The sequence below is a fragment of the Lithobates pipiens genome, unplaced genomic scaffold, assembly GCF_037356315.1.
Source record: "Lithobates pipiens isolate NorthernLeopardFrog02 unplaced genomic scaffold, aLitPip1_a1.2 Scaffold_27, whole genome shotgun sequence".
Taxonomy (NCBI): Eukaryota; Metazoa; Chordata; class Amphibia; order Anura; family Ranidae; genus Lithobates; species Lithobates pipiens.
Window position 1 is genome coordinate 76,964,188 of NW_027507788.1, and position 144,179 is coordinate 77,108,366.

General features: G+C 43.9%; 1 protein-coding gene across 4 annotated transcripts; it reads left to right on the plus strand.

Annotated features, from left to right (window-relative positions):
• The first annotated feature begins 30,693 nt into the window (after positions 1 to 30,693).
• On the plus strand, positions 30,694 to 121,220 carry LOC143933929 (MOB kinase activator 2-like). 4 transcript variants are annotated; one of them, XM_077457086.1, is made up of 7 exons: positions 30,707 to 30,842; positions 72,194 to 72,327; positions 86,361 to 86,483; positions 90,365 to 90,513; positions 92,135 to 92,228; positions 117,633 to 117,757; positions 120,239 to 121,220. In XM_077457086.1, exons 3-7 carry the CDS (start codon positions 86,446 to 86,448, stop codon positions 120,514 to 120,516), a joined length of 684 nt encoding a protein of 227 aa, XP_077313212.1. In that variant the 5' UTR covers positions 30,707 to 30,842; positions 72,194 to 72,327; positions 86,361 to 86,445; the 3' UTR covers positions 120,517 to 121,220. The 4 variants fall into 4 exon arrangements, with proteins under 4 accessions (XP_077313211.1, XP_077313214.1, XP_077313212.1 ...); XM_077457085.1 differs by lacking the exon at positions 72,194 to 72,327 and having other exon boundaries at positions 30,694 to 30,842; XM_077457088.1 differs by lacking the exon at positions 72,194 to 72,327 and having other exon boundaries at positions 30,694 to 30,842; positions 90,368 to 90,513.
• The last annotated feature ends 22,959 nt before the right edge of the window (positions 121,221 to 144,179 follow it).

Here is a 144,179-nt window from a genome sequence, read left to right on the forward strand (position 1 = left end):
ACACGAAGCCCCTGCACAGCACAAACTCTACGACGAGTACGTAGACGAAACATGGTTTGAAAACGGTCGGCTGGTCAGAACTGACAACAGAAAGCACCGATAAACAGCAATGCCTGAAAGAACGAACTGAATAGCGGAAGCAAGCAGACAATAAGAAATGCAAGTGTACTATACCAAGATATAGTCCACAATGAGAAACAAATACTTACTGACTACACGCACGGATTATCAGATACGCAAAGACAAGCAGAAACTGAAGAGTAGTAGCGATCTGAATCACTAATCTGAAAAGCGTGAATCATCTCTCACCAAACTTCTACTAACACGCGATAGACACGAGATCAGCAGAAGGAGCCCAAAGGGTGCCGGACGTGGTGCTGAACTTCCCTTTTGTAGGCCCGCCGTACATGGCTTACGTCACCGCGTTCTTGGCAACCGGAAATTCCGACAACTTGGTCTGACCGTGTGTATGCAACATCACTTCCGGACCTCGTCCGGAATTAATCCGTTGGAATAACTCCGACGGATTTGGTCGTTGGAATCTCCGACCGTGTGTACAAGGGCTAACACTGCATGTAGTTTCCATTCAGGAAATTCTTTTAAAGTGTAACTCCACTTTTGTTGAGAAAAAATCATTCCCCTCTGGGTGATACATTGCAAGAATTATAACAACCTTTGTAGCAGATTCCTACCTTTTGTTATTCTGAATAAATCCATGTGTGTTTGTCTGTGTCTCTTCGCCGAGTGAGTCTAATGGGAGTGGTTTCCTAATTATCAGTCAGCTGTTCCTATTGGAAATGTCTCACCAAAAATTACATTTTTGTTGCAGGGGATGCCTGAAATCTGACTTGTATCTTAGGCAGACTTCTGGGAAAATCGGTAAGCCAATCACACAAGCAGGAAATTATGTTTCTGGGGAGTGGTCAGTACACATTCTGTGTACAGAACAACTCCATGTAGCCATATTGCTTTGCATTTCTAGAAAATTATAGCAGCTGCAGATTGAAAAGGAAAGATCATTTTTAACCACATTCAATTACAATATGAGTTGTATCGCAATTGTATATGCTATATTATTTTTTCTTTATTTGCTATTTTTTTCCCCATGAAAGTGGAGTTACCCTTTAATTCCAAAATTGAATGTCAAAAGCAAACGTAATTGTGAAGTACTTTTGAAAAACATTTTTCAAGTCTCTAAAGGCATTATCAAATGTGCCAATTCATTTTTTCATATGGATATTCTTATGGAAAATTTTCAGTATATGCCCAGCTTTAGAATGATGTCAGATGGGTGATTAACCTGGCAAGGAAACCACTTACCCTAATAGAAATGTTTCCTCACTGGCCTTAAAGGTTAATGACCAAGCAGTAGTGAAATCTTGCTGGTCTGGCTAGCAAACTTAAAGTGGGGCTCCATCCAAAAGGGAAAGCTCCGCTTGTTCGCACCCCCCCCCCCTCCACTGCCACATTTGCCACTTTTTGGGGGGGGGGGAAGAGAGAGAGGGTACCTGGTTTTGACCGGTACCAGCTCCCACTCCTGAGTAAGATGTACAATTATGTCCATCCCTCCTCCTTCCCCATGCAGGCTTCTGGGACACACACAGGTCCCAGAAGACAGTGGGACTATAAACAACGAGAGGGAGTCAGGATTAGCGGGCACAGTGCAGTGGAGTCGCCATCTGGGGGCTATAGCCCATACACTAAGGGCCCGAGCATCTAGAAGGGCCCAGCTGTCTGGCAGGGATGGGAGAAGGCAGGGGTGGGTGCAGGAGAACTCCATGGCTGTGCTGGATTTTGGAGTGAGAGTCATTGAGCAGACATCAGGCTCTTTGCTGCCCCCTATGGTAAATTCCGGCATGTGTATCCCTCGTGTGTCTTGCACAAGCGCTGGGAGTGGGACAAGGAACACCACCTAACAAGTAAGGGCCATTCTACAAGTAAGGGGGGGGGGGGGGGTTGTGTGTACATGTGTGTCTATGTACATGTGTGTGCCTGTCTGTGTACGTGTGTGCCTGTCTGTGTATGTGTGTCTGTCTGTGTACGCCTGTGTACGTGTGTCTGTCTGTGTACGCCTGTGTACGTGTGTCTGTCTGTGTCTGTGTACGCCTGTGTACGTGTGTCTGTGTACATGTGTCTGTGTGTGTGTGTCATATATACACACATGTGAGGGGGGATGCGAGCATACAGGTATGAGGGGGGCTGCAGGCATACTGGTGTGAGGGGGGCTGCGAGTGTACAGGTCTGAGGGGGGCTGCGAGCGTACAGGTGTGAGGGGGGCTGCGAGCGTACAGGTGTGAGGGGGCTGCGAGCGTACAGGTGTGAGGGGGGCTGCGAGCGTCCAGGTGTGAGGGGGGCTGCGAGCGTCCAGGTGTGAGGGGGGCTGCGAGCGTACAGGTGTGAGGTGTGCAAATTGGGCAGGCTTGTAGGGGCCCCATAGCATTACTTTGACCAGGGGCCCATGATGTTATTAAGATGGCCATGAATGCCGGTGCCTACACTTGAAGCCAGTTGAGGAATCAGCTCAGGTTTCAACATCGCTGGATCCCTGGACAGGTAAGTGTCCTTTATACTAAAGGTCAGCAGCTACAGTATTTGAGATTATTGAGATTATTTTTCCAAAAAAGAGAAGAGGGAATATACCTGAGGGTGACTGTTGAATAGTCAGCAATGGCGTGCTGATACTTAAATGGGGAACCACCTATATAATTGTAGTGTATACACAGAACAAAGAGGACATAGGAAAAATATGGGCCATATAGCAGCACATAATTAGAAAAAAAAAATTCAACGTTGTTGTTATTACATTGAAAGAAAAACAAGTATATATAAACCACAGAACTTAGTGTAATAAGTTAATAGTCATTATCATACAGGTTGTATTGTCCATCTACCAGTATTTGTTTTTAACACTATTTTGTGACAATGGGTAAAATCAACATGATGAAACCTAGGTAGTTATCACCTCGGGATGGTGCATACCAGATTTTTTTTTATATATGTATATACAGTATATCTGGATATTATTCATATAGATAGTATTATGCAAATGAATCCAAATGGCCATTTCTTATGGGATAATTTTTCTATTTCTCCTGAGGTCCAATATTAGGAATCTTATTTTGGGAAATTTGCCATTGTGTACGGTGCTGGTATTTCGCCCAAGAGGAAGATCGGGGCATAGGTCTGCATGTTTAGAACATGTCTATATGCCCTTTTCCAAAATTCCAATTTTGTTTTTTCAATATAAAAGCATGTGCATTCACATAGTAACATGTATACTACCCCAAAAGTCTAGCAATTAGCAAAATGCTTTGGGTAGAAATTCTGGCCATTGGAAAGAGTGTTTTTTTTTAATAAGCAGGAATTTACAATAATTGCATGTCCTACAAATAAAAGTTCCTCTGTATTTACAGTGGCTTCTATTTGTTACTTCTTTGTATTCGCTACTCACAATCCTATCCCTAATAGATGTTGCTCGTTTAAAGGTAAATTGGGGTTTCATAGGTACAAATTGTCCCAATACTGGATCAAGTTGGGGCATGTGCCAGTATTTTCCAACAATGGATTCAATTTTATGTTGCTGATTACTGTATTTAGTAATGATTCTAATGGTATTAGCCTAATTTTTGGTTTTTTGGGAATATAAAAGTTTCTCCCTTGGTTGCAATGATGCCTGCCTGAAAGAACATTTCAAGGAGGCATGAGAATAACCACGTAAAATCTTTAAATGCATTTTTGTCTCAGGTAAACTTCTGTTCTTTTTTCATCAGTATACTGTATCTCTATTAAATGTTTCCAAATGCATTTTTAGTTTATTCTCCTTGTTTATTATAGGTCTATGGATTTTAAGTTGCTGTAGCTTTCCACATAGGTCAGTGATATCCGTATCTAAAATACTGGATCTCTTGTTATATTCCTCTATTAAAATCTCCATCATTTTATTTTATTTTAGTACAAATGGCATTTATATCCAATTACTTATATTAATATTATACTCCCTCAATCTATAGAATATAAAAAATGATTTTATTTTGATTTTTTTCCCATTCTTTAATTATACTCTTATTAAGTTTCTAAAAAAATAAATCAATCATATTAAATAAATTCATACTATTCAAGTATTATTTTTAATAAAATAACTACAATCGATTCAACTGATTGATGTTTAAACTTTTTATTATTCTAGACACTACCAACCATTATCCATTTAATTATCAGCACGCCATTGCTGACTGTTCAACAGTCACCCTCAGGTATATTCCTTCTTCTCTTTTTTTATGAATTTTTTTGAAAAATAATCTCAATATAAATTATAGATGTACTGTGTACATTAATACAAGTTAAACATAGATACTATATGTGTGGTAAAACTTTTCCTCCTTTTCAAAAAATGATATACTTTGTTTTGGTACATTACAGGACTGGCTGTTTGTGCCCCAGTGTCTATTGCCCTCGTTGGGGGCCGTGAGAAGGCTTGGGGCGGTTTTTACAAACTGCCCACTCTTTGGTTTGCTTTGGCTCAGACATCTAAAACAATGCTACTAGGAGCTTTTGAAGTTGTGAAACTGTTTGGCATACCTGTTCCACCGTCTGTTGCTTTTAACTACAATATCATAGAATACGTGAAATTCAAAATATTTTATTTCTGCATAGTTTTGCAGATTTTCTTGTTTCCTTCTTTCAACATATCTCAACATATGTAATTTATATTTTTTGAATAGAAAATTTCTCTTGTTCAATGCACACCCCTGAGGAAGGAGGTATATTTTTGCGTCGGGTGCAAGGGTATCATAGTTCACGGTATGTACAGCGGTGACTTCTATGTAAATGTATTTTCTATGCTATATGTTTTTATGATAATTTATAATCAATAAAGGGGATCAGAGGGGTGAAACACTGGCTCAGAGTCCAGTAAAATAAAAGTGGCTTTATTCAGAAAAATAGAAAAAAAACATAAAACCAGACAGACTTGTCTTATCACACGGATGTGCACACAGGTACAGCTCACAGTTCAGCAGCACACAGGTACAGGTAACAGTTCATGGTTCCAATCAAAGCTACAGTCTTTTGTGGTTAAGCTCACCCAGCAGGTACACACCATCCAGCAATGGACATTTCCACACAGTGTGCTGCTGTGTCTCTCTCTCTCTCTCTCCTACTCAAACAGCTCCACACTGACACTTTCAGCACACCTGATAATAAGCAGGTCTGAAGGGGAAGTACCTGCCTTCTTCAATTAACCCCTTCTTAACCCTGCTCCAGGCTGACCCTCTACAGGACTAAGGACATTTTTTTTACTTGCGTGTATATTAATATACTAAAACATGTTTGTAGTGTTGGCTCCTGAAGAGCATATTTTTTAAAGTTAAGGTTACACCTGAACTGCAGTTTGGTTTGGGCACAATTGTTCCAAATTTGGATCTCAGCATCAGTCTGACTGGACTATAGGCTGTTCAGCCTGGTCACAAGGGGCGCTGTCTCTTCTGGTAGGCATGGAACTACAGTCTGGTTGGGTGCCAGAGTTTACTCTCTCTGAGCCCATCCAGTGGGAGTGTCACTCTTGCTGTGCTTTCTGGGAGAGGGTATTTAGGATGTGGATGTCACGTGGTTCAGGGTTCCGGTCCAGAAGTATGTTCTGACTCCATGGTCCTGGTCCTTCTGACCAGCCCCCAGAAAGGCTATGGCCTGGGGTGTGGATCCACCCGACTTGTTGTTTCTGGGCTGGCTAGCCGGAGGCAAGGAAGCTAAAGGAGGATTCCGAGGTGGTCCGGTGCCGTCTCCAGTAGTTGGAGAGGCCCAGTAACTTCGTAGCTATCCAGAGGGGACTCTTTAGAAGAAGGCCACCAACGGGTTGGCTTCTTAGCAAGAGCCTGGTTGGGCTGAAGTACCTAAGTGAATCCTGTCTCGTGGGTATCGCCAAGCTGGCTGAAAGATCCAGGTATCACACGAGCGTTCCCAAAGTTTTAGTTTCCTAAATGTTCTAAAACACCGTCTGTGGCTGTATGTTCTACAACAACGTCTGTGGCAGAGACTTGTGCCTGAGTAAAGCACCTTGTTGGCTGCTAGGCCTTGTGAGAGAGGGACTGTCCAACTTGAGTGAACATCCAGCTGTGAATGGCTATTCTCTGGATTTAGTCAAAGTAAGCAAGTCCTTCATTATTGACTTTGACATTAAGAGTGCACGAGGCAGGGCTGCCCCCTCTCCCCGGCCCTATTTGCATTGGCGATTGAGCCTCTGGCGGTGCTGGTTAGGGCCTCGGAGAGGGTGCGGGGGCTGCGGATGGGATCGCTGGAGGAAAAAATGTTGTTATACGCGGATGATGCCCTTCTGTATCTCCAGGATGCAGATGACTCCCTGTCAGCGGCTCTTGAGATTTTTAACACCTTCGGTAGATTTTCGGGTATCCGCATCAATTGGTCCAAATCCAACTTATTTCCGCTTGACCCGCAAGTCCAGGACCGTAATGTAGATGTGCCTCTTCGCTGGGTCGATCAATTCAGGTACTTGGGTATCCAGGTTGGGAGGGAGTTGTCAAGCTTTGGGGAGCTTAATCTACAGCCGGTCCTATCCCAGCTTCGGACTAGGTGTGCGGCATGGGCTACCCTCCCTCTGAACCTTATGGGCCGCATCAATTTGCTAAAGATGATTTTCCTCCCCAAATTCTTGTATGTTTTTCGCCAAAGTCCTACCTGGGTACCCAATTCCTTTTTTGTGGAGGTTGACAAATGCGTGGGTTCCTTTATTTGGAGGGGGGGGGACCCCCCGGCTGGCTCGGACCACCCTGATGCTCCCTGCCCGCTGTGGGGGGTTGGCGTTACCGGACTATCGGGCGTACTTTTGGGCGGCAGTGTTGGTATCGGTTCGGTGGTGGCTCGCGCTCCCTAGAGGGAATGCTGCCGTGTGCTTAGAAGCGGAGGTCGTGGGGTCATTTGCTGAGCTGAGCGACCTGGTATATAAGGGGAGGCGGGCACGCAGCGAGCTCCCGGCGCCTACAAAAACTACCCTCAGGGCATGGATGGTGGCCAGGCGGGGGCTTGTTGGCCCACGGGACTGGTCCCCTCACTGCCCTCTCTGGGGTAACCCTGGTCTTTCCCATGTGCAGAGGGTACCGGATCCATGGATTTGGGTTAGATATGGGATCAGAACGTTAGGGAACAGATACGTGGACGGAGTCCTGCTCTCTTACTCAGCCCTCCAAGAGAAGTACCGCTTACCGGGTTGGATGATGTTCCGATACTTCCAGCTACACCATGCCATCGGGGCCCAGTTCCCCTCCCCGATTAGACTGCAGATGGACCCTATTGAGGAGATACTAGTGCAGGAGAGGGTGGATAGGCCCCTTTCGGCTCTGTACCTTGGCCTACTGCGGACTGACTCTGCTAAGATGCATAAATTGTGGGACTTGTGGAAGGCGGACTTACCTGACCTGGATAGGTCGGACTGGGAGGACTGTCTGGCGGATAGCGCTGCTATCCTGATATCCTCCAGGGAAAGGCTGATTCAGGTTAAATTCCTGCACAGGGTCTACTACACCCCCCAAAGGCTTCATAAACTGATCGCGGGACTGCCCCAGATGCAAACAGTCTGTGGGCACGTATCTACATATGTTCTGGGGTTGTCCCAAAGTCGCTGAATACTGGGCCCAGGTTGTTGACTCTATTAATGGTCACCTCCAGCTGGAACTCCCCCTGTTGCCGGAGCTGGCTTTGCTGGGGATTCAGGACGATGATCAAAGGCCCAGATATACCAAACTGCTGTAGGACTTACCTCCTGTTCTATGCCAAAAGAGAAATTATACTGAGATGGCACACCCCTTCCCCCCCTACGGTCGGTATGTGGGAAAAGTCCATTAATGTGGTGCTCCCGTTATATAAACTCACCTACATGAACAAACACTGTCCCCAAAAATTCTCCAAGGTATGGATGGCATGGACGGGATAGCGGGTGGGGCTGTAGGGTGGGAGCGTGGGAGCCCCACATCCTTCTAATTACCTTTTTCCTTCTCTTTGTCTTTTTTTTTTTCCCTGTAACTTTCCTTTTTTTTTTTTTTTGGTTGTGTATTTCCATTTATGTCTGCCTACGGTACACGTACTATGTTTTGTTTTTTCATTTTTTTTGCTTTGGATTTGGTCCATGTTGGACTAATTTGATGTAACGTGCCTTAATTGTTTGCAATAAAGGAACATTCTGGTTTGTTAAAAAAAAAAAAAAAAGAGTACCTGAACTTCCTTCCTAACCCTCTGATCCTATTTTAAGAGACTGTTCGTTGTCTACATTTTTGCAAATAAAAATCCCTTGATGCGGATCTGTCGTCAGTCTCTAAAGTCACTGGGTCATCTACCACGAGAAACCCCTAGACACAAATCAAGGAGAGGAAGGTAACGGTAAGCCCAATCAAACCAGCAGCTCCTTCGGGGGTTAGTGCTACATGTTAATTTGTCTTGCTTTGCATTACTGATGCCACCACACCCTCAAGCAAAACAGGGTTAGCAGGGGGTATAGAAGATAAGGCAAGGCCTGTTTGTGTGTAAATGCATATTTATATGCGGGGTGTGGCGGAGAATGAGTACACAATCAAAGCCAAACGAAACAGCAGGCTGAACGTTTGCACTATATTATAAAGAGGCGGACTACTTTCAATTGTCTGCTACCGTCTATTTGGTGGATTACGTGGATTTGGGATTATGCTAACTGATAACGATCACTCTCAGCAATTATAATTGGATCATGTGTAAGGCTGCCCATACATGGATAGATATTGTCTCAGGAAATCTCACCTTAAACTAAAAATAACATACATAAAGGAAAAAAAAATACATAGAAAATAATTTTTAAGGAATAAATATATATACTGTATATTAAAAAAATCTAGACCTAGTACAATAACATATATATAAAATAAATATAAGAGTATATTTTAAAAAAACAGACAGAGGTTTTAACCCTTTGGTGCTCCTTAAAAAAATGGTTTAAAAAGCATCAGGCGATGCTTTACTTATTAATTATCTTGTATTGGATCTGGTTAATAAAATGTCTCTGTATGCTTCTGAAATGTAACAAATTGTGTAATAAGCAATTTAGTATTGCCTGTACTTGTTAGTTTTCCCAACCCTTTTTTCTTCATCCTTCCTTTGACTCTATGTTGTATATATATCTTTTATGGCAAAGATGTTTTGTATTTATATAGTTTACCAATGTTATTTAATGAATATTTATACAGATTTAGCTTTGTTAGAATAAAATGTCTGTATTCCTTGTCTCTATTTTACAAAACTATGTAATATGAAGACAAAACTATACAATCCAATATTTTTTTAATTCAGTGGCACCTGTGCTTCCATTACATACAGTACTTGAGGGCAGCTCTAAGGAGATAGGACAGTGAGATTATATATGGTGTATGGTCAGTTTATGATCTACCAAGACTTATGTAGAGCGAGGGCCTGCCTGATTTATGTTTAGGTTGGTCTTCATTATACATAGTTTTAATAGATCTACAGTATAGTTGATTGTACAAAAAGTGTATGTTCATATTTTATCATGTATGGTGTCTTGTAAAGGATCTGGAGCACCGCCAGATCTAGCCTATCTGATCTCTTGGGTGCAGGAAAAAAAGTCAGGGGTGTTTAATGTAAACACTGTGTGTGAGTCACTGACAGTCTGTCACTCAGTGTGATAGCGATGCAGGGAGCCAGTGTTCCCTGTTCACCCAGCACACTTCTGTTTCAAGAGTCATGACCTGGTAACGTCTGACAGGTAGTACAGAGGTGGAGCAGGAGAGAACAGGAAAAAGGCTGTCACTAGATTAGGATAATTATTTACAGCCTGTGGCCCCTAATATCAGTGTCCCAGTCTGAGTCCCCTCTCCCCCTTACATCAGAGTCCCTCCTTACATCAAGGTCCCTATCAGATTCCCCTCCCCCTCATCAGGGTCCCAATAGAGCCCCTCCCCCATAAATTTTGCTCATCAGAGTGCACCCTTACATACACTTTCTTCATCAGAGCGCCCTTTACATCAACTGTCCTCATTAGATTGCCCCCTTGTATTAATTGTCCTAATTTAGAGTGTCCCCTTACATCATGTGTCCCTATCAGAGCCCCCCTTACATCCAGGTTCCCATCAGAATGCCCCTGTACAGCACCTGTCTTCATTAATGTATGCCCAAACATGAACTGTCTTTATCAGAGTACCCCTTTAAATTACAATTGCCCCCATCCAGGTCCCCTTTTATATCAATGGTCCCTATCAGAGTCCCTGCTTGGATAAATTGCCTCCATCAGAGTCCTCCCTTACTTCAACTACCCACATCAGGCTGGCTCGCGGATGCATTTTCAAAGATCTAGGGAGAATAACTAAAATCTTTGGGAAGAGCACAGTCCACCCCAGCACCCCTCTAGATCCGTGTCTGAACTGGAGAGGTCTACCTTTTCAGATTTCAGCTAACAACTTACTGACTAATGCTGGCAAGATAGTCACATCATTTTCAGATATGAGCTTAATTAAAGGGGTGTTCCGGCCAAGAATTTTTTAAAAGTCAGCAGCTACAAACACTGTAGCTGCTGACTTTTAATAAGGAAACGTACCTGTTCAGCGATCTCGCAATGTCGGTCACCCGTCCATTGGATCGGCTGCCGGTGCCTCCATCTTAACGAAGGGAAACAGGCAGTGGACCCTTGCGGCTTCACTGCCTGTTTCCTACTGTGCATGCAAGGGTCGGGCAGCACTTTGTGAATGGCCCCATTGTTTTCTGGGACATGCACAGGTCCCAGAAGGCAACGAGGCCGCTCACCGAAGAGGAGGAAGTGATGCGGAATAGGAAGAGGCAGATTATGAAGACTGCCTAGCAACAGCGGTTCAGCTAAGTTAAAAAAAAAATTCTTTCAATTTTTTTTTACATTTTTTTAAGATTATTAATGCATTTTGTTTCGGGTGGCTCTCCACTTTAAGGCTCACTAGTTGAACAGCAGCTGGAAGTGACTTGACCAGTCTGTGATGTGTCTTTGGATGACAAAGTGGATGTGGAATGATGCAGACAGATTACTGTATGTTCTGCTCCCTTAAGATGTTTACATGCACATGCTTGCATGTGCACTAATATGACAATATAACCATGTGTCAGCTGGACTAAATGTGACTCTAACAAAACTGGTACTCCATGTAACTCTGAACTGGATATACAATCAGTAATATACGTCTCTCTTGAAAAGATATATTATTCATTCATCCATCCTCTTACATAATGAATGATCGTGATCACTAAGATCCAAAAAGAGAGAAGATTAAAGTAGAATTTAGCCAAAAATGTTTTTTACACTTTGGATACATTAAGGGAGGGATATAACCCATATAATTTATTTTTTAAATCTGTGCCCTATTTTGGAGATTCCCTTTCACTCCTTCTGTCATAGCCACAACAAGAAATGAAGGGGAAACTCTGGATGTCTCCATTGGAGGATTCCCCCTTGATTTCTGTACTGGTGAGAACTCAAAATTTGTGATTTTCTTTTACTTTTGCTCTTGGTGATATTGTTCACCAGGATCTCCCAGGGTGGCTCTCCCTAACGGGGGAAAGGAAGCAATAAAAACCCACCAGGTGTTCTAACCCCTCACCACTCTACCCAAAACTATAGAAAAAGTTTTGCCCTTAGTTCTACTTTAAGATGTCCATAGGCTGACCACATTAGGTTCTTGTGCAATGGTTGGGTGGGAATATACTGTGCCTTTAAAAGGTATTCATACTCCTTGAAATGTTCTATATTTTGCCATGTTACAACCAAAAACGTAAATGGATTTAATTGGGATTTTATATGATAGACCATGACAAAGTGGCACATAATTGTGGAGTGGAAGGAAAAAGATAAATAGTTTTCCACATTTTTTACAAATAAATATCTGAAAAGTGTATTAGCCCCCTTTACTCTGATACCCCTAGCTATAATCTAGTGTAACCAATTGCCTTCAGAAATCACCTAATTAGTAAATATAGTCCATCTGTGTATACTGTATTTATCGGCGTATAACACTCGCCGACGTATAACACGCACCCCAAGTTTAGGAGGGAATTTAAAAGAAAAAAACTTTTAGGAGGGAAGTTTAAGGAAAAAAAACATACATTTAAATTCCCATCAATGAGGCCTTGTCCATGTCAATTGCAGCCTTGCATTTAGCCTTGTCAGTCATCTGCAGCCTTCCATTTAGCCTTGTCAGTCATTTGCAGCCTTGTCTGTGTGTTTGCCATTTAAAAATGGTGTCGCCGAAATACAGAGCGGATGTCCTGTGTATCTTGGCGGCGCTTGGTAGTTCTTGGAAAGCCAAAAGCCTCAGAGAACGGCCGAGTGTGGCTGAAAATAGCCGAGAATGGCCGAAGATCGCAGAGAACGGCCGAGTGTGGCCGAAAATACCCGGAAGCCGCCGAGAATGGCAAAAAGGCTTACAGACAGTGGGGGATCGGCGTATAACACGCACCCCCAATTTCCCCCTGATTTTAGATAAATACAGTAATTTACTCTCAGTATAAATACAGCTGTTCTGCGAAGCCCTCAGAGGTTTGTTAGAGAACCTTTGTGAACAAACTATCATGAAGGCCAAGGAACACACCAGACAGGTCAAGGGTACATTTGTGGAGAAGTTTAAAGGAGGATGAGGTTATAAAAAGAAACAAGCTTTGAACATCTCACAGAGCACTGTTCAATCCATCATCTGAAAATGGAAAGAGTGTGGCACAACTGCAAACCTACTAAAACATGGCTGTCCACCTAAACTGACAGGCTGGGCAAGGAGAGCATTAATCAGAGAAGGAGCGAAGAGGTCCATGGTAACTCTGGAGGAGCTGCAGAGATCCACAGCTCAGGTGGGAGAATCTGTCCACAGGACAACTATTAGTTGTGTACTCCACAAATCTGACCTCTATGGAAGAGTGGCAAGAAGAAAGCCATTGTTGAAAAAAAAGCCATACGGAGTCCCGTTTGCAAGAAGACATGTGGAGGAGACAGCGAACATGAGGAAGAAGATGCTCTGGTCAGATTGAACTTTTTGGTCCAAAAGCAAAACGTTATGTGTGGCGGAAAACACTGCACATCACCCTGAACACACCATTACCGCCATAAAACATGTTAGTGGCAGCATCATGTTTAAGGGATGTGTTTCTTTAGCAAGGACAAAGATCCACAGCTCTGACCATCTGGTCAGAGTTGATGGAAAGATGGGTGGAGCTAAAAACAGGGCAATTTTAGAAGAAGACGTGGGGCTGGGGCAGAGGTTCATCTTCCAGCAGGACAATTACCCTAAACATACAGCCAGAGCTACAATGGAATGGTTTAGATCAGAGCATATTCATGCGTTAGAATGGCCCAGTCAAAGACCAGACCTAAATCCAATTAAGAATTTGTGGTAGGACTTGAAAATTGCTGTTCACAGACACTCTCCATCCAATCTCACAGATCTTGAGATATTTTGCAAAGAAGAATGGGCAAAAATGTCACTCTCTAGATGTGCAAAGCTGGTAGAGCTTAGGGGGGGGGGGGGCTGAATACAAATGCACGCCATACTTTTCACATATTTATTTGCAAAACATTTTGAAAACCTTTTATCATTTTCCTTCCACTTCACAATTATGTGGCACTTTGTTTTGGTCTATCAAACAAAATCTCAATAAAATACATTTACTGTACATTTTTGGTTGTAACATGACAAATGTGGAAAATTTCAAGGGGTATGAATACTTTTTCAATGCACTGTAGCTGTTTATGGAGACACCTTGGGTGGTCATTGTAAAATTCATAGGAATATTTTCTCTTACAGGCAGCATGTATTAGAAAATACATAAAGGGCCTGACAAATCCTTCACTCATCTTAAAGCAGATCCAAACCTTAAAGCAGATCTACACTGCATCTGAGCACCACCGACAAAAACACTTGTGTTTTATTAATTTTAATTATCCAAAGGAAACTCCCCCATCCACCCATGTCTTCATGTTTTATTTTCCTGAGAAATCACTTTGAAAAACATCCTCCTGGCATTTCTGGCTGTGGCCATCTTGAGAAAGGGCAGATGATTCATGTAGCATTTACTTCCTGGAATCCATCTGCCCTTAGCTCAGGCACAGAGGCAAGAGGGTGCGCTTAGTTGCGATAACCCCTCCTCCCCTTCTAAAGACTCCTGGGATGTATGACATCATTTGCCTAGGCCAGAAACGAGAAAGTAACTGAAGAAATGTTAAAAAATATAATATTTGTATTATAATTTATAACCTTTATAACTTTTGTATTTAATGCTATCAGCATAACAATTAAAAATTGTCAGTGTTGATTGCGAGAGTCAAGTTCTTATTTAACTGGATGACATTTAAGCTGGCCATATACAGATCAAATTTCATCCAATCGATGCTACGTGATCTTTGAGTGGCCATGCTGGCACCACAAGGCTCAATAATCTTTGATTGGAAAATCGAAGGCGCCAGGTGAAAAATAGTTGACCAAAGTGCTTTTCCTTTGCATGCGTGTCCGATGTTTTTTATGAATGCAGACATTTTGCATTCGTGCAATACTCCGGATGTGCATTTAAATGTCAATGCAAAAACGCATGTGCGTTTAGAAGAGTATTGGTGCCTACAGTAATTTACTGGAATGGCAGGCTGTACCTGGCACATGCATCCGCCGGGGTTCAGGAAAGCACCATGGAAGATTATAGTCTATTGTAGTCTGTGTGTATGAACCCCAAGGGCCTTGTTTACACTTTTGTTCCCATCTGAAGAGTGATCCACAGTGGCCTGCTCTTCGAAAGATGTTTGATATGTGGAGAAGAGGCATTATGTCGCCTCCACACAGTCTGTTATACCCCCTAAAAAACCTGCATCACCATGCTGGAGTCAGTGGCAGTTGAGCCCCATTTAAGGGCATTGCGACTGCAGAATGTGTACTGTTATATCCTCTGTGTTGTGAGAGACACAAGACTCTGGTCTGGAACAATGGAAGTTTATTTCCAGTACTCACTGTACACTGCAACATGCATCTCAGGACAGTACATCTTATTAGGCTGCTTACATGTGTCCAAGATGGCTACTATACCCCTTGACCCTTGGCATCACTCCTGGGTGGAGCCAGCCTTAAAGTGGCAGTACATGTGGAACCCTTCAGGTATAACACCTTCCATCCATCCCTAAAAAAACAAAACAAAAAAAACAAAAACAAAACAAAAACAAAACGAGAAAAGGCACAAAACATTAACTAATAACTGTCCAATAACAGTCCTCCAAACACAGGAGATGCACAGGACTTTTTCTGCATCCAGATGTGAGAGGAAGATTCCAGGGACAGTTGCGGGGATACAATGTCATTGGATCACTTTCGGCGGCCCCGTCGAAAGTCTCGTAACCGGTCTTGAAGCTGAAACCGGTCAGGAGGGCGACAGTGTCGTTGAGGGCGGGCACCCATCGACTCGGGATCGGAGGAAACAGGGTCGACTGGAATGGGCACTGGCGGTGCCAAGAAGGGATCCCCCAGCTCAGTGGGTGAACCAACCTCTGGACCAGGGCTGGAGGGCTCTGTTGGAGCTGAGTTCAAAAGATCAGAGTCCCCCCAATAATCAGTTCCCATGCATCCTGATCCGCTGGGAGCAGTTCCCTGCAACACTAGTGGTTCAGCCGGCGTCAGGGATTCATGCAGAAAACGAGGGCGCAGTTGGTCCGCATGCCTTCTGCAAATGGAACCATCTTCCAGGCAGACCCTATACATCTTGGGTCCCAAAGTCTCTGCAATGACAGCAGGAAGCCAACGGGTGTTGGAAGTCCCATAAGATCGGGCCCATACCTTTTGTTGGGCTGTGAATCGGGGGATCTCATGGTGTTTGACCATCTTGTCCTGGGACTGCAGTACATGTTCCTGGACTGTTTGTGGGCGGAGCATGTCCAAAACAGTCCATGGCTGCCGACCCAGAAGGAGTTCTGCTGGAGTTTTCCCGGTGGTTGCATGCGGTGTGTTTCTGTAAGCAGAAAGGAAGGAGTCCAGCTGCTGGGGTGACAGGGACTGCTGTTTACTTGTAGCCACTGTAGCTTTGAAATAGCGTTTAAAAGTCTGCACAAACCACTCTGCTTGACCATTTGTAGCTGGGTGGTAAGGTGCGGTCAACTTGTGCTTGATGTTGTGGGCAGTCAAGAAACACTGAAACTCCTGACTGGTGAATTGTGCACCGTTGTCTGTGACGATTTCTCTGGGGTATCCAAATGTAGCAGCGAGATGTAACAGTATGGAAACTGTTGCCTTAGTTGTTGGCTGAGTAACAGGAATTACCTCAGGCCACTTTGAATGGGCGTCCACTATGATCAAGAAGGTGTGTCCTCTGATCGGACCTGCAAAGTCCAAGTGTAGTCGAAACCAAGGAACCGTGGGCCAAGTCCAGGGCTGGACGCACCCTCGAGGAGGGTCTCTTGCAGTTTGTGCACATCCAGCACAAGCATTCACATATGTTGTGATATCCGAGTCTAAGTTTGGCCACCACACATAGCCTTTTGTTTCATACGTGTGCCCCCGGGATGACCAGTATGTAGCAAGTCCAGAATGTGTCTCCGGAGGGTCTGTGGAATGATCACTCGGTCTCCCCATAAAACACAGTTACCAGCCACAGTTAATTCCATACGCCTACGGAAATAAGGTTCATAATCCTGTGTGACGGTTGCAGGCCACCCGGACCGTACCCAGGAGAGTATTGTTTTCAGAAAGGTATCCTTGGCTGTATGGGCTGCTATCTCCCCAGAAGACAAGGACAGGTTGGTGTAACGACAACTCTTGACCGGTGGAGAGGAGTCCATTGACCTCCCTGTCAGTCGGGACATTGCGTCCGCATTAGCATTGGCATCATGACCGCGATACTGGATTTTATAACTGTACGCTCCCAAGAACAGGGCATAGCGTTGGAGGCGGGCCGCAGTAGTCTGAGAGATGCCTTTGTCAGGGCTAAAGATCTGAAGGAGTGGTTTATGGTCTGTCAGTATGGTGAATTCCCTACCATACAGGTAAAGATGAAACTTCTTAATTGCCCATATCAGCGCAAGAGCCTCTTTGTCAATGTGAGAGTAATTGCTTTCTGCTTTTGTCAAAGACCTGGAGGCAAATGCCACTGGTTTTTCTGACCCATCAGGTAAGATGTGAGACAGTACAGCCCCCAGACCATAGGGTGAGGCATCACAAGCCAAGGTCAGAGGCTTCTGGAGGTCATAGTGAACAAGCATGCGTGACGCCAACAGCTTCCGCTTAGAGACTTCAAAAGCGCGTTGGCATGCAGCCGACCAGTCCCATCTGGAGTGTTTCTCCAAAAGCTTGTTCAACGGAAACAAGGTGTGTGCCAGATCTGGCAGAAATTTGTGATAATAGTTCAGCAAGCCAAGGTATGATCGCAGCTGCTGGACATTGGTTGGGGCAGGAGCTTTGACTAAGGCATCAACCTTGGCTTCTGTGGTGTGTATACCGTCTGCATCCACAAGGTGGCCACAAAACTCCAATTTCGGCACCATGAATTGGCATTTTGCTAAGTTCACTTTCAGACCCTGCTCTTGGAGTCTTTCCAACACAAGCTCCACGTTTTGCTTGTGTTCCTGGTCCGTCCGTCCCGTGATGAGCATGTCATCTAACAGGCACTGAGTGAAAGGAATGTCCGCCAAAATCTCATCCATCTTCCGTTGCCAAATGGCTGGGGCAGAGACTACACCAAACACCATCCCATTGTACTCATACAGTCCCTTGTGGGTGTTGATGGTCAGAAACTTGCGGGAAGAAGGATGGACCTCAAACTGTAAATATGCTTGTTTGAGATCAAGCTTGGTGAACTTTTGACCCCCTGCAAGGCAAAAATGTAATCTACTCTGGGTAGAGGATACAGGTCTATTTCCAGTTGGGAGTTCAGTGCATTGCGGAAATCGCCACAAATGCGCAAGTCCCCATTCGCTTTCTTCACTGGTACAACAGGTGATGCCCACTCGCTGTGCTCTACCTTTGAGATGACACCTTGTTCCTCCAGCCGACTTAGTTCTGCTTCCACTCCTGCTCGGAGTGCGAAAGGTACTGTGCGAGCTTTGAAGAACTTAGGCTGGGCGTTGGGTTTCAGCTTGAGTCTCACACAGTCATGCTTTATTTTCCCCAACTGGTCATCAAAGATCTTTGGGAACCGCTGCTTCAGGGACACCACCCATCCCTCATTATCTCCTAATGGAATTGTCACAGTGTTACAGGGATTTATGGCGATGTCTGGCATACCAAAGTGAGCAATCCAGTCTCTCCCAAAGAGAGGGGGTCCCCCATTTTCTAGTATATATAATGGCAGTCTCTTTGTCTGACCCTTGTACAATACCTGCACTTTTGCATAACCCAGTGGGTGGAGTATCTGCTTTGAGTATGTCTGCAGTTTGATTGGCGTTGGGCGGACAGTTCTTCGGGTCTGAAGTTGTCTCCATTGTTTCTGAGTGATAACTGAAACTGCTGCTCCTGTGTCTACATCCATCTTTAGTTTCTTTCCCTCAATGGTTACCTCTACAGTCATTGCAGAGGGTGCTGAATGCATATGATGTATGTCTAAACTGTGGAGCACTTCCTCATCCTCTGACTCAGATGATGATGTATATCTTCCCACCATATAGGTCTTTGTCTTGGGGTTCAGAGGTTGTTTATTTCGCACCTTCTTGCTCCGGCAAACTCGTTTCAGATGGCCTGTTTTACCACAATTATGACAGGTCTGATCCTTAAACCTGCAGACTTTGTGATCATGGTCTGTATTCCAACAACGGTAGCAAGCTGACCCCCGGCTTGGTGGGGGTCTGTATTTCCAGTTTGCAACTGTGGGCTTGACTGCTGTTCTGAAAACTTCTTGTTTCACCTCTTCCCTTCTGCCCTGGGGGTTCAATTCCTCTGTATCTTTCACAGCCATTTCCATCATTGAAGCTATATCAATTGCCTTCGCAAGGGTAAGGTCTTTCTCTGTTAACAGTCTCTTTTGGCTAGAGTCACAATTCAGTCCCATGACAAACTTATCTCTCAGTGCAGTAGGTAGGTACTCCCCAAAATAACAGGTAGAGGCTAGTCTGCGAATGGCGAGCACATAAGCTTTAATTTCTTCACCTGGCTGCTGCTGCCTCTGATAAAAACGAAATCTTTCTGCAATCTCTAGTGGTTTAGGCTGGAAGTGACCCTCTAACAGTGTCAGGAGCTCTGCCAATGTCTTAGTTGCTGGTTTTACAGGAAAAAGGAGATCCCTGAGAGTGTCATATGTCTGAGCACCGACCACTGTCAGAAATACTGCTACTTGCCTTTCACCTGGGATGCCATTTGCACTGAAATACTGTTCCAGTCTCTCCACCCAGGAACTCCAGGATGTCTGTTCTCCATCAAATTCACTTAATGTCCCGATCAATGACATTTTCCTGCTGGGATCTGTGATTGCTTTTATCCAGGTAACAATCCACAATGTCTTTGTCTCTCTCTTAGACTGATAGACACTTTGTAAATATCATCCTCGTCGCCACTGTTATATCCTCTGTGTTGTGAGAGACACAAGACTCTGGTCTGGAACAATGGAAGTTTATTTCCAGTACTCACTGTACACTGCAACATGCATCTCAGGACAGTACATCTTATTAGGCTGCTCACATGTGTCCAAGATGGCTACTATACCCCTTGACCCTTGGCATCACTCCTGGGTGGAGCCAGCCTTAAAGTGGCAGTACATGTGGAACCCTTCAGGTATAACATGTACACCCCTGTCTGCTGCCTTGGCAGCTTAAGGTGGAGCCGTTGGGGGCTGTAAAAAAAGCAGCCATATTTTTACCACCCCCAACAACAAGTGCAAATGAGGCTTTAAAGTGGTAGTAAAGGCATTTTTTAAATTTATACCTACAGGCAAGCCTATAATAAGGCTTACCTATAGGTACAGTATATATCTCCTAAACATGCCCCGCGCATGTTCACTGCACTCTCAATGGACTGCATGACGTCCAGAGAGAGAGCTGTGGCATGGCGTGGCTGTGACTCCCGTGCGCATGGTGCGGGAGTGACGTCATTACGGCTTGGCCAATCAAACTGCAGCTGTCCACGAACTTGGAAGGAAGACCGTGTGAAGATGCAAGCTCTGTCAGCATTTTCAGGTAAGTCCTTCATAATGTGCTAATATGCGACGCATACCAGCACGTCATGACATCCATTTGCAGCAAGAAGATTTTTTTTCTTTGCGGTTTACTACCGCTTTAACGATATAATAAATTCCACAGTTTTTTATTGACCAGAAGATTCAGCTATCTTGCTTCACAATCATTTTACAGGACACGACCACAGGGCCTTTGGACCATCAATTTATTGGATGATTTTTTTTGAAGGATACAACAAATATTTTCAAAATAATTGTATGTAACAGGAACACCATTTGCTGTTGTTATTTGCAACTCACCTGATTTAATTTATTTTTATTTAATATATTCAGAACTACTATCTATCAATAAAGTGTGACTTTTATTTCAGCAGGCAAACATCCCCAAAAAATGTCACTAGCACAGAAATTTTTATGTTTATGAAAGACTTTTTAGGTACTGTGAGGGGTTAGCTCGGCAGCGGGTGTGTGTGACCCCCTGGATGGGTTCACAACACAAAGTCAGGCACAGCAGACAGCGGTGTAGGTTCAAAAAACAAAAGATCCGGTTTATTTATGCTCCATGCAGTGATACATATAACAGCCAAACAAAATAAAACAAGAAAATAAATCCTGGTCAGCTTGACCTCTAACTACACACATAGACTCCCTGTCTAACAACTGGGTACAGCCTTGTGCTGTACCAGTCCCTGCCTTTGTTGTAAAGGTTTTGCCACACAGGCGTTAGCTCACCGCACAGTACAGGTGACACACTCCCCAGTCTATACAACACAAAACTGGTTCCAGGATGGAGCATCTCCCTATGCATGCTGGGGCTTTTTGTAGAGGCCTTAATGAGCCCACTTACTACAGCTGGGCTCATTAACTCTTCCCCTCTAATTGTAAAAGTCTGCATAAAGCCTGAATCTAGGACACACATATTTCCCATCCTGAATACAACCAGGTGATTTTACCTGCGTGCTGCCACATACCCCCCCCTCTTGTTTCAACCTTGGGGTTGTAACACAAGCAGCCAGACACGCATGTATCCGAGACAAAGCATCCACATTCCCCATTTTAACACCAGGGCGATGCTTAACTATAAAGTTAAATTCCTGTAGGGCTAGGAACCACCTATTTACTCTTCTATTGGTCTCCTTGTTCTGAGCCATCCACTTTAAAGGAGCGTGATCAGTCACCAGGTCAAAGTGCCTACCTAGCAGATAGTACCGAAGGGAATCTGGAGCCCACTTCACTGCTAAACATTCCTTCTCAATCGTGGAGTAATTTACCTCATGGGACTTCAACTTCCTGCTGAGGTAAATGACTGGGTGCTCTTCCCCGTTCCAGACCTGGGATAACACTGCTCCTAACCCAACGTCTGATGCATCAGTTTGTACCACGAAGTCCTTAGAGAAGTCTGGTGAGTACAACACTGGCTGGCTACATAAGGCTGTTTTTAAGGACTGAAATGCTTCCTCAGCCTCTGGGGACCATTTAACCATAACCGACTCTTTCCCTTTTGTCAGGTTGGTGAGGGGCACAGCCTGAGAAGCAAAATGGGGAATGAATCGATGATAATAGCCAGCGATTCCCAGAAAGGCTCGTACCTGTTTCTTGCTGTTGGGACGTGGCCAACTCTGTATGGCCTCGACTTTATTGACTTGGGGTTTTATCACCCCCCTCCCAATAGTGTACCCAAGATATTTGGCCTCCTCCTGTCCAATGGTACACTTCTTTGGATTGGCCGTAAACCCAGCTTCCCGGATAGAGTCTAGGACTGCTTGTACTTTTGGCAAATGTGAGACCCAGTCTGTGCTATGGATAATCACATCATCCAGGTAAGCTGCAGCATATTTATGATGGGGCCTCAGAATCTTATCCATTTTCCGCTGGAATGTTGCCGGTGCATTCTGTAACCCAAACGACATTCTCTTATATTGGAATGCCCCATCTGCGGTTACAAACGCAGTTTTCTCCTTGGCCGACTCGGCCAGGGGAATTTGCCAATACCCTTTGGTGAGATCAAGAGTTGTCATATATCGGGCTGTTCCCAGCCGGTCAATCAACTCATCTATACGTGGCATGGGGTAGGTGTCAAATTTTGTAACTTTATTTAATTGTCTAAAATCGTTACAAAACCGCCAGCTCCCATCAGGTTTGGGCACTAGTACGATAGGACTGGACCAGTCACTCTGGGACTCCTCTATCACACCCAATTCCAGCATCCTTTGAACCTCCCCACGTATTGCCTCCCGTCGGGCCTCTGGTATTCTATAAGGTTTTAGTTTTACCCTTTCTCCTGGCGGGGTGATAATGTCATGCTCTACACCAGATGTTTGTCCCGGAAGCTCAGAGAAAATCTCTTTGTTACGAAGTACAAACTCTTTAACCTCCTGTTGTTGGGGTTTCGATAAGGTGTCTGCTATTCCAACCTCAGGAACTAAGCAATCAGGCTGTACTTGTGACAAAGTCTCTGCGACTAGGGATTCCCTATCCCTCCAGGCTTTCAGCAGATTGACGTGATAGATCTGCTCCGGCTTTCGCCTTCCTGGCTGTCTAACCCTGTAGTTCACCTCACTCATTTTTTCAATTACTTCATATGGACCTTGCCATTTGGCCAGAAATTTGCTTTCAACCGTAGGGACTAGCACCAAGACCCTATCCCCCGGGGAAAAAGTACGGGTCTTGGCCCCACGGTTGTACACTCTCTGCTGTGCTAACTGCGCTTGGGTTAAATGTTCCTTTACAATTGGCATTACCTGTGCAATTCTATCTTGCATCAGGGCGACATGCTCAATCACACTCCTGTGAGGAGAACTCTCATTTTCCCAAGTTTCCTTGGCGATATCCAGCAGCCCTCTTGGGTGTCTCCCATAGAGCAACTCGAAGGGTGAGAAACCCGTAGAGGATTGGGGTACCTCCCTAATGGCAAACATCAGATAGGGTATTAGACAATCCCAATTCTTTCCATCTCTATCCACCACCTTCTTTAACATTTGTTTTAGGGTTTTGTTGAATCTTTCAACCAACCCATCTGTTTGGGGGTGATACACAGATGTACGCAATTGCTTCACTTTGTACAACTTGCATAATTCTTTCATAACCCGGGACATAAAGGGTGTACCTTGGTCCGTAAGCAGTTCCTTACAAATACCCACGTGGCTAAAAACAAGAGATAGCTCTTTGGCTATGGTTTTGGCCGAGGTATTTCGGAGAGGAATTGCTTCCGGATAACGGGTGGCATAGTCCAAAATAACCAAAATGTACTGATGCCCCCTAGCAGACTTCATTATCGGACCTACTAAATCCATTGCGATCCTCTCAAAGGGGACCTCAATGATAGGAAGAGGTACCAGTGGGTTACGGAAATGTGGCATAGGTGCCGACTTCTGACACACAGGGCAGGAGGAACAATACTTTTCTATTTCCTTCATGACCCCAGGCCAATAGAATCTCTGCAATACCCTCTCTCTGGTTTTCTCTGTCCCCAGATGACCTCCCAGAATGTGTCCATGAGCCAATTCTAACACCAACTTCCTGTAAGGTTTGGGCACTACAAGTTGCTCAATGGTTTCTTCTGCCCTTTGAGCCACTCGATATAGCAGGTCCCTTTCCATAGTGAAGTAAGGATAAGGGCAAGTCTTATCTGGGTTCACAAACTCGCCATCTATTTTCACCACATTTTCCCGTGCCTTTATTAAGGTGGGGTCTTTTAACTGTTCTGTGGCAAAATTTTCCCTGTGAACCTCAAGATCCGAAAACTCCACAGACGGCATGTTTTCATCTGAGGATGTTGGCTCCTCCCCAGTTTCTCGAGTTTCCCCCGCCAATACCGACAAGGGAAATTCAGGAGAGTCCTCACCACTCCCAGAGGAATTCTGGTCATCTTCCTGGTTTATAGGGGCACCAATGGGGGCCTCAGGACAATCCCAGAGTTCCCAGAATTTTGGAAAATCCCTTCCCACAATAGCACCATGTGGTAAGTGAGCCACTAACCCCACCTGATGAGAGAGGTTGCCTTTGGGGGGTCTCAAAAAACACTGAAGTTACAGGATACTCTCGGGTGTCCCCATGCACACAAATAACAGCCACCCTGTTCTTCCCAGAGACCTCTGTAGTAACTAATTCAGCTTTTATCAATGTTACCAGGCTACCTGAATCTAGCAACACATCAACATGTCTACCATTAATACACATTTTACATAAATGTTTCTCAGGTCCCCGAATGGCAGTGCATGCAACTGTCGCAAACAGCGACTGACGTCTCTCCCTTATAAAGTCACATTGCATAGGCTCATCCACAACTGGGCAATTGGCTGCAATATGTCCCTCTTGCCGGCAGCGGTAGCAAATAATCTTTTTCGCTGCCTCTTGCAGCATGGGCTTCCTGGGCTGCTCCCGCCAGACCTTAGGTAGACCTCCCACCCTCTCACCCTCTCACTCTCTCCACCCTCACCCCTTGGAGTCATCTTACCCGCCACTGGGGATGATCTGGTCTTAGGGGGGAAAGTCCTTGAGTCCCTGGAAGAGGTGGTCAGGTTCTCTGTAGCCAAGTACCTCTCAACCAGATCCACAAGTTTATCTGCATTTTCTGGGTCTCCATGGCTTACCCATTTTTGGATGGCAGTAGGAAGAGCTCTCAGGAAACGATCCATAACCACACGTTCCACAATGTTTGGTGCAGTCAAAGTCTCTGGCTGCAGCCACTTCCTGCTCAGGTGAATGAGATCATACATTTGAGACCTGGGAGGTTTTCCAACCTGAAAAGTCCAGTTATGCACACGCTGAGCCCGGACTGCCAGGGTGACACCCAGCCGTGCCAATATTTCTGCTTTTAGCACCACATAGTCTTTTGCTTGGTCAGGCTCTAGGTCATAATAAGCTTTCTGCGATTCCCCAGTTAACAGAGGGGCCACCAGTCCAGCCCATTGCTCCTTAGGCCACTTTTCCCTTTCAGCAGTCCTTTCAAATGTGGTCAAAAACACCTCCGGATCATCCTCTCCAGTCATTTTTGTCAGTAAACGGCTCACACCAAAGGATGCGGTATTATTGTAACCACTTGCTTCATTGGTCTGCGGACGTTGCTGTATTAATGTCTCTATTTTCTGTTGAAAATTCTGCTCTTGCTTCTGCAACAGGTCTATGAAGCGGGCTTCAGATCGCTGCTGGGCTTGTTGCTGAGCTTCCAAACTCTGCTGGTGAGCCTTCTGCTGATTTTCCAAACTCTGCTGCAAAGTTGCATTTGTCTGCTGCTGGGCTGCAAGGCTCTGTTGTTGAGCTGCAAGGCTCTTTTGTAAAGCTGCATTTGTTTGCTGCTGATTTGCATTTGCTTGTTGCTGGTTTGCATTTGCTAGAGCCAGCTGTCTCAGTATCTCCTCCATGCTGGCCTTAACAAAAAAAAAAAAAAAAAGTGCCAAAATTCTCCACCAACTGTGAGGGGTTAGCTCGGCAGCGGGTGTGTGTGACCCCCTGGATGGGTTCACAACACAAAGTCAGGCACAGCAGACAGCGGTGTAGGTTCAAAAAACAAAAGATCCGGTTTATTTATGCTCCATGCAGTGATACATATAACAGCCAAACAAAATAAAACAAGAAAATAAATCCTGGTCAGCTTGACCTCTAACTACACACATAGACTCCCTGTCTAACAACTGGGTACAGCCTTGTGCTGTACCAGTCCCTGCCTTTGTTGTAAAGGTTTTGCCACACAGGCGTTAACTCACCGCACAGTACAGGTGACACACTCCCCAGTCTATACAACACAAAACTGGTTCCAGGATGGAGCATCTCCCTATGCATGCTGGGGCTTTTTGTAGAGGCCTTAATGAGCCCACTTACTACAGCTGGGCTCATTAACTCTTCCCCTCTAATTGTAAAAGTCTGCATAAAGCCTGAATCTAGGACACACATATTTCCCATCCTGAATACAACCAGGTGATTTTACCTGCGTGCTGCCACAGTACGTATACATCAACACCATGTATGAAAAATACAAAATATTTTATTGTTACAATGATCATAAAATATACATAATATGAGCTCCTTGTGGGCAGGGACTGATGTGAATGTACAATAGTGAAAGTGCTACGTCAATTATCGCTGCCATTAAAATACATGTAATAAACTAGAAAAGCTACAATTTCAAGTGTTCTTGCCTCCACCTACATTTTAGAAAAAAAAAATAAAAATTTCTAAAAATGATTTTTTTTTCTAAAATGATTTTTTTTTAATGATTTTTTTTATTTGTTTTTTCAAAAATGATTTTTTTTTAATTAAAGAATTAAAGAATTTTTAAAAAAAGAAATTTTTGAAAAAAAAAAACTTTTTTTTTAAATATTAAAAAAAACATTTTTTGACATGATTTTTTTTTTCTAAAATTTTTTTTTTTCAAAATTTCATAATTTCATAATTCCCCTCAGAGCTGTATGGGAGAAGCTATAATTCCCCTCAGAGCTTTGTGGGAGGAGCTATAACTCCCCTCAGAGCTGTGTGGGAGGAGCTATAATTCTCCTCAGAGCTGTGTGGGAGGAGCTATAATCCCCCTCAGAGCTGTGTGGGAGGAGCTATAATTCTCCTCAGAGCTTTCTGGGAGGAGCTATAATTCCCCTCAGAGCTGTGTGGGACTACCTATAATTCTCCTCAGAGCTTTGTGAGAGGAGCTATAAATCCCCAGAGTTATGTGGGAGGAGCTATAATTCCCCTCAGAGCTGTGTGGGAGGAGATATAATTCTCCTCAGAGCTGTGTGGGAGGAGCTATAATTCCCCTCAGAGTTGTGTCTCCTTAGAGCTGTGTGGGAGGAGCTATAATTCTCCTCAGAGCTCTGTGGGAGGGGCTATAATTCCCCTCAGAGCTTTTGTCCCCTCTCACTCTAGTTTTGAACATTTCGCCATTCATTCCTATGGGACAAATTTCACCGCAAAAATTACGATATTTTGTGAACCATTCGGCGAAACTTTCCACAAAGTAATAGCACACCAATCGGGAAAAATCTGCATGTTTCGGTATATTACTGTGTATGTAGTGTAAAAGCTGTGGGAGGAGTTAGGGTGGTAAATTTGGCTATAATAATAATAATAATATATATGTGAGATAACAGTAAGTACTCTTGCTATGCAAGAACACTTAATAAATAGAAATCACTTAGGGCTTGTTCACACGTGCTTTTTTGGTGCAGCATAGTGTGTTTTTGGCCCCATAGACTTCAATGAGAATGCATGGCAAGTGCATGGAAAATGCATGTAGATTTTTGACAGCGTTTTGTTTTTAAAAATTCAGTCTCCGCCTCTTGCAAAAAGCACATGATGCATTAACCACTTGCAGACCGGACCATTTTGCTGGTCAAAAACCAGACCACTTTTTGCGATTCAGCACTGCGTCGCTTTAACTGACAATTGCGCGGTCGTGCGACGTGGCTCCCAAACAAAATTGACGTCCTTTTTTTCCCACAAATAGAGCTTTCTTTTGGTGGTATTTGATCGCCCCTGCGGTTTTTATTTTTTGCGCTATAAACAAAAATAGAGCGACAATTTTGAAAAAAACGCATTATTTTTTACTTTTTGTTATAATAAATATCCCCCAAAAATATATAAAAAAACATTTTTTTCCCTCAGTTTAGGCCGATACGTATTCTTCTACATATTTTTGGTAAAAAAAATCGCAATAAGTGATTATTGATTGGTTTGCGCAAAAGTTATAGCGTTTACAAAATAGGGATAGTTTTATAGCATTTTTATTAATAATTTTTTATTATTTTATTTTTTTTACTAGTAATGGCGGCGATCAGCGATTTTTATTGTGACTGCGACATTGTGGGGGACCCATCGGACATTTTTGACACATTTTTGGGACCATTGTCATTTATACAGTAATCACTGCTATATAAATGCAGTGATTCCTGTGTAAATGACACTGGCAGTGAAGGGGTTAACCAGTGGGTGGCAGTGTAGGGGTTAAGTGTTCCTAGGGGTGTGTTACTAACTGTGGGGGGGTTGGGCTTTCATTTAGTGAACACTGATCTCTGCTCCAATCACATGGAGCAGAGATCAGCGTCACTAGTTGCTAGGCAGAATGGAAAAATGCTGTTTACACGGCATTTCCTCCATTTGGCCGCTCCGTGAGACGATCGCGGGGATGCCCACGGCGATCGAGTCCGCGGGACCGGACTCACGGGGGTCCCGACCAGCGCGGGAGCAAGCCGCCGGCGACGGGCTCCCGATGGCAGGGCGGTATTGAATATTGGACGTACCTGTACGCCAATATGCCTGCCCGTGCCATTCTGTCGACGTACATCGTCGTGCGCTGGTCGGGAAGTGGTTAAAACACATCAAAAACATTTTTTAATTGTGCATGTAGTGCCGGCTCCTGAAGAGCACATGCTATGTTTTTTGATATTTAATGTTACCCCTGAACTGCAGTTTGGTTTGAGTATGATTATTCCAAATTTTGACCTCAACATCAGTCTGACTGGACTATAGGGTGTTCAGCCTGGCCATAGAGGCCACTGTCTCTTCTGGCAGGCATGGAAACACAGTCTGGTTGGGTGCCTTAAGGTTAATTTCCCCTCGGATCCCGCCCAGTGGGAGTGTCACTCTTGCTGTGCTTTCTGGGAGAGGGTACTTAAGATGCGGATGTCACGTGGTTCGGGGTTCCGGTCCAGAAGTATGTTCTGACTCCATGGTCCTGGTCCTCCTGACCAGCCCCCAGGAAGGCTATGACCTGGGGTGCGGATCCACCTGACTTTATGTCTCGGGGCTGGCTAGCCCGAGGCAAGGAAACTAAGGAAGGGATTCGGAGGTGGTCCGGTACTGTCTCCGGTTGTGGAGAGGCCCAGCAAGTTCGTAGCTATTCAGGGGAGGACTCTTCAGAAGAAGGTCACACACAGGTTGGCTTCTTTGTAAGAGCCTGGTAAGGCTGAAGGACCTAAGTGAATCCAATCTTGTGGGTATCGCCGAACTGGCTGAAAGATACTGGTACCACACGAGTGTTCTACAAGTCCTAGTTTCCTACATGTTCTACAACAGAGTCTGTGGCAGAGACTTATTCCTACGTGTTCTACAACAAAGTCTGTGGCAGAGACTTATTCCTGATTTAAGCACCTTGTTGGCTGCTAGGTCATGTGAGAGAGGGACTATCCAACTTGAGTGAACATCCAGCTGTGAATGGCTATTCTCTGGATTTAGTCGAAGTAAGCAAGTTCTTTATTATTGACTTTGACAGTAAGAGTAACTGGATTTTTCTCCTAACCCTCTGATCCCATAAAAAGAAACTGTTCGTTAATTACATTTGCATATAAAAATCCCCTTAAGTGGATCTGTCATCAGTCTCTAAAGTTTCTGGGCCATCTACCACGGGAAACCCCTAGACATAAATTGAGGTGAAGAAGGTAACGGTAAGCCCAATCAAACCAGCAGCTCCTGCAACACACATAGGGCAGCCTATAGATTTAATGCGACAAATGCAGCAAAGTAGCTTATGGAGGGCTCATTCACGCCTAGTAATTTAGTGTAACATGCATAAGGAGGTACCACCAGCCCTCCTGTACAGGGCCTCGGGCCAGCAGGGGGTCCAGGCAGCAGGGTGAATTGGATGTGGGCAGTGAAGATAATTAATGGAACCCCAGACTCTGTATGAGAGCTGTCTTCTTTTCCTTTCCCTCCTTTTGGCTTTCAGCTACTGCAGAGAGAGCTATACAAAAGATTTGTTTCAATAATTGCCCCCTCCCTACACCGATCACCCTCCCTGTGCATCATACGTTTCTCCCTGCTGCCCAGGCCCCCCTGTGTGCCCCCTCCCCCCTCTTCTGCAGTGCTGACGACTTCCATCCTTTCCTTCCCGCCCGTGGCTGCAAACAGACAATAGGATCCTTTAAGACTGAGAGTGGGGGAAGGGTCCAGTAAATATGTCCTATTTACCCGCCCCTTCTCTTCCTGAATTAACACAGTGTGTGATCAGCACTGATCAATCACTGTGTTCATTCATAACTGAAGTATTGGCTGTATGGGACCCTGTGTCAGGTTGTCTGTATGGGGCCCCCCATGTCATATTGTCTGTATGGGGCTCCATGGTTTCTAACAGCAGCCCTGCATAGGGAAGCCTGTTGATTTCAAAGGGCTGCCTACGTGCACCAAACGGTGAAAAGTAGCTTTTTGCCATATTCTGGCTTGCCCATTTTATCGCATGTTTTGTTGCATTTTACTTTTGGCTAAACACGTATATGCTTCCCATGTTTGGGGTGCATTACCAATTAATGACACATGTAAACGGAACCTGACGGCGATGGAACCCAGTCATTTGCTAAAGAGCAGCGCATTTCTCTTGAGTGTTGAAAACATGCAATATTTATCTAAGCATCTGAAAAAAAAAAATTGTGTGATGAGCAGAAGAAGGATACTTTGGTGTCATTAGCTATTGCCTATAGTTAGCCCTGTGATGGTTGACATCACAGTACTGCAGCCAACAGCTGGGACCCCTGTCTGGAGGGGCGGGCATGATGCGTCCTCGGTTGCCATAGCACATGGCTCCTCCTCCGCTCTCGTTCATTGGCGGGCTGGCTGGCTGAGTGTGCTGTGTACAGGGAGGGCGGAGTGTTGGCTGAGCTGGAACACGCACTGCTCCGGCCGGTTCTTCCTCTTTTGTTCTGCGGATGTTTGTAAAGCCGAGCGAACTGCGGCCAGAGCCAGAGCCAGAGCCAGAGCCAGAGCCAGTGGGGAGAGGACGCCGGACACCGGGACAGGTGAGAACAGATTGCGAGCCCCGGGTGTCATATAGAGGGAGATCATAGTCCTGTCTATGGGTTACACCCGATTATCATCCCTGACTTTTCTATGGAGTATTTACCTAGCGATTTGATTGTATATTCGATCTCCACACACGTTACGATCTGATTGTACGATTTCATATACACTGATCAGCCATAACATTGTGATCAGTGACTGGTAAAGTGAATAACATTGGTTATCTCATTACAATGGCAGCTGGAAGTGGGTTGTATATATTAGGGATCAAGTGAACATGTTGTCCCTGAAGTTGATGGGTAGAAGCAGAAAAAATTGTCAAGCAGAAGGATTTGAGGATCTTTGACAAGGAACACATTGTAATAGGAAGACTGGGTCAGGGAACCTCAAAAACTGCAGCTGTTGTGGGATGTTCTGGGTCTGCAGTGGTCAGGAGCCATAAAATGTGGTCCAAAGAAGGAAAACTGGTGACCCGGCAAGGTTCATTGATTCACATGGAGAGTGAAGGGTGGCATCTGTAGTCTGATCCAATAGAGGAGCTACTGTAGCTGATAAAGTGAATGCCCGTTCTGATAGGTGGCATAACAGATTGTTGCCTATGGGGCTGCGTAGATGCAAACCAGTCAGGGTGCCCAAGCTGACATGTGTCCACAGCAAGAAGCACCTACACGTCAGAACTTGACCACAGAGCAATGAAAGAAGGTGGCCTGGTTTGATGAATTCAAGAATGGTTTGAGGAACACAAGATAGGGGTGTTGACTTGGCCTCTAGATCTCAATCCATCGTGTATCTGTGGGATGTGCTGGAAAGACATGTCTGATCCATGGAGGCCCCATACCATTACTTACTGGACTTAAAGGTTCGGCCACTGATGGCTTTGGTGCCAGAACTTCAAAGGTTTAGTGGAGTCGTTTGCTTGTGATGGGTAGTCATAATGTTATTGCCAATCAGTAAGGCTAGCCATACATGGTACATTATTATTATTATTATTATTATTATTAGCCATCGAGTTGAATTAACCGATTTCCCCATCTACACATTTGATGTAGATGGGGGGGAATCCTCCCTGCTGTGCTATTTTATTCTTCTGGGGGCATTCTCTGCCATCAAAATACACTGATCAGTGCTAGCTAGTGGCTTAAAACTCGACAGGCTGGTTGTACCTAAGTCATTCGATAGGTCAACATGTTTACAACCAGATATTTCATCTATGCATGGGCTATCAGTTGGTCCTGGCTGACCCGGTCAAATTTTGAACCATGTATGACCAGCTTAAACGCCTACCCCATTGGATAGATCAAGTGCTGACTATGTAACTATATGCTCGTGTTACATAGTTTTGGTAAATCTATAGTTGATTGTATGGTCTGATTGTAATGTGTATGGTGACACCTTTTTAGAGTTACCAAAACGTGTGTAATCTGAGGACACACCTAAGCACCTGATTCAGTTTGTATCCTCTTTTGTATAAACTGGTCAGACAGGCTTTGACGCTACATAGTTAATGGTAGATCGGAAGGAGATTGTATAGTTTATGGTCAGCCTTAGGGTCACTACATCCTGTATAATCAACTTCAGATTTACCAAAAACAATGTAATAGGAGGACCTGCTTAATGTATCCAATCAGGCAAGACCTTACACTAAATATAAAATCGCGCTGGTCTAAAGCAAATACAATCTGAAATAATATGCTGGTAGTGCTATGACACACTATAAAGTAAAAAACAAAACAAACATAAAGGTGTTTATAACAAGCAACGTGAAAAATAACACATAATCGATTTAAATGCAAGAGCAAAAAAACAGTGACTGAGTCCTTTGAATATAGTAAAGTTCAAAAATAGCAGACATAAATTCTCCGCCACCAAGTGAGTTGATGAAACTCTTCTGTGATACATCCCACGCGGTAGTCTGCGACTCTTACCGAATCGTCGGGACCACCTATCTCTAGGCTGGTCAAAGCAGGCAGACTTCCTCTGTGGGTTATAATGATGACAACCGAGCCTCCAGGATAATAGGATAGTAAATCTCCCCTTGCAGCAGGACGTCCAAAATATCTAGGGGTGGGAGGTAATCCTATAAATCAAAAGCTCCAATAGTGTAATACCGCAAGGATATCTTTTATTGAAAAAACAGCCGGTTACTTACAAGAAGTAAAAGCAAGATGCGCATGAATAAAAGCAATTGCCGACAAAGGAACAAGCCTACACCCTTCCTCCTTTCCAGGATCACGTGGAGCGCAATGGCATCAGTGCGTAGCACTGCCCGACATGTTTCGTCACACGTGATGTTCAAAGGGAGGGGGTCATGCTCTGCTTCAGTATGTCACAGTACATGTTGGCATTCATGGTTCCCGCAATGAACTGTAGCTTTCCAGTGCCAGCAGCACTAATGCAGTCCCAGATCACGACACTCCCAACACCATGCTTGACTGTAGGCAAGACACGCTTTTCTTTGTACTCCTCACCTGGTTGCCGCCACACACGCTTTACACGCGCTGAACCAAATACGTTTATCTTGGTCTCATCAGACCACAGAACATGGTTCCAGTAATCCATGTCCTTAGTCTGCTTGTCTTCAGCAAACTGTTTGTGGGCTTTCTTGTGCATCATCTTTAGAAGAGGCTCCCTTCTGGGACGAGAGCCATGCAGACCAATTTGATGCAGTGTGCAGCGTATGGTCTGAGCACTGACAGGCTGACACCCCCCCAGACCTTACACTGCGTAGTTGTTGGTAAATCTAAGGGTGATTGTAACCTGTGTGCTGGGCTTTACGTCTAAAACAACTATGGAGTGTTAAGCCCCGTACACATAGACTGATGTCGGGCGGCATCAGCTGGTTCAATAGTAACCGGCCAACATGCAGCTGGTCCGACAGACTCCTGCCGGCTTCCATCGCAGGGACGTGACCGAAAAAAGTCTATCAACCGGGTCCCTGTCAGCGCTCTCAGACAATGGCAGGGAACACAATAGTACAGTAGGGGCTATTGCTGTACCAACATCAGACTGTTAGTACATCGGCTCCGACCTGAGCTGTCAATTATTTTCTTGTTCAGCCTGCTGAGTTGAACAAAAGAAAAAACTGTTGGTGTGCACTAGGCTTAATGGTCTGCATGATTGAATACACATTGATTTTGCTTAGATTAGGTAGTTCCTGATATTACATCATTTTGTTGATATATCATTTGATTGTACAATCAGATTGAATGGTGTGTGGTGATCCTAAGGTTGGCTATATACTATACCAGGGATATGCGGTTAGCGGACCACCAGCTGTTGCAGAACTACAAGTCCCATGAGGCATAGCAAGACACTGACAACCACAAGCATGACACCCAGCGGCAGAGGCACGATGGGACTTGTAGTTTTTCTGGAGGTCCGCTAATTGCATATGCCTGCACTTACAATCTGGTTGTAAAATCTCCTTTAAATATACCATCAACTATGTGGTATAGGCTATCCTGCCTGACTTGATGCTAATTAAATATTTTTTTTTATTTTTACATTTGACCTCATATTGCAAATTTTGGTGAATCTACAGGAGATTGTACAATAAAAATGTGCATGGTATGGCTAGCTTTAAGTGGATTGTACAGAGATTGTAACATGTATGGTGAGCTTTGTAGTGATATCTCTTTGTCATTGTGGTGTTTGTACTGTGTGTCTGTAAACTATGTAATCTGCACACTTTCAACTGCCCACTCACTCATTGGATTATATAATCTTCATTACTCTTAACAAAACTATCTCTAGAGGTACAAAGCTAAGCTATCAATTCAGTCAGTGTCCAATCAGGCAGGCCTTTGCACTGCATTCTTGATAGATCTAAAGTAAATTGTACAATGAGATTGTATGTATTGCCCATCCTCCTAGTACTGTTGTGTGTTTCAGTATATATTCAGTAAGGCTAGGTTCACACTTCTGCGTGTGGGAATTGTAGTGATTCCCACATCTGCAGTGAAAAAGCACTGTTCTGGAAAACGCATGTAAAATCGCAGTGTGGGTGTAGGAACTGCAGGGAAATTTCCCTGCTGCTGCTGTTTTGAAAAGGTGCATGCACTTTTTTTTTTTTTCTTGTGAAAACGCCGATGTGACAGGCCATTAATTTGAATGGGTTGCCATGCCTGCGTAAATGCGGCCCACAAAAATGCATAGGTGTAAATCTAGTGTTAGAAGTAATTGTGCAGAGTAGGGGAATGTGATAACTGACCAGTTTATACAAAAGAGGAAATGGTTGTAATGTTGGAGCCTGGCACCAAGGGTTTGAATGTCCTGAGCCACTGACACTAAAGGGATGGTAAGAAGTTTGTGACTTCCGTATTGTTTAAAGTAGATTTGTTTCAGCTTCGTCAGTTTTTAGATGTCCTCAGTAGCAGTCTTGTTCATGTGGTGTGTTTGTTTGTGTTTTTTTTATTTTTTTATTTTTTTATCTTCTTTGGGATAATCAATTGATTATAAACAGTCTGCCTGAGGAGTCCAATATTTACAAACAATGATTTGTCCAGCCACGTGGAGCCGATATGGAAATTTGCTTTTCATGTGATCGGATGATTGAAGTGATTATTTGTACAATGCATTGTATGTACCTGGAAGTAGGCTGAGCACTGGCTCACACCCGCGCGACTTGACAGTTAAGTCACATAACAAATCACACCCCATTTGCGGCAATGGAACTGTTCAATCAACTTGAGTCGCAGTGACTTTAAAAAGGTTCCTACTCTATTCCAGTGTGACTTGCATTGACATCTGCTAACGGATGTCAGCAAGCCGCAAATGAAATCGCACTGATAGCCAGTTTTGAAGTTGCGCTAAAGTAGTGCGACTTCAAAGCTGCACTGGTGTGAACCAGGGCTAATACAGGATCTGACATCATTGTGTGTGTGTATAATATGCATTACGACTGCAGAAAATCCACTGCATTATGAATCCTTCATTAATCAGTAAAATATTGATGTCATTCTACATGGCCCCTTAACGGTGATTCTGGCCTCTTTCAACCTTTTCTCCCTTATTAAAACCAATTTTAATTGGGGTCAGTAAGGAAATTTCCCCTTACATTGGTGGTCAATCGGAAGAATGCAGCACTTGGCCTAGTTTAGACGTGCGGTTTGGGGGGGATGCACAGTTGAGCTGCATTTTTGCTGCCCGCCAACTGCCCCTTTTAAGCTGCATTAGGCAGCAGACGGGGTATTTAGGTACCGTGGTTGCTTACGCTACACGTAGCTATCTGCTGGTCGCAAGCCTGCCACACACTGCACATTTCATGCAAATGGGGAAGCACTGCAAACACCCTCTGCTTTTAGTGCACGAAGTTGCAGCACATTTGTCAGGAAAAAATGGGACTAAAACATGCGGTGAGACATCGTCGCGTCGCTACCTCACCACCTGTCAGTAGCCTCTGAAGCGCGATCCGGACACAGATCAAGCTTCAGAGGAAAGGGAGATTTAGATGAACATCAAAATCAGCCCTTAACGTAGAAGTACAGGCTATACATAACTTATTAATATAAAAACTGGTTGACAGGCATAGCGCCTGCTGAACACAAGCCTTTCAAGTGAATGGGGCTGCTCCGCAACGCACCCTTCAACTTTGTGCAATGCATGCACCTGCAACACTCTAGTGCAGGGGTTTCAAGGGGTTAAAACAGTGAGGAGGTGATACAATGCCTCCTCACTGCCTGTCAAATGATCTCTGAGGAGCAATCTGAATGAAGGTCACTCTTCACAGAGCAACGCATGTGTGAATAAGCTCTAATACTCACCTCTCTTGCAACCCATGCATGGAAAACTGGCTAAAAGACAGAATTCAAAGAATGAATGGTCTAGGGTTATCAGTAGTGTTCCCAAGGTTCCATGCTGGGACCCTAACTTTTTAATATCTTTATAAATGATATTGGGTCTGGGATAAAAAGTACCATTTCTGTCTTTGCAGATGCCACTAAGCTATGCAGTGGAAAAACTTCCTTGCAGGATGTCTCCAATTTACAAGCCAACCTCAATGCTCTGTCTAATTGGGCAACTAAGTGGCAAATGAGGTTTAATGTTGATAAATGTAAAGTTATGCACTTGGGGGCTAAGAATATGCATGCATAATACATACTAGGGGGGAGTACAACTGGGGGAATCAATGGTGGAGAAGGATCAGTGGGTTTCGGTAGATCATAAGCTCAATAATAGCATGGAATTCCAAGCTGTGCTTTCCAAAGTGAGCAGTCTTTTCATGTATTAGGAGAGGTATGGACTCCAGAAGGAGACCTAATTTTGCCCCTGTACAAATCATTAGTAAGACCTCATCTGGAATAGGCAGTTCAGTTTTGGGCACCAGTTCTCAAAAAGGATATCGAGAAACTGGAAAAGTGCAGAGAAGGGCAACCTGATAAGAGGCATGGAGGCGCTCAGCTATATGGAAAGATTAAAGGAACTGAACCTATTCCCTCTTGAGAAGAGGAGATTAAGGGGGGGGGGGGGGGTGATCAACGTGTACAAATACATAAGTGGTTGAGTTATTCACTTTAAGGTGGAGTTCCACCCAAAAGTGCTTGTTGTACCCCCCCCTCCCCCCCCAATTGACACCTTGGGGGGGTGTGCAGGATACCTGTCTTTCACAGGTATCCTGTTCAAACTTCCAGGAGCCTCAGCCATGGGTATTGACGTCACCGCCTGGGCTCCCTCCTCCTTCCCCAGCCACCAGGCTAGTAGGAGAGAGGAGCGGAGCCTCGCACATGCCCAGTAGGGTTCCCAGCGTGAAGCAGTAAGGGTTCACTGCTGGGTTCCCTTTATCACAAAGGAGGCGCCATGCACCTGACAGCTGATGGAAACATCAGCTGCGGTGCCAACATCGCTGGATTCCAGTACTGGTAAATGGCCCATTTATTAAAAGTCAGCAGCTGCAGTAAGTGCAGCATCTGGCTTTTCATTTTTGCAGCAGTGGGATGACCTCTGCTTTAAGATCATAACGGAGGACAAGCTTTACGTCAGGAGGAAAAAATATTTCATCTCCAAATACGGAATACTTTCTTCACAGTAAGAGATGTGAAATAGACTCCCTCCAGGGGTGGTTCTGGCAACTCAACAGATTGCTTAAAAAAGGCCTGGATTCTTCCTAAATGTACATCATATAACTGGATACTAACATTTTATTGGTAAAGTTGATCCAAAAAAAATCTGTATGCCTCTTGTGGGATCAGGAAGGAATTTTTTTCCCTGCTGTAGCACATTAGATCCTGCTTTTCTGGGGGGTTTTCACCTTTCTCTGGATCAACTGTGGGTGAAGGATTGTGTATGTGGGATTTTACTTTATTTTATTTTTGTTTTTCTTTTGGTTGAACTAGATGCATTTGTGTCCTTCTTTTTTTTTTTTATTTTTTTTTTTCAACCTAACTATGTAACCGATCACTATTGTATTGGGGAGAAGAAGGAAGAATCTTCTGAATCTGACACTTCAAGCTGTGATCCCACTACATAGTAGGTTAGGTTGAAGAAAAGACACAAGTCCAACCTATGTGTGTGATTATGTCAGTATTACATTGTAATACATCCCTGTATGTTGTGGTTGTTCAGGTGCAACTATCAATGCCCCCCTGCTGAGACCACCGCCTGTGGAAGGAAATTCCACATCCTTGCCGCTCTTGCAGTAAAGAACCCTCTACGTAGTTTATGGTTAAATCTCTTTTCTTCTAATTTTAATGAGTGGCCACGACTCTTGTTATACTCTCTTCTGCAAATTTTTTTTATCCCTATTGTGGGGTCCCCAGTATGGTATTTGTACATTGAAATCGTATCCCCCCTCAACCGTCTCTTCTTCTCCAGAGAGAATAAGTTCAGTGATTGCAACCTTTCCTCATAATTAATATCCTCCAGACCCTTTATTAGCTTTGTTGCCCTTCTTTGTACTCGCTCCATTTCCAGTACATCCTTCCTGAGGACGGTTGCCCAGAACTGGACAGCATACTCTACGTGCGGCTGGACCAGAGTCTTGTAGAGTGGGAGAATTACAGTTTTATCTCTGGACTGAATCCCCTTTTTAATGCATGCCAATATTCTGTTTGCTTTGTTAGCAGCAGATTGGCATTACATGGCATAGCATCAATGTTCCTACTGTATCCTGTAGTGATGTAGGGGATGGTGGAAGTATTCACATTGTGCTGTGCAAGACCAGGAATCTAGCTCTCTTAACCACTTGCCGCCCGCCCTATAGACAATTGACGGTGGCAAAGTGGTTTCATAATCCTGATCGGACGTCATATGACGTGATCAGGATTATGAGCCGCTGCGCGCCCCCGGGGGCGCGCATCGCGGCGATCGTTGTTGCGGGATGTCAGTCTGACACCCGGCAACTACGATCTCGGTAAAGAGTCTCCGACGGAGACTCTTTACCACGTGATCAGCCGTGTCCAATCACGGCTGATCACAGTGTAAATAGGAAGAGCCGGTGATCGGCTTTTCCTCACTCGCGTCTGTCAGAGGCGAGTAGAGGAGAGCCGATCGGCTGCTCCTCTGACAGGGGGGGTCTGTGCTGATCGATTATCAGCACAGCCCACACTGGACCACCAGGGACGCCACCAGACCACCAGGGATGCCCAGCAAAAGGTAATCCTCCCTAGACCACCAGGGATGCCAGTCAGCACAATGGATGCCAATCAGTGCCCATAATGGATGCCAATCAGTGCCCACAATGGGCATCACTGATTGGCATGCATTATTGTTTGGCACTGATTGGCATCCATTGGTACAGTATAACACCCGTGCCGCCTATGAGTGCCCACCCGTGCCACCTATGAGTGCCCGTCAATGCCACCTCATTGGTGCCACTTCATTGGTGCCCATCAGTGCCGCCTTATCAGTGCCAATCAGTGTAGCCCCATCAGTGAAGGAGAAAACGTACTTATTTACAAAGTTTTGAAACTGAAACAAAAAAAACATTTTTTTAATTTTTTTTTTAATTTCGGTATTTTTTTATTTGTAGCGCAAAAAATAAAAACCGTAGAGGTGATCAAATACCACCAAAAGAAAGTTCTATTTGTGGGGAAAAAAAATGATAAAAATGTAATTTGGGTACAGTGTAGCATGACCGCGCAATTGTCATTAAAAGTGCGACAGCGCTGAAAGCTCAAAATTGGTCTGGGCAGGAAGGTGTTTAAGTGCCCTGTATTGAAGTGGTTAAAAGTGTTTGAGTTCAGAAGATTCTTTCAACTTTGCAATGCTGGAGCCATCAACACCTTCTGTTGCAGGGGCCACATTTTTTTTAAACTTTGTAATTTAGCGACAGAGTCGCCTCAAGTCAAAGATGCATCTGAAGTGTGTTTTGTGTGCACACTTCATGTACTTTGATCCGGCAATAGACTCTATAATGTGTTAAAATGCAGGTAAACTCGTTCAGGGCTCCGTGGTCGATTTTTAGATCCATTGCACTACTAAAATAGCTCACAAAGGATCACTGAGAGTAGCCGACCATCATTGAACAGAGCAAATGTCTCTGTGGTATAAGCTATGCAAGTTACTAACAACGGGTTTTATTTACTAAAGCTGGAGAGTGTACAATCAGGCTCACTTCTGCATATAAACCAATCCACTTCTAACCTCAGCTTGTTCAATTAAAGGGGTTGTAAAGAAAAATAATCACTACTGTGAACTATAGGGAAATCTCAAAGGAACAGCACCACATTAACATTTCTGTTCAATTCACAAGCGATTTAGTGCAGTGCGACTTGAGCTCATTTTGAATGGGCTCTAATAGCATCACATCGCACCAGACAAGACATGCATGCAGCAATATTGGAACTGCATTACAACCAAATTGCATAGTACTTCTGTACCATATGGACCGGTGGATACAAATGTGCTGCTTTTGGGGCGTCGTTAAGGTTGCACTGACACCCAAGGACAGTGTGATTTTTTTTAAATGTGATGTGTGAAACGTGCATGGATCAGGGGTGTTTCCCGCATCGTATTAGGAATATGCAGGTATGTGTCCAACAATATTAAATTTAAAGCTGAACTCCATGCACAAAATGACCATTTAAATATATTCCTCGATAACCACAAAGAATAGAAATACACTTTGCATGTACCAAGTGCCTTTGCAAACCCAGATATTGCCTTGTAAAAATTGGCAGCGGCTTCATCTCTGTGCTGCACATAGTTTGAGCAGAGTTGTGGGAGGGACCCAGCAGGCCACACCCACTACCGGCAGAAAACTACAGGAGGGAGCAGAGACGAGACCAGTCACCATGCACAGGGAGAGAGAGTAGGAGTGACTGGTCTTTATTACACGAAGCTCCTGCACTGGATTACTGCACAGGTGTGGAAGAAATACACAAAGCATCCCAAGATTCTATATTAATAATGCTAGGCTTGCATTTAGACAATATTTCAGCTTTAACCACTTGGGATCCGCGCTATTGCAAAATGACGGCAATAGCGCGGACCCACATTTCCGGGACTACGTCTATTGACGTAGTCCCGGTTACGAGCGGCCTGCGCGCCCCCTGAGGGGCACGCGCGGCGCGCTCTGTGATCGGCGAGTCCGTGAGACTCGCCTGATCACCGATCCGTGTAAGGGGTCGATCCCGACCCCTTATCACGTGATCAGCTGTCAGCCAATGACAGCTGATCATGTGATAAAACGGAGCCGGTAATCGGCTAGTATTCCTCCTCGCGCTGACAGCGCGAGGAGAAAAAAAAAAAGCCGATCGCCGGCGGCCGTGTTCGGGACATCAGTCCCGATCACGGCCAGCAATTTAAACGGACACCTGCCCCCTGCCAGTGCCCACCTGCCACCCGCAGTGCCATCCTGAAATAAAGTAAGTGCCACCCAGCAGTGCCCATAGTGCCCACAGTGCCACCCAGCAGTGCCCACAGTGCCACCCAGCAGTGCCCACAGTGCCACCCACAGTGCCACCCACAGTGCCACCCAAAATCTGCCTCAAAGGTGCTGCACCCCAGTGCCGCCCATCAGTGCCCAGCAGTGCCGCCCATCAGTGCCCAGCAGTGCCGCCCATCAGTGCCCAGCAGTGCCACCTATCAGAGCCACCTATCAGTGCCACCTATCAGTGCCCATCAGTCCCATCTATCTGTGGTACCTATCAGTGCCCATCCGTGCCACTTATCCGTGCCACCCATCCGTGCCATCTTATCTGTGCCCATCTTTGCCCATCAGTGCCACCTTATCTGTGCCCATCGGTGCCGCCTTAACTATGCCTATCAGTGCCCACCAATGCAGCCCATCAGTGCCCACCAATGCAGCCCATCAGTGCCCACCAATGCAGCCTATCAGTGCCGCCTAATCAGCGCACTTCAATGAAGGAGAAAAATGACCCGTTTGCAAAATTTTATAACAAACTATTAAAACATGATTTTTTTTTTTTTTTTTTTTTTTTTGCATCTTTTTTGCATCTTTTTTTGTTTGTTTAGCAAAAAATAAAACTCCGAGCTGTAACTAAATACCACCAAAAGAAAGCTCTATTTGTGGGAAAAAAATGATAAAAATTTCATTTGGGTACAGTGTTGTATGACCGCGTAATTGTCACTCAAAGTGCATCAGCGCTGAAAGCTGAAAATTGGTCTGGGACTGAGGGGGGTTTAAGTGCCCAGTAAGCAAGTGGTTAAACAATAGGATCTAATTTTAATTTAATTTGCTTAGCCAGTAATAACAGCTTTTAGTTATTAATTGCTGGTGATTTCAGTAGCCTGATTCACTTTCAAAAAGTGGAAGTGATAGAAATGTGAGAACAATAGTATTTTTTTTGGTGGTTTCCAAATGGAGTTGGCAAGTCACGGATCGTGATGGTTGAAGATGTATATGCCATATTGCCTGACCTGATGTAACTTTTGCAGTGTTGAGCTATGTATCTACCTCTGTATATATACGGGATCTACTTACATTGGAACATGGATGGCATAACATTCAAGGTACAAAATTGATTGTTAATGACTAATAACAATGGGATCATTCTGCGGTGAGTCAAACAGATGTTTTTAACATAAGTAATTTTACAGGACAAACACAGTCTATGGCTGCATTCACATCTGAGAATCAGGCGATTTTGTAGAGTGTTTTTTCTGGCATATTCAGACTTCAGCGTTTTTTTAATTTAGCCAATAGAAAGCTAGTTACTCGGAGGAGCTTGTCATTTAGGCCTAAAAGCGTTTTTTTTCAGGTGCACCTATTAAAGTCTCTATAGGGGCCGAAAAGGTCCCATTTTGTTTTTCCTTGGGGGTTTTGTGCATTTTTGATCTTGAATAGATCACATTTGCCACGCATCACTGTCCACGAAATGCAACAGAAGAGAGATTTTTATTTTTATTTTTTTGCCTGTGTGTGTGTGTGTATACCTTATCTACACATACGGTAAAAATGCGACACACTTGCCTGTTCTTACCGCTGCCACAAGCGTAAGTGTAAAATAGACCTAAAACCCCAACAAATGCATGATGCTGGCCATGCATGGCTTGAATTTGGGGTAGCCAAATTGGCACTACATGGCTTGATAACCTTTGATTAAAAAATAAAAGGAGCTGGGTGAAACATAGCTTGACTGCTTTTGTTTGAATGTTTAGACAGCTTGAATATGTTTTAACTGGCAATGGAGGTTTCTACATTCATGCTATTTAGTGTGGATGGGGGAATTTGAATGATTTCTCTTGTAAATGTTTATGGCTAGCCAAATAGTGGCCATACGTGTATAGATTTTTTTTTTTTTTTTCTGTTCAGCCTCGCAAGCTCCATCTATGCTACACAGCGCAGATGGACAACTCTTCCACTTGGCTATAGTATTTTGACAGCCAGCTGCTAAAATACCCAAAAAGTGCCCGTATCTGGTTGCAGACACTGTTCGACCATAGATTTTCCACTTGGCTCCTTTGTTATTTTTCATTTTGAAGGATGGACAGGAAGGCGCCAAAAGGGTCACCAAATAAGTGCATTTTGGTCTCTTAACCAGGAACCAAGTGACATGTGCTCCGTGTATTGCCATTTAAGGCCCTTTTCACATCTGCGGACTGTTCAGATCCGCCTGTCTGTTTTTTCAGGCGGATCTGAATGGTCGATCCCGCTCTATGGTGCATCGGATGTTGGCGGTGACATCTGATCTGCAAAATCCAGATGGGTGGATGTCCTATTTTCCATCGATCGGATTGGATGAAAATGGACAGGCGGTCCGTAATCATCTGATTTACTCCTCCTCCTCCTCCTCCTCCTCCTCCTCCTCCCCCCCCCCCCCAATAGAGGAGAGCGGTCTCCCTGACAGGACCATCCCTGCACGGAGTGCAGAGATGGACTTGTCATCCGCCGGCTCAGCGGGGATCAACAGGAGTAAAAACGGACAGCCCCATGTGAAAGGGGCTTAAGAGTTGCATTTGTCACATCCCCCAATAATAGCTACATATAGTTACATAATTAATCTGGTTGAAAAAAAGTCAATCGATTTCAACCAATGCAGAAAAAAAAATAGAAAACTTCCATGTACACTATCCAACACCCACAGTTGATCCAGAGCAAGACAAAAAAAACAAAACAACAAAGCATGACCCAATTTGCTCCAACGGGGGGGGGGGGGGGGGGGAATCCTTCCTAATCCCCCAAGGAGGCAATTGGATTTTCCCTAGATTGGGTGGGGACTTGCCTGTAGTACCCACCATGATTTTTGTTGATTCAATCAATTGCTAATGTCTGACACTTTGGGCCTTTGCTCTTCTCCATTGAAGGACATGCGTGTTAATACTCTCTAGCACATGTTTCTCAAAAAGGTTCCCCAGCTTGACCAATGAGCAATTTTTGGCTCTTATGCCCTGTACACACTTTGTCCGACCACAAAATCTGTCTGACTTTTTCCGACGGATTTTGTTCGAAACTGTGGTTGTCGGACAAAGTTGTCGGAAAATCTGATCATTCAGAACGAGGTGACATTCGTTGTGTATGACGGGACTACGTAGAGGCTAGTAGCCAATATTTTTGGTCTCATAATTTAATCTGAGCATGCGTGGCACTTCTTTCTCCGTTGGAATTCTCTACAAACGATCAGAAAAAGTCAGATCGGATTTTTTTTTGACGGAAAATTTTAGATCCCGCTCTCAAATTTTTTTTCCGGTGGAATTTCCGACAGAAAAAGTCAGAGCCCACACACGATCAGATTTTCTGGCAATATAATCCGATCGGGCATTAAATAAGTCCCTACTGACATCATTAATCTTTTTAGCTAGTAATTCTTTCCAGTAACTGCAAGTATAAGGAACATTTTTCCACTGAGCCTCATACTAATGTGCCATGAGTTCTAGATATAGTCATTTTTAGCATGGTTTCCTTAAGACCAGAACGTTTTTTTTCAAGGGCTCCTCTGTGTTGAAAAGGTTGAGAGGCTGCTCTAGTACATAGGGAAATGCTAATCTAAAATAATTTTTTGGGAAATCAAAACTATTGCTTGTTTCTATTGAGCTGTTATATGGTCTGACTAAGGCATGATCATATTTTTCTAAAAAGTCTATTTTGAACAAGGGCTTCCACTGGTATGTTGTGCTTTTACACACTTACACACTTACACACACACACACACACACACACACACACACACACACACACTCTTGTGGGAGTATTTTGTGAAGATCTATTTCCTCCAAGTATCTTGTTTGTTCTTTTTGTTCAGTAAATATTTGTGGCTTTGCATACATTCCACACATTGTTTGTACCTCTCGGCTGCCTCCTTCTCACCTGGAGTGTCTGAAACAGGTTGGAACAGGAAGCCAAGGATGTGGCTGAGCCAATCGCTTCTCTTTCGACATTCCACCCACTCCACAGCATGTTTGTGCTTGTGCTGGGCCGCCATCTGCTACCCTGCTCGCATGCTTGAAGTCTCCTGCAAATTGTATACAGCTCACACTTCCCGATCGTTCAAAGCATATTCCTATCATGACATGCAGAGGAGAAGGTGGTGTGCTTATGCTTTTTATGGGTGATCAGTGTGCCACGTGGAGGAAATCTGTTTGTTTGGGAATGAAGGAAAATATTACCGCAAAAATACCATATGCCCATAACCTTTTGTACACTACGGTATAGGCGGGGCCGTACGTTTTCCTGGCTTTGTTCTTTCCTATCGTGTTCTGCAAATAGAATGGGTAAAATTAAAGCTGTATTAAACCCAAAAGCAAATATTTATTATTATGCAGTTTGCCAATACTTAGATGGGATTGCTGTATTTTCTCAAATCGCCTTTCAGGACAACCCCGGAGAGAGTGTAGCTCCACCTTGCAATCAGGAAACACATGCCCACTTTAAAAACACCTCCTCCTCCTCCATGGCTTCAGTTATTGTGTTTCCTCCTTGGAGGAAGCATGTGCCTGAACCAGGGAGAGCTACACTCTCTGCAGGGGAGTAAGGCTTACCTTTTGTTGCAGGTTGTTTCTCTTTGACCCCCAGCAGCATCTCCACGGGGAGAGGACTCCTGGAGCTCCTGGTCCCGCCATCTCACGGGAGTAAGGACCCTCGGAGTGCCGGCGTCGGGTGCCCGGTGTCCGCTTGTTAGCGCAGGGAGGGCTCTGTTGCTGGCGGAGGCCGCTGCAGGTCAGCGGCATGGCTCCGTTTTCGGCGCCGGGTCCCGGGCGGCGACGGCGTCGTTCACGGTGACGCGCGGGCGCTCTGAGGGGGCGTGGCGCCGTGGTTCAGCGCCTGGAACGCAGGGGTCATGGGGCGGGTCAGGTGACCGTGTGCTTCCGCTTCCGGCCGGCCTTGATGACGCGGCGGCCGGGAAAATTTAAAATGAGAGCTGTTTGTAAAATAGCTGCCTCACTCAAACGATGGAAGAGTGCAAGCCAGCTATGGCGGAGACAGGCGCCCCCAGCACCGGTCCAGCCCAGGTACGTAAGGTGCACTGGCACCCTCTGCTTTACTGTGGGTATGTCTTTGTTTGTTCCCCCCTCTTGGGGGCCTGTCGCTGCAGGTCAGAGGTGGACTTCGCTCTGACCTTTTGCAGCCTAGTTCTGGGGTCTCACTAGTAGGTCTGTTTGGTGGTGGGTCTCTGCACTGGCTTGGTGTTAAGCAACTGGTTGTTGAGAGCTTTTAGTGAATTAAACCTGTATGTCGTTTCAGGAAAAATCACTAGGAAAAGCTAGACCAGGTCAGAGAAAATGTCCTTCTTGCAAAACCCCCCTCAGAGATTCATGGCAGAAGGCAATGTGCAGAAATTGTATCAGAGAATTGGTGGAAGAGGAAACATCTCAACAATATAAGGATTTGTTTTCTTCGGTTAAAGAGCTGACAAACTCTTTGAGTTCAGTCAAGTCCATCCTGATACAAAACCCTCCCGCACAGACCGAGCCTCAGAACTTACCGCCCAGCCCCAGGGCGTCGTCATCCAGACAGGTGGAAACTGAAGAGTCTGGAGACGAAGGGGGTAGTACTCTCATCTCCTTCAGGGATTCTGAGGAGGAGGAAGAGGAAGAAGATAGCAGGGGCTCCAAATTCAAGCTATCACTAGAGGAAGTAGATGATATTTTAAAAGCAATCTACACTACTCTAGAAATTCAGGAAGAAAAAGTACAACTGTCAGTTCATGACAAAATGTACCAGGGGTTGGACGAAACAAAACGGCGAGTTTTTCCTGTCCACAGGGTCCTCTCAGACTCAGTGAGAAAGGAGTGGAAGGACCCAGAAAAAGCCCCTTTCTTCTCTAAAGCTCTCAAAAGAAGGTTTCCCTTCGAAGATAAGGACTCAGAGGTTTGGAACAAGAAACCCAGAGTCGATGCAGCTTTCTCGCAGGTATCCAGACGAACGGATCTAGCCTTTGAAGATATGGGGATCCTTAAAGACCCAATGGACAAAAAAGCTGACTCCATCCTTAAAAAAGCTTGGGATGCTGCGTCAGTCAGTCTAAAACCAGCAATGGCAGCTACGGTGGTGGCCAGGAATCTGGAATGTTGGGTAGAGAAGCTGAAGAGCCATATTGAGGCGGGGACACCCCGCAAGGATCTCTTAGAGTCCTTTCCACTGATCCTGAATGCAGTCAAATACATGGCGGATGCATCAGCAGAATCAGTTAAACTGGCCGCTAGGTCTTCGGCTCTTGTAAATTCAGCCAGGAGAGCAGTTTGGCTGAAAACATGGTCTGGGGACACTGCCTCTAAGGTCAAGCTGTGTGGTCTTCCCTTCTCGGGTGACTTGCTCTTTGGTCCTGATTTAGAGTCTGTGCTGGATAGAACAGCCGATAAAAAGAAGGCTTTTCCAGTTAAGAAAAAGCAGATTGCTAAAAAGAATTTTCGTGCTTTTCAGCAGTCCCATAAAAAAGACCAGGAGCACAAGAGCAGATGGGGTTCACAGAAGGGCAAAGGCAGGGGTGGAGTCCTCTTTAGATCTCCCCCAGAGCAGTCCCCTAAGAACAAGTGACAATATCTCCCCAGTGGGGGGGAGACTGTCAGCTTTTCGCGAACAATGGGACAGGCTGTCTCCAAATCTGTTCGTGAAGAGCGTTGTCGATCAGGGGTACAGGTTGGAGTTTTCAGAACTACCCCCGAGCAGGTTTTATGTGACAACATTGCCAAGGGATCAGGAGAAGGCCTCTGCAATGAAGCTGTTGTTACAGGAGCTGATACAGCAAGAGGTTCTGATTCAAGTCCCAGTAAACCAGCAGGGCGGGGGTTTTTATTCACATATTTTTCTGGTGAAAAAACCCTCAGGGAAGTACCGTCTAATCCTGAATCTGAAATTCCTGAACAGGTTCATTCGGTACAAACATTTCAGGATGGATACAATTTTCTCCATCACAAAGCTGTTGACCCCAGAATGCTTCATGGCATCCCTGGACCTAAGGGATGCCTACCTTCATATACCAATTCATCAGGCATCGCAGCAGTTCCTGCGCCTGGCATTGAAGGTAGGGAGTTCGGTATGGCACCTCCAATTCAGGGCTCTGCCGTTCGGACTCTCGTCCTCTCCCAGGGTCTTTACGAAGATTATGGCAGAGGCTTTGGAACCCCTGAAATTGAAGGGGATTCCAGTTGTTCCTTATCTGGACGACCTTTTGTTTTTTGCAGACTCCAGGGAGCAGGTCCTAGTCAATCTCCAGAGGGCCCAGTCTCACCTCGAGGGCCTGGGATGGCTTCTAAACCTAGAGAAGTCAATCCTGACCCCCTCACAGGAAATGAAATTTCTGGGGTATACATTAAATTCGATTCTCCAGAAAGTTTTCCTGCCGTTGGAAAAACAGGAAAAGTTACAGCTAGCTGTACAGCGGATACAGAGCAACCAGACAGTCTCAGTCAGGATGGCTATGGCAGTTCTGGGCCTGCTTACGGCAGCAATCCCGGCTGTTCAGTGGGCCAGGTTCCATTCCAGACCCCTTCAGAGGGAGGTTCTGTCAAGCTGGTCCCATCAGGATCCTTTGGAAAAACAGCTAAAAATTTCGTCAAAGACGAAAAGGGCTCTTTGGTGGTGGAGAGACCAGGCAAACCTCTCAAGGGGCCTGGTGTGGACCTTTCCTGTGGACAAGCGCCTTACTACAGACGCAAGTGCCTGGGGCTGGGGAGCCCATCTGGATGGTCAGACATCTCAGGGGGTCTGGTCCAAACAGGAAGCTCAAAGATCATCCAACTGGAGGGAGTTGAAGGCGATCTTTCTGGGTTTAGTGGCATTTCAGCAGAGTTTGAGAGGCCACCATGTTCAGGTGTTGTCAGACAACACAACAGCGGTTACCTACATTATGAAGCAAGGGGGAACCAGAAGCAGGAGCTTGATGGAGCTGGCCAATCTGTTGTTAGCCTGGGCAGAACAGAACACAGCCTCACTATCGGCAGTGCATCTGAAGGGCTCTCAGAATTTGTTTGCGGACCTCCTAAGCAGGCGCAAATTGCTAGAGGCAGAATGGAGTCTGAATCAGGAAGTGTTCCTGATGATCTCCGAGGCCTGGGGGGTTCCTCAGGTAGACCTTTTTGCCAGCCAGCAGAACTCAAAGGTGGACAGATTCTTTTCTCTTCACCGAGGAGATGCAGCAATAGGGTTGGATGCATTCGCTCACCCCTGGCATTACCAGCTGTGCTATGCCTTTCCCCCCTTTCCTCTAATTCCACTAGTACTGAGGAAATTCAGGGAAGAAAGGACAGACTTAATACTAGTCACTCCTTTTTGGCCAAAAAGACCCTGGTTCGCGGGTCTTCGAAACCTAGCCTCGAAGCCCCCATGGAGGTTACCACTCAGAAAAGATCTGTTATCCCAGGGGACAGTAAGTCATCCAGAAGTGGAACTCCTGCAGCTAACCGCCTGGTTTCTGAGGAGGACCTGTTAAAGGCTAAAGGTCTCTCAGATAAAGTAGTAAAGACCCTGCTGTCCAGTAGGAAGGCAGTTACACAGGCAATTTACATGAAGGTCTGGAAAAAGTTCAACTCCTGGTGCAGTTCTAGAGAACTCAAGGTCAAGAGCACGGTGTCAGTCTTGGAGTTTCTCCATGAAGGAATGGAGAAGGGTCTCGCAGCCAGTACCCTGAAGACTCAGGTGGCTGCCTTATCAGTTTTCTTTGAAAAGACTTTATCTAAAGAAACTTTAATTTCTAGATTTTTTAGGGCTCTTGCTCGAAATAGACCAGTAGCCCTTAAAGACTTTCCCAGTTGGGATTTGTCTACAGTTTTACAGGGTCTCTCGGGAGCACCGTTTGAACCCTTACAGGAAGCTTCTTTGCAGAAGGTGGTTTTAAAAACAATCTTTTTGGTGGCCATCACCTCGGCCAGGAGAGTCAGCGAGCTCCAAGCTCTAGCTATTACAGAACCCTTCCTTAGAATTTATCAGGACAGGGTGGTACTGAGGACGGATCCAGCATTCCTACCGAAAGTATCCTCAACTTTCCATCGATCACAGGAAATAGTGTTACCTACATTCTCTGCAAGCCCAGTAAATGCAGGAGAGGAAGTTTTTCACACATTGGATGTGAGAAGATGTCTTTTACAGTTTCTGAAAGTTACTAAAGAATTTAGAAAATCAAACGCCCTCTTTGTGATATTTTCTGGATCACGCAAGGGGGAGAAAGCTTCTAAAAGTACGCTGGGTAGGTGGCTTAAGTTGGCTATAACAGAAGCCTATAAAGCAAAAGGAGAAATACCTCCCTCAGGTATTGCTGCCCACTCTACTAGATCCACGGCAGTTTCCTGGGCTGAAAGGGCCGGTGCCACGCCTGAACAAATCTGCAAGGCTGCCACTTGGTCCAGTTATTCGACATTTCTCCGGCATTACCGGTTAGATCTACTGTCTGCAGCAGATCAGGCCTTCGGCAGGAAGGTACTGCAGGCAGTAGTCCCGCCCTAGGGTAAGTTTCTCGGTTATCCTCTCCGGGGTTGTCCTGAAAGGCGATTTGAGAAAGACTCAGTTAGACTTACCGGTGACGGTATTTCTAAGAGCCTTTCAGGACAACCGTTACTTCCCTCCCTAGGTTATGCTTAGTAAATGTATTAAGTTCTACCATGGTGTTGTGCTTTCTGTGCTTTGTTTTCCAGCGTCGGAAGGCCACAATAACTGAAGCCATGGAGGAGGAGGAGGTGTTTTTAAAGTGGGCATGTGTTTCCTGATTGCAAGGTGGAGCTACACTCTCTCCGGGGTTGTCCTGAAAGGCTCTTAGAAATACCGTCACCGGTAAGTCTAACTGAGTCTTTTTTTTTTTTTAGGCTTTTATCTTCATCTGGTGATCTGGCCCGAATGTTGAGACAAACCATTTAACACTAATGCCACACACGACCGGACTTTTTGACAGCAAAGATCTGACTGAATGAGTCTGTCGGACAATTCGATTGTGTTCGGGCTCCATTGGACGTTTGCTTGCCAAAAATCCGTCGGACTTTAGAAATAGAACATGTTTTAAATTTTCCCGCCGGACCGAGAAATCCGTGTGTGTTCTAGTCCGACGGACAAAAAACAATGCTAGGGCAGCTATTGGCTACTGGCTATGAACTTCCTTATTCTAGTTTGGTCGTACGTCATCACGTTCAAATCCGTCAGACTTTGGTGTGATTGTGTGTGTCTGTTCATTCAGAAAGTCTGCTGGGAAGAGTGTTGGACCTATTCCGTCAAAGTCCGGTCGTGTGTACACGGCATAACAGTGGTGCTAACCATGATCAGCTTTTATGTATTTAAATTCTATATCGCAAAAGGAGAAAACTGTTGCTGTAACTGCCAATAAAGTGTTAGCTAAAGTTCAGCTTTAATCTGTTACTGTATCTTATGTATCCCTAAAGGGATGGAAAATCGGCCGGTTCAGTGCTGGGCACTGCAAATCTAAATAGAATAAAAGTCAATCTACTGATCAATTTCTGTTCAACCACTTTGTTGGGGAAAAATGCCACTGGATCAGCACTGTAGACTGCAACCCTGATCTCTGTATTCTGATGGCAGGGAAGTCTTCCCGCTCTCAGAATACAATGACTAAGCGAGCATTCCCCCAATCACCTTAAATGTGTGGATAGGGGAATTGGGTCAGTGTGTGGTTTATTTTTTTTTATTTTTTATTTCCCCCAACCAGCTGGGTTGTAGGTAAGTGCATGAAAATCTACGGTTAGCTGTAGCAAGCAGCTCTCCTGCCTTCTATGATAGACAAAGCATAGAAAGTGGATCGGATTTCTTGTACCCTCTTTGTTAATTAGGAGCAGGATCTGCTCTGTGTTCTCAGTTTATAAAAATGGTGTTCAATGACCCCTCTCCAGTGCAGTGGCCGCTTTTCAGATCTACAGTGATATGCACAGCAATTCTGATCATTCCCAACTTGCTCATACAAGATGTAGACCTGTAAGCCGTCTCCTGGATCTCGTAGAAGCATGTTGTCAGGTGGCACCTGAACATCAACGGAGGAAGATTTTGGCAGTATTTCTAAGAGTTTAAATTTTAAAATAAATAATTAAATAACACAGTGTAGCATAACAAAGGCTTGTCTTCTATATACAGTATCTCACAACAGTGCGTACGCCCCTCACATTTTTGTAAATATTTTATTTTATATTTTCATGTGACAACACTGAAGAAATAACACTTTGCTACAATGTACAGTGTACAGCTTGTATAACAGTGTAAATTTTCTGTCCCCTCAAAATAACTCAACACACAGCCATTAACATCTAAACCGCTGGCAAATAAAGTGAGTACACCCCTAAATGAAAATCTCCAAAAAAGTGTCAATATTTTGCGTGGCCACCATTATTTTCCTGCACTGCCTTGACCCTCTTGGGCATGGAGTCCACCGGAGCTTCACAGGTTGCCACTGGAGTCCTCTTCCACTCCTCCATGACGACATGACAGCTGGTGGATGTTGGCAAGCTTGCGCTCCTCCTCCTTCTGTTTGAGGATGCCCCACAGATGCTTAATAGGGTTTAGGTCTGGAGACATGCTGGGCCAGTCCATCACCTTTACCCTCCGCTTCTTTAGCAAGGCAGTGGTCATCTTGGAGGTGTGTTCGGGGTCATTCTAATGTTGCAATACTGCCCTGCGGCCCAGTCTCCAAAGGGAGTGGATCATGCTCTGCTTTAGTATGTCACAGTACATTCATGGTTCCCTCAATGAACTGTAGCTTCCCAGTGACGGCAGCACTCATGCAGCCTCAGACCATGACACTCCCACCACCAAGCTTGACTGTAGGCAAGACAAACCTGTCTTTGTACTCCTGGTTTCCGCCACACCAAATGAACCAAATAAGTTTATCTTGGTCTCATGAAACCACAGCACATGGTTCCAGTACTCTATGTCCTTGTCTTCAGCAAACTGTTTGCAAGCTTTCTTGTACATCATCTTTAGAAGAGACTTCCTTCTGGGATGACAGCAATGCAGAATAATTTGATGCAGTGTGCGGCATATGGTCTGAGCACTGACAAGCTGACCCCCTTCCCCTTCAACCTCTGCACCAATGCTGGCAGCACTCATACGTCTATTTCCCAAAGACAACCTCTGGATATGATGCTGAGCATGTGCACTCAACCTCTTTTGTCGATCCTGACGGGGCCTGTTCTGAGTGGAACCTGTTCTGTTAAACCGCTGCATGCTCTTGACCACCTTGCTCCAGCTCAGTTTCAGGGTATTGGCATTCTTCTTATAGCCTAGGCCATCTTTATGTAATTAATCCACTTTTAGGCGATCCCTGAAAACTTTCCTATTCAGAGAAGCCTATCCTGCCTCCATCTAACAACTGCACTATTTTCTCCATTAGCTCATCCCCCACAGCTATTACCCTTTTGTATGACCTGACCCTCCCTCCTAGGTTGTAAGCTCTAACGAGCAGGGCCCTCTGATTCCCCCCTGTATTGGCTTGTATTGTAATTATACTGTCTGCCCTAATGTTGTTGTAAAGCGCTGTGTAAACTGTCAGCGCTCTATAAATCCTATATTATAATAATAATAATAATAACAACAACAATCTTTAGATCCTCAGCGAGTTCTTTGCCATGAGGTGCCATGTTGAAGTTTCATTGACCAGTATGAGAGAGAGAGAGCACGATAACACCAAATTTAACACACCTGCTCCCCATTCACACCTAAGACCTTGTAACACCGAGTCACATAACGTGCGGGGGGAGGTGTGTATGGCTAATTGGGTCCACGTTGCAAGCGGTTTAAACATTAATGGCTGTGTGTGAATTTAGTTTGAGGGGATGTAAAATGTACACTGTTATACAAGTTGTACACTCGCTACTTTATATTATAGCAAAGTGTAATTCCTTCAGTGTTGTCACATGAAAAGATATAATAAAATATTTTCAAAAATGTGAGGGGTGCACTCACTTTTGTGAGATACTGTATATTCGTTTAGGATCCCAGATTTGTTATGATTATCTACAATAACCTCTTCTCTTTTGTTTTTTTGTTTTTTTGTTTTTTTTTTACATCCTGACGTTTTATGCTACATAAAACATGCGGTTAATTCCAACACATGATAAATTGTATTGTTTTTAGTTTTGGATGAGTTGATTCAACTGTCAGGTTGTTCTATGTGTCCCTGCTGGGGAAATATACTTTTTGACCTGGTGATCATTGTTGGGGAAACTGAAAGTGGTGGGAAACTATAAAAAGTTTTGGAGTTGTCACCAGAACAAGAGGCAAGGGCTGATCTTCCAGTGGTGATACTTGCTTCGGTGAGCCATTAATTTGGAAAAGTCCTTCAAGTGAGATGAACTTTGGTACCATGCACTCATCCATACAAATGAATGTTCTGTTGAGGGAAATTCCCCTCAGGTAGGATTTTACTCTGTTTCCTCTAGCATCTCTGGGATAAAGAATTTTCTCCAACAGGACACAGTCAACTAAAACAAATTGATGGGGTTGAACGCTTACTTTAAGGGTCCCCTCACATGCTTTCTGTGCACATTTCCTGCACTGCATTCAAAGTGCACTGTCCTTGCAATCTGCGGTGTGTGTCAGTGCAATGTTAATGACACCACAAACAGTGTGTTTGCCCCATGGCTTAAAAGTACCATGCAAGCAGGTTGCAGAGTGTTTCCAAAAGTAGTGCATGCACCATTTTTGGTGTGGTGAAATTTCAGCCCATTCTAAGTGAATGGGCTGAAATTGCACTGCACAGATCTGCATGTGAATTGTACAGGAAGACCTGTATGAACCAACCCAAAACTAAAAATAAAAGTGTCAGTTATACTATACATACAGTTTAAATTGAAGAAAATCTAATTTAATTAGTTTTAAACAATTGGAACTATTTTGGACCCATGGGGCCACTAAGCGATTGCGTGATGGATGGATAGAGCTGCTATCATATAGCACTGTTTTTGTGATGTACTGCCAAGTGCATAAACTACAAACAGGTGATTGACCAGTAGCAGGGTGCTGTTAGATAATAGATAATGCTTTCTACTGTGTCACTGGGAAAGCTTGTGAGTCACAATAACTTGCATCTATGTCCAGATGCATTTGCTGCAGCCTTCAGACAACTATTTCCACTGTATTACCTGGCAGAGTTTGGCAGGTACAGTCGTGATGGGTCAGCATGGCCCACCCATATGTCTTTGCCAGATCCCTCTTGATAGCAATAAAGTGAAGAGGGAAAAAAAAAGTCTTAAATTAATATGGGGAAAAAAGCCCCCCATGCACATATGTATACATATGTATGGGCATGTAGGGCCAAAACGCATACATACAACTGTGCAATACATACTAGTTATCCCTGCACATGCCTGAGTGTCTTTCATTTTAGAGCTGAACTCCGAGACACAAAACAGAATATACACTGGGTATCTGGGACTTTTTAGGCAGCGGCAATAACATAGCATATAAAATCACATTTTTATTGACACTCTGTAAGCTCTGAAATACTCCCAGTATTGGCTAAATAAAGCCTTAATGTGCGTTATGTATTTTTTCCTGATCTGTGCAGTAATCCAGTGTGAAATTTTGCTTCTGTACAGGAGCTTCCTGTAATAAAGACCGGTCACTGCTGCTCTCTTTCCTTGTGCAGAGTGACTGGTCTTGTCTCCACCCCTCCTGTAGTTTCCTGCAGGCAGCCTGTAGAGGGCATGGCCTGCTTGGCCCCTCCCACATCTCTGCTCTGTACAGCACAGTGACGATGCCACAGCTAAGTTTACAGGGTAATATGCAGGTTAGCAAAATGTATTTGGTGCAAATAAACTGGGTTCATAATCTTTGTAGGTATTACGAATTATATTTAAATTAGAGATGTTTGTGCTCAGAGTTCAGCTTTAGGTTAAATAAGGACCCGAATTGTGGAGGCAAGCAAAAAGTGAAAGTGCCTGTAGGCCTCCTGGAGCTGGTCCTTTCTCTATTTGTTCTTGCCATGCCTTGTTCTGCAGTTTGTGTGTTGGAGGCAGTCATCTTAGTTGAGGAACAGGGTTTTAGTTCTTGTCAGAGCTGCCCTCCAATTCATCTGGTTACTGATAGGGGAATATTCAAGCAGCAGAAGAGGTGGAGGAAGCACAGACTGTATAAAACAAAAGCATCGTGTAAAGGTGCTTTGGCACAACTGATATTTCTAACTATTTTAGCAAAAGTGGTCCAGCAGTGAAACCTTAAAGTGGATGTAAACCCAATGTCATCCTTTCTAAACTACTGCCATAGGGGTAATCTATAAGGATATACATGCCTCCTGCATGTATCTTTACCTGTCAAATGTCTCCTGAGACCCGAAAAACTGCAGATTCTGTGGGTGGGTCTGTTGTCTGGAGCTCGGTGGGTGGAGTCGTGATGCCAGTAGACTCCCTGCCCACCCCTACACTCCCCTTGTCAATATGCATTTTCTCCTGTGTATTTCTTACACTGAACTTCTGTTATGACCTCTAACGTCCATTGAAAAGACAGGAAAGTAACCACATGACTTCAGCATGCCCAATTATGCTGCTGCTGAGGTGTGGAACATCCAATCTTGGCAGAGCAGCAGAAGAAAGGAGTGGGAGGGAACTAAAAAATAATGCATGTCTCTTAGGCTAGTGCATGAGATGGGTAAATCACCTGCCACTCACAGCAAGGGGGAGGATATGACAAAGTTTTTCTCTGTTTGTCAAGATTTATCTCACTGAACAATAAGATGATTGCTCAGAGCTGGATTAACTCTTGATGGGAAATCTTATACTCTACATTATGACAAAAAATCTTATACTATACATTATGACAAAAAAAAATAAAAAAATGTGGGTTTACATCCACTTTAAAGTGGAACCTAACTGTATCTAAGCTCCACAACCTGAAAACTCTATTCAATTTTTATTATTCAAAGCAAACTTGTCCATCTATTCATGTCCCTATACTTTATTTGTTGAGAAATCACTTGGCATGTCTAGCCGTGGCCATCTTGAGTAAGGGCAGATTTGTGTAGCATTTTCTTCTTGAAATCCATCTGTCCTTAGCTCTGGCATGCAGGCAGGAAAGTGTGCTTAGCTGAGAACACCTCCTCCAGATGGGAGGAAAAAAAATGCACATGAAGACTGCTGCGATGTATGGCAACAAAAAAACAGGCTACAACTGAAGAAAAGTGTTTGTTTAAAAATAAAAAATAAAAAAATCTAATATATGTTCCTAGCTATTTATTAATGCTAGCACCATAAAATAAGTAATGTTGAGTGAGAGAGTTTAGTTACACTTTAATTTCTATTTCTCCAGCCATGGTTAGTGGGGAGGAAGCTATGCAAATTATTAACGTCATCCTCTTAACATGTCATGCAAACCTTATAATTCCCAAAATTTGCGGAAGAATCTTCTGGTTTGTCACTGGCCTTCATTTATTAACTGCTTTCACCCTCAATCTTTTTTTATTGTAAACATTCCCCTTTACGATGTCCTATGCTGGGGATACATTCGTAATGCCCTCCCGCTCTCAATACCGTCTGTCATTGATGGCTTCGTTTTTTGCTCCTGACAATTTGGTACCAATAAGAGTGCTTCTTGATCATGTGATCAATGTTTTTTTAATTAAATATTGATCACATGCAGGCTGGAGGCTTATTCATTAAAGCGGGAGTCCGCCGGGACGCGTTTTTTTTTTTTTTAAAGCCAGCAGCTACAAAAACTGCAGCTGCTGACTTTTAAAATAGTGACACTTACCTGTCCAGCGCGCCCGCGATGTCTGCACCCGAAGCCGAGCTCTAGATCGTCTCTCGGGTGCTGCCGCCGCCATCTTGGGTATGGGAATCAGGAAATGGAGCCTTTCGGCTTCATTTCCCGGTTCCCTACTGCGCATGCGCGAGTCGCGCTGCGCAATAAGGACGGTCCCCGCTGCCTCTGGGATCTGTGTGTTTCCCAGCAGGCAGCGGGGCACTTGCGGAAGGGGCGGGCACTTGCGGAAAGGGGCGTAATCTACGCCCCTTTCCGCAGAGAGCTATCCCGGAAGTGGGTGCAGATACCTGTACTGTACAGGTATCTGCACCCCCCTCCCCCCTGAAAGGTGCCAATTGTGGCGCCGGAGGGGGGGAGGGTTCCGATGAGCGGAAGGTCCACTTTAGGGTGGACCTCCGCTTTAAAAGAAGGAAAAAAGGAAAGCCTTAAACCTGCAGAGGAGAACTGCCACTTGCCGGCTGCAGTGTTCTATTGTGATGCCTTGCCCGATACATCTGCATTATTAATAATATATGTTTATTGGAAAAGAAACAAATAAAAAATATTAGGTTAACTGTCACATGCTGGCACTGAGTGATGAAGCATAAAAGGGTTATTGTTTGTTTATATATGGACGCCAGTTTGGAAAGGTATTTCTTTGAACTTCCGTTGTTACAAATCCGCCCTGTTTACACCTTTTTAAATGGTTTCTAGTTTTGCAACTTTATAGAAGCTTGTTTCATGTTTTCTGGTAGGTAGGTGGGTGGGAAGTAACTTGCACTTGAAAATCTTTGAAAGAAAATAACTTTAAACTCTGGATTGCACACGCATAGAGGTAGATTTTGCACTACAAGTGCAGTTGCAATAGATCTGAGGGGGACATGCAAGGACAATAAACAGCATTTTAGCTTGCACATGATTGTATGATAAAATCCGGCAGTGCTTCCCCTCATTTCAGATCTACAGCGACTGCATTTCCAAGTGCACTTGTAGTGCAAATTGGATTTGCCTTTAGTAAATAACCCCCAGTGGGTGATTGACAGCCTTAGATCTGTTCCTGTGTGCTGTGTTCCCTCCAGTCAGCTCTCAGACCTCTTCTCACTGAGCTCAGCCGTGTGTAATTTAATCTCTCCTCCCCCTGTTTACTGAAATCTCAGACAAGCTTTATAAATTGCAGACTTTGAATACGGAAAAGAGAAGACTGAAGATATACAGGTACAATTTATGTGGGAGGATTTGTTTTAATCTTTTGTATATCACCTGAAGCTGGTCACTCATACTGAGTATGTGTACTGGCTATTTTTCTAAATTGTATTTTATTTAACCACTTGCCGACCGCCACACGACGATGTACGTCGACAGAATGGCACGGGCAGGCATATGGGCGTACTTGTACGTCCCTGCCTTCCCGCGGGTGGGGGGCCCGATCGGGCCCCCCCCCCCGGTGCCTGCGGCGGTCGGTATTCGTTCGGGAGCGATCCGGGATGAGGGGGCGGCCATTCATTCATGGCCACCCCCTCGCGATCGCTCCCGACGAATGGAAATGCTCCGTGACATCACTTCCTCTCCTGTAATGTAAACACAGGAGAGAAAGTGATGTAATCTCTCCTCCGTGTCTGTATTTTTCATTCCGGCACCGAGGAGAGAGGATCGGTGAGTTGCACCAACACTACACTACACAGTAGAACATGCCAGGCATACTCACACCCCCCCTTCACCCCCCCCCAGTCACAGTGACACCAATTGCATTTATTTTTATTTTTTTGCATTGGTGTCATTTGTGACTGTAATAACTGTTAGGGCAGTTAGGGTTAGCCCCCTTTAGTTCTAATGTACCCCCCTAACCCCCCCAATAAAGGTTTAACCCCGTGATCACCCCCCGTCGCCAGTGTCACTAAGGCTGGGTTCACATTGCAGCGGTTTATGAGAACGGATGTGATTCGCACCGCACTGCAGTGCAAATCACATCCGATCTCTGTGCGATTCGAGTTCAGCCATACAGATAGTATGGCTGAATTCGCACCGCACCCGCCGCAAATTCGCACGGGACCCTTTTTTTGGTCCGCAGCAGAATCGGATCGCATGGGTGTTCACACCATGCGATCCGAGTTTGCAGATCGCACTGCGATATGCGAACTGATCTGGGGGTGTCATTAACATTTCACTGACACTCCCAGCAGTTCGCATAGGGCAGTGTGAACTGCCGCCGGGAGGCATGCGATGCGGGAACCCGCCGCGGATTCGTGGCGTTCCCGCATCGCTCCAGTGTGAACCCAGCCTAATAAGCGATCGTTTTTCTGATCGCTGTATTAGTGTCACAGGTGACGCTAGTTAGGCAGGTAGGTATTTAGGTTCGCCGCAGCTTTTTATAGCGCCAGGGACCCCCATATACTACCGCATAAAGCCCCCTGATTGCCCCCTAGTTAACCCTTTCACCAGTGATCACCATATAACTGTTACAGGTGACGCTGGTTGGTTAGTTATTTTTTTATAGTTTCAGGGCACCCGCCATTTATTACCTAGTCTCACTAGTGTACCCCTAAATTTAGGGGTGTCCACTTTCCAAAATGGGGTCATTTGGGGGGGGTTTGTGCCATCTTGGCATTTTATGGCCTTCAAAACTGTAACGCCCTTAGAAAGCCTGAAGGCGGTTCTTGGCTTTCGGGTCCCCGTGCGCGGCTAGGCTCCCAAAAAATCCCACACATGTGGTATCCCCGTACTCAGGAGAAGCAGCAGAATTTATTTTGGGGTGTCATTTCACATATGCCCATGGCATGTGTGAGCAATATATCATTTAGTGACAACTTTGTGAAAAAAAAATAAAATAAAATGAAAGTTTGTAATTTTCCCGCAACTTGTGGCAAAATATAAAATATTCCATGGACTCAACATGCCTCTCAGCAAATAGCTTGGGGTGTCTACTTTCTAAAATGGGGTCATTTGTGGGGGTTTTGTGCCATCTTGGCATTTTATGGCCTTCAAAACTGTAATAGGTAGTGAGAAGTGAAATCAAAAATTTACGCCCTTAGAAAGCCTGAAGGCGGTGCTTGGTTTTCGGGGCCCCGTACGCGGCTAGGCTCCCAAAAAGTCCCACATATGTGGTATCCCCGTACTCAGGAGAAGCAGCAGAATTTATTTTGGGGTGTCATTTCACATATGCCCATAGCATGTGTGAGCAATATATCATTTAGTGACAACTTTGTGTAATTTTTGTCATTATTCAATCGCTTGAGGCAAAAAAATAAAATATTCAATGGGCTCAACATGCCACTTATCAATTTCCTTAGGGGGTCTACTTTCCAAATTGGGGTCATTTGGGGGGGTTTTGTACTGCCCTGCCATTTTAGCACCTCAAGAAATGAAATAGGCAGTAAATTCCAGAAAACGTACCTTAGTTTGTAGATGTGACAACTTTTGCGCAAACCAATAAATATACAGTTATTGACTTTTTTTTTACCAAAGACATGTGGCTGAATACATTTTGGCCTAAATGTATGACTAAAATTGAGTTTATTGGATTTTTCTAATAACAAAAAGTAGAAAATATCATTTTTTTTTCAAAATTTGCGGTCTTTTTACGTTTATATCGCAAAAAATAAAAATCGCAGAGGCAATCAAATACCATCAAAAGAAAGCTCTATTTGTGGGAAGAAAAGGACGCAAATTTTGTTTGGGTACAACATTGCATGACCGCGCAATTACCAGTTAAAGCAGCGCAGTGCCAAATTGTAAAAAGACCTCTGGTCATTGACCAGCAAAATGGTCCGGTCTGAAAGTGGTTAAATGGGCCTACAAAGTAAAAAAAAAAGTAGCTTGAGCTGCAGCTCTAAATTTCAAGTTAAAGCAATCCCCTGCAGTACTTTTTTTTTTTTTTTTTTTTTTTTTGCGACAACATGTTAAATTGGAAGCAAACATTAAAAAGTTAAGATTTGCTATGTTTTATGGAAAATGTAGAAATGTTAAAATGGAACTTTACCCATAACAACTTGATAAAAAAGTTCTTTAGCAAGGACCATGCATTCCACATTAATAATTATGCTATTAAAATTGTGTGCTATAAATTGCCTCCAGCTTTGCTCCTGTTTTCTTCTTGCTTGCAGGCTGCCATTTTACTGAAGCCCAGAGCCCATGAGCAGCAGTAAATCTTTAGATTGTCTGTCTGCAGATCGACATCTACATTTTGGCACAGTGCCAAAAAATAGAGAGCAACTGAGCATGTGTAGAGCAGGTTGAGACGGTGGGGTTGATTTACTAAAGGTAAAAAGACTGTGCACTCCACAAGTTGTTCCAGACCTTCGTAAATGAGGTAAAGCTTCAGTTTACACAGAACACCCAAATCACATGGAAGGAAAATGTAAAAAACAAAATTTTTGCTTGCACACAATTGGATGATACAAATCAGCAGAGCTCTCCCTCATTTACTTAGCTCCGGAGCAAGTGCACTTGCAAAGTGCAAACATGCACAGTCTATTTGCCTTTAGTAAATCAACCCCAGTGTATTACTGGATTTTAAATGGTATAGGCACTTATTTGAGTGGGGATTTTAAGTGATTGTATAGAAAAATATGCATGCACAAAATGAAAAAATTGCTCCAGAGAGGAAGAAGTTAATATCAGTCCTCCTCACACCACACTGGGTGCCTCTCTGTATTTTTCTCCATATCTACACGTGGACCAAGTTGTCTCACAAAAGTGCTTAGAATTTCACTGCAGCAGAGGAACTGTTGTCAGTTCAAAGAGGACTTCAGGAGCACATTGGATTTCTGGCAGATAATCTGGCATTTTTGCTGCACTTTTGAAGACCTACACATACATACATGTGCATGGATTGTAGGGATGTAGTGAATTCTAATAATTAAAATTATGATTTATTATAATCATCACCATCTAATATTATTAATTATTCTCCTCAGACATACACTTTTATTTCCCCATGCATATCCAAGTGTCAGGCAGCTCAGGATGTTGTAGACCAGCCTTTCTCAACCTTTTCAACACGGAGGAACCCTTGAAATAGTTCTACGATCTCAAGGAACCCCTGCTAAAAATTAGAAATCTATGATACAATAGTGTTATGGTTAGTAGGAAGAATGGTCCTTACACTTGTGGTCATTGGGAAGAACTACCCCCTTACAGATAGCTAAATAGATCAATGGTGTGAGTGGGAACGTATCTGAGAGGCAGAAATTGCCCAATGCTGGAGGAACCCCTAGCAACCTTTGGAGAAACCTTAGGGTTCCACGTAACCCTGGTTGAGAATCACTGTTGTAGACTAATGCTATACCGATTAGGACAAATATCACATATGTAGCAGTTGGCATTTAAGGATGTTCTTGGTTATCACGTTTCTGGTGTATGTTAATGAATCGGGATAGGTTTTGATTAAGTAAATACTGAAGAATACAGCCGTAGGAGTTGCTGCTGTTTCTGAGCACCACTGCCCTATAGGAAGCTCACAGTGGCACCCCCTTTGGCTTCCACTTCTGTTAGGGGGAATGGACCATCTCCAACGCCATTCACAGTTTGGGATCATTTATGTGTAAAGGTTACCTGTCTATTATCTCTCATTCTGAGCCATTAAACCATAACCAGTATAAAAAAAAAAGCTAAAGGAATTTGACTTTCCTAATCTGCATACTTGTTCTGGATCAGTAACTCAAACATATTTATGACTAAAGACCAGCAAGACCGCCTGGCATTTAACAGAAAGGGAATTTGGTAATTGCAGTCTCCTTGTTTGTCTCTCAAAATGTTTACATTACCGAGCAGCCACTTTATTAGCTCATTGTTTTTTTTTTTTTTTTGTTTTTTTTTTTTTTTTAATGCTTTGTGGGCATAGGGTGTCAGGGGAAGGAGGTCCTGATTCCCCCTATATAGATCTTTAGTTAGACCTCATTTAGAATACCCTGTCCAGTTCTGTAGACCTCGCTTACAAAAAGATATTGATAAGACGAGTTCAGAGACTGGTTACAAAAATTGTGAAAGGTCTGAGGGATAAAACGTATCGGGAGAAACTTGAGGAACTTAAAGTGATTGTAAAGTCTCATTTAAAATTTTTTTACCTCCTCCAACCAGCAGAAGGGGCTTATTTTAGATACAGTAGTTGGTTTACTGCTGTGGTATAAATAAAAGATTTTAAAGTGATTGTAAAGTCTCATTTTCAAAAAAAATAAAATAACAAACCTGTTATACTTGCCTCCTTTGTGCAGTTGGTTTTGCACAGAGCAGTATAGATCCTCCTCTTCTCCAGTGCCTCTTCGCTGCTCCTGGGCTCTACCTCCTGTCGAGTGCCCCCACAGCCAGCAGCTTGCTATGGGGGTACCTAAGCCGAGTCACAGCTCTGTGTGTACATTCAGATAGCCCTGACACCTCCTAACTGACTTTGCTAGCCACGGAAGCCAGTGGCGTCGCTGTTGCGTCTTAGCCAATCAGGAGAGTCCTGCACGGCTTGGACACTCGTGGACATCGCTGGAGAGAGATGGGGCTCAGGTAATTAGTTAGGGGGTGGTGGGGAGGCTGCTACACACAGAAGGTTTTTTTTATTTTTTATCTTAATGCATTAAGATGTAAAGGCAGAAGTTTTTTTTTTTTTAACCACTTCATCCCCGGAGGATTTCGCTGACCAGAGCACTTTTTGCAATTCGGCACTGCGCCACTTTAACTGATAATTGCACGGTCATGCGACATGGCTCCTAAACAAAATTTGACGTCCTTCCCCCCCCCCCCCCCCCCCCCCCCACACAAATAGAGCTTTCTTTTGGTGGCATTTGATCACCTCTGCGTTTTTTTATTTTTATTTGTGCTATAAACAAAAAAATCAACAATTTTGAAAAAAAGCAATATTTTTTTTACTTTTTGCTATAATAAATATCCCCAAAAAAATCTATAAAAAAATAAAAATGTTTTCCTTAGTTTAGGCCGATATGTATTCTTCTACATATTTTTGGTAAAAAAATATCGCAATAAGCGTTTATTGATTGGTTTGAACAAAAGTTATTGCGTCTACAATATAGGGGTTCGTTTTATGTCTCTTTTTTTTATTTTTATTTATTTTTTTATAGAGACTGCGACACTATGGCGGACAGATCGGATAATTTTGGGACCATTCACATTTATACAGCGATCAGTGCAATTAAAATTGTATTGATTACTGTGTGAATGTGACTGGCAGTGAAGGGGTTAACACTAGGTAGCGCTATAGGGGTTAAGTGTGTCCTAGGGAGGGATTCTGACTGTGGGGGGGGGGGGCTGTGTGTGATGCATCACTGATCATGCTCCCGATCACAGGGAGCGCTGATCAGTGACACTGTCACTAGGCAGAACAGGGAGATGCTTGTTTACATTAGCATCTCCCCCCGTTCTTCCTCTCTGTGAGACGATGGTATCTCTGTGGACATTGAGTCAAGCTCTGTGAGATCATGTAGTATAACGTGATTTCGCTGAGCCAACCTGCCGCAGTAAAACTGCGGTGGTTGGTCCGCAAGCAGGTAATATGTACAGTCTGGAGGAAAGAAGGGAAAGGAGAGATCTGACTGAAACCTTTAACTGCTTGCCGCCCACCCACAGTACAGCAGCAGCTGCAGGCTAGGCAACGTAACTGTATGTTGGCACTGAACTTACGGATTTGCGGCGTGCATGTCTGCACCCCCAGCTGACCTGTGTTGTTTGGACACAGCACTAGTTTGTCAGCAGCTTACAGCCAATGATAATGACTATATGCCTACTGATTGGCTATGGCCAATCACAGCAAAGAGGTCTGTGTTCACAAACACACAGAACTCTGTACACAGACTGCGATCTGGCTGTTTCTCCTCCTTGAACTTGGAGCAGCCAGATCTTTGAGTAGAACCAGCACACATTACACCTGTTAGACACACAGTTAACCCCTTGATTTCCACCACTTCCCAGCCAGTGTCATTAGTACAGCGTACAATTATTATCACTGATCAGTCAGTGCCCCTCCCAGCCAGTGTCTGTTCGCAGTGGATTACCTAGCACGCTATCACAGTCAATCGCTGATCACCACCATTATTAGTATAGTGTCTGTACGGATCAGTATCTTGGTAACGATCAGAACTATACCAGTGTCTGCAATAGTATAGTGTCTCCAAAAATGCAGTTTGTTTTTTACCAAAGACATGTAGCAGAATACATTCTGGCCTAAATTTATGAAGAAATGTTATATATATATATTTCATTTGCATACAGTGTTGCTTGTTTTAAATAGCAAAAAGTGGTCATGAAGTGAGTGAAACCATCTGAAGGTCAGGGGGTTGAATAGGGTTCAGGAGAACAGTATTTTTTATTATGAAGCCAAATTTCAAGAGCATGGGGACATGAACTCAAACTAGCAGGGGGAAGTTCAAAACTAATCTTAGAAAGTATTAAGTATTTTACCAAAAGGGTAGTTGATGTTTAGAACAGACTTCCAGCAGAGGCAGTCAGTCAACAGTAAGGATTCAGATTCGAACATGCTTGGGACAAACCTAGTTTAATGCTGTTTAGTTAATGAAAATAAATTGTATAAACATGTGTTTAAAAAAACAAAAACGGGTGGAGACAATTGATTGTCTTCCTTTTTTTTTTTTTTCCCCCCCTGCTGTCATGTTTCTATGTACCAAAGCTCATTTTTGACCCCCTATGTACAAAAGATTTTATGACCGCTGTCTCTGAAATGTTTTATAGCCTTGCCTATTGAGGGTTCAGAAAATGATTGGCCTAAAAATAAAACTTAAGATTCGATCAATGAAACGCTCAACTGCCAGAAATATATATTTTATTTTTTAGTTTTAGTTTTGCTGGACTGTACACAGTGTATATAAATTCATGACTAGGGATGAGCCGAACACCCCCCGGTTCGGTTCGCACCAGAACTTGCGAACGACCCCCGCGTTCGAAACGAACGTTAGAACCCCATTGAAGTCTATGGGACTCGAACGTTCGAAATGGAAAGTGCTAATTTTAACGGCTAATATGCAAGATAGTGTCCTAAAAAGGGTTTGGGGACCTGCCTCCTGCCCCAGGGGACATGGGTCACTGCAAAAAAAAGTTTTAAAAACTGCCGTTTTTGGTGGGAGCACTGATTTTAATGACGATTAAAGTGAAAAAAAAAGTGAAATATTCCTTTAAATATGGTGCCTGGGGGGTGTCTGTAGTATGCCTGTGAAGTGCCACGTGTTTCCCGTGTTTAGAACAGTCCCTGCACAAAATGACATTAAACAGAAATAACACCATTTAAAACTGCTTGCAGTTTTAATGTTATATCTGGTTCCTGCAATATGGTTGAAAATCATTGAGAAAAATGGCATGGGTAGCCCTCCCTGCCCATTACCAGCCTATTTGGGTCTTGTACGCATATTAAGGGGGACCCTGTACCCATATTAAAAAAAGGAAATGCGTGTGGCCCCCAGGCCCTATATACTCAGAACAGCAGTATACAGGCGGTGCAAACAAGACAGGGACTGTGTAGGTTTGTTGTGTTAAGTTGAATCTGTTTGTAATTTTCAACCGGTACATTTTTAAAGTGTAGCTCCAGTCAAACAAACTATTTTTAAGCTTTTTGGAAAACATAGGGAAGGGTTATCACCCCTGTATAATTTGTTTTGTCGTCCATCTTTTTTCATCTCACTTGCTGCTGTCTCCTTGCGTTTGCAAAGTTTGAAAGTAGGGGCCTGCCCTATATTATAGCGGTATGTACTGGGTACAGAGCACGCAGACAGCACGCACTATCTCCTAACACTACTGACTGCAAGCTCTATTATTAACCACTTGACCACTGGGCACTTAAACACCCTTAATAACCAGACCAATTTTCAGCTTTCGGTGCCCTCACATTTTGAATGACAATTACTCAGTCATGCAACACTGGACCTATAGGAAATGTTTGTCCTTTTTTTCACACAAATAGAGCTTTCTTTTGGTGGTATTTAATCACCTCTCAGTTTTTTATTTTTTGTGCTATAAAAGAAAAAAGACCGAAAATTCTGCGAAAAAATGAATTTTTCTTCGTTTCTGTTATAAAATTTAGCAGATTAGTAATTTTTTCTTCATAAATTTTGGCCAAAATTCATACTACTACATATCTTTGGTAAAAATAAGTACAAATTGGTGGATATTATTTGGTCTTTGTGAAAGTTATAGAGTCCACAAGCTATGGTGCCAATATCTGAAAATTGATCACACCTGAAGTACTGACGGCCTATTTCCTTTTTTTTTTTTTCCACAAAATTGTCATATTATCAGGTTATTTCACACACACAGCATATGCATACCAAAAGACCCTGGAGAATACAATGGTGGTCGTTGCAAATTTTTATCTCACACGGTATTTTCACAGCAATTTTTCAAACGCGTTTTTTGGGGGGGGAAAACAGTTTTGTGCTTAAAAAACAAACAAAAAAAAACAGTAAAGTTAGCCCAATGTTTGCATAAAGTGAAAGATGAAGTTATGCTGAGTAAATAGATATCAAACATGTCACATGCCCGTGGAATGGCGCCAAACGTCGCTACTTAAAAAATCCCCATAGGCGACGCTTAAAATTTTTTTTACTGGTTACATGTTTTGAGTTGCAGAGGAGGTCTAGGACTAGAATTATTGCTCTCGCTCTAACGTTCTCGGCGATACCTCACATGTGTGGTTTGAACACCGTTTTCATATGTGGGCGGGGCTTACGCATGCGTTCGCTTCTGCATGCGAGCCCATGGGGACATGGGCGCTTTAAAAAAAAAAATTTTTTTTTTATTGTTCATTTTACTTTATTTTAGTTTGACATTTTTTTCCCCAAAAATATATTTTTGATCACTTTTATTCCTATTACAAGGAATGTAAACATCCCTTGTAATAGGAATATGGGGTGACAGGTCCTCTTTACAGTGAAATCTGGGGGTCAATATGACCCCACATCTCACCTCTAGGCTGGGAAGCCTGAAATAAAAAATAAAAAAATTCTGGCTTTGATCGTACTGGCGAGTTGGTAGAAGCACCGGAGGGCGGTGAGGGGTGGGGGGCGTCTATGGCTGGGTATTTCAGGGTATCACCGAGTATGGCTGGGTATCTCCGAGAGTGGCTGGGTATGGCAATTTATGGCAGGGTATTGCAGAGTATTGGCGGGGTATTGGCGGGGTACTACAGAGTAAGAGCAGGGTACTGCAGAGTAATGGCGGGGTACTGCAGAGTAATGGCGGGGTACTGCAGAGTATTGGCGGGGTACTGCAGAGTATTGGCGGGGTACTGCAGAGTATTGGCGGGGTACTGCAGAGTATTGGCGGGGTACTGCAGAGTATTGGCGGGGTACTGCAGAGTATTGGCGGGGTACTGCAGAGTATTGGCGGGGTACTGCAGAGTATTGGCGGGGTACTGCAGAGTATTGGCGGGGTACTGCAGAGTATTGGCGGGGTACTGCAGAGTATTGGCGGGGTACTGCAGAGTATTGGCGGGGTACTGCAGAGTATTGGCGGGGTACTGCAGAGTATGCACTGGTATTGCAGAGTATTGGCAGGGAATTGAGGGGTTAAATTCGGTGAACAGCGATGTGGGCACTGCAGATGCAGCCCACATCGCTGCTGACACCGATCTCTTTCCCCTCCGCTGTACCGATCGGTACAGAGAGGGGAGGGAGGAACCGGCGTCATAACATGTTGTTTACGTCGTTTGACGGAGCGATCACGTGGTAAACGGCCGCGACGAGCGGCCGTTTACCGTGATCCGTGATGCGCCGGGTCCTGCGGACCCGGCGGTCACGGATGCTCTCGAGTGCGCGCCCCAGGGGGCGCACGAGAGCAGAATTCTGGGAGGCCGTTAATTAACGGCCTCTCAGAGTTAAACAACCGCCCTGAAGCCGTTAATCGGCAATGGGCAGTTGTTAAGTGGTTAAAGCTAGATCACTAGCTATATAGGTGAGGTGAATATAGTGGTGTATACTGCGGTCAGGGCACAGACAACAACCACTACACAGCAGCAAGATAGGAAATCAGCCAAAAACGATCGGTGTGTACTGTGTTGAAGGTACACAGAACACCCACTGCTTCAGATGCTAACACACTACACGAGGCCGCCTCAAAGGCGGCCTTATATAGTGTGGGGCGTGCACTACACAGCCTGAGCTATGATTGGCCACAGGCAGGATGCCTGTGGCTAATCATGGCTCTCCTCGCTGCTGGCGCTACGATTGGCCAAGCATGCGGGGTCACAGTGCATGCTTGGCCAATCATGAGCCAGCAATGCACTGCGCCACCGCAGTGCATTGTGGTCCGCGCGCGCCACTCGAATTTTGACGCGAACGGCCCAAATGTTCGGAATTCGCCGAACAGCCAATGTTCGAGTCGAACGTACGTTCGACTCGAACACGAAGCTCATCCCTATTCATGACCATGTAGTCATATGTCCCTCATTCCCCACCTTTCTAGAGTACACAGATAAGGAGCTCTAAGTTGCACAATAGTCTAAATATGCTTGTGCAACTTATGCAGATCAAACGTAGACGGGCCTCGGTTAATAATTCAGGCAAAGGTAAATGTAGACTTCATTCTGCGACAGCTTGCAGCATGTCTATTTTTAAACATGCAGTAAACGGATGGGAAACCCAAGCCTGCATTTTCCATGAAATGGAACGTCTTTACCTCCTGATGATGTGGAGGATAATACGAAGCTGGAGCCCGCTGGAAGATGATCTGTGGAAAGCGAGTGTGCGTGAAGTGTATTTTTTTTTTTCCAGAACAGAAAGAGAGCTCTGCAAAACCTCAGAAGTAAAGCTGTGGGTGTTTTTTATTGCAGTGCAAACTTACACCTGTGTTAGAAAACACATGTCACGTTTTTAATTCTTCACGTAGTGTTGCATGCACAAGTAAAGTTTTACACTGGTTGTTTGGGACAGTCGGGGCACCTGTTCAAAAGTGATGCTTATAACATGTTTGCAGAAAAACCTGATGTCTTTTTGGGGTATTAAGACCCCTATGTTTATAGATGGCTATAGTAACGGCTGCCATTTGCAGAATTTAAGGCGTGTAGGCCAAAAGCCTAAGCCTTTTGGTCACATCATTTCTCCTGCATGAGAAGACAAAGCAATGATTCTGCATTACAACAGAGGTATTATGACCAAATGCATTTGTTTTTGGTATTGTGAAGGGTAAAGATATTGCAGCCCTTAGGTTCTCCTTATTTATCCATCCCAGCATGACTGTTATAGGTTTCTGTTGACATTGAGAGAGTGAAGTTCCACTTTAAATCAGCATTGACTATTTTTAATGCTTCTCATTGGTAAATGGATAGGTATAATATATTTTACTTTTTTTATTTAGTTACTTTCTGTTTTTTGTGCCTAGGCAAATGTCATACATCCCAGGAGTCTTCAGGGAGGGGAGAAAGGATAAGATAAGATAAGCAGACCCCCCTGTCGGCATGCCTGAGCTAAGAGCAGATGGATTTCAGGCAGTAAATGCTACATGAATTATCTGCCCTTACTCAAAATGGCCACGGCTATAAATGCTTGGGAGTGTTTTTTAAAGTGGTTTCTCAGCAACATAAAGCGTGGAGACACAGATAGATGCAGGAGTTTGCTTTAAATACTAAAGCCCCATGCACACTGGACATTTTTGGTCATTTTTACAGCTGCAGTTTTTGGCTGCATCACAGGACACAGAGCAGCTATAGTAATTGCTATCTGGGTTATATGCCACCTATAGGTGAGTGGACACTGGCACACACAAAAGACAGGAAGTCCCCCCTCTATATAACTTCTCCTCATTGGAAGGAGAAAAGATTCCTTGAGGTTTGCCTGTAATGTAGCCTTACGGCACTGGAACCTGCGTAACGGAACCCTGTGCAGCGTTTGTTCTGACCAAGGTACTTTCCTGCAGGATGCTATACAGTCATGGGGAGTGGACCCCAGATTAAGGGGGGACCCAGTCTCTGAAGGTCTTTTTATGACGAAGCTCGTCGTGATGGGTGAAGATTGGACTTCTGTTATGTTCAGAGTCCTGCAGCAGGAATGGTAAGTCTGCATTTGTTTTGCAGTTTATCTTTTAAAAAAAAATTATAAATAAAAAAGAGTTCTGACTGTTCTCCCGATGGCCGCTGGGAGCAGTGTGCTGTTTAATCATGTTATGTACTCTTATTCATTTGGGCTGCTGTTTCTCCTCCAGCGACTAGAGGACGCAGGCTTGCTCAGTGTGGCCTATTTTTATATAAGCAGGAAGGGCGGTCATGCCATGTGGCAACAGGTTCAGTAGGCCTCTGGAGACATAGCAGCAGCCCATGGATACTAACAAAGTGTGAGTACTTGCTATGGGACAATTGTGTGATAGTCATATTTACTGCTTATCTGGAGGGACTGTACAACTGTGAGTTGATACACCCCTGGATGGTTAGCAGTTCACCTTAACCAGTTGCCGACCGCCGCACGCCGATGTACGTCGGTACAATGGCACGGGCAGGCATAAGGACATACATGTACGTCCCTTGCCTCCCGCGGGTCGGGGGCACGATCGGGCCCCCGCCCGGTGCCTGCGGCGGTCGGTATTCGTTCGGGAGCGATCCCGGACGAGGGGACGGCCATTCATTCATGGCCACCCCCTCGCGATCGCTCCCGACGAATAGAAATCCCCGGTGACATCACTTCCTCTCCTGTAATGTAAACACAGGAGAGGAAGTGATGTATTCTCTCCTCCGTGTCGGTATTTTTCGTTCCGACACGGAGGAGAGCGGATCAGTAAGTTGCACCAACACTCTACACACACAGTAGAACATGCCAGGCACACTCACACCCCCCCTTTACCCCCCGATCACCCCCCCAATTACCCCTGCCCCCCAGTCACAGTGACACCAATGTCATTTTTTTTTTTTTTTTTTTTTTTTTTGCATTGGTGTCATTTGTGACTGTAATAACTGTTAGGGCAGTTAGAGTTAGCCCCCTTTAGTTCTAATGTACCCCCCTAACCCCCCCAATAAAGGTTTAACCCCGTGATCACCCCCCGTCGCCAGTGTCACTAAGGCTGGGTTCACATTGCAGCGGTTTATGAGAACGAATGTGATTCGCACCGCACTGCAGTGCAAATCACATCCGATCTCTGTGCGATTCGAGTTCAGCCATTCGCCGCACCCGCCGCACCCGCCGCAAATTCGCACGGGACCCTTTTTTTGGCCCGCAGCAGAATCAGATCGCATGGGTGTTCACACCATGCGATCCGAGTTTGCAGATCGCACTGCGATATGCGAACTGATCTGGGGGTGTCAGTAACATTTCACTGACACTCCCAGCAGTTCGCATAGGGCAGTGTGAACTGCCGCCGGGAGGCATGCGATGCGGGAACCCGCCGCGGATTCGCGGCGTTTCCGCATCGCTCCAGTGTGAACCCAGCCTAATAAGCGATCATTTTTCTGATCGCCGTATTAGTGTCACAGGTGACGCTAGTTAGGCAGGTAGGTATTTAGGTTCGCCGCAGCTTTTTATAGCGCCAGGGACCCCCATATACTACCGCATAAAGCCCCCTGATTGCCCCCTAGTTAACCCTTTCACCTGTGATCACCATATAACTGTTACAGGTGACGCTGGTTGGTTAGTTATTTTTTTATAGTTTCAGGGCACCCGCCATTTATTACCTAATAAAGGTTTAACCCCCTGATCACCCGGCGGGTGTCATTTGTGACTAATAACTGTTAGGGCAGTTAGGGTTAGCCCCCTTTAGTTCTAAGGTACCCCCCTAACCCCCCCAATAAAGTTTTAACCCCGTGATCACCCCCCGTCGCCAGTGTCACTAAGGCTGGGTTCACATTGCAGCGGTTTATGAGAACGGATGTGATTCGCACCGCACTGCAGTGCAAATCACATCCGATCTCTGTGCGATTCGAGTTCAGCCATTCGCCGCACCCGCCGCACCCGCCGCAAATTCGCACGGGACCCTTTTTTTGGCCCGCAGCAGAATCGGATCGCATGGGTGTTCACACCATGCGATCCGAGTTTGCAGATCGCACTGCGATATGCGAACTGATCTGGGGGTGTCAGTAACATTTCACTGACACTCCCAGCAGTTCGCATAGGGCAGTGTGAACTGCCGCCGGGAGGCATGCGATGCGGGAACCCGCCGCGCATTCGTGGCGTTCCCGCATCGCTCCAGTGTGAACCCAGCCTAATAAGCGATCGTTTTTCTGATCGCTGTATTAGTGTCACAGGTGACGCTAGTTAGGCAGGTAGGTATTTAGGTTCGCTGCAGCTTTTTATAGCGCCAGGGACCCCCATATACTACCGCATAAAGCCCCCTAATTGCCCCCTAGTTAACCCTTTCACCAGTGATCACCATATAACTGTTACAGGTGACGCTGGTTGGTTAGTTATTTTTTTATAGTTTCAGGGCACCCGCCATTTATTACCTAGTCTCACTAGTGTACCCCTAAATTTAGGGGTGTCTACTTTCCAAAATGGGGTCATTTGGGGGGGGTTTGTGCCATCTTGGCATTTTATGGCCTTCAAAACTGTAACGCCCTTAGAAAGCCTGAAGGCGGTGCTTGGTTTTCGGGGCCCCGTACGCGGCTAGGCTCCCAAAAAGTCCCACATATGTGGTATCCCCATACTCAGGAGAAGCAGCAGAATTTATTTTGGGGTGTCATTTCACATATGCCCATGGCATGCGTGAGCAATATATCATTTAGTGACAACTTTGTGAAAAAAAAAAAAAAAAGTTTGTAATTTTCCCGCAACTTGTGGCAAAATATAAAATATTCCATGGACTCAACATGCCTCTCAGCAAATAGCTTGGGGTGTCTACTTTCTAAAATGGGGTCATTTGTGGGGGTTTTGTGCCATCTTGGCATTTTATGGCCTTCAAAACTGTAATAGGTAGTGAGAAGTGAACTCAAAAATTTACGCCCTTAGAAAGCCTGAAGGCGGTGCTTGGTTTTCGGGGCCCCGTACGCGGCTAGGCTCCCAAAAAGTCCCACATATGTGGTATCCCCGTACTCAGGAGAAGCAGCAGAATTTATTTTGGGGTGTCATTTCACATATGCCCATGGCATGCATGAGCAATATATCATTTAGTGACAACTTTGTGTAAAAAAAAAAAAAAAAATTTTTTTTTTTGTCATTATTCAATCGCTTGAGGCAAAAAAATAAAATATTCAATGGGCTCAACATGCCTCTTATCAATTTCCTTAGGGGGTCTACTTTCCAAAATGGGGTCATTTGGGGGGGTTTTGTACTGCCCTGCCATTTTAGCACCTCAAGAAATGAGATAGGCAGTCGTAAACTAAAAGCTGCGTAAATTCCAGAAAACGTACCTTAGTTTGTAGATGTGACAACTTTTGCGCAAACCAATAAATATACAATTATTGACTTTTTTTTTTACCAAAGACATGTGGCTGAATACATTTTGGCCTAAATGTATGACTAAAATTGAGTTTATTGGATTTTTCTAATAACAAAAAGTAGAAAATATCATTTTTTTTTCAAAATTTGCGGTCTTTTTACGTTTATATCGCAAAAAATAAAAATCGCAGAGGCAATCAAATACCATCAAAAGAAAGCTCTATTTGTGGGAAGAAAAGGACGCAAATTTTGTTTGGGTACAATATTGCATGACCGCGCAATTACCAGTTAAAGCAGCGCAGTGCCAAAGTGTAAAAAGACCTCTGGTCATTTACCAGCAAAATGGTCCGGTCTGAAAGTGGTTAAAGTGTTGTTGACTGCTCTGTAGGCAGGTGCAGCATAGTATACATGCTTAAATTGTTGCTTAAATGCATGTTTAAATATACACGTTTGGAAAAATGTGAGCATGGGTGCATTTTAAGAAGTTAACACCAGTATAGTGCATATGTGCTTGGCTAAATCCTAGTAGGTCTAGTAGGTCTAGCAGGTCTAGTATGGAGTCAACTGCAGTTAAGCAGGGGCTTGCTTGCAAACTAGCTGGAACGCACGGTTGCTGAAGATGCATAAATATACATGGTTATACATGTTTGCATAAGAGATGCACGATCAACACTGCGAGAGCAGAGACTGGCAAATTACATCCCACATATAGTTCCGCCCAACAAACCCAAAGTCACGAAAACCCATGACGTAACATGGGAATTCTACAACTCCCTGTACAATCTGACAACCAAATCCCCCACCCAAGAGCAGATAGACTCCTATCTTTCATTGTCACTTATGCCCCAATTAGCTGAAGCGGACAGAGACATTCTTGAGGACCCCATTACCATCGAGGAACTTCAGGTAGCGATCGGTACCATCAGACAGGGCAAAGCACCAGGTCCAGACGGTTTGCCAAACCAATATTATAGGACCCTACTCCCTTCTCTCGCCCCGTGTATGGTCAAGCTGTTTAATGCACTTGGCTCGTCTGTAACGTTCGTGGCTGACACCTTATTAGCACACATCTCGGTGATCCCTAAGGAACGGAAAGACCTAGCCTCCTGTGGAAGTTACCGTCCAATCTCATTGCTCAATTTGGATCTAAAGCTTTTTACAAAAATACTGGACAGGATACAGGATTCAACACCTTATCCCGAACTTGATCCATTTCGATCAAGTGGGCTTAGTTCCTACACGGGAGGCTAGGGACCAGGGACGGACTGACCATTCAGGCACTCAGGCACTGCCCGAGGGCCTCATGCCACTAAGGGGTCCCATCAGGGTTGCCAGCCTCAATAAAACCAGGGACAGTATGTAAAAATCTTTTTTTTTTTTTTTTTTTTTTTTATCCCAAGATTATAGCTGCCCCGCCTCTCCAGTACCTTTTCAGTGTGTGTGTGTGTGTGTACTGTGTGGCCCCATAATCTCCTCCTATTGCCCGGGGGCCCCATAATCTCCTCCTATTGCCCGGGGGCCCCATAATCTCCTCCTATTGCCCGGGGGCCCCATAATCTCCTCCTATTGCCCGGGGGCCCCATAATCTCCTCCTATTGCCCGGGGGCCCCATAATCTCCTCCTATTGCCCGGGGGCCCCATAATCTCCTCCTATTGCCCGGGGGCCCCATAATCTCCTCCTATTGCCCGGGGGCCCCATAATCTCCTCCTATTGCCCGGGGGCCCCATAATCTCCTCCTATTGCCGGGGGCCCCATAATCTCCTCCTATTGCCCGGGGGCCCCATAATCTCCTCCTATTGCCCGGGGGCCCCATAATCTCCTCCTATTGCCCGGGGGCCCCATAATCTCCTCCTATTGCCCGGGGGCCCCATAATCTCCTCCTATTGCCCGGGGGCCCCATAATCTCCTCCTATTGCCCGGGGGCCCCATAATCTCCTCCTATTGCCCGGGGGCCCCATAATCTCCTCCTATTGCCCGGGGGCCCCATAATCTCCTCCTATTGCCCGGGGGCCCCATAATCTCCTCCTATTGCCCGGGGGCCCCATAATCTCCTCCTATTGCCCGGGGGCCCCATAATCTCCTCCTATTGCCGGGGGCCCCATAATCTCCTCCTATTGCCCGGGGGCCCCATAATCTCCTCCTATTGCCCGGGGGCCCCATAATCTCCTCCTATTGCCCGGGGGCCCCATAATCTCCTCCTATTGCCCGGGGGCCCCATAATCTCCTCCTATTGCCCGGGGGCCCCATAATCTCCTCCTATTGCCCGGGGGCCCCATAATCTCCTCCTATTGCCCGGGGGCCCCATAATCTCCTCCTATTGCCCGGGGGCCCCATAATCTCCTCCTATTGCCCGGGGGCCCCATAATCTCCTCCTATTGCCCGGGGGCCCCATAATCTCCTCCTATTGCCCGGGGGCCCCATAATCTTCTCCTATTGCCCGGGGGCCCCATGAGTTGTCAGTCCGCCCCTGCTAGGAACAACACTACAAAAGTGTTGAATCTGCTTCAGATAGTCAACAAATCACGGACACAATGTGGGTTATTTACTAAAGGAAAATCCACTGTGCACTTGAAAGTAAAGTCTCTGTAGATCTGAGAGGAACATGCAAGGAAAATAAACAGCATTTTAGCTTGCACGTGATTAGATGATAAAATCGGCAGAGCTTCCCCTCATTTCAGATCTACCCCTTAGATTTAGAGCGACTGCACTTCCAAGTGCACTTTCAGTGCAAAGTGTATTTGCCTGTCGTAAATTACCCCCAATGCATATGTCTTAGCAACGATGCGGAGAACGCCTTTGACAGGGTGAATTGGAACTTCGTGTTAGCAGTTTTACGGTACGCCAGCTTTGGCAACAGAATGCTACAGTGGATTTCTACGATCTACTCCCAACCAGCAGCTCGAGTACGAGCTAAGGGGATACTATCAGACCCCTTTAAAATTATGAACAGGACACATCAGAGTTGCCCACTCTCACCCCTCCTCTTCGCCATGTCACTGGAACCCTTTCTCTGCTCAGTCAGACTCAATCAGGACATTACTGGAATCAAAATAGGAGACGACCAACACAAAATTTTGGCCTATGCCGATGAGATGCTATTTTCGATCACAAACCCTCTCATTTCACTCCCCAACTTGATGAGGGAGTTTGAGAGGTATGGAGTTCTCCCCAATCTCTGAAGTAATTTCACCAAGTCGGAAGCAATGGGGATCAACTTCCCACAATTATCGATTGTTCGGCTTCAGGAAACTTTTTTTTTTTTTTTAAATCTAAATGGACGGACAAGGTGCTGACCTAAATCAGCCAAAATCTTTGAGCTAAACTTCCCCCTACTGTTGCCAAAAGTTAAACTACTTTTAGACACAGTAAATGGGAAAACAGGCCTCCATTCTTGGTTAGGACGCTACAACATTATAAAAATGAGCATCCTCCCCAAGTTCCCCTACCTTCTCCAGGTGCTACCAATCCACATACCACCCACATATTTTAAGCCGGTCCAAAAGACTTTCTTCGACTTTATCTGGGCACAGAAACTTCTACGGGTAAAACGAACAGCTAATGCTCCCTAAGCAATACGGGGGATTGGAAGTTCCAGACATGCGTAAAATATTACCAAGCTATACATTTGAGTAGGCTGATTGGAACAGACATGCAGACTTTTTAAAATATGGGCTCATATTGAACAAGGTCAATCGGCCGTCCCTCTTGATAGGGCCCCCTGGTGCTTTTCCTCCCTGCCAAGGGAGGTAACGGACCACCCTTTAATAGGCAACACGGCCAAACTCTGCTCAGTCCTGCTCTCATCTGCCTCCCTATCCCCAGAATTCTCCCCTTTATCCGATATTGGGAAACCCACTCTTCCCTCCAGGAATGGGTGGCGTGGAATTCCAGAGCTTGCGGAGAGCAGGCTGCATCCAAGCCTCCAATTACGTAATGGGGACGTGCCCAACAATTTCGGAGTTGACAGACTAGTCGAGAGTTTTGTGATTTGAGATTTTGGAGTGCCATCCAGATTGCTCACTTTTTTTAGAGCTCTCCCGCTTCTGGGGTTGTTTGGCAGGCCCCTTACCACTTTTGAAGAATTTTGTTCAGAGACGGGGGCAATGTGCACCACACACTAGTCGCCAGTTACTAATCACTCCGGCGGAATCCCATATTTTGAACTGCATTATGGAATGGGAACGAGACCTAGATAAAACTTTCAATAAACCACAGAGAAAACACATGCTCAGGTTTACGTACAAATCCTCTATTTTGTTAAACGCAGGAAACCGACTTTAAGATCCTTACTAGATGGTACAGAACACCAGTGAGATTGGCAAAAAAAATTGCCTGGTGCCTCTGATCAGTGTTGGAGATGCCAGGGGAAAAAAATGGTACCATATTGCACATTTTCTGGTCCTGCGCCAAATTAGAACATTTTTGGAAGGAGGTCCAGCACATCCTCCAAAAATTTACATGAACGGGTAATACCAGATGACTTTCTGGTATGTCAGACGGCCTTCTGACATACCAGGGAAGATATACAAAAAATCTATTATTCGCTACCTCCTTAATGCCGCTATGGCATGCATCCCTCTTAAGTGGAAGTCTCCCCAACCCGACAATAGGGATGTGGATATGCAAAGTAAGAGAAATTATGGTCGCTGTGGAACATATTCTTTTTCTCGGAAGAGGGGCAAACCCTCCTTGACAGTGACTTGAATGACTATAACTACCCCTTTCCTTAATGGCTCATCTTGCTACGGTGCTCGCCCTGATAGGCCCCTGCGTTCAGCGAGCTCACACTAGGTACATCCCCACGCACACATTTCCCCCCTCCCACATATCTATCTTTTTCTTCCCCCCCGTTTTTATTTTTTTTCCTCTTTGTTTTACAGGAACTCGAGCTCCCAGGGCTCCAGATATTCTAATATATAAAATGATTAAAATAGTTTAGGACTGGTCCGGGATCATTAATTGGAGCAGCATGAATAGATAGCCAGCTCTCTTGTTTTAGGAACACTGGAGACATCACAGATGACAGACTATCAGTTCAGAGGCTGTAAACTTTCTCCAAACATAGTATATACTTGCGATGCTGTATTATGCAACTGATTGTATGTATCCAAATACTTGTACTGGACCATGTTCTTGGAATAAATAAAATAATTGTAAAAAAAAAAGAAACATGATCATCGTTGCACAAGGATGCTGGGTTATTCATGTTTGCATAAATATACATGGTTATACATAATTGCATAAAGATGGTTGCAAAAAGATGCATGTTTGGTTTGGACATGTTTGTATAAATAGATATGGTTATTCGTGATTGCATAAAGATACATGGTTGCATAGAGATGCATGTTTAGACATGTTTGCTTAAATATACATGGTTATACTTGCTCACATAAGGATACAGTATAACATAAAGATACATGGTTACATAAAGATGCATGTTTGTTTATACATGTCTGCATAGATATGGGTTTTGTAATGTTGCATAAGCATGTTTCATAAATGCATGGTTGCTTATGCAAAAATGCTTGTGTCCATGGGCACATGTTGCATGAATGGGTATGTACAGTGCACGCTTTCATATTTTTCCTAAATACATAGTTGCATAAGCACATGCTTCCATAATTGCATGCGTCTTTATATGCATATTGCTTAAACACATGCTGACATGTTTTCATTTGTACTACACATGTATGTTTATTTACATTAAGCTGTATACATATGTACTTGTTTTCTGGGACTACATATATATGTGCTTATTTGCATAGGACTAAATGCATATTGGCTTATTTGCCGGGGTGCTTGTTTGCCTGGGGGTACGTGTGTGTGTGTGTGTGTGTGTGTGTGTGTGTGTGTGTGTGTGTGTGTGTGTGTGTGTGTGTGTGTGTGCGTGCGTGCGTGCGCTTATTGACCATGTACTGCATACATAAATGCATGACTGGCAAGAATACTTGCATACCCAAGGGGCTGCATAGAGGTACACCAACATTGTTTAAGGCCTGCATCCTTGGAGGACTGTATATTAGGTTGTTTAATATAGTTGCTGCATTACTTACCTGTTATACCAGTGAAATGGTTCCAGAAAAGAGGCGGGGGGGGGGGGGGGGTCTCAGGTTCAGGGATCTGGCAGTGTCCATATCTCCCCATGGACAGTGGTTTCGGGTGCATCTGAGCCACTGTGGTGCTTGACATTGCAGTGTTTCCTGGTGCATTCATTTTTTGTCAGACGATCACCTTGATCATGCCTGATCTCGGTTGATTGAAGCCTAAGCAGGATCAAGCCTGGTTAGTATATAGATGGGAGACTACTCTGGGATACCAGATGCTGTAAGCTTTGCCCCACCCGGGTGAGGGAGGCATCTGAGCCTGCTGGGTTTTGAGAGTATCTCAGACCAGAGAATCTTGGGGCAGTCTCTGAGGAGGTTTGTTGTTTAGCCGGCAGGAACCTGGTAGGGTTAAGCGCACAGGTGAGGGAGGAAGTGATGCTGACCCGGAAGTGGCAGATTAGGAGCCACTACATAGCAACAGGGCGTTTTCTGGTGAGTGAAAAATAAAAAATCTCTCTCCCCCCCAAATGTTTATTAATACTATAAAAGGACTGTGAATATGTTAAAAAATAAAAAATAAAAAAAAATAAAAAATTCTGGGTGGAACTCTGCTTTAAAGATTTCCAGACGGAACAAACTCAGCCTGTTCTGTTTATTTTTGCTGTATATAGCATATATATTAAACGTTACAGGCCAGGAATGCTTTGCATGTTGCTGGAAGTACTAAAAATAGTTCTCAAGTAATTTTTGCTAGATTTAGACCTACATAGACGTTTTGCAGAAACTTGACAGACCCTTAATATGGAAAATGCACATAATTTGCTTATTGGGGAGTACTGTTATCGCTCATGCCCTAGTGTCTCCTTGTTGTTGTACTAAATGTAGCAATTTATTGGTTAGCCACTACCATCTACCGAATTCTTGAGTTACCAGCCACACAGGGGTTGAAGGGGGTTGATTATAACCAATTTTTAAAGGTTACATCGCCACGAATTGGATCTCGGGTAAGTCATGATAGGAAATGACTCTATTTAGTTAGCCCCTTTTTTACATCTGAAGTTTAAAGCTATATTGTAAAAAGAAAGCACTCTGCTGCTTTTTATTACTGTATATATACACACTAATCAGCCATAACATTATGACCACTGACGGGTAAAAAAGAATAACATTGATTATCTTGCTTCAATGGCATCTGAAAGTGGTTGGAATATGTTAGGCAGTGAATGAGCATATTGGACCTGAAGGTGGTGTGTTGAAAGCAGAGAAAAATGAGCAAGTATAAAGGTTTGAGCAACTTTGACAAGGGCCAAATTGTAATGGTTAGTAGACTGGGTCAAAGCATCTCCAAAATTGCAGCTGTTGTGGGATGTTCCTGGTCTCCAGTGATCAGGACCTACCAAATGTGGTCCAAAGAAGGAAAACTGGTAAATCAGTAACAGGGTTGTGGGCGACCAAGGCTAAGAATACAAAGGCTGTACTATGTAGTCGGATCCAATTGAAGAGCTACTGTAGCTCAAATTACTGAAAAAGTTCATGCCGATTAAGATGGAAAGGTGTCAGAACACAGTGCATCACAGTTTGTTGCGTATGGGCTGTGTAGCTGCAGACCAGTCAGGTTGTCAAAGCTGACCCATGTCCACAGCCAAAAACAAAGACAATGGGCACATGAGCATCAGAACTGAACCACAAAGCAATGGACAAAAGGTGGCCTGCTCTGAATTCAAGAATGGTTTGAGGAACAAAACTAAGTTTGAGTCGTTGATTTGGCTTCTAAATTCTCCAAAATCACAATCCCATCGAGCATCTTTGGGGTGTGCTGGAAAAACGAGCCAAATCCACTGATCCCTCAGCTCATAACCTACAGGACTTAAAGTAGAACTATAGGAATTTTTATTATTTTTTTTCCATTTTGGATAGCAAAAGGTAGAATTATAACCCCTGCCAGATTTTCTTTCGCCATCTGTGTCCCATTGTGGAGATTTCCCTTAATTTCCTGTCCCATAGCCAAACAAGAAGTGAGGGGAAAGCCCTGCAAATTAAGGGAATTCCTTGTGGTCACCAGAACTAGTGTCTCCATTGGAAGCGTTTCCCCCTCCTAGTACTTTTCTGGGGATATGGGATTTTCTTTCACTTTCAATGATGATGGTAAACAGGACAAATAGAGAGGATGACTCTCCCTAATTGGGGCACAGACAGCAATAAAACCCCGACGGGTGTTCTAATCCCTCCACTCTATCCAAAGAGGAAAAAAAGTTCTGCCTTTAGTTGTACTTTAAAGGATGTGTTGTTGATGGGTTAATGCCGGATACCACAGCATACCTTCAGAGGTCTAGTGGGGTCCATGCCTCCACAGGTTATGATACAGTTATTGCAAACAGGCAGATAAGTGTATTGCATGTCTCTACTGCAGGAAAGAGCCTCCCTGTCCACAAATTTTTATTTTTTTTCAGCTGTAGTTCTGCTTTTAGCCTTGAGTCAAGAGCTTATAATGATATGCACATAATTTGTTTTGCCTATATCTCCATTCACTTCATTTTAATAGTCAACTTGGGCGGCACAGTGGTGTAGTGGGTAGCACTCTCACCTAGCAGTAAAAAGGGTCGCTGGTTCAAATCCCAACCACGACACTACCTGCCTGGAGTTTGCATGTGGGTTTCCTCTGGGTATTCCGGTTTCCTCCCACAATCCAAAGACATGCAGGTAGGTTAATTGGCTTCTGTCCAAAATTGGCCCCAGTATGTGAATGGGGACCTTGGATTGTGGGCTTCTTGAGGATAGGGACCAATGTGAGTGTGCAATGTACAGGGATAGGGACAATTGTAGACACTCACTCAGGTTGAACTTGATGGACTGGTGTCTTTATTCAACCTAACTAACTAGCTCTGCAAATGGACATTTTGGTACATAGTGGTTAATATCTTCTTAATTTTAAAGGAGAAGTCCAGCCAGAGCTTTTTAGGCTGAGCTTCTCCTAAGGGTCACAGGAGTGCAATTCGTTTTGCACTCCAGTAACCTGTTTTCAGCGGAGAGAGCGGTCTGAAGTCCGCTCTCCACTGACATCACTGCCATCAGTCGAGGCAGCGCATCGTACCGACTTCCCAAGTCTGGATCTAACAGCTGCCTAGATTGATGGCCGTCTCAGCGAGCCACTGAGACAGCCTCTCCCCGCTCCTCCACAGCTCATAGCTCCAATGAGCATGGAGAAGCAGACCAGGGGAGATGCTGACAGGGAGGAGTGAGAACCGAGCCATTAATGGTGTTCAGTGGCTCGGTTCTCAGTGCAGAGACGTGGGGGGACAGCTGTAGCATCGGTCTGATGCTCCATCCACCAAGGTAAGTATGATTAGAAGAAAAAAATTAAAAAAACATACTTTTTTTTAAATCCCAACCCTAGGATTATGGTCTTCTGCTTTAGTACCTTTTTGCCTGTGCACACATCAACCCAATAAAAAAAAAAAAAAAAAAAAAGGTAAATTACCAGCTGCATAAGTTATAAAACCTGTATATTACCACCTGTGGTGATATCATGTAACCAGAGATTTCTCTGGTTTAAATGGCTGCCAGGGGAGGGTCTGAGCAACATCACTTCCAAAATTCTTTTCAGAGACTATATGTCCCATGATACCTGTCCTATCTTGATATAAATCTATTGGATAGTCTTAAAGCAGTCATCCCCTATTTTGCTGGAACAATCTGGAATTTCCCAAACCACCTCAGAGGTCTTGACTAAAAAAAACCCGCACAACATCTTCTCCATTTTCATTCAAGTTCAAACAATGTGCGCTATAAGACCAAGCGAGAAAATCACCTGTGGACATCAGTTATGGTTTGGCAGATCCCAGAATGTTTTCAGTAATATTGTGGATGATATTATATGATAATAGGATCTGCTGTGTGTTAACTTTTTTATATGAGGTATTTTATTCTTGTGTTAAGATTTTAAAATTATGTTTATTAGCCCTCCTTCACATTGGCTGCGACATTTAAATCATGTGACTTTAGCTAAAATCGCACACTATTTCAAAGCCACATGTCAGTGCGACTTCGGGTGTGGCTTTGAAGACATCTCTGTGGCTTCGTGCACAGATATCTATTTGAGTTGTACCTGAAATTGCCAAAAGTAGTGCATGTAATACTTTTTCAAATAGATGCGGCACCGCAAAGACATCGGCATGCCAATTTGAACAGTGTGATTGCCGGCAATAGGATGTGACTTGTCATGCGATTTGAACTGTCAAATTTACTTCACAAGTCACTCCAATGTAAATGAGGGCTTAGAAATGTTTCTTCTTACAGTTGGTGATTTGACAATCAGATTTAATGGTCTTGCATTATAGACGAGAGACTTATTTAAAAAAATTCCCTTATTCTAAAAATCTTTTAGTCTATTTGGTCTGGAACAGTGTTGTCCTAGAATAGTTTCTTTTTATATCTCTGGGGAAAAGCACAGTTTTTTTAAATCCTTTAGAAATGCGCATTAGAAGTAAAACACAACAAACTAGTGGGGGGTTAAATGAATCGGAAGCAGACCAGGGCCCAAGGTGCAATTCATCTACCACTGTATTGTGATTCACAATGCTAATCTACAAACCATGCCAGTAAAACAAATCCCTGACAGCTTTTCTTTTTTTCCTCCTCCGCCCCCCCACCCCCCCCCCCCCCCCCCCCAAATTGAACATCAGGTTACAGTACAAACTACTGAAGAATCCATTCCATTCCATTTGAACATCCATCTGAAGACTGAAGTGACGTGAAACCAGAGGCAAAATGGTGTTCCAAGCAGTTGGAAAATTACTTGGCAAACAGTAAGTATCTGCATTTTTAAAATTTGTATGTTTATGCATATAGAAGCCTATTGAATATCTGGATGTTTAGTTGCTAACTACTTCGCTACATGAAGGCCTTATGCACACTGCTGCTCCTAAACTGACATTTTTGGGGCTTTTGCTGTTTTTCGCCGCACCCCCTGAACGCACCTCAATAAAAGCCTATAGGGAGATTTACTAAAACTGGTGCACACAGAATCTGGCGCAGCTGTGCATAGTAACCAATCCACTTCTAAATCGAGCTTGTTCAATCAAGCTATGATAATAAAACCTGACTAGTTACTATGCACAGCTGCACCTGATTCTGTGAGCACCAGTTTTAGTAAATCTCCCCATAAGTGTCCATGCACATAGGGGGACAAGCAACGTTTTATAGACAGTCAAAGCTCCCTCTCCTGAATGCTGAGGAGCTTTTAGGTATAAATAAATGTCAAACATGGCTAAGCGTGCCAAAGCGCTAGCTGCATTTGGCACTTGAGCATTTATTTTTATATATTTTTTTTTCATTTCAATGGGCAGAATAGATTCAAATTCTGTCCATTAAATCTAAATAGACACCCAAACGCATTTAAAAAAAAAAAAGGCGGCTTAAAGTATTTGTAAACCTATAACTTGTTCTTGTACCTATAGGTAAGCCTTACCTATAGGTACTGTAAATATTTCCCAAACATGCACCGTTTAGGAGATATTTGCTATATATGCAGCAAATGACGTAATTGCCACATGCACTCTGGAGGAACGACCACCCGGGGCTGTTGCTTCAGAGTACTGTGCCCTAAATGTCATCACAGCTGGAGTCCGCAGACCCAAAAGGAAGACGGATGAAGATGGTAGCGGGCATCACTGGAGTGCTTCGTTTGCAGGTAAGTTTCAAAATGTGCCAGTATGCGATGCATGTAAGGAAAAACAGCATGTACAATAAACCAGTGTGCATGAGGCCTAAAAATTTTTTAACTTGAACCATATTCTTATGTATTTTATTTAGGCAGGTTATATGTAAAAGAAAATACTTTACCTATTTCATTTTAAGAATAGGTAAGAAGAAAGGAGGTTAACCTTAGCTTGAAGAAATGGTTCTTTACTGTTTGAGCCGTAAAAAATGTGGAACTTCCTTTCCCAGGAAATGGCACTAGAATGTGGACAACTTAACCCAAAGGTTTTTTTTTTTTTTTTTTTATGGAAATTGTTAGGGAGTAAAAATCAAACGTGTAAATACACACATAGGTTGAATTGGATAGCCTGGATCTTGTGTCTTTTTTTTTTTTTTTTTCAATTATCTGCAATATCCCTATGCAATATTTTATATTACATAGTTTATATTTACCTCCTCCAGGCAGCAGAGGGAGATTTTAGATATTAGTTTTACTGCTGTGCTATAAATACAGATCTTAAAGTGATTGTAAACATGTTATACTTGCCTCCTCTGTGCAATTGGTTTTGCACAGAGCAGCCCGGATTCTCCTCTTCTCGGGTCCCTCTTCGCTGCTCCTGGCCCCTCCCTCCTGACGAGTGCCCCCATAGACCAGCAGCTTGCTATGGAGGCATCTGAGTTGAGCTGCAGCCCTGTGTGTCTATTCATACACACAGCTGCTGTTCGTTCCTGACCCCCCCCCCTGATTGGGTAACTGACTTTAATTGAAAGCTGTGGGAGCCAATGGCGCCACGGCTGTGCCCCAGCCAATCAGAAGGCGAGTCCTGGATAGCCAAGGGAATTGTGGACTTCGCTGCACAGAGAAGGGGCTCAGGGTAAATGTTGGGGGAGGCTGCTTCACACAGGTTTTTTATCTTAATGCATAGAATGCATTAAGATAAAAAAAAAAAAAAAAACTTTTGCCTTTACAACTCATTTAATTCCACACTATGGAATCAGTCAGTTGAATGGCTCAATGTGGGGACATTACCTTCCCCCTCTGATAGTAGAGATTGTACCATCTAAATCTTCAGCCTACTCTCAAATTCACATAAAAGCATCCTGTATTTTTTAAGGATTTTGTACAAATATTGAATATAATTAAATAAAACTGACCAAAAAAATATTATGGTCTTCCTTTGTAGATTGTGAGGCTGTCATACTGATAGTGTGTTCACTACATTGTGAGTCACTTGCCCAGAATAACCAATAGTTATTCCTAAACAGTCTAAACTCCCATCCTGAATCCCTCTTCCATGTCAGCAAGTTTTTAGGTGGAGAAGCCAGACGGACACCACCCCAGCTCTAGATCTTGCACCCTAAAAACAAGTTGCCAATAGTAGCTGCCATGTTATCCTCACAGGCTCACTTTAAGTACAGAGAACTTTTGGGGAACTTGAGCACAAAATCTCTCTTCACTTGCAGTTACTAGCTCGGTAGCTAGTAACTGTATGGCTGAAATTGCATTTGCACCAAAGTGGAAATCGTAACACAACTCAGTGCTGCCAGTAATAACTTATGATTACCTTGTGGATGTCTTTAAATATATTATTGCAAACAGACTATTCACACAGCCTTTGGAATAGTGAAGGATCAGAGGTTCAATCGTGACATCCTCAATGGTTTTTATTAGGGTAACCATCATGACGATCCAGTCCAAATTTAATGAGTATCGTGTGTAATTAGAGGTATAGGACTGAGTAGGATACTCGGCTTTGCAGAAGGCTTGGCTTGTTTACACGGAGATTATACATTAATAGATATGCGTCTTTGCCAGGCATAATTCCTCATATTATTAAAAGGATAAGAAACCTTGTGGTATCTTAATTGTGACACAAAGCCAAAGATGAAAGAGAATAGTAAAGTTTTTTTTTTTTTAAATGCTTTTAGTTCTTGATTCAGATTTAGGGGCAGCCAAAGCTCCAAGTAAAAATTAACTTTATTGTAATATTTAAACTTGACTGCTCTGTTGTTCAATCTCCACCACCCTTCCCAAGGTATGTATATTTATGATTTTTTTTGGCATACAATTTTCACAATGAAGGTGATTTACCCACACTTGTGACAGGTTAAAGCCCAAAGTAAGCCATAGATGATACAATTTTCCCATCAACACAGTCAATGTTATTGGGGAAATCACTTCCGCAGTGCTGTTGTGTTCTGCCGGTAGGGAGCCTTTTCCTTGCTGGCAGAACACGTATCTCTGCTGGCTGCTATAGCTGCCGGTAGTGATCACGTGCAAAAAAAAAAATCACAGGCCGAGTTTTACTGAAGTCGGTCCCAACTGAACAGGTTAAGTTTCGATCTATCTATGGACGGCCTAACTTGTTTCTTGAAATAGTTTGTTTGGACCCTGCACCACTACCAGACCACAGTGCAGTATCCTACAGCGCTGATGCTGCATACAGTTTTTATACAGCGCTCCCAGCGGGCACATCTGTTAGTAAAGGAAATACTTTGTTCGGACTAGTTTAGCCCAAACAAACTATTTAGTTACTAGTAATTTGTAAACTCACATTTAAAAAAAATAAAATAAAAAATAACAAACATGTTATACTTGCCTCCTCTTTGCAGTTTGTTTTGCACAGAGCACCAAAATGACCCTTTTAAGAGCTATGGGCCGAAGTGACGTTTTGACATCTCTTGCTCCCTGCAATGGTATGGAGATGGGTGGCTATCTTCCCCTCACTCGTCTCCATACCCAGCAAGGAAGATGATCTGATCGCTCTGGTAAGGGGCGCAGGGGTACCGGAGCTCCGCTGCAGACACCACTATTATCGGGCCAAAGAGCCGGCCGAAGAAGAGGATACCGGGGTTATGGCAGCGAGAGATAGGTCTCTCCAGTCTCCAAGTGGCCCTTTGTCACATAAAAAATATTTGATATGTTTGTTAAGATTATACCAGCCATTTACCTGACCCTAGACTCAGTTAATCTTCTTTTCCATCTCAGCAGTAAAATGAAGAAGAAAGCCTCAGCAGAAACAGAGAAACTTTACTTGGAACCTCGATACACATCTGCCCGAATACTAGATGCTGATGTATTAATGCTGGTGGCGTTACCTAAAGGACTCAATGTAGATGAATGGCTGGCCAGTAATGGTAAGTTAAAACAGATATTTTCATCAGCTTGGGCTGCTTTTGTATAATTTCTTCTGAACTCATAATTGTAATGTTCTCTATGAATACACCCAAGACCACCAGGCAAGTAGCCAAGTACACATTTGATTTTTTTTTTTTAAATATGGAAATGAAAATTCTTCATGCCACAGAATTTGTAGTTCTGGTCAGCTAGTCTTGTGATCTGGTACACTATTTCAGTAAAATTGGAGTAATGGAGGAGTAAAGAACATCAGTCCCAAACCTTGGCAATTCTGACCGAGCATATAATAAAATAAAAATAATAAATCTATATATTAAAAAAAAAATGCAAAAGCATATGTTAACTTGGTGAAAACTTCATGTCAGAAAGGTCAGTAGATTCAAAGATAGAGGCAACTCCAGTATGAGCATCTCAATTTTTTTCTGTACAGTTAAGCTTGCCGAGCCATCCCTTGTCTTATAAGTCTCTCTATTACTGAGTGAGACTATCCATTACAATAAAGGGCCAACATAGATATTTAGAACAGTAAACAAACAAAGGCTGCACCAGCCTTGTGCATTATCCTTATTAACAAAATCAGAGTACATTGTTATACTCACAAATCAATGTATGTATAAGTTCCTCAAAATACATCCAGGAACAGAACATCACAACTTCTGCATATCCTCTTATCCCATCACAAGACAAAGTTATGCAGGTTTGGAATGCTGAGGCGCTTCACGAGACATACCTGAGGAAAAAGGTATGTCCTTCGAAATGTGTGAGCCTTCCGGACCCGCTTAGGTCCATCTTGTGCTGAGACGATATATGCAGAATTGCTAATGTTCTCTTCCTGGATATATTTTGATGAGCTTGTACTTACGTTGGTTTGTAGGTATAATATGTAATCTGATTTTATTATTAAATAGTATATAAGGATAATGCATTAGGCTGGTGCATATTCAGCCTACCACCAGTCTTTGGAGGGCAGCAAAGCGTGGTGCTTATATTTGGACCAAGAATGAGCCCGTAGATGCAATAGCATCTGAATACCACACTTGAGCTCGGGAGATTGCTTCTTCTATAGATGTTTGGAACATCGGAAGAATGGGGCCAAACTCAACTTTACAAGTCAGAAGAGTCAGGATATGCATATAATATGAGCTGTTTACAACTTGAAAACTGTGCCACTACAGCTTTTTTACAGCCATTTATCCCTGCACAAAAAACGGTACTCAGTACCATCCATCTTGCCTCTTTCTGCAGCAACAGATTATTATACTATTATGATAACATGTAACTAAAGGCTGAAAATAGAAAAATGTAAACAGGCAGATTTTTTTTTTTTTTATTCAGAAGATATGTGCAATGATGCTTCTGCACTAAGATACACTTAAATCAAAATAAAATACTGTGCTGTTGGCACATAATTAAAAACTCACCATAGCATAATCAAGGCAGCAGAAGAATGCCACTCGGGGAGAAGATCCTGTCAAGTCAATTACAACAGCTGCTGGTTACAATGATTATAGTCTTATTCCAGTGATTATGGGGGAAGAGAATAATATGTGACTCTGGGCATAGGGATATGTATACATTTTTGTTGTTATGCATTTGAACTTTTTATTTTATTTTTTTAAGCATCTGCATTCTACAACCACGTCAGTCTCATGTATGGTTCCATCTCTGAATTCTGTACAGTATCATCCTGTCCCACAATGAAGGCTTGGGCCATGTAAGTTGACTTTTTTTTTATCTATCTATTTATCTATCTATATACATATACATGAGAATTGCTTGAAGCAGAGCTCCAGCCAAAAGTAAGATCAAATTTAATAGCCCATTATCAACTTTTTCTGAAATAATAAACTTTGAATCCAGAGCTGACATCCCATAACCACCACCCAGTACTTCTTTTACACCACTAGATGTCTTCAACCTGATGTCCAGCATTCTTTAACACACTTCCTGAGCCCAGGTTGTCATGGCTTCACCCCAGTCCTTGAACTGGGCAGTGAAAGGAAAAGCATCACAGTAATGCACTTATCACTATGTCACCCTTTCTATTCTGAGCAACATGCTTCTTGTCAGCATGTGCCCTGATTAACTTATTTTGCTGCTTCTTCCTCTCATGCTGGAGCCCTGTTGTACAGGGACTGCAAGAGCTTGATTGTCACATTCGGATACTTGCATTGATTGCATTAAAAAAATTTTTTTAAATGATTTACAGAATTACATTAGTGTGTGTGTGTGTGTGTGTGTGTGTGTGTGTGTGTGTGTGTGTGTCTTATATCTGCCAACAGTTCAGCTTTAATAATGATAGTCTTACTGATGTTTGTTTCGGCATACCTAACATTGGATTCTCAGCACCTGCTTATCACAGGCGTTGAAGCTGATTCCTACCTTCCAAATGCATCTAGAGATATTTATGCTATTGGGATAATCTGTCCAGACTATTTTCCTACCACCATGAAGTAACTGATCAATTCAATCTAGTCTTATTATTATCAGTTATGTATTCCTTTGTCTAGTCCCTATAGTTCAGCTAATCTATCAATCTATTACGCCCAGCACATGTTATTGTTAATACCACAATGCTATCACCCTTGGCTATGAAATCAATACACGGTCTAAGGTCAATTAAATCTTTATTTCCCATGGAAATAATACAGCGTGCACAAGGTATCAATAGAAGTTACAATAATACATAGCATACAATCACAGTGCAATCTAAGCCATACTTATCCGACCTTCGCAGCCACACCTCATGATGGAATAAAGAGGGACAGAGAGAGACCTCATGGTCGCAAACCTTTTTGTCAAACATACCTCAGCCATACCACACCCTACTGCCAGTCCCATTTGGTTTGGACCAATCAGTGTTCACATGACAGCCCTCCTAATATTGCCATACTTGGCTTTGTGGCCAGTCCCATCTGATGTGCCCTGGGCCGTCTTTGTCATCAATCTCTTTGAAGCTTGTGTGCACCAGTTGGGCTGAAGGTAACTCCTTTGATATGCAGATTCTGCCACATTCCTCTACACATTCTAAACATGTGTCATGCAAACATCAACATGGCTGAGTTCGGCTGTACCAACAAATGCTGTAGAACCTTAGATATATAACGTTACTTCTTATTCACTTCCAACATATGCCGCTTTGCGCCTAAAAGGCGCATACCACCCTTTAGACACGGCTCCTTCTGAACAATCCATAACTGTCTCAACGTGTGTGGTTCCCCAACATGTGCTTCCGAACCAGTACCTGTAGCACAGTCCTTAGCTCGTGTAACGCATGGTTGTTTTCAACGAGCGCTCCAGAGACATCTCTCATGGAACAGTACACAATTGTCTTACCACGCTGTGTTTTCAACGTGTCCCGAAGCAGGTCCTATGGAGCAGTCCATAATTGTTTTACCATGTGACGTGCCGCTTTGCCACTGAGTGACACACCTCCACCACTCTTCAGCGACAGCTTCCATGTCACCATTCTGCATCTTGGGTATCTTCAGGACGGCAGTACAGGCAAGGGGTGTCCATTCATTCACCATTCACCAGCACCCATTCAGAGCAACATATCACCCAGCTTTCAGACCCAGAGTCTTGAGGAGGGCCTTTCTTGCCCATATTACTAGCCTACAATACCCATAGGTCACATTATACCACGCACATCAATCCTTATTACCGTAATATATACATATATATGCATTATGCACCCCGCTCCCAACCTCCTATAACCTTTTACTGTAACTACGGGTCGGGATTAGGCAGGCTTGCTCGCAGGTTAAACAAAAACAAAAACTCGCCTATGTCCTAAATAATACCTGGGTGCCTTCTTCCCAGCAATGACCTCTCCATCCAGAATACAGAGAGAAATAACTTCCCAACATTATTCGTTCCTCCCCATGTATTGATCTGGCCTATAAAGGACATCATGGTCATGCTTCCGACAAAGGGAAATATCAACCTGCCTCCAGCGTTCATCTTCTCTGATCACATGTGTGATATAGCCTCAAATGCAACAAGATAGAGTCCCCAGTCAGTAAGCCCATTGATGCCACCAAATATACAGACCAAGTCTGCACTTCTGTATATGAGAACATACAGCATAACACCTTTCACAATCCAACTTAGTACCACCCATACAGGCATTCGACCACTATTTTGGATTAGTGTAAGCAACGTGTTTTGGCAAAATCTTACTGAGCGGTGACGCTAACTCATCAGGCCACTGCCCCTCATACAGAGACAGTACAATCAGCTTGATGTTGGCTGATATTTCCACCTGCCACAGAGTGCGCGCCAGAGCCAATGACAGGTTTCTGTCCTCCCTACCAACCTCTCAACATGGTTGACAAAATCCGGAGCCACTCTAACCTGAGTTTTCTGTGACTTCATTGAATGTTATCAAGGATACCACCAATCTCCCGGGGTAACAAAGTCACGCTCCTTCTCTGAAGCTATGGCTGTGAGTTTGTTCCTCAGGAGGCTGATGTCCCCTCCATTAACAACACCCATCCCAGCTATTGTTCCCCCCCAATATAGTGCTGAATACATCCCTCCTCTTTCGGGTTACTCCTCAGAAATAAGCATCCTGCATGGACCTCATTCTCATCTCTGGGAGTAAGTCACTGGTACAATAACCGCACCTGATTCAGTGTATACTCAGCACATATAGGGTGATAGGTTTTTGTCAACCACCATGAGATGTTGCAGCACCATGTGGTGAAGTCCTACGGTACCCTGGTAGCCAGCGTTTGTTCCCTTTATTTTAACGGAGCATGCTCCTGTGTGTATTTACTGGCATTATCTGTGCAGGGTTTCAACCTCTCAGGTGAGACACCAACCGGGCGTATCTTCCTCATGTCTAGTTCTGGTGTCCCGCATGTCCTGTAACCGAAAGCTTCTCTCTAGGACCGCTAGGATTGAGACACCACCCCTACGAGGAAGTTTTCCCCCCATTGATGTGTCACCTGGCACCCTTTAGTCTGATCCACAGCTACCTTATTATGCATAAGCGCCAGTATGCCTCCTGGGTACCTGCACCATATTAACTCCGTTACACCAATACATGTAATACATTAAAACCTTTCTTCTTTCAATTCCTCCTTCCAACAAAAAAAACACATATTTTAAATTTTCATGTTTTGACGGATTGGATGTGTCATAACTCTTCCCCAACCTCCAACCCATTGCACATGTATAAATAACATGTTTGCACTCATCAGGAGAGACTTCAGCAAAAATATTTCACAAGTTCTCTTGCTAGGCACAGTCTTTCAGATTCAGCATTAGCACCAAATTGTCCATACGAAAAAAAACAGGTATTAATCTGAATCTTTCAGTTTTCCTTCTCTCCTGATGTTTATTGGAACTAATTTGTGGTATGGTGTGGCACAGACAAACTGCCAACCAGATGATCATCTGTCATCCATGTTCCAGAAGCCTCTCCAATTCTCGCTCCACTTGGATTCTGGAAGTGAAAAACAAGAGCAGTATCAAATTCTTATCCACAATATCTGCTTGCTTACCATGTTTACTTATAGTTCCCTCCTTGGAGCCCAGGACCTCAGTACTCCTGGCTTCTGCAACTCTGACCAAACTATCCAAACAACCATGACCTCTTTAGGCTGAACCCACTGTAAAATGGATCCCCATGGTATGATCAAAAAACGTTTAAAACTGAATGTCAGTGTTGCTTCTCAAAAACTTCAAATTTTACAAACTAAAAAAAACAATGCATCTATCTGTATCTTTACGATGTATGCACTACCCCTTTTCAGGTGACTGGTTCTAACTGAGGGCATTGTCAATTCCCCCCCTTTCAGGTGGATTAGACCTACTACTTTTCCACCTGAATAAAAATATAACTAACATAGAGGACTAAACCAATATCAACAAAAAAAATAAAAAATTTAGAAGAAAAAAAAATAAAATAAAAATAAAAAAATAAAAATGAAAATAAAAATATATATTTTTTTTTTTAAAAATTAAAAATCTGGCCATGATCACACAAACAACATGACAAGACAACCATCATAAAACAATGACAAACACTCAACTTTTAGTTAACAACATCCATGGACTTTTCTCCTGCAAAGAGTGCTTATTCCAATCTGAAATACAATTAGTTAATGGGGAAAACAAAAACAAAACAAAGCATATGTATCATCACAACATTTTAACTTCATTTGTAACTCTTTTTAGTACTATTATTTTTCATTGTTTGCAAACAATTACTAACTAATGAGCTCATGGTACCATGTGATAATCGATTATGCATTTACAATAACCTAACCCATGTTCTGCTATATTTTACCACTGTTGTTACTTTGAGAGACCTGCAAACAAATGCAAATGTCCGTATACGAATCAGTTTAACTTCTTCCTGGTCTCTGGAAAAAGGAACACACAAGTGATTACACACAATTCTTATGTTAATCAGCAGTATTGGATACTCAGGAAAAGTTTACAAAGACTGACAATAAGAGAAGAGTAAAGAAACACAAGATTAAAAAACTCATAACAGAAACATCTTTTAACCACACAAAAGAAAAACCACAATACCAATTCAGGGGTTTATCCCTAAAAGTACAAAACAAAAAAAAATGTATATCTATATCCAGGTCCTCTATCATATTCTGAACCTGAAACTTACATCAAACCTTTTTCATAGCCGGGAAACATTGACCAGAATATTCTTACCATGCTTGCAGCTCACTAAGTTCTGCTAACATTGTTTCCCCCAGTGCTATATTTGAGTAACCATGCGTCTATCTCCATTTTGACTCTACACAACTGTCCTACATATTGCTTTTTAGTTTCTAGACCCCGCATTTGCGTTTTACACGGGAAATGGGTTTGATTACTATTGGTTCCGTGCTGTGGATGGCTACCCCACCTGGCTGAATAACACACATGATGCCTTGGGGTCGTTTTCGGGTATAATTTCCTTTCGATATCATTATTCGCCGCCCGACAATATTTTGAAGTGTGACCCCCCCTTTTACACAAAAAACATTTTAGTTCTGGTTTCCCTGCATAGGCCATTTTTTTAGCATATGGCGCTGGAAACCCACATTGCTGGATAATATTACTGCGATTGGAATGCACAGACTTTACACTTTCGTTGTCTGAGGAGTCATCCGAAGTGTCAACTCCTGAGTCAATTTCAAGTGCAGTTATCCCACCTTTATTTGCTTCTTCCACATCGATTCCCATCACATTACTATCATTTGCAGTGATAATAGCATACGGGTTTTCTTCATATTTCACTTCTGGCTTTTCTATACACTGAGCATGTGTGGAGGGTACCTCCACTATTGCACACTTGGAGGATAATTCCATTATGGCTGCTTGTGCCTTAAGCCTTGTGATAACCTGCAAATTCTCAGCCTCCCTTTGATTCAAAGAGGCAATACAACTTTCTCTTAATTTACACGTTTGTTCTAATTCATCTAATCTCTGTTGCAATACACATTTCTCAGCCACTAATTGTTTAATCCGACTACAAGCATCCGCATCAGCCTTTTCAATCCTGATTGATATATCACTTACCTGTTCCATCACTTTTTCTCTATCAGCAAACCATTCTAATTCTTTTTGTTCTGCAATTTCTTTCATTCTCATTAACATGCATAAGGCATTGGCCATTCTCTGTTTCCTGCCTTTTTTTGATTTATTAAATATGCGACTGTTATGTGTATCACATTGTTTTAAAAGTTCATTAAACTGATATGTTAATTTACCTTTGTGAGTAATTTGAAATCTAATCCCACCATGCTTGCTAACGAAACCTTCAATGGCTTCCATTGATATGCTAATTAGCCTATCCACACCAACTGGTTGAGCAATCTTGCTTAGACAAAAGAAATCAGATAACAAATGGACAACAAAAAAGAAAAAAAAAAAATACGAACCGTTTAAATTTCCAGTGACTTGTGGTTCTACAGCATATAAGACACAAGGCACACTCTTCATCAATGCCTTGGTCTTCTATTGGACCAGAGCTATTTCACTCTCACGTGTGTAGAAATAAAAACCTATACTTCCCCCACTTTTTTCTCAAAGATGTATGGTAATTCCTGCCACTCTCTAACCAACACTGTGCATTAGCAATACACTAAACAATCAGATACCAAGCACACAAAGACATAGAGGAAGCTGTTTAGAAGCTAGCTTTGACCTGTAGTCCCCCTCCAAATACAAAAAACAACAACAACAAACAACAAATACAAATCCGTTTACCCACGAATTTCTGTAGGAGAACACACTCTTATTCAATGTCCTTCTACCCGATAGCAGGTCATAGGGAATTTCTATTGGGACATTGGGATATTTCCACTTTTCCCTCAAAATTGTATGATTTATCCTGTCAATCTGCGGTTATATCACATAACCAGGGATGATCAGTCCCTTATCTCGCCAGTGCGCCAATTTGCCCTCTGGTTACAGTTTCTGCAGCAAACACAACAATAATGTACATATATATATATATATATCAGTCACAATTCTCACCAGGTTTTACGCGTGCGTTTATACCAGTGAAATATCTCACAGAATTTTCCTGCTCATCCAAGCGTGGTTTCAGAATTCGCGAGCCAGCGCTAATCTTGTCCACACTAAAGATGACTTCCAGTTCTGGGTGGCTTTGAGCATCTGTGCTTACAGGGACTCAAACAAAAATACCTTAGATTTTTGTGGATTCTGTGTAAAAATATGTTTTACACGCCTTCTGGGGTGCCAAATGAAGTAACTGATCAATTCAATCTAGTCTTATTATTATCAGTTATGTATTCCTTTGTCTAGTCCCTATAGTTCAGCTAATCTATCAATCTATTACGCCCAGCACATGTTATTGTTAATACCACAATGCTATCACCCTTGGCTATGAAATCAATACACGGTCTAAGGTCAATTAAATCTTTATTTCCCATGGAAATAATACAGCGTGCACAAGGTATCAATAGAAGTTACAATAATACATAGCATACAATCACAGTGCAATCTAAGCCATACTTATCCGACCTTCGCAGCCACACCTCATGATGGAATAAAGAGGGACAGAGAGAGACCTCATGGTCGCAAACCTTTTTGTCAAACATACCTCAGCCATACCACACCCTACTGCCAGTCCCATTTGGTTTGGACCAATCAGTGTTCACATGACAGCCCTCCTAATATTGCCATACTTGGCTTTGTGGCCAGTCCCATCTGATGTGCCCTGGGCCGTCTTTGTCATCAATCTCTTTGAAGCTTGTGTGCACCAGTTGGGCTGAAGGTAACTCCTTTGATATGCAGATTCTGCCACATTCCTCTACACATTCTAAACATGTGTCATGCAAACATCAACATGGCTGAGTTCGGCTGTACCAACAAATGCTGTAGAACCTTAGATATATAACGTTACTTCTTATTCACTTCCAACACACCACAAGAAACAATCTTTCATAAAATTACACCCTGGTATATATATATATTTTTTTTATATACTGTTTCCACTGGAATGTGTGCATAATCCGGCAGACAGGAATTAGAATGTTGTCAGTAACATAGGTAACATAGGTGTTGCTAGGATTGTGAAAGGACTAGAGCACTCTTGGGTGCCCTTAGAGCGATGTTGGCAAATTGTGCATGTTGCACATCAGATTCAACAGTGGGTATAGCTTGAAGGGGCATAGTTAAATAGAACAAGTGCTTACTCACTGTGTGTGTGCTAAACACAGTAAACACTTGGTCAGAGGTATGTAATGTACAGCACAGCTTACACATACAACCAGTTAGACTATATGATATACAGCAGTATGTAATATATATACAGCATATACTCCTGGCCACGGCACTCTTTGGAGTTATCCATGATATGTACTGTGCAAGTGGTCAGTGTAGCAATCCCTTAGGCCGCGTACACACGGGCGGACTGTCTGTCCAACTTAGTCCGCTGAAACGTGTTTCAGCGGACAGTCCGCTCGTGTGTGGGCTTCAGCTGACTTTTTCAGCGGACAGTCTGGCGGACTAAGTCTTTCGGAACTTCCGGAATACAGTCCGCCCAACTTTGGTTTCAGCGGACAGTCCGCTCGTGAGTAGGCAAGTTGGACGGACTAAGTATGGCGCATGCTCAGAAAGGATTTACACGGCCGAAGGTTGCATTGCAGTGTATTGGACGTCGTATTTCTAGTCCCGTCGTACGTGCTGTACACGTCATCGCGCAAGCTTTCAGCGGACTGTCTGTTCATCGTGTGTGGTCAAGTCCGTTCATTCAAAAGTAGGACGGACTGTCTGTCGGATTGTCTGACGGACTTAGTTGGCCAGACAGTCCGCCCGTGTGTACGCGGCCTTACATTGGTGGTCAGTGGTGAAGTGCAGTGCCCCCTAACATTGACGACCAGTGGTAAAGTCTAATGCCCTTTTAAAGCGGACCTTCGGTTATTATTATTATTATTATTATTATTATTATTATTATTATTATTATACAGGTTTTATATAGTGCCAACAGTTTGCGTGCAGTGCTTTACAACATGAGGGCAGACATTACAGTTACACAGAGGGCAGACACAACAGTTACAATTTGGTACAAGAGGAATCAGAGGGCCCTGCTCGTTGGAGCTTACAATCTAAAAAAAAATATATATATATATATATATATATATATATATATATTTTTTTTTTTAAACTTTCCATCTATCAAATCTTCTGCACTTGTTTTTTTTAACTTTGGACAGTAAAACATTTTTTTCTGCCAGTAAGTACCTTTTATACACCCCACTTCCTGTTTCTTCTCTGGTAAAAAAGCCTAGGCTTATGACATCATGCACCTCCTTCCCTCCTTCCTCCTCCCCCTCTATAATGCAGGGATGGTGTCTGATAAAATATACTTCTGTTTTTAAGAAAAATTACTACATTGTTATTGCCTTTTTAGTAGTATCATATCCATGTCACTAAACCAGGGTAGTCGGGTGCAGACTGAGTTCTATAAAATCTTGTTGCCTTGCATTTGGAAGGCAGGAAGTTGCCATGGTGTTTTGTGAATAGGAGTTGCTAAGCACACAGTTTTTATATAATCGCAGCATTTTTTTCTTCTTTTTTTTTTTTTTTTACAGTCTATTCCATTTTTGACAATGTTATTAGTCACCCATTGTGGAATGCACATTTTACCTTTTTTGGTTTTTAATTCTGTGGAAACCTTTTTTCTAAATTGTAATTCTTAATGAACGTGGGCTGCCATATTTACTTTTTTCATATACATACTGCTCTTCCTGCTTTTAAAGTTTAACTTAAAGGCAACATTTTCTTTTTTTTCTAAGCTTTAGTTGGAATGGTAAAGGGTTAGAACCACTGTTAGAGTGAAACACGGACATGCAACAAAACTCTAATTGTCCTGATCACCAGTGTCCCTGGCTATTAAAGTAAACAGAAATAAAGGGGAAAGTCTTCCAATAGGGACACATCTCACTGTGACAACTGTCTAAGAGGAGATATATAGTAGTTAGTTTCATAGTTAGTAAGGTTGAATAAAGACACCAGTCCATCCAGTTCAACCTCAGTGAGTGTCTACAATTGTCCCTATCCCTGTACATTGCACACTCTCATGGGTCCCTACCCTCAAGGAGCCCACAATCCAAGGTCCCCATTCATATACCAGGGCCAATTTTGGACAGAAGCCAATTAACCTACCTGTATGTCTTTGGATTGTGGGAGAAAACCAGAGTACCCGGAGGAAACCCACGCAGGCACAGGGAGAACATGCAAACTCCAAACTCAGGACCTAAAGTGAGAGCTTCATGAGAAACAGATGGCAAACAAACTAACAATTCTTTAACTCTCCCCTACTTAAAAAATAAAAATAAGTTTTGGCTTTACATATGCTTTAATATTATTCACATGCCAGGTAGATACAGTAGTCATTGCCCTCCATCTACAGCACATAAACCGTTTTGAAAGTCAATGCTTTTAGGTGCATTGTAAATAAAGGTAGCTTGAGAATCACATGGTTTTCACTGGTTTTCTGACTATGACCCTGTGGAATATGGTTGATTGCATATCAATTATTATATATATATATATATATTATAATTATTAAATATTGTGTTTACACCTGTATGGTCACGTGTTTTGCTTGAGTCTGTAAAAGCTGCAGTCTGTTCTGATTCTGACAGTGACCTCCAGGATTGGTCAATCATTAACATGCTGTTATGTTGAAGTGATTGTTCTGCACCAGTAAGTTAATGTAATACTGTGAAAGGTAAACAAGGAACATTAACCGTGTAGTTACGAAGAATCCCATTTCTCTGTAGCTAATGCAGATATCTTTAAAAATTAAGCCACATACAAACTGATATTCGGTTTTCTGCAGATGCCACAAAATTGGAGCACACACACAGCTTTTATTGTTTTAAGGACACTGGTTTATGAGGTCTTTCTATCTGTATTACCAGTTCAACCAGCCTGTTGCAGCCATTATGAAGGCTACATGTTGACTTTTTTCATTATGTTAAAGTGGAAGTCCGATAAAAACAAGCAAAGCTTAAACCTGCTCCTGCACCTTTTTATTAGCCCTTTACTAACTATCCTTTAAAGGAAAAAGGCTTATACCTACCTAAGGGCACTCTAGTCTGGTCACATGGTCGGTTCTAGCCTCAAGGGGGAGGCAGGACAGCGGATAACGGATGCCCCATAGTAAGTCAATGGGTGAGGTCACTACCCAGGCTCTGTAGCAGTTGAGCTCTATCCATAAGCTGGCTGCTGGGCAGATACATGACTGGACCGAAATGCCCCTAGATTAGGTAAGTATACACATCTTTCCTAGTTAGTATAGGGCTTAGAATGGGGATGGTAGCAGGTTTAAGCTTAGTTGGGTTTTAATCGGACTTCCACTTTAAATTTAAAGTGAATGTATAGTGTTTTGCACATATTGGGTTGGTCTTTATTATGATCATGGTTTCATGGTCACTAGCCATGAATAAGTTAAAACATAGTTATGCATCAATTGTGATCATACAAAGTTTAACACTACCGTACAAAAAAGTGGCTTTCCTTCATTCAAACATCCACAACTTTCTCCAGCTACATTGCCAACCTTGTCTCGAAAGTATCACTCGAACTGTCCTTGCCGCTCCTCCTGCTCTCGAGCCACCTTGTCACCCCCCTGTAATTGTCGCCTCTAGGACTTCTCCAGAGCTTCTCCTATATTTTTGGATCTCTACCTCAATTTGTCTGACTTCATCCCTTCTACTCTGTCTTTAGACAGTCCATGAAAAGAAAAAAATCTTTAAGGAAGTTTTTCCCCGCTCCCTCCTAAACACTGTAATTTTTACTGCTTCCATCAAATGTATTAATTTTTGTATCGCTTGGCCCTTCCTCAAGTTTGTAAGCTCTTATGAGCTGGGCCCTCCTGTCTTGTATTGTAATGGTGTAGTCTCCCTTTATTCTGTAAAGCACTGCACAGACTAATGGTGCAGCAAAAACTTGGCTAGTATTTAAGATGTGCTAATGGTAGCGCACTTTTGGCCACAGCTTTTGCCAACATTTCCAGCAGACAAAAAGGCTGTAACCTGCATGGACTAAGGTGTGAAGGTTCAAACGGAATTTTGATTCATATTTACTTATCAAAATTCCAAGTGTTGCATAACTCGCAGCACACAGTTTTTTAATAAGGACTGCAAGGTCTTAGTTGCTTATAGAGATTTGGGATAAATCTTGGTAACATGGGATATCTCTTGGGTTACCAGAGAATATTTAATAATTTAGGCCTTTTTGCATGGATATGCATGTCATAGTTATGGATTCTTAGACACCAAACATAACAAAGTGCCAAGATCACTAATTATAATTGCATATTTGTAATTTATAACCCTGCTTGGTTATAATATGGGGGTATACATCTTTGACCAAATCAATACTTGCCTGTGGAAATTAGTTTAAGATGGCTTAAGCCTAGTACACATGGGCACTTCAATAGAAACTGGCCCACATTTGGCCCGTGTGTAGTGCAGCTGGTCCAACAGACCGGCCATATGGTCTGTCAAAGGTGTATGACCGAATAAGGTCTGCCAACCGGCTCCTGATCAGCCTGACCAGAGTGTTCTGGTGTGGGGGGGGGGGGGGGGGGGACCATCCCCCTTATCAGAACACAATAGCTCAGCCGGGGAGATCGCTGTACTAGCACTGGATTGTTAATACAGGGGGGTTTTGTTCAACGTTTAGGGCTTTGGTCTGAAGTTTAAAGCAATTTTTTTGTTAGTCGTGCTCTCTTTTAGAGTGCTTTGAGAATCCTTTGCAGCAGACATGAGGCACTTCTACAGCAACAGGAGTAAAGCCTGTTCAAATCTCGACTGGTTCAGCAGGAACTTGGGTACAGCCAGCTTGTCAGATTTTTCGACATATGGTTACTGCCACCGGCTATAGCCACTATCCGTAACCATTGTAAACTGCCAGCCAGAAATGCCCCCCCCCCCCAACTGGCAGAATACAGTAGTGCAGCGGGGGGCTTCTTGATAAATATCAACTTATGGTAGGTCAGTGGAAGTGCTGTAAAATTGAATGATTTTGGTATTTTGATATGTGGGAACTTTTTGCTGTCTTGTATTAGAATTGCCTGTAATGCTGCACAGCAACCAGTTAGATTTATACTTCAATTCTTCTGCTGTCAGTTTTCATTCAGGCCAAAACCTGATATGTTCATGTGGGGCAAGTAGCCATTTGGTAATAAAGGAACTTTCATGGATTTTTTTACAATGAATGTTTGTTATATATGTACTGAATTGGCCAAAAAAAGAGAAAAGAAAACACAGATAAACAGGTACAACTTATGTTGGAGGATTTGTTTCATCTGTGTATCACTTAAGGCCAGTCATTTTAATGGGTATATGTAAGCGTTTACAACCACTTTAAAGTGGTTGTAAAGTCTCGTGTGTGTTGTGTGTTTGATTTTTTTTTTTTTTTTAATAACAAACAGGTTATACTTGCCTGCTCTCTTGCAGTGGATTTGCACAGGGCAGCCTGGATCCTCCTTCTCGGGTCCCTCTTCGCTGCTCCTGGCCCTTCCATGTCGTCGCCTGCTTTGGGGGCAACTGAGCTGCAGCTCCCTGTATCCATTCAGACCCTGAGACATGGCCCGGCTTGTGCCCCCCCCCCCCCTCCCCCTCCTAACTGACATTGACAGCTGCGGCAGCTGCCAGGTGGCCGAGGGACTCTCGGACAGAAGCTGAGGGTAAAACTGATGGACTGGCTAAGCATTTCTCCAGACCTAAACCCTATTTGAGCATCTGTGGGGCATCCTTAAAACAGAAGGTGGAGGAGTGCAATGTCTCTAGCATCCACCTGCTCCATGATGTCGTCATGGAGGAGTGGAAGAGGACTCCAGTGGCAACCTGTGAAGCTCTGGTGAACTCCATGCCCAAGAGGGTTAAGGCAGTGCTGGAAAATAATGGTGGCCACACAAAATATTCACACTTTGGGCCTGATTTAGACATTTGTGTGTGTGTATGTGTATATGTGTGTGTGTGTATATATATATATATATATATATATATATATATATATATATATATATATATATATATATATATATATATATATATATTATAAATTTTAGAGCGAGGAGAGGCACACACATTGTGATAAGCATATATAGGCTGTTGGTGACCTGTTGCACAGTCTGAAAGTGTTTTCTTCCTGCTTATTAAACACTGGGCTTGGCTTGCTGTTAAAAGTCATGGTAGCAGGAAGTCCTGTAAAAAGGGACAGGCCCACTTATGGAATTTATTCTATTGATAGGAAAACAAAACTCGCCATGATGATTTGTGAGGTGAAATGTCTAGGATGTTGTTGCATAGTAAGTCAGGCTATAAAAAGACACTAAAGTTTAATCAAGCTCAGTCAACAGAAAAAATTTATAGGAAGCCTCCATATACCCACAGCTAGGGATGAGCTTCGAGTTCGAGTCAAACTCGTGTTGGACTCGAACATTGCCTGTTCGCCTGTTCAGCGAACAGTGAACAATTTGGGCTGTTCGCAGCAAATTCAAAAAGCCGGAACACCCTGTACAAGTCTATGGGAGAAATCTAAAGTGCTAATTTTAAAGGCCAATATGCAAGTTACTGTCCTAAAAAGTATTTGGGGACCTGGGTCCTGCCCCAGGGGACATGGATCAATGCAACAAAAAGTTTTAAAAATTGACATTTTTCAGGAGCAGTGATTTTAATAATGTAATATTCCTTTAAATGTGGTACCTGGGGGGTGTCTATAGTATGCCTGTGAAGGGGCGCATGTTTCCCGTGCTTAGAACTGTCCCTGCACAAAGTGTCATTCCGCAGGAAAAGAGAGGGGGACGAGAGAGCGCCCCCCCCCCGAACCATACCAGGCCACATGCCCTCAACATTGGGAGAATGCTTTGGGGGTCTGTGACCCCTCAAAGCACCATGTCCCCATGTTGATGGGGACAAGGGCCTCATCCCCAAAACCCTGGCCGGTGGTTGTGGGGGTCGGTGGGTGGCTTATCCGAATCTGGAAGCCCCCTTTAACAAGGGGACCCTCAGATCCCAGCCCCCCCGTTTGAAATGGTAAGGGGGTACCCCTACCATTTCACAAAGAAAGTGTAGAAAATGGTTAAATAAGACACACACTTTTGAAAAATTCCTTATTTAAAAAAAAAAAAAAAAAAAAAAAGATTACAGCTGTGGTAATCCACTCTTGCTATCCAGCGATGGATTATCATGTCTCCGGGGTCCAGCGATGGCTGATCTGATCCAGCGACGGAAGATTTTCAGTCCAGCGCAGTCCATCCATCCATCTTCTGTCTCCACTGAGGAGACACTGCGGGGATCCCAGCGCTGACGTTTCTTATATTAGGAGGGCGAGGCCACCCATCACCTGACCCCGCCCCTCTGACGCTAGCGAGGGAAGCCAGGGGTTTCCCAATGACGTATGGGTGACCCCGCCCCACTCTGATGTAACGGAAACCTGGTTACATCAGAGGGGGCGGGGTCACCCATACTCATTGAGTGTTCTCTGTATTACGGGGCCAACAATTCAAAGTGATTTTAAAAGACTTTTTTTTCCTTGCGAAATGACACTTTGTGTAGGGACAGTTCTAAGCATGGGAAACATGCGCCCCTTCACAGGCATACTATGGACACCCCCCAGGTACAAAATTTAAAGGAATATTACACTTTTATTGTTTCACTTTAATCATTATTAAAATCACTGCTCCTGAAAAAACGTCCGTTTTTAAAACTTTTGCATTGATCCATGTCCCCATGGGGCAGGACCCAGGTCCCCAAAAACTTTTTAGGACAGTAACTTGCATATTAACCTTTAAAATTAGTACTTTATATTTTGAACATTTGAGTCCCATAGACTTTTTAATAGGGTTGTAAAGTTCACACGAAGTTTAGGCCTGTTCGCAGGTTCTGGTGCAAACTGAACAGGGGGGTGTTCGGCTCATCCTTACCCACAGCTGATAGAGCAAGACAAAAAAACTCCTACCACATGGTCCAATTTGCTCCAATGGGAGGGATCCACCAAAAGCAGTCGGAGGGGAGCTACAAAATTGACAGTAAATGCATTTTGCTTCTCAGACTAGTAATTTTTGTGCCAAAACACTGAATAAACATTAGATGTTTTAAAGGGGTTCTTTGCTCTTTTTCTCTAGCATTGTTATGAGAGATTTCTGTACCTCCCTTTTTCTATGGTGTCCACTCTGCACATTGATGTGGATGGACTATTCCGAAGTTGGACAATAGCTGAGTTGGCAATTGGTACACAGGGTCGCCATCAGGGGGGTACTGCTATCACAAGTGTAGGGGGCCCAAGGGGCCCACCCGGACCAGAAGAAAGCAGGGCGGTTGGAGGAGGGCCGTGCTGTGCAATACAGAAACTATTTCACAGCTTCTGCTGTTCTCGTGTCACTGAGCTCAGACATTGAGCTCTTTACCGACACCTCCTGGCTACTGTGTATGTGCACCCTTCATGTGATCTGTTCTTTGCTTCTCAGCAACACGTCAACTTTGTGAAACTGGGCTGGGACCAGGTAAGAAGATCTTCTTCACAAGGCTTGGGGGCTGTTTGTGTACAGAGAAGGGCCAGAGCCTTGTGTGTTTACAGGTTTGTGTATGCAGTGATATATGTTGGTTTTGTGCTGCCCTAGGCAAGATTAAAATGGGACACCACCCACTATCTAAAATTGTCCCACCCTTCCTTCTCATGTGGCTATTCGGAGCCCCTGGTGGCTATGTGGGGTCTCTCGTAGCTGTTTTGGGTTGTCTCTGGTGGCTGTGTGAGGCTTGGGTTGGAGAAGTAAGCACATAGGTGAGTGCAGGGGGTGTAGGGGCACCCGCCACACAGGAAGGTAACACACTCTGCATGGGGCAGGCACAGATGACAGTTAACTGTTCAAGTGAGGGGAGGTGTAGAGGAGAGCCCAGTCTGAGAAGGAGGGTGACAATGATATTGGATGTCTGTGCACAGGGTGTTGACTTGGCTGTGTCCACAGATCACTCTCACCTCTCCTAGGACATGGTGTCTCTGCTGACACACATACGAGCAGCAGAAACAGAGTGAAGGGAGGTCAGAGCATCCCCGATTAGAGCCGCTCTCTCTACGGCTGATAGGAGAAAGGGGAGGGGGGCGAGCGGGGTGAATACACAGACAGCACGCAGCTCTCCTCTCTTCTATCACAGCGCCACTGCCGAGTTCTCTGGCAAATGGAGCAGCACTGTCGCCGAGCACCGTTGTTGACTGCGTGCCGGAGGAGGGTGTGGGTGCTTTTATTTTATTTTTTATTTTTTTGCCCCCCCCCCCCCGCAAAGCACAGCACTCTGTGTATGCGAGGGGCATTATAAAATATATATAACTATCACAGGTGTAAGGGGGGGGGGGGGCTGACACATATACAGGATTGGGGGGGGGGGCTGCACACAGGTGAGGTGGCCGGTGTGCAGATTTGGCAGGCTGGCCCGTGGGCAAGCCCTGGGGAATGTTGGTGGTCTGGGTGTGGTGGAGGGGTGGCCTGCCCAGGCCTAAAGCTGTGTAAGGGGCACAAAAATCCCTGATGGCTGCCCTGTTGGCACATGCATAGTTTACTCTGCTGCAAGTATTTCCTTGCCTTGAGCTGTATTGAGGAATGTTGTGTCATGCTAACCTCTTAGGAGCTCATGGCACTCTTAAGTTGCCAGAACTTAAATACAGGCAGGCAATGGAGAACATAATCTGCATTTTTCTTAGAGACTCTGTCAGGTCTTTACAATTAACTGTAGCAATCCTCTTAAAGAAGAAGTAAACCCTGATGAGTTTACTTCCTCTTTCATTCCCTGCAAAGGTAAAGCATAATGGACTACTATGCACGGGAGCCGCCACTTGCGGGATATCGCAGTTGACCGCGGCACGCTCAGTGCGCCTGTGCGCCTCTGTCTGCGGCGCATGCGCCGTAGACAGCGGTGCCTGTCTTTCGGCAAATATCTCCTAAACTGTGTAGGTTTAGGAGATATTTCTTGGACCTACAGGTAAGCCTTAATCTAGGCTTACCTGTAGGTCAAAGTGTGTTGTAAGGGTTTACAACTACTTTAAATAGAACATGCTATATACTTGCCTCTCCTCCATTACAGTAATGCCGAGTACTGCAAAGTCTCTTTGGCACTCCTCTCTTCCAGCAGCTTTGGATGTTTGTGTTCTTTCCTTTTACTGCTCTCTATGCCTCCTCTCTTCTGAGTGCCCCCTCAGCAAGCCATGTGCTGAGGGGGCACCCATGTGGGTGCACTTCAGCACCGGGCTGTTTGCATCCATAGGTGCTCAGTTTTCATTATTAAGACCTCATCTGGAATATGCAGTTCAGTTTTAGGCCCCAGTTCACTAAAAGGATGTTGGGAAACTGGAGACCAACCACACTGATAAAAGGCATGGAGGAGCTCCGCTATGAGGAATGATTAGAGGAACTGAATTTATTCTCTTTAAGAAGAGGAGATTAAGGGGAGATGTGATCAACATGTACAAATACATAAGGGGTCCATAAAGTGAACTTGGTGTTGAGTTATTCACTTTAAGATCATCACAGGGAACAAGGGGACACGCTTTATGTCTAGCAGAAAAGAGATTTAATATCCAAATACGGAAAGGTTTCTTCACAGTAAGAGCTGTGAAAATGTGCAATAGCCTCCCTCCAGAGATGGTTCTGGCCAGCTCAGTAGATTGCTTTTAAAAAGACCTGCATTCTTTCTTAAATGTACATAATATAACTGGATACCAACTAGAGGTCGACCGATATGGGTTTTTCTCTGGCCGATGCCGATATTTAGAAATCACGGTGCTATATGATGCCGTTTTTTGTTTTATGGGACGATATGTTACGTGGTGTGTTTTTTTTTTTTTTTTTTTTTTTTTTCTCCCCCTTCATCTCATAAAATCTAACAAACACCTTTCACGCAGGGGCGTTTTTCAGGCACTTTTGGGCTAAAAATAGCACCTGTAAAGTGCCTGCAAAACGGCTCCTCTGCAGTCTGTGTGAAAGACAGAGTGCTTTCACGCTGAGGCAATGTGCTGGCAGGATGTTAAATAAAATAAAATAAAAAAAGTCCTATAAGCAGCAACTTTGGAATGGTGTACACTGCTCCCCCACCACTCCTGCCCATTGATATGAATGGGCACCACTGCCGAAGCGCATGCAAGGCGATTTGGCAGCAGTGCTTCACGGGCGCATTTAACCTCCTCCTCGGCAGCTAGCTGGGTTATAAGCGCCCCACTAACAGCCGAATAGCACCGCTAAAATGACGGTAAAGCGCCACTAAAACTAGCAGAATTTTACCATCAATACCTGCCCGCTCCAGTGTGAAAGCAGCCTTAATAAGTGATACAGAAAATTTCTTACATTTAAACATTTATTAAACAAAATAAACCTCCAATCAGTTTACTTGTATGTATAATTTAGATTAAAAAAAACCTATATATTAAATACAGGTAATCAAAACTTTTGGATGAAAAAAATGAGCTAACTTTACTGTTTAGTTTTATAAATTTATATGATTTTATGTATTTATTTTTATTGGTTGAACTAGATGGACTTCTTTTTCCAACCAGACTAACTATGCATCTATGTATATATGTCCCCCCTCAGCAGCAGGGGCCAATGGCTCATGCTGCTCTGAGAGTCTCTTGTGAGACCAGTAGAGTGTAGCGCTGCAGCCGGGGACATTGCTGGATCAAGAGAGGGCTCTGGTATAGGGCTGGGTAAAAAATTGGTTTAAATCTTGAATCGAGTTGAGAGGTCAAATCGATTCAAAATTTAAGCAAATCGCTTTTTTTTTTTTTTTCCACCACCGCACCGGTCCTGAGGTGCTGCGGCAAGAATTTTTAGGGGGGGGCCCGGCGTCCAGCCTCACGGACTAGCCGAAGCCGTGGCCTCGCCTAAAAACTCCTGCCCGCAGCTCCTCAGGACTGGCACGGTGTCCCTAAAAAAAAAAACCTTGATTTCGAATTGTGAATCACTGTGTTTGTTTTTTTTGTTTTTTTTAAGAAAATCGCCCAGCTCTACTCTGGTAAGTGTTTAGGGAGGGGGGCGATGGGAACAGGTGTTCCAAGGTTTTTCTTTTACTACCAGGCAGATAATTCGTTAAAGTAAAACAATCTTTTTGAGTTTATAACCATTTTATTTTTTTCAAATCTCTGCCCCCTCCCAAACATAAGGGGGGGGGGTAAAAAAAATAAAAATCTAACTTGTTGGATGATGAGAACAACCCCTGTATTTACTGTGTAAGCGTTATAGTCCCATAAATTACTGCATTGCAAAAGTCTGTTGTGTTCATCTGACTCCTCGCCAGGCCAAGCTGATCTTATCCTTATGTTATGCTAACAATTTCCGCAAACAATTTTTTTTTTTTTCTTGTGTGGGTTGCAATGTAGCATAGGGGAATAAAACTCTCCTGAAGTAAAATATTTACTTGCAGCTTTACTTCACTATATTCCATAGAAATCACATGCATGTATTCTCATTGGAATACTTTGAGGGGGGGGGGGTGCAAATATCGGAGTATATCAGTGGCGGTGCGCCCCCTCTGTCATGCCACCCCCTGTTTGTAAAATGGATAGATTCATGCATAGCGTAAATCTATTCCCGGCCGCTGTAGCCACCCCCTTTTCGGATGCCGGGCACCTGAATAACCGTTGCAGGGTTGTTTTTTTAAACACCTGATTAGGCTCTAATAGGCTACAAAAAAGGTGGACTCGAAGCACAGAGCATTGTGCTCGGAGCCCACCCAAGTGTGTTAGAAAAGCAAATGAATATTTGCTTTTCTAACACTGAGCTGCCTCTCCACCAATCAGGAAGCACGGGTCTAATACCCGTCACCCGATTGGCTGAATGCACAGGCATCCCTATTGGACACCTAGCGGAACAACAGAAGAGATGCACGGGAACCATGGAGGATACAGGAGCCGCAGCCTGACCCGCTGCATGTCCCACAGCTTACCGCCGTCACCCACTGCCTGAACCACCACCAGGATGGGGTATGAGCTAGGCGGGCGGGTGGTTCACAGAGGCCACATATGATGGGGCACAGAGGCCACATTTGATGGCACGGTGAGGCAGCAATTGTGGGTTGTTTTTTTCAGTTTATTTGCACAGCGCCCCTCAAAAAAATGTTGAGCACCAGCAGCCATTGGAGTATATGTAAATGTTGCCTTGAAAAGGGCTCCCAACAGTTTCCACCCTGTCGCATGAGCTTCAGGTAGACCACAAGTAGCAGTATCGATGCACCTTTTGCAGGCACAGTCTACAGTCAACATCAGGAAACATGTTCTAGCCATTGCAAATATGTGCAGCCATTGCAGACCAGCACTTTCTGGCAATGACAATTTCAGGTATTGCCAAAAAGTGCTGTTTAAAACCCGGCGATCTCACTCCCTTAAAAAGAACCAATTTAAGTAGTGCATTTCTGGTTCTCAAACATTGTACAAGACCGTTTGACACATGGGGAGTTATTTCGGAAAGGCAAATCCACTTTGAAGTGCAGTTGCCCTAAATCTAAGGGGTAGATCTGAAATGAGTAGAAGCTTTGCTGATTTTATCATCCAATCATGTGTAAGCTAAAATGCTGTTTTTTATTTCCCTTGCATGTCCCCTTCGGATCTACAGCGACTTTACTTCCAAGTGCTCTCGCAGTGCAAAGTGGATTTTCCTTTCGTAAATAACCCCCATGGTCTCCTTGTGGCTAGTGTTTGGGAAATCCAATGTTACACTTGTCAAAGAGCTGTGCAAATTCTGCTTTGTTGTCTTGAAGTTGCCAGGTAACCTGAAAACAAAAAAAAAAACAGCTGATGCTGGCCTGAGGGACATATAATTGGCTCCCCCAGCACCTGCTGCTTTGCTTTGCTCGGAATTGAAGTGGTCTTTGACACGCAACTTATGCTCAATTTAGCCTTTCCATCTGTTAGTGGTATGAAATCCTTTGTTTAATGGGCTGAAAGATAGACTAGCAAATGTTTGCCTGTTCATGAATGGGTTAATTTAGGCTAAATGTTTTTGGCTTCAACACACATTGGTATGCATTACTGCTGATTCAGATGATATAGCTGAACACTTTATTTTGCCAAGTGGGCTTCCCCTTTACAGCTCATAGGTGGAGAGAGAACGGTAATCTTGTCATGAAGCAGAGGTATAGGAGACTACTTACTGTGAGGGAAAGAGGAGGCAGAATGGCAGCTGAACATGAATGAAGGAAAGGGACTGGGCTCTTTTATCCCATAACGTGCATCTAAAAAAAAGTGTGCATTGAAAAAGCATTTTAACCACTTCAGCCCTGGACCAATTGTCAGCCTAAGGACCAGATGTCTTTTTACAATTTCGCACTGCACTGCTTTAACTGGTAATTGCGCGGTCATGCAATGTTGTACCCAAACGAAATTTGCGTCCTTTTCTTCCCACAAATAGAGCTTTCTTTTGATGGTATTTGATTGCCTCTGCGATTTTTTATTTTTTGCGATATAAATGGAAAAAGATCAGAAATTTAGAGGAAAATTTTTTTCTACTTTTTGTTATAAGAAAAATTGAATAAACTCAATTTTAGTCATACATTTATGGCAAAATTTATTCAGCCACATGTCTTTAGTAAAAAAAAATGTCAATAAGCGTATATTTATTGGTTTGCGCAAAAGTTATAGCGTCTACATACTAGAGTACATTTTCTGGAATTTACATAGCTTTTAATTTATGAATGCCTATCTCATTTCTTGAGGTGCTAAAATGGCAGGGCAGTACAACCCCCCCCCCCCCCCCCCCCAAATGACCCCATTTTGGAAAGTAGACACCCCAAGGAAATTGCTGAGGGGCATGTTGAGCCCATTGAATTTTTATTTTTCTTTGTCCCAAGTGATTGAATAATGAAAAAAAAAAAAGTTTACAAAAAGTTGTCACTAAATGATATATTGCTCACACATGCCATAGTTATATGTGGAATTGCACCCCAAAATATATTCTGCTGCTTCTCCTGAGTACGGGGATATCACATATGTGGGACTTTTTGGGAGTCTAGCCGCGTACGGCACCCCGAAAGCCAATCACTGCCTTCAGGATTTCTAAGGGGGCAAATTTTTGATTTCACTCCTCACTACCTATCAGTTTCGAAGGCCATAAAATGCCAAAATAACACAAACCCCCCCCCCCCCCCCCATGACCCCATTTTGGAAAGTAGACAACCCAAGCTATTTACTGAGAGGCATGTTGCGTCCATGAAATATTTTATATTTTGCCACAAGTTGCAGGAACATTACAATTTTTTTTTTTTTTTTTTTGCACAAAGTTGTCACTAAATTATATATTGCTCACACATGCTATGGGCATAAGAGAAATGACACCCCAAAATAAATTCTGCTGCTTCTCCCGACTACGATGATACCACATGTGGGGGACTTTTTGGGAGCCTAGCCACGTACGGGACCCCGAAAACCAAGCACTGCCTTCCGGATTTAAATATAAAACGCTACCAAAAAAAACTGTTAGCGATCGCAGGGATCAGGCCTGACTCTGCGAACGCTGCAGTTATGTGTTTAGTGTTTTGTAAGTGACAGTGATCGATCGATACTGCACTTGGGTAGGCTGGGCGGAGGGGCAAAACGCAGGTGCTAGCAGGTATCTGGGCTGATCCCGCTAACAATGCGTTTTTTGGAACCATAAACTGCTGGGGACGCTAGTATAGATCTGATTAGCTCAGATATTGATCTGTTCAGATTCTATACCACTACGGGAGGTTTATGCTTTGCGTGTGGGTGTTAGCGGTACTGGCACTAACCTAGCGCTGCCTGGGGCGAGGCAGACCCTGTCCCTAAAACCTAATTGATATCACCCGCCAGGTGATCAGGGGGTTAAACCTTTATTGGGTAATAAATGGTGGGTGCCCTGATGCTATAAAAAGCAAACTAACTAACCAGAGTCACCCGTAACACTTATACGGTGATCACTGGTGAAAGGGTTAACTAGGGGCAATCAGGGGGTTCAAATTTTTATTAGGTAGTATATGGGGGTCCCTGGAGCTATATAAAAACCTGACGGGGAACCTAAATAACTAACTGGCTAACCAGCGTCACCAGCGGCACTTATACAGTGATCGCTGGTGAAAGGGTTAACTAGGGGCAATCAGGGGGTTAAAACCATTATTGGGTAGTATATGGGGGTACCTAGCGCTATAAAAACCTGGCGGTGAACCTAAAAAAATAACTAGCTACTTAGCGGCACCAGTGTCACTGATTGCAGCGATCAGAAAAACGATCGCTTAAGTCCCATACACACTATCAGATTTTCTGCTGATTTTTTTTCTTCAGATTTACCAAAACCATGTAGTGCAAGGGCCTGCCTGATTGCATACACATTGAAACTCCTAAGGTTTGACCTCATTATATGGTTTTGGTAAATCTGATGGAAGAAATCAGCAGAAAATCTGATAGTGTGTGTATGGGGCTTATGTGACACTGGTAAAAGGGGGTGAAAGGGTTAACTCTAGGGGCAATCAGGGGGTTAAACCTTTATTGGGGGGGTAGGGGGCTACCCTGGACCTAACACTAACTGCCATGACAGTTTTTACTGTCACAACTGACACTAAATGCAGTGATCAGTAAATAAATGATCACTGCAATCAGTGACACTGTGACTGGGGGGGTGATCGGGGGGATTTGTGTGCCTATGTGTACCTACATGTCAGTGCAGTGTTGGTGCACACTTACTTTCTGTGTTCTCCTTGTAGTCCGGTCAAAAAGACCGCCCCGAGGAGAATGACATCACTTCCTCCCTGCCTGTGTTTACTATACACAGCGGGGGAAGCTTCTCATTTGCCAGGAGCGATCGAGAGGGGATGGCCAGAAACCAACGGCCATCCCCTCATCCCGGATTGCTCCTGCAGCGAAATGGACCGCCGCAATCCAGCGGGAGGGGGTCCGATCGGACCCCCCACCGCTGGAAGGCGAGCACGTACATGTACGTGCTTGTGCCTGTCGGTGCCATTGCACCGACGTACATTGCCATGCAGCGGTCCTTTAAGTGGTTAAATGTGTTTTTATGCCTGTTGATGTTAGTGGCGGCTGGTGAAGTTTTAGGATGGGGGGGTTGCCAGACCCCGCCTTTCCTTTTTGACCCCTCTCACTTCCCATAAGCACCACCCTTATAGAATCCACCCACTCCGTCCCCTGTATTCCACTTGCTTCTACCCATAGTGTTAGGAGTATACAGCCCCGGAATCACAGAACAGAGTATACAGATCGGCACCACCAGATCAGCAGGAGTGAAGTATTTGTCATGCTGGAGGGATGTCCCTTTTACTTTCTGTCTTGGAGACATAACAGAAAGCGAGTGGTAATCTCCCAAAGTGGGGAGAATTGCCATCATAGTCATTAGAACATTTGTCCCCATTGGAAGGATTCTCCTTCATGTTTTGCAATCATGACAACGCTAAAATGTGGGATTTCCTATCGCCTTCTATTGCAGTGCAGGTGGTCACCAGGACAGATAATGGATCAATAAAAACATGACAGGACAGTTTAACCTTTCCCATTCTATCCTAAACCAATAAACAAGTTTTGTATTTTGTAAACATTTTAAATGCCATATAATACTACAGTGTTTGCCAAGAGCTAAATTCCTTCTTCTTTTTTTTTTTTTTCTTTGCAGGCAGATCCAGTGGACAGATGAAAAAGGACGCAAGAGAAAATGCTCTGGACCACAATATGCAGATTATGCTGCCAGCATCATCCAAAAAATTCTGACCGATGAGGATTTGGTTCCTACTAAACACTGTAAGTTAAGCTTCTGTCCCTTAAAGAACCTGGGGGGAGTTGCTTCTCTATAATCATATAGTACTTTGTCTCATGCGCCTAGGTGGTTCCTAAGATTCATTTTAAAGGTTAGACTGGGTGCCCATCTTCACTCTCCCATCTTTAGCTGTCCGGTAACATAGCAAGGAAGGAGACGGCTGCGTCATGACAGCTGCTTGTCTTTGCTCTAATAACTTTTTCCATGACAAATGGTGGCAAAAGAATTAAGAGGGTGCATGTCACAAAATGTTCAGCCTTTAGAACCACTTTCAGCTTTAAAGAAGAAATATGAAGGTTTTTTTTACATTCAGGCATAGCATGCCTGAAGTCAAATAAAACCTTCAGTGTGCAGTGACCCCCCTACCCCCCCCCCCCCCTTATACTGACCTGTGCCCGATCCAGTGATGTGTACAAGAGCAGACGCTCTCCTGGGTCTCTCCTTCCTCCGTCAATCACAGCTAGTGAGGGGGGGGGGGGGGGCCACGCCATGCTCTGTGTGTCTCATAGACACAGAGAGGCGGCTCAGGAATCGGCACGCACAAGTGTGGCTAGGTGGACATTTCTATCACATGCCCCCTTGGCAGCTTGCTATGGGGGCACAGGCTATAAGTGCCAGGGGGGTCCCGAGAAGAGGAGAATTGGGGCTGCTCTGTGCAAAACCATTGCACAGAGCAGGTATGACATGTTTGTTATTTAAAAAAAAAAAACATTTGAGCCTTTTTACAAATGCTTGAATTCCCTAAATAATAATTTTTTACAATTTTGTGTTCAGAATAATGTATTGTATTTGTAAGTAAGTACTGTTTATATTCATGCCTGAATCTCTTTATATTGACTTTTTACAATACAGTAGAAAAGACACTCATGAGTGATGATACCCAGTTCTTAACACACTTAAAGACCATTCCCCTTCTGATCCCATGTAACACAGTAACATTATTATGTAATATTTACTCAGTTGGTGACTAAAGTGTATTGCTTAACTGCAGTGGAGTAAAGTGAGGTCACTTGCATGGTTGTGCTGTTTTGACAGCAGTTATATGTATATCTTCTCCTCATGACCCCAAAGACCAGTTGCCTTTAGTGACCATTGCACCCACCTGCTATGCTACCTCAATTTATCTTAAGATAGGATGTCCCTCTCCAGCTTTGCTGAGTCAAGAAATTTTTATTTTCTTTATCATACATCATGGGACACAGAACCTAAGTAATAACTTAATGGGTTATGGGCCACCTTCAGGTGATGGACACTGGCATACCCAATACAGGAAGTTCAGTCCCCTATATAACCCCTCCTCCTTCCAGGAGTACCTCTGTTTTTTTGCCAGTGTCTAAGGTGTTGGTCATGACAAAAATGTGCTCTGAGGAGTTCCAGGAGGGATCCATGCTGGATTTAAATTCCACCATAGACCAGATCCATCCAAGCCACGGAGACCACAAGACGGTACCCGGGCCTTGCATAGAAAAACGTGGTTTTGCCTGTAAGCCTCTCTCTTTTGAGGGCTGGATCCCAGGAACCAGGACTCTTTTTGGTCATGCTACATTACCTAAAGTTGTTCCTGCGGGGTGCTATACAGGTTCAAAGGAGTGGAACCCCTATTATAGGGACACAGTATTTAAAGGTTTACTAACGCTGCCCGCTGTGATCTGTGAAGTTTGGATCTGTCTGTTTTCAGCAGTATCCTGCAGCGAGGAAAAGGTAAGGGAAGAAGCTTAGGAACTGTAAAAAGTCCACCTTATGCCTTTTTTCTTCTATATGAAAAACATTGTAATGCCTTAAAATCTCCACTAGAGGGTGTAAAGATACACATAACTTGGTACGTTGTTCTTAGCAGCTATGTCCAGCTACAACAGTGTGTGTTTCCCAGTAGCCAGGAGGGAGTTCATAATTGAACAAGGTGTTCCTCTCCCCCAGTTGGGTAAACTAAGGGGCTGGGGGTACAGCATTTTATATGTATTATGGCTTCGGGTGAAATGGATATTTAAGCCTCTACTGCTAAGTAAATTTGAGCAAGTCAAGATACAGTAAGCCACATATGTACAGTACATCAAGCACTCTGGAACCAATATTCTGTTTACAATGGTTTTCTTTTTTTTATGTTTAATGTATAAGTGGTGAATATCTTTTCATACAGGCAGTATACATTAGTATTTTTTTAAAGCATATTGTTTTAAATGGTTTAATAAAATTGCAGATGGTTATGATATGGCATGCATCTGACCAGTGTCTAACCTAAGGAATACTAGTTAAAGAAAAGTTTCTATATTAAAGTAACAGAACCCTGAGCTTGTTGGCTCACAGCTACAACATTTTTGCAGTTGTACATCTGTTGAAACAAGGTGTGTAAGCCAATAACTCAGATTTGATTAAGTGTTTGCTCTGAAAAAAGTCTGCATTTTTAAAATGTTTTGATGTATTTTGTAACAATGATGTGTTTTGTCTTTTTTTTTTTTTTTGTTCAGGTAAAGACTTCTCAAAGTCCTTTAAACCAGCCATTCAGAAGACATTCCGATTCCTCTTCCACCTTCTGGGCCACATCTACACCTGTCACTTTAAAACTGTAGTGAATCTTGAACTACATCCCCATCTGAACACGCTCTACCTTCACCTTCTGCTTTTCTGTGCAGAGTTCCACCTTCTCGACTCCAAAGAAATGGCCTTGAGTGAAGACTTAACCACAGCCTTAATAAATTCCAGCCCTTGTCCCAAAACTTCTGGAAGCCATTCTCGGAACACATGAACCAGATCCTTGGTTTTCCATGTATACTGCCTCTTCAAATATATAGCAAAATCATAACCGGGGAAAAAAACATTCTTTTGTAATCTCCTGCTTGGTGTTGCACCTCCAGCACAGATTCTATTTGCCAATCTAAAGGACGGCGGAGCCCACAAATTTCTGGGAGATGAATATTACAACAGCTCATAAAATGGAGTTTGCTCAGGAAAGAAAACCTACATAAGCCACCAAAGTGCTTTACATGGGAACAGCAAATATACCTGTCAGAAGCAGTTTGAAGTTACATAAAAGATGGCCAACAGGGACTATTTCTTTTTTATGTATTACTTTGCAGAAAATGGTTAAAACTGGCTGCTTTTCATGGTTGACAGGGCGCTATTTAACATTTGGTCACTGGATAACAAAAATTGACTGCACGTTTTATATTGCAAAGGTCAGAGTCTCCAGAAAGGGCACTTTTTTTTGTTTTTATCTTTGTTTATTTTTATTTTTTTACTGGGTCTATTTTAATTATCTCAATTCCATATTTTTAAAGATATGGTTGTAGTCTGCAGTTATGTATATATTTATTTTGGTGACATGTTACTTTAAAAAAAATAACGCACTTAACTTTTTTGTAATTTATTCATTTAAGTTAAAAATGGATTTAAATGTTTTTCTTTTAAGATGTATATATTTTTCTTTGTTAATAAAACAATAGACCAGGGGCTAGTTGCAAGGAAAAGAAATATTACTCTTTAAATTCAAACTGTTTCATGTAAGCTGCATTCATTGCCTCCAGCATGTTAGCAATTCCCCTCCCACTCCCAACTAACGGTTGGTATAAAAAAAAAAAATCCAAATGCCCATTTTAAATAACTGAAGTCACGTTCACATCCTTTGATCCTTTTTTTTTTTTTTTTTTTTTTTGTCTGCTTTCTTTCTGGGGTCCTTCTTGGGGTGATGTGCACATCTCCTATTGATGGCAACACTTCCAGTAGCCAGTCTATTTCTCTTCACCCCCATGTGAACTTACAAGGATGGTGAGGGGACCAGTGCCGGAGATGACAAGCAGGGAAAAATGTCTGGTTCCCAGGGCAGGATATTAGCTTGGCTAAGAAAGAAAAATGTGACTTTGATCCATTACACTTTTGGGGTGAATGGGTAGGGGTATGATGTACATGTCTAGCACATATCCTCAATTAGGTTGTGCAGCGGTTTCCTAAATAGGTACCCAGGGTTGGAAGATCTACTAAAGCAGGCCAGAAGAGTGTGTATCATTTTGGATGATCATACACAGCGAGTGCACGGTTTGCTGAAATTCAGCAGAAATTCCACCTGCCCTTAAACCGCCTGATTTGTGACATGCCTGCAAGGTGCAACTCGACTTTGGCAATGCTGCAGCGGCTGCCCATGCAGCAGAGGGCCATCATCGAGTACCTGTGTGAGTATGGCACACCGACAGGCTCAGGCCGGCTTGGCTTTTTTTCACGGCGTCAATGGGTGCGCATAAAGGATGCATGCACTATACTCTCACCATTTGAGGAGGCTGCAAGTATGGTGAGCTGTGACAATGCATGCATCAGTGACACAATCCCTGTTGTGTTCCAGCTGGAGCAAACTCTGAGTGGCATTATGGACAGGGCACTCGAGGCAGAGCAGTGGGACAAAGAGGAGGACTTCCTTTACTCTCAAGGGACCCACTTTATGCAGACACCATTGTTCATATGTCACAGAACACACAAGAGTAGAGAGAGGAGGAGGATTCTGGCAGTTTCAGAGGCACTGAAGCAGAGGAAGACATATGCAAACAGTAAGATATGGTTTTCCATCCCCAGAGCCCTTGGGAATAGTACGTGGCTAGGAGGAGGCAGTTCCAGATTCTGTAATCCTCATTGACCCAGAGGAGTCTGCTTTTCATGCCTCTGCAAATTTGTGGTGCATAGGCTCCCTCATGTTTCAAAGCCTGTGGAAGGACCCAAGAATACATGGCATAAAGTGAAAGGATCACTGTCGGTTGGCAACCCTCCTTGACCAGCGTTATAAGGTGAGAGTCTCAGAACTCATCTTGTCCCCAAAGAGTGCAGAAGATGAAATCTCTTGAGGACACCCTAAGTAGGAGTTTATCGAAAACTTAGTTTTGAGGCTTCTGTTGGTTAAGAGAGGAGCGGGAGAGAAGGCAGCCGCCTAAGTGATGTATTTATGAATTTTATTTAGTCCTCGCCGCCCAGGGCTGTCACCTTCCACATCCCATCGACAACATCGGCATCTCATGGTGGACGATTATCTAGAGGCGAAAACAGAGATGGAGAGCTTTACAGTTGACAATCCACTGGCTTACTGGGTCATGAGAATAGACCAATCACAAGGAATTGCCTAGTATGCTGTTGAGCTGCTGGGCTGCCCTGCATCCAGCGTGCTTCCTGAATTGCTGCTGGAGGTTTTCTTACTGATCATAGGATCAAGTATCAAAATGAATCAGTCCATGATTACCAGCAGCTTTGAAGCCCCTGATGCCGATGAAGTGTTTTTGGGATGTGGAATCTCTGCAGTAGTTCTAGGCTGCCAAGTGTTGTGGGTGTTGATTTCATCTGGAAGAATATTTTTGGTGTAGGTTTCATGGGCACAATTAACACCCAAAGAACAATTTTTCCACACCATTTTGACAGGGACTGTATTTTTTTGTGCTGCAGCAGCTGGGGCAGAGAAATTTGCCAGCTATAGTCTACAGCTGGTGATGTTTTGCACCCTGCGCTGTACCATCATCACGGTCAGTGAAGGCTGCTGAGAGGTCATGAGGTATAGCAGGGACAAACTGCGGTGAGTAAGGAGGCGGGACAGATTTGTGCCCCTTTTAGGGGCTCTATCCGGCACCCAAGTTGACTCGGTGACCTCATCATCATCCCCTCCATCCTCATTACCACTGGAGACAACTTGGCAGTACACTGTGGCTGGGGAAACATGAATGCCAATGTGTGTACCAGTGTTCTCCCCTCTCCTGCCTTTTTCAACCTCAGAACCAACATCTGAATCGAGTAATGGCCATACATCGTCAAGGTGCAAGTGGTTGACGCTGTGTTCAAATAACTCCACTGACTCCTCCATGTCTGATGCTGGGGCTATTGCTGGAATAGCTGTTGATAAGGAGACATGTTTTGCCACTCTTGGAGCTGCAGGGGATTGCACACGAGTCTCTGCTTGGGTGAAGGAGAATGAGGACGTTTTAGTAAGCCAGTCCACCACCTCCTCTGCATGCTGTGGCTGGATAGCACGGGCAACATCACTAAACAGAGGAAATAACGCCCTGCCTGAGGACTGACCACGTCCACCTTTGCTTGTGGACACATACGTTGCAGGCCCCCTACAGTGCCATGGGAACACCTGCCTCTCCTTGCTGTCCTCCCAGACATGATGGGAGGAGTGGGGGGTGCTTATTGATAAAATGTAATTAAGATGTGTAAATATGTACGTGGATGCACTTTAATCAATGGAAAGTGGTGTTTGTTGCACTTTAATTTGAGTATTCATAACAGACACACTAGAATATACTGCGTCAAACGTGCAGTAATGCAATGAAATATATGGCATTAAACTTAGAGTAATGCAATGAAATATGACGTTAAACTTGCAGTAACGCAATCAAATGTACGGTATTAAACTTGCAGTGATGCACAGAACTATACGTTAAACTTGCAGTAACAAACAGAACTATATGGCATCAAATTTTCAGTAACGCAATGAAATACACAGCATTAAACCTGCAGTGACGCACAGAACTATATGGCGTTAAACTTGCAGTAACTCGCATAACTATATGTTGTTAAACTTGCAGTAATGCAATGAAATGTATGGCATTAAACTTGCAGTAATGCACAGAACTATATGGCGTTATACTTGCAATAACGCAATGAACTATATGGCGTTATACTTGCAATAACGCAATGAACTATATGGCATTAAACTTTCAGTAATGCAGTGAAATATATGGTGTTAAACTTGCAGTAACACAATGAAATATATGGCATTAAACTTGCAGTAATGCACAAAACGATATGGCGTTAAACTCGCAGTAACGCAATGAAATATCTGTTGTTAAACTTGCAGTATTACAATGAAATATACGGCATTAAACCTGCAGTAACACACAGAACTACATGGTGTTAAAATTGCAGTAACGCACAAAACTATACTCTGTTAAACTTGCAGTAATGCACAGAAATAAAACTGTTAAGTGGTCACTAACTGTTAAATAGTCACTATACTCACACTGACTGAACTATCCCTACATTGACACTATTGTAAAAATGACAGTAAAGGTGAGTGAACTAAACCACAAATAGCGTGAAAACTGGTCAACAGTCCATATGGAACATCAATGTAGGTTCTTAAAGACAGTGCACCTCCACCACATAGAATTCACACTTACCAAAAGGCAAGCCTGCAGCTAATTACCCACCCAGGACCTGTGTCCGGGGAGAGGCTGGAACTCCACAGGGAGGGCCACTTGGATAAGACACCAAAACGACCAGGGGAAACTTGAGCATCGACCACCAGAACAGTGGATCAGACGTTACCCTTTTAGTAGACTGAAAGGTTCAGTCCAGTGGCTCTGCTCAGTGTGGGAGTTGAGTTTCCTTTTGAGTTGTGAGCTGACACAGCAATGACATACTCATCCGCCTCAATGTCTTTACTGAACCATATGTCTGTGGTGGTGTGAATGGATGCCATGCTGCTCTGATTCACCCACTGAAATAACACTTGATAAAACCCGCACTATACTCACACTGAACTATCCCTAGATCCACACTAAACTGATATTCTACTGACAAAAGAATCAGAATAGCACACTATTGCACACTAACTGTCTAATAGCACTGAACAGAGCCCTGTTCTATCTACTTTTATAGTATGGGGTGGGATAATCAGCCAGGATTGGATACAGTCATCATGACAGCATCCAATCATGGCTCTGACAGTGCTCTGTGCCCTGATTGGGTGAAGCTTTCATTGCTTCAGCCAATCTGGGCTTTCAATGCACTGTGCGGTGGTGCAGTGTATTGTGGTAATTCAGCGGGCTAAACAAACGGCCGAACGGCCAATATTTGGCCCAAACTCATGCTCGGGCCGAACAGTTCACCCATCCTTAATTATAACTGTTGTACATCAGTCAAAGGTCTTTGTGCTGCTTTACCAAGAGGTTAAATACAGTAATCACAACCTGTGTAGCAGTTGTAAGGCCCAGAATTAATGGGATTAGTAGGACACTCCTTCCCTATAATATTAACCACTTCAGCCCCAGTGACCAGTACATTGCAGTGTTGAAGTCGGTATACTGGGAGAATGCCTGCCAAATGCCCGGGCGGTGACATCACAAGGAGGCAGGGTCTCTGAATAACGTCACCGGATAGCCATATAAGTAATGGCACATGCTGGAGCTAACACAACAGCGGGAGCTAGCATCAGGAGAAGACATCAGGAGGCAGAGGAACTGGCAGAAGAACCAGAGGAAGAAGACAGCAAAGGGAGAAGAAGCAGGGGATGAAGACATAAGCCAAGGGAGAAAAACCAGAGGAAGAAGACATCAGTGGACCTGCAGGGCTGCATGCTCGGATAAGGATCTGGTATGGATTTTGGGGAGACCCCATGCCATTTTTTTGGTATGTGGTTTCCCCTCAAAATCCTTACCAGACCCTTGGATATGGTATGCTGTTTTTTTTGTTTTTCATTTTGGCGTGGGGTTCCCCTTCAAGATCCTCAGAGCAGTTGCATAACTAATAACTCATAACTAATATCCTCCAGACCTTTTATCGGCTTTGTTGCCCTCCTTTGTACCCACTCAATTTCCAGTACATCCTTCTTGAGGTTTGATAAAAATCGTGCCCAAGTTGGACCAAGGTGGTGCAGGAACCTTTTCAAAGTCAGAATGACTTATGTCGGACCAGTTCACATGGCTCTCATAGGAAACAATTGATTTATACACATCATGCGACATGCGCTCCCAAAGTCAGAGTGTATGTCGCACCAGTGTAAACCCTAATTAAACCCTAATTCAACAGTCTACATGATGTGCCACCTTCCATACGTCTATTGAAAAGGTAATAATGAAAAATGCACTAGTGTTTTAGTGAAATGCTTTGTTATGATTTATTTATTATGTGTTACTATGATTTTGTTTTATACCCTAACTACACTTTCAAGGGGGGGGGGGGGGGGGGGTTGGACCGGGCTTTCAATGTGAGCAGACGTGGTTGGCTCTGCTCCTGCTGATTACTAGCTTGATATCAGCTGAGGACAATTTTACCTGCAAAAGAGGCTTGATTGTTGTGGTGTGGGAGCGTGCTTGCTGTCAGGGATAGAGCGGAGTGGAGCTGGAGAGTGTATTTGTTTCAGATACTGGATTGCGGAGACACACTTGGGCTAGATCAGATCTCCCGGAGTGTCGGTGTGGCTGGCGGTGTATGAGCTGTTATTAGCTCTCTGCACATTCTTGAGCATACCCAGTGCATACCCGGTCCCCGATGTATGATCAGAGCGAGCTAGCTCTCCCGGAAGTGTCAGTGTGACAAGAAGAGGACTGGGACAGAGGCAGTGTGAGGAGCGCATCCGTTCTCGGGGCTCATGCAGTGTTTATGCTGTGCTTGTGCTAAGCTTGTTCTGAGCTTTGTTCTAAGCCCTGGGAGTTTTTCTTTTTTTTTTTCTTAGGAACACGCTTGGAGAAGCAGTTATAGGACAATTGTTACAACTAGCAGGGCATATTGAAGCCGGGGCTAACTACAAGAGCCATGTCAAAATGGAATAAAGGGGATGGAATAATGCTGGGTTTGGGCAAACAAGAGGGTGCCGGACCACCTTATCAACACCCTTAGATGAAAGACAGGTGCAGTGGAGAAACTACAAAGTTTAAATATAGAACCCTCTATACCCTCTGTCTCAAACCTTATACCTGTACAAGCAATGGAGAAGCGGGACACTTCTGAGCAAACTATGGTCACTACACATACACGTACAGGGGAGGGATGAATATTCAGATGGGAAGAGAGAAAGTGAGAGGGGATGAAAAAAAGTAGATGGGACTGTTAACAAAAATAATGTTGAATATATGCAAAAATGTTCAGGTGGGAGAACTAACATTAAAAAATGTATTTCAAGCAGTGTATATATGCAATACTACCTTTTCTACTTTTTCAAATCAATTTCATTATCTACATGAAGAAGTTACTATTATATGCCATGATATGCAAAAGGTGGGGGAACATACATCTACTGTGGGGGGCAGAGTTAGTAATATCGAGGATACACTGGCTTTTATGCAGCGTGACCTTAAGCCGGCGGAGTTACAGTCAAAACACCATACTAACCATATAGACGATGTTGAAAATAGGCTCAAGAAATAATTTGAGGATACTAGGCTTACCAGAGCAGATGGAAGGGAGAAGTTCTATAGAATTCATGGAGCAATGGTTACTGGAGATTTTTGATAAAAAGCATTTTTCATAGTTTTTTTTCTGTTGAATGGCACATAGGATACCATCAAGACCCCCTTCCCCTGGAAAACATTCTCACCCATTCATCGTGAAGATGTAACACTGCAGAGACAGAGATTAAATTCTGGCCTTGGGCTGGACAAGGGGCAATATAGATGTTAAAGGTTTGAAAATCTCCTTCTATCCGGATTATTCAGTGGATGTACAAAAAATTAGAGCACAGAAGTTAAAAAGCGACTTCGCAATCTCCAAATATATGGGATGTTATTTCCAGCCAAACTCAGGATTCTTGTTACCCACTTCAATGCCAGGCACTTTCTCCCACTTCCTGCCCCAGACAATTTTCAGATTTCAGTGCTGTCGCACATTGAATGCCAATTTTGCAATCATTCAACACTGTACTCAAACTACATTTTTATAATTTTCTTCCCACAAATAGAGCTTTCTTTTGGTGGTATATGAGTACCCCTGCGGTTTTTACTTTTTGCTAAACAAACTAAAAAAGACAGAAATTTCTGAAAAAAAAGTTTTTCATTCTTTTTTCTTATAACATTTTATTTTCTTCTTCACTGATGGGCACTGATCAGGTGCCACTAATGAGGAGGCTTGATGGGCACTGATGGGCTGTACTGATGGGCACCGATAAGCTACACTGATAGGTGGCACTGATAGGCAGCACTGATAGGCACTGAAAGATGGCACTGGATAGGCAACACTGATGAGGCTAATGACAGGCATTACTGATTGGCATCTGAAGGGCACTGACAAGCATTACTGATGGGGGGCTGATTGGCACATTTATGGGCACTGATTGTTACTTTGGGCACTGACAGGCATTACTAACGGTAACTGGTAGCTGATGGGCACTGATTGGCAGCTGATGGGCACTTCTCATGGGGGCTACACTGGTAATCAATGTGTTGATTATCAGCACAGACCGCCTCTCTGATAGGGAGAGCCACCGATCAGCTCTCCCTGTCCAGTGTAATCCAAGGAAAGATGTTTACTGGCACTTCCTGGTTCAAGCTGTGATCAGCTGTGATTGGTCACAGCTGATCACGTGGCCTCCGTCAGAGGCTCCTTACCACGATCGGAAATGTGATGTGTCAGAGTAACACACAGCACCACCGATCGCCGCGCTGAGCACCCCGTGGACGCACGCCGCCATGTTATCCTGAAAGACGTCTTATGGCATCCAGTCAGGATAACAGAACCACCGCTCAGGCGGGAAGTGGTTAAAGATGAGACAATTTTTTTGATAATCCTCAAGCAGCTACAATATGGCTAGATAAAAATGTGCAATACCCAGCCCCCTTTCTTTGCCAGCGGTTTAGACATTAATGGCTGTGTGTTGAGTTATTTTGAGGAGACAGCAAATTTACACTTATACAAGCTGTACACTCACTACTTTAGATTGTAGCAAAGTGTAATTTCTTCCTTGTTGTCACATGCAAAACGATATAATGAAATATTTACAAAAATGTGAGGGGTGTACTCACTTTTGTGAGATACTATGTGTGTGTGTGTGTGTGTGTATGTATGTGTATATATATATATATATATATATATATATGCATGTGTGTATATATATATATATATATATACATACACACACACACACACACACACACACACACACACACAATATATTGTCAAAAGTATTGTGATGCCTGCCATTACACACATATGAACTTTAATGGCATCCCAGTCTTAGTCTGTAGGGTTCAATATTGAGTTGGCCCACCTTTTGCCACTATACCAGCCTCAACTTTTCTGGGAAGGATGTCCACAAGGTTTAGGAGTGTGGCTGTAGGAATGTTTGACCATTCTTCCAGAAGCGCATTCGGAGGTCAGGCACTGATGTTGGATGAGAAGGCCTGGCTCACAGTCTCCTCTCTAATTCATCCCAAAGGTGTTCTATTGGGTTGAGGTCAGGACTCTGTGCAGGCCAGTCAAGTTACATAGTAGGTGAGGCTGCAAAAAGACACAAGTCCAACCTATGTGTGTGATTATATGTCAGTATTACATTGTATATCCCTGTATGTTGTGGTCATTCAGATGCTTATCTAATAGTTTTTATAAACTATCGCTGTTCCCCACTGAGAACACCGCCTGTGGAAGGGAATTCCTTGCCGCTCTTACAGTAAAGAATCCTCTACGTAGTTTAAGTTTAAACCTCTTTTCTTCTAATTTTCTAATTGGCCACATCTTGTTAAACTCCCTTCCTCAAAAAAGTTTTATCCCTATTGTGGGGTCACCAGTATGGTATTTGTAAATTGAAATCATATCCCCTCTCAAGCGTCTTTTCTCCAGAGAATAAGTTCAGTGCTCGCAACCTTTCCTCATAACTAGGGATGAGCTTTATGTTCGGGTCAAACATGAGTTCGACGCAAACATTGGCTGTTCGCCCATTTGCCGAAAACTGAACATTATGGGCCGTTCGCACCAAATTCAACTGACGGGTAACGCCCCATAATGCACTGCGGGAACGCAGTGCATTGCTGTATGATGATTGGCCAAAGCATGCACCATGACCTGCATGCTTTGGCCAATCCCAGCGCCCTCAGCTAAGAGAGCCATAATTGGGCAAAGGCAGGGTGCCTTTGGCCAATCATGGCTCAGGGAGACTAAGTCCACGCCCCACACTATATGAGGCTGCCTGCACATTGGCCACATGTAGTGTGTTGTTGGCATGGAAGGAGAGAGAGTGTCATGTAGATTGAGCAGGCAGGCAGGTGATACAGTTGTATATATATATACACACACAGTCTCAAATATCCACTGCATCCAGTTTAGCTAGATCTAACTGCAGGCCATTCCTGGTGTACTTTTTCCAATATACTTCAGGCAGGCAGGTTATTCAGTTAGCTGCAGTGTATTTAATATAACAACCCATAGTTGTTATTATACTTCTGTTGGTGTGCACAGTACCGTGCACCCTAGTGCAGTTGCTACTACTTTTCTGGTGGTGTACACAATACATACAGTGCACCTATAGTTGTTATTACACTTCTGTTGGTGTACACAGTACTGTGCACCCCTAGTGCAGTTGCTACTACTTTTCTGGTGGTGTGCACAGTACACAATACATACAGCGCATGCATAGTTGCTATTAGACTTCTGGCGATATACACAATACCGTTCACCCCTAGTGCAGTTGCTATTATTTTTCTGGTGGTGTACACAATACATACAGTGGCCCATAGTTATTACACTTCTGTTGGTGTACACAGTACTGTGCACTCCTAGTGCAGTTGCTACTACTTTTCTGGTGGTGTGCACAGTACACAGTACATACAGTGCACCCATAGTTGCTATGATACTTCTGGTGGTGTGCACAATACCATTCACCCCTAGTGCAGTTGCTACTACTTTTCTGGTGGTGTACACAATACATACAGTGCACCTATAGTTATTACACTTCTGTTGGTGTACACAGTACCGTGCACCCCTAGTGCAGTTGCTACTACTTTTCTGGTGGTGTGCACAGTACACAATACATACAGTGCACCCATAGTTGCTATTACACTTCTGTTGGTGTGCACAGTACCGTGCACCCTAGTGCAGTTTCTACTACTTTTCTGATGGTGTACACAGTAAACAATACATACAGTGCACCCGGAGTTGCTTTTAGACTTCTGGTGGTGTACACAATACCGTTCACCCCTAGTGCAGTTGTTACTATTTTGGTGGTGTACACAATACATACAGTGCACCCATAGTTGTTATTACACTTCTGTTGGTGTACACAGTACCAGACACCCATGGAGCAGTGCTTCTACTTTTCTGGTGGTGTACACAGTACACAATATGTACAGTGCACCCATAGTTGCTATTAGACTTCTAGTGGTGTACACAATACCGTGCACCCCTAGAGCAGTTGCTACTACTTTTCTGGTGGTGTACACAGTACACAATACAGTTTAGTGTGGTTTGCTAAACAAAATTTACAGCATGTCCGGAAGCCACCAAGAAGAGACAGATGCTCACAGGCCACTAAAAGCGGACAAGCAGGCTCTGTGTCGACAGTGCTGGTCATGGACACGGTGCATCCTCAGCAAGTGGCTGTGGGGCACGCTTGTCCTTTTTTTTCTGCAGTTGGCCATGTTATTGAGCCACAACAAGCAGAAGAGTTGGTGGAATGGATAACAAAGCTATCCTCATCCTCTGTCACCCAGGCTAAGAGTACTTTGACTGCCAAAGCAGCCCATTCCATCGGCTACATGTCAACAGTCACTCCTTCCCTAGCCCCACCCTCATGCACGGAGGAGTCCCCCAAACTATTCAACCACAGTGTCAGGTACATGCTGCAGGAGGATGCACAGCGATTTGAAGGCTCCGATGATGGTACCCAGGTTGAGGAAGGGAGTAATGTAAGCCTAGAGAGAAGGGGTGCCCAAGCAGGTCAAGAAACTGGCAGTCATGTTCCCCCAGCTGCAGCATACTGACAAGTTTGCTCCAGTGATGAGGAGGGAGGGGATGATGAGGTCACTGATTCTACTTGGGTTTTTGATAGAGGAGGAGGAGGAGGCACATCTCCAATGAGGCAGGATGCCCTCCAGGGGGCAGCTTAAGGGCAGCCACCCTATTGCATCACACCGCACAGCTAAGCAGGTGCAGGACGCTGCTGAGTCCCTGCATATTTTGAAAAGTTCTTTGGTGTGGGCCATTTTTGACACATGTGCAGCAGATCACACCATTACTGTTTGCAACATATGTCTGAAGTGTATTAAGCGTGGCCAAAACAGAAGCTGATTGGGCACCACATGCTTGACCAGACATATGATGACTCCTATGCAGTCCGTTGGCAACAGCACTTAAAAGACCCACATCAAAGAACAAGGCGGACCTCTCCTTGCTCCTCATCAGCTGGGATCTCCAAACCCACTATATCTCTAGTCCTCTCAGAAATCTGCACAGAGAGGAATGCTAGCGGTACACCAACATCCAATTTTAGCAGACAAATTTCCCTACCCCAGGTGTTAAACCATCAAAAGAAATTCGGTCCCAGCCATCCACATGCTCGACGTCTGAATGCTAGCTTGGACAAATTGCTAACACTGCAACTGCTGCCTTTTTAGCTGGCAGACTCTGTCCCCTTTTGTGAATTTGTGGAATGTGTAGTACCTCAGTGGCAGATTCCCAAACGCCATTTCTTTTCAGGGAAGGCCATTTTGGCTCTACCAGCATGTGGAAGGCAATGTCTTGGCCTTGTTGGACAGAGCAGTCAGCTGTAAGGTGCATATTACCGCTGACTCATGGTCCAGCAGGCATGGACAGGGACGTTCCCTTTCACAGCAGACTGGGTAACTGCTGGCAGCTGGGAAGGGTGCAGGACAGGGTTCAGTATTGTTGGAGCTTGTTCAGCCACCATGCCTCCAAAATGCTAGTAGTGGTGATTCTGCCACAACTCTCTTCTCCACCCCCTCTTCCTCTTCTTCCTCTATGGCCTCTTCCTCTGCAGATTTTTCCTCTGAACCAGCAGTGCTCTGTAGGTGTTCAAGGGGCTACGCAAGCACTCAGGCAAAAAGATGCCATGTGGTGCTCGAGTTGGTCTGCTTAGGGGACAGGAGCCACACTGGGGCAGAGATTCTGGCAGCTCTGCAGGGGCAGGCTCAGAGGTGGTTTACGCCACGCCAGCTTCAGCCAGTAATGGTTGTATGTGACAATGGCACCAACCTTCTCTCTGCCCTCCGACAGGGACACTTGACCCATGTTCCCTGTATGGCTCACGTCCTGAATTTGCTGGTGCAACAGTTCATGAGCAGGTACCCAGGCTTACATGATCTCCTGAGGCAGGCCAGAAAAGTCTGTGGTCATTTCCGCCAGTCATATAATACCAGGTGGAACTTAATGTTGGCAATGCTGCAGAGGCTGCACACGCAGCAGAGGGCCATCAATGATTACCTGTGTGAGTATGGCACTAGCACAGGGTCAGGGGAGCTTGGCTTTTTTTCACCACACCAGTGGCTAATGATCAAGGATGCATCCACTGTCCTGTCACCATTTGAGGAGGCCACGAAGATGTTGAGCAGTGACAGTGCATGCATCAGTGAATAGGGCACTTGAGGCAGAACAGTGGGAGGAAGAGGAGGACTTCCTTACCTCTCAAGGCCCCCTTTATCCAGATAGTATTCCTGCGGGCCCGCCGATCACACAGGAAGAAGAAGAGGAGGAAGATTGTGTCAGCATGGAGGTGGAGGATAACACTCAGCATCAGCAGCAGTCTTCAAGGGTGTCAGGAACCATGAAACAGAGACAGAAGTACAATCAAATCACACTTGTTTATTAATAAAAATAAAAAGGTAAATAGGAAAAAGCATAGTCAAGCATAGCCAGAGTCCAGTAGCCAGATCGGATAATCAGCCAGTCCAGACGTCAGGGATCCAAGGAGAGCAACTGCAAGCAGGATAGAAGCCAAGAGGGATGTCAGCAAGCCAGTCTTGAAACAAACAGCAGGAGATGATTCCTAGTGATGTGACCAACGCGAAGGCAAAGGAAAGAGTGAGCTGGAAGAGAGCTGGCAATTAGCCGACAGCTGAGCGGCCAGCCCAGAGGAGGAAGGGCTAAGCCAGCCCTGACAAAGAGATCGTTTTTAGTCCCCAGAAACCCATGGAGTTGTACGTGGCTGGGAGGAGTTGGTTGAGGATCATGTGATCCTTAGTGACCGAGAGGACTCAGGATCGAATGCCTCTGCAAACTTACGCTGCATGGCCTTCCTGATCCTGCAAAACCTGCGAAAGGACCCTAGGATTTGTGGTATCAAGGAGAGGGATCATTACTAGCTGGCAACCCTTCTTGATCCACGTTATAAGGGTAAGGTTTCAGAACTTATCCAGCCTTCGCAGAGGGAGTAGAGGATGAAACATCTTTGGGAGGCCTTGCAGAAAGGTTTGTGCAATGTGTTTCCAGATCCTGGGAGGTAAACAATTCCTGGTGCTGGACAACGTGTTGCTGAGGCTTTGTTCAGTCACAGAAAGAGTGATGGAGAAGGTGGCCTGCTGACCTATGCCTTCAGACAATTCTTTAGTCCTCAGCGCCAAGGTCTGATCGGTTCCAGCAACCATCGCCAGCGTCTGAATTGGTGTACACAATACCTGTCCACAGACTCTGTTGATCAGCTCACATTCATAAAAATGAATCAGTCTTTGATCACCAGCTACCAAGCACCTAATGCTGATGTAACCAATAGATTTTTCTATGGATGTGGGATCACTTGAAGACTGCATATGCTGAGTGACTATCCTATTATGCTGAGTGACTATCCTATTCCTCCTCAATCTTCATGATGATAGCTTCTTTTTTTTATTTTATTTTTTTATTTATTTTTTTACCACTCAGTAAGATTTGTTATTTATGGATTCTAATCAGATTGACTGTCTGAATCTTATCCTGTGTACTTAGCATCATTGTGGCAAAAGTTTTGTTTTCTTTTCCCAATCTCTTTTTTTTTTTTTTTTTTTTCCTTTATAAGCTTAATTCAGTTTAATATTTTGCACTAAAAAGAGAAAAGCATACATATATAGAGAAAAGGGGAAAAAGAAAAAAAAAAAAAAACAACAATAAAATTGACATCTACTTGGTTATCATTGCCATCTTATTCTTACTACCTTATCTCTTTATTTAACTCCTTATTTTGTTAGATTTTTCCACACCCACCCTTCCATCTTCTCCCCATCTGTTGACCTTCCCCATACCCACTACTCTTTATTCCATTAATGCTTGGGTATAATGCTTCGTCTTTTTAAATATTCTCCACTTTTCCCACGTTCTACGGTATTTTATCATTTTATTTTCCTCCATTTTTCTTAGGTATTCCATATTATTGATATATTCTATTCTTTGGATCCAATCTCTGATCCAGGGTTGTTTCACCTGTAACCAATTTTTTGGTATTAAAGCTTTTGCGGCATTGAGTAAAACGGGTGTTAATGAGTTTTGTATACTTCTTTTGAAATGCTTACTCGTTTTTACATCTACCCCTAAAAACAAACATTCCCCTGGGGTTAAAGGTATTTTTTGCCCTGTTATTTTCTCTATATATTCTGTAATTTTACTCCAATATTGGTTTATTACTGGGCATTCCCACCAGAAGTGGAATATCGTTCCCGGTTTCCCACATTCTCTCCAGCATAACTTGGAGTTGGATGGTTCCATTCTATGTAATTTATCTGGTGTTAAATGCCATCTCATTAGGCATTTATAATTTACTTCCATTGATCTTATATCAAATACAGAATAATATACTGAGTTAATCATTTGGGTCTCATCAACTTCATAACCCAAGTCCCTCTCCCATTTAGCTATAAATGGGATATGTCCTTGGCCTTCTATTTCCGATAAACAGTCATATAGCTGTGAGACACCATGTTTAACTGCTCTTTTCTTTGTACATAATTTTTCCATTGCTGTTAACCTTTTTTCATTTCTTATTGGTTTTGGGATGGAATTAACGAAGTGCTGAATCTGGAGGTATTCCCAGTCCTTCAATATTTGCCAATTGTGCTTCGTCATTAAATCTTGTTTTGACATTAACTTCCCCTCCCTTATGATGTCTTTTAATTGTAAATCCCTCATTCGATTCCCTAGTGATGTGTCGTGCCCTGGTGTGAAAAAACTCGTTCCCTCCAGAGGGATTAATGGTGAATTATATTGATGATAGCTTCTAAGAATATTTTTGGTTCAGGGCACCACCACCACTGCCTAAGGCCCACATTTTCTGTTCCTGTTTAACAGGGGCACGTAATTACAATTGTGACCAAATATTTAATAGCAGGGCTTGTTCCTGCACTCAACGAGAGTATCTGTGAGGGGTTGCAGTGTTGTGGCACCACCACCACCTAAGGCCCAATTTTTCTGCCCTTGTTTAACAGGGGCACATAATTACAATTTTTGATCTAATATTTCCCAGCAGGGCCCATTCCTGCGCTCAACAAAAGTATCTTTGAGGCTTTACAGTGTTGTGCCACCATCACCACCACCTAAGGCCCAGTTTTTCGGCCCCTGTTTAACAGGGGCATGTAATTACAATTTTTGATCTAATATTTCACAGCAGGGCATGTTCCTGCGCTCAGCAAGAGTATCTGTGAGGCTTTACAGTGTTGTGCCACCACCACCACTGCCTAAGACCCAATTTTTCTGCCCCTGCTTAACAGGGGCGCATAATTATATTTTTTGATCAAATATTTCACAGCAGGGCCCATTCCTGCGCTCAACAAGAGTATCTGTGAGGCTTTACAGGGTTGTGTGACCACCACCACCTAAGGCCTAATTTTTCTGCCCCTGTTTAACAGTGGCATGTAATTACAATTCTTGATATAATATTTCACAGCAGCCCACCAAGAGTTGGTTATTGTATATACAGGCAGTCCCCTATTTTCAAACATCTGACTTATAAACGACTCCTACTTACAAACGGAGGGAGACAACAGGAAGTGAGAGGAAATCTACCCCTAGGAAGGGAAATTCTCTTCTGTAAGAGTTAATATGGGAAAAAGGTGTCTCCACTGATGGTTTATCGCCAATCCTAGTTTCCCTAATAACCCAAAATTTTCTAAATTCAATTGTCATTGGGAAAGAAAGTGAGGTGAAATCTTCTGGACAGGGGCACAGACAGCAAAACAAATATTACAGCGGTGATAACCCTTCCTTATGTTATCTAAAAGGCTTAAAAATAGATTTTTTGGGCTGGAGCTACACTTTAGAAATGTACCTGTTTCAAATTACAAACAGATTCAATTTAAGAACAAACCTACAGTCCCTATCTTGTTTGTAACCCGGAACCGCCTGTATACTGCTGTGCAGAGTATATAGGGCCTGGGGGCCCCACGCCTTTTTTTGTATTTTTTTTTGTAATTTGGGTGCGGAGTTCCCCTTAATATCCATACCTGACCCAAAGGGCCTGGTAATGGGTTGGGAGGGGTGGCATGCCGTTTTTCGCAATCATTTTCATCTATATTGCCGGGACTTGACATTACAGCCAAAAGCAGTTTTAAATTACTTTTATTCCTTTAGAAATGTCATTTTGTGCAGGGACTGTTAGCCCCGGTACACACAGTCTGAGATTTTGGCAACCAAAATTGTGTCCGAAACTGTTGCATACACACGGTCGGGCCAAGTTGTCTCATTTCGCGGTTGCCAAGAACGCGGTGACGTAAGCCGTGTATGGCGGGACTAGAAAAAGGAAGCTCAGCTCCATGTCCGGCAGCCTTTGGGCTCCTTCTGCTGATCTCGTGTCTATCGCGTGTTAGTAGAAGTTTGGTGAGAGACGATTCGCGCTTTTCAGATTTGTGATTCAGATCGCTACAGCTCTTCAGTTTGTGCTTGTCGGTGCGTATCTGATAATCAGTGTGTGCAGTCAGTAAGTATTTGTTGATCATTGTGGACTATATCTTGGTATAGTACGCTTTGAAAGGCAGTTCTTATTGTCTGCTTGCTTCTGCTATTCAGGTCGTTCTTTCAGGCTTTGCTGTTTATCTGTGCTTTCTGGTGTCCGTTCTGACCAGCCGACCGTTTTCAAACCATGTTTCCTCTACGTACTCGTCGTAGAGTTTCTGCTGTGCAGGGGCTTCGTGTTGGGGTTGTTACTTTGACACAAGCCCGGTCCATGAACGGGGAAGGGAGGCGTTTGTGGACCAAGAATTGGTTGCGCCAGCATGACCAGTTCTCGCACATGCTTTTGCTCTGTGAGATCCAGGAGAATAATCCTGATGATTTCAGGAATTATCTCCAGATGACGGACCCCGTTTTTCACCGTCTGCTGGCTTTGCTGACCCCTTATATCACCAGGCAGGATACCTGCATGCGGCAAGCCATCACTCCGGAGCAGAGGCTCATCACCACGTTGCGCTACTTGGCGACTGGGAGAAGCCTTCAGGACCTCAAGTTCTCTACAGGCATCTCCCCCCAGGCTCTGGGACTCATTATTCCAGAGACCTGTTCTGCCATCATTCAGGTCCTGCAGAAGGTCTATATGAAGGTAAGTGTTATCCTTTAACATCACATTCTATGTATTTCATGATTGCTAATGTCTTGAATTTCTTTCCTCATTCCCTAATTACCATCATTGCAATATGCTCTAATTTATATGCTGTGCCCCTTTGTCCTCAGGCATATTTGCCTCACTAACTTCCCCACCATGCTCTTCTTGGCCCATAAAACTAGAGTCTAGTCACTTAACAATGTGTTTTGGCAGCTCCATAGTATTGCTTTACCCTAAACACCCCCTAAAATGTCTACAAATGTGATGTGTATGCTTCAATTCATGCAGAGTGTTTTTTTTCTTTTGGGGGGGGGGGGGGGGGGGTTGTGCCAAACTCATTAGGAACCCCCCTCCCCCCAATTGCTAGCTCAGCTGATAGCAATCCTCTATCTGTTGACTTTACCAAACTCAATACACACTATACCTACCCTTTTGATGCTCACATTTATGGATGAAGTCACCTAAGCATGTAGTGTAAGGGCCTGCCTCAATACTTTAAACGTTTTTGTTTTTTTTGCTTTTAACCTATTAATTATCTGGATATGTAATATGAGAATGTCAAAAAGTGCTTACATTTTGTTTATTCTGTTATTCTGACACTTCTTACCTGTCCGGTGGGCTGCCAATAGTGTAACTAAGGAGGGGCTTCCCAAAGTATCACACATTATTTAGCCATTCAGCTCTCAATCAAGTGGAGAGGGTTACCTGTCCCAATCATCTCCCCCTCATTTTTTAGCAAGGGCCCATCAGATGGGGGGGATGGGGGGGTGATGACTCTCATAAGGGGACATTAGATTTTAGACTTTAAATACTCAGTTCCCAAAATGTTTAACTAATTTTGTCACAAAATGTTTGTGTGTAATTTGCTTGGAATGTTGATTGGTCAAACTAATAATTTATGTTCTTGTTTTAATCCACAGTGTCCTTCAATGCCACAGGAATGGCAGACTGCGGCCTCCCACTTTGCCAGTCGTTGGGACTTTCCCAATTGGGGAGGAGCAATAGATGGGAAGTACGTCCGCATCGTCCCACCACCCAACTCGGGGTCATACTATTTTAACTATAAGGGTTTCATAGTATCGTGATGTTGGCGGTGGTGTCTGCGACATATGAGTTTTTGTATGTGGACGTGGGACAAAATGGATGGATGTCGGATGGTGGAGTGTTCTCACGGACGGAGTTCTACTGGCATCTCCAGAGTGGCAGTCTGGGCTTGCCACCCCCAGAGGAGAATCAGGAAGGACTCCCGTTCGTCTTCGTCGCGGATGAGGCTTTTGCCCTGGGGGACCATCTGATGCGTCCTTTCCCCATGAGGACCCTCACCCCAGAGCAGAGGATTTTTAATTTCCGCCTGCCCAGAGCCCGAAGAGTGGTGGAGAACACTTTTGGTATACTGGCCAGCCGGTTCCGCCTTTTTCTTACGCCTATTCACATGGCAGAATACAAACTGAATCACATAGTGCTGGTGTGCTGCATTCTTCACAATTATTTGAAAAAAGTTTCTGCGAACTATGCGGTCTCAGTTGGCCAACAAGAAGCAGACTTGATGGACAATGCAGATAACCTCACGGGCCTTCAACATGCTCATCCTGGCTTGCCCCCCCAAAGCGCCCGTGAGGTTAGAACACAATACATGGACTACTTTGTGGGTAGGGGGGCCATTGATATGCCAGACAATGTCTGAGCGGCATTTTAAAAATAAATTTTTATCTGAAACTCCTTAATTTACTGCTTGGCTTGGTTTTATGTGTCTCGTAGGTATAATTAGGTTTGATCAAGTTGTGCCTTTTTCACCAACAGTGCAAACCCAAGTTCAGAGCGAGATGAGGGGACAGTCTCTTCTTCAGATAATGTTATTATGTTGTGGGTCTGCTACACACACACCTTCTTTTTTGGTAACTAATGTATGTAGTGCATTACTGACCCAAATCGTGCTCATTTTCAGCACCGTGGCAGGAAAATGGCATGATTGTCAAAATTTTCACATCACTGTGGGTGTTTTTTTTAGTAAAGGCACATCCACTATGCACTAAAAGTGCACTGCAAAAGTACACCTGAAACTGCCCTGGGAGTGCAAAGTGGAGTTGCCTTTATTAAATCACACTCCTTCTCAGCACAAACTTAAATTGTACTCCAAATACATTTTTGTTGCCATGAAAAAAAAAAGGCACACATTGTTGCTAATTGAACTGTTTAATCCAACCACATTCACATGTGCGTTTTGAAAAGGTTTGTACAACCAACCAAGAAATTGTGTGTTTCCAAAACTTAGTTTATTCAAAATTTGGTTTAATTGTTGTTTTTGTGTAAACAGGCATGTATCTAACTGTAAAATACAGAACACAGGAACTTACAAAGTTCCACTTTGAAAAGTGAAGACAATATCAGACATGAGTATGTACAAACTGGTCTGATCTTGCCTTCATCACATGGGGTGTCACCCCTGAAAAATCCAAATTTGGAAGATGCACACAGTGTATCAACATGTGCTATCTCCCATCATGGGGGATCAATGTACATGCTTTGGGGCTGCAACCCCTTCATCTCAGACACTAAACACAAAACACATACATTGATCCCCCATGATGGGAGATGATGCATGTTTACACACTCTGTGCATCTTCCAAATGTCGAATTTGGAGAAATACAACATTTTGTAAGTAAAATTCCAAAAATAAGACCCTATCTAGTTTGGAGTGTTTCACACTCTCCCCAAAACATCAATGATGTTTTTCAAATTTAAATTAACATCATTGATGTTTTGCAGGATATGTTCCCAATCCCCATTGCACCCCATTATCTCCCCGATCTGGGCACTTTCACTGGTAAAACGTAAATCTTCTTCCACATCACCTACAAAACAAAACAAAAAAAAACATGTAATATAAATATGGTGACATACATTGATGAGCTTACTGGAAGCTGTGTTCTCCGACACTCACCTGTTGTGGTGACAATTTGCCCAACCTGCACGATCTCTCCTTCCTCCTCCTCCTGCTCCTCTGTTTGTGCTTTTGGAAGTTGTCCTTCTTTGTGAGGGGTGGGGTCCCTGGTGTCCTCATACTTGCCGAGTCTTCTCTCCCCTATGATATTTAGAGAAAATAAAGAATGAACACACAGAGTGAAGAATTAACAATCTGAAACATTGTTTGGAAGTGTTGTTCAATTGTTTATTTTGGCCGAGCTTCAAGGTCATAACATTATTGGGGACACTGTGTTCAGCTAGAATACTTACCGGAAGAACGATGTTTCCTACGAACGAATGAAGCCATGAACTTGAAAGTGGCCATTTTAAAATGCACAACATGAACTCAAAGCACATGGAGCAATATGCAAGCAATAATAATCATATGAACACACGACAACTACTTACTTTTGGCAAGAACATGATTGATCCTTATGTACTGCTCGTGCTCCCTCAGTTTCAGGTCTGACCAGCGTTTTCTCAGTTGATCCATGGATCGGTGTACCCCAAAATTATGCAGAAGACACTTCACAACTTTATTCATGATCTTGGCCTTTCTGATATTTGGGTTTGGGTAAGGTCCATACTTCCCATCATAGTCGGTCCTGTTCAATATGTCGACCATCTCCAACATCTCTCCAAAAGACATATTTGCAGCCTTAAATCTTGTCTTCCTGGATCGGGACGTTTCAGGCTCCGGCCTTTCCTCACCCTCCTCCTCGTTAGTGTAATTATTAGTGCGCACCTGTGTTCTCTCCGCCATGTGCTCTCCCCACTGCGCCAGAAGCGAAGGGGCGGGGAATAGTCTGGAAAGAATGTCAGGGGCGGGCGGAGTTGCATGCATGCGCACTGTATATAAAATGTAACACACGTGTGTCGTCCGTACGATCTGTGAACAGAGGGAGAAGCTGAGGCGACGAACGTGCAAACAAAGGTAAAATTTTGAACTTGGCACATCACTAGGCTACACTGCTTCTAGATTGAGGCCTGCATTAGTGGAGTTTAGCCTGACATTAGGGTTTGTCTTGTGTTGTGTCTTGCAGACATGGACGGGTTTAATGACTACAGCTTCCTCCCTCTATTCATCGATAAATATCGAGACATGCCAGTCCTGTGGCAAAACACGCACCCTTTCTATAGTAGCAGACCAAAGAGGAAGGCAGCACTGTTGGAACTGGTTGAGTTTGTGAAGCCGGTGGTCCCCAGGGCAGATGACAAATATATCAAAAAGAAAATTGGGAACCTCAGGAGTACATATCTGAAGGAGAGGAATAAGGTGCTGAAGTCCATGAAATCTGGAGCTTCAGCAGCTGAGGTTTATGTTCCCACCCTGTGGTATTATGACAGGATGAATTTTCTGGCAGACCAGGCTGAGGCCAGAGAATCCCTCTCTATTCTTCCTTCCACGCGTCCTATGCTCCATTCCACACCTGATGAGTCTTCCGACGCCCAACCTGGGCCTTCCACTCAGGAAGAACTGGAGGAGCCCAGCTTGAGCCAGGTATAGTATTGTTGTACATATTTGTGGAGTCAAAATGAATGATGTTAACTTGATTTCTGATCCCTAATTGGTGAGTTTAGAAAGTGTTTCACATATCAATAGACAGTAGTGGCCAAAACCTTTGGGACAAGAAAGAAAAATGCTGGGCTCAGAATGATAGTCTTTTCTATTGGTTAACAATTTGCAACAGTGTTGATGTGAAAATTGTGTGTGTTTGATGAACCAAAAACTCAAACTATGTCCCTTTTTCATACACAGGAAGACCTCAGCCAGGACCAGGAGGGTGTGGAATGCAGCAGCCAGGAGGTGACTGTGGAAAGTGGCAGCCAGGAGGAGGCGGGGGTAAGCGGCAGCCAGGCGGTGGGCAGCCAAAGGAGCCTCACCGAATGACAGGTCCCTCCCCTCCGCCTTCCACGCAGAAGGGCGAGAAAGGGGGGGAATGTTGAGGAGTCGGCCCTGAGGCTGATTGGTGAGGCTTCTGTGGCACTCCAAGCAAAACCAACCTACCAAGAGGCCTTGGCCGCCTTGGTTGTATGCAAGCTTGAGAAAATGGAGCAGGGGCAACAGATCTTGTGTAAGCAGGTTATTCTCCAAACCCTCAGCACGGGTCTGTTGGGCCAAATGACACCAGAAACACACTTGTGTCATTTGGCCCATGCCCCTGCTCCTCCTCCTCCTCCTCCTTCTGCCACACCTCCAGCACCACAGCCACAGCCTGGAAGGAAGCGTGGAAGGAAGACCAGAGTATGATGACCT

Coding starts and splice junctions, on each gene's coding strand:
- LOC143933929 (XM_077457085.1), top strand. CDS start 86,446: ATGGTGTTCCAAGCAGTTGGAAAATTACTTGGCAAACA. Junction 86,484..90,364: donor GGAAAATTACTTGGCAAACA/GTAAGTATCTGC, acceptor TTTCCATCTCAG/CAGTAAAATGAAGAAGAAAG. Junction 117,758..120,238: donor TTTGGTTCCTACTAAACACT/GTAAGTTAAGCT, acceptor TTTTTTGTTCAG/GTAAAGACTTCTCAAAGTCC.